This window comes from Hemicordylus capensis, chromosome 11 (genome assembly GCF_027244095.1).
Source record: "Hemicordylus capensis ecotype Gifberg chromosome 11, rHemCap1.1.pri, whole genome shotgun sequence".
NCBI classification, from domain to species: Eukaryota; Metazoa; Chordata; class Lepidosauria; order Squamata; family Cordylidae; genus Hemicordylus; species Hemicordylus capensis.
In genome coordinates this window covers 5,883,994-6,027,239 of record NC_069667.1, presented here as the reverse complement: position 1 = coordinate 6,027,239, position 143,246 = coordinate 5,883,994, and the positions used below count along the sequence as shown (strand labels likewise).

Genomic DNA, 143,246 nt, shown 5'->3' with positions numbered 1-143,246 from the left:
TGGCTTGTCCCCTTAGCTAAGCAGGGTCTGCCCTGCTTGCATATGAATGGGAGACTAGAAGTGTGACCGCTGTAAGATATTCCCCTTAGGGGATGGAGCCACTCTAGGAAGAGCAGAAGGTTCCACGTTCCATCTCTGGCAGCATCTCCAAGACAGGGCTGAGGGAGATTCCTGCCTGCAACCTTGGAGAAGCTGCTGCCAGTCTGTGTAGAGAATACTCAGCTTGATAGACCAATGGTCTGACTCAGTATATGACAGCTTCCTATGTTCCTATGAGCTACATTTCTGTGATGCCAGTGGCTGATCTGCTGTGATGTCACAGTAAGATTCTATAGAAAAAATGTCCTAACCATATGGGTGGAGACTGACCATGTGGATCATTTCTAAAATAACCATTAATAAAGACTAAAGCTTTGCCCTCAGGCCCTGGAGACAATCGTCTTCTTCAGTTGACCCACAACCCAGTTCAGGGTCCCAACTTGTCAGCTGACACGAGAAAGACTAGAATAGTATCCTGTCTACATGCCCAGGCTGAAAGCCAAGCAGTGTTTTTGTTGATTCCATAGGTATATAGGAAGCTCCCTTATACTGAGTCAGACCCTTGGTCCACCTCGCTCAGTGTTGTCTACACTGACTGGCAGCAGCTTCCCTAAGATTCTAGGCAGGTGTCTCTCCCAGCCCTACTTGGAGATGCTGCCAGGGATTGAACCCGGGACCTTCTGCAGGCAAAGCAGATGTTCTAGCACCAAGCTGCTAGCCCATCTCTATTCATCTTCTTCTTCATGTTTGAGAGAGAAGGAGAGAGAGAGATGAGTTTGCACTGACCCCTGGGAGCAGTGGAAGAAAAGGAAACATCATGGACACCAAACCCAGTGAGAAGAGATCATGCAATATACTTTCAGCTTAAGTGCTCGGGGCGAAACCCACAGCATTTGAAACATTCAAAAAGAGAGACTCCTTTTTATTTCAAGTTCCAGCAAAACATGCATAGACGTGCATAATCAGGCAGTAGCTGAAATATTAGTCAGGTCGTTTGCCCCGCTCATCATTATCATTAGTAATGTTTAGTCATTCTCTCTCTTGTGTCACTGTGACACTTTTGTTTTGCAGGCTCCGTGCAGGCACCAGGCAGCAAGCCATTCTGTCAAGCCGTTAGCAATGGGGAGTTTGATAAAATGTGGGGAGGGGGATAAATGGAAGGTGGAAAGGGAGGGGCTGGTAATGGCAAGGGGCTGTGTGCATGGATGCAAATCTGAGGGGCGGATCCACACTGGATACTCTCCAGTCTGCACCTGGGCAATGTGATCTCCCTGGTCAGGATCCAGCCCCTTTTGCACTAGGATATGCAAAGAATAAATTGAAAAGCATAAAGTCTGCTGGGTAGCAGGAGGCACTTGGGTAGAGATCTGCACTGTCCCTGTTTAAAGGAGAAATTGCCCCGTGCAGAGGCTCATCCCTCTAATCCCCCACTAAAAGTCTCTTTGGTAGCGGCGGCAGAGAGGTGGATGAGGGCTAAACATAGCCTGGGGGGGCCTTCCTCCTGCACTCTATCCCAAATGCTGTCAGTTGAGGTCAGAGGTACACCAAGGTAATTTTGGAGCCTGGACCTAAAGGCCTTTGGAGCCCCGCCCCCTTCTGGACCCCTCCCCCATTGCAAGTTAAGCACCATCCCCCTGTTCTTATCCCATATATTTCTTTCCCCACTCCCCACTCTGTCTATAAAGTACCCAGAACAGGTCATAATCACACTTGGCTATATGGCATAGTGTAGGCCAGCAGCACCACACCACCCAGGACAGACTAAAGCGGAATTGAGGGCCCCCAAGGGGTGTGGAGGCCCTGGACTTCGGCCCCGAAGTCCAGGGATAAGAGTGCCACTGGTTGAGGTACATAGGATCCTAGGAAGCTGCAATATATACAGAATCAGACCATTAGTCCACCTAGCTCAGTATTGTCCATACTGACTGGCAGCAGCTCTCCAAGGTTTCAGGCAGGGGTCTCCCCCAGCCCAACTTGGAGATGCTGCTGATGCTTTTCCACTGGGACCTTCTGCATGCAAACAGGTGCTCTACATACAGTACCTAGCTACAGTCCTCTTGTCACAATATCCTCTTGCCTGTGGGTGTCTCAGAGGCATCTGGTGGGCCACTGTGGGAAACAGGATGCTGGACCTGATAGGCCCCTTGGGCTTGATCCAACAGGGCTGCTCTTATGTTAGGAACATAGGAAGCTGCCATATACTGAGTCAGACTATTGGTCTATCTAGCTGAGCATTGTCTTCACAGACTGGCAGCGGCTTCTCCAAGGTTGCAGGCAGGAGTCTCTCTCAGCCCTATCTTGAAGCTGCTGCCAGGGAGGGAACTGGGAACCTTCTGCTCCATGTGTGGCTCCATCCCCGGAGGGGAATATCTTACTGCCTTCGCACTTCTAGTCTCCCATTCAGATGCTACTAGGGCGGACTCTGCTTAGCCAAGGGGACCAGTCATGCTTGCTACCATAAGACCAGCTCTCCTCTTCTGTTCTTACAGGAGTCTTTCCCAGCCCTTCTCAGAGATGCTGCCTAGGATTGAACCTGGAACCTTCTGCATGCAAGAAGATGCTCTGCCACTGAGTTACAGCCTCATGCCCTCTCAGGGGAATATCTTACAGCAGACAGTGCTCCCATGTTGTCACCAACCAGGGCATATCCTGCTTAGCAAAGGGGACAATTCACGCTCGCTGCCACAAGATTACCTCTCCACCCTTAGGAACAGTATATTGGGGCCCTTCCGCTTTGTGGGAGTCATGGGTGGCTTCCTCCCTTTGCTCCCCTGAACAAGAGTAGGAAAGAACTATACTTGAAATCAGGGGAAACTGCTGCCGGTCAGAGCAGGCAGTACCGGGGCAGATAGACCAATGTCTGACTCCGCATCATGGAGCTTCACAGATTAATGTCTGAAGACCCACTCAAGGTTTAACGGCGGGGGCGGGGGGGGGCGGAACCAAGTGCATTCTAAGAGGGTCTATTGATGATTAACTTTTATAGTTCGGAATATCCATAGTGGCCTTATTAGCATGGCCAAACCGTCCTCTTTGCTTCTGTGTTCAGACCATTAAACCACGTAAAGCTTTAGCATCCAGCTCTCTTTTCCAAGCCCAGCTCTTGCAGTCACTCACGGACAAAATAACACCAAAGAAACAAACACAATGGAAGGGAAAGAGCTTTAACACCCCGATCCTTGAGATTCCTGTCAGGTTAATGAGCGGTTGTGTGGGGGGTGGCGTTGGTTTCTCCTAGCTGTGACTTATCCACTGTATGACTTCACCTCTTAAACGTCCTAATGAGGATGGCTTTCGATACACAAACTGTGTTTCCAAGCCATTTCCAGCTTAACCAAATCATACGGCGAGGAATGTAGGTTGGCTCCATATTATTACAGCCACCACTGTGTGGTGTGGGCTGGATTACTTTCAGACCCGTTCCATTCTTTGCTAAGCCTGAGGGTTGAGGGGAATCGGGATCCAGCTTTTTAAAACTCGGCAGACCTGTTTGTCTGTCTTTCTTTCTTTCTTTCTTTCTTTCTTTCTTTCTTTCTTTCTTTCTTTCTTTCTTTCTTGTTAACTTTATATAACTCCTTTCATTAAAAACAATCCCAAGGCGGTTTACAAAAGTTAAAAAACATATAATAAGCTAAAAATATGGAAAACAAATCTGATTTAAAATATAGAAAATGCAAACATAAAAACTGTGCACGGATAAAAACACACAGAAGCAGCAATAGAAACAATCATGTAAAGGCCTGGATAAAAAGCCAAGATTTAACATGCTTTCTAAAAACTGGGATGGCATCCGAGGAGTGAATGGCCACTGAGAGAGCATTCCAAAGTCTGGGGGCAGCAACAGAGAAGGCCCTGTCCCCTTGTCCAACTGCATGACTTTTCCCATTAGGCAGGAACTCACGGATTAAAAAAATAAAACCAATTTCAAAATTCAAAATGAACTTCGTGTGTGTGTGTGTACACACACACACACACACACACACACACACATATATACATATATATATACACACACACACAGATCACAAATAATCTGCCACTCCTTTATTATCCTAAAGTCCCTTGACACTCGGCCTGATCTGGTGGGAAGGTCTCCTGCACACACTCCACTGGAGCTTGTGCAAGAGCCTTGCAAGAGCTTGGATTTAGGCCCAAGCTAAGTCAGTGATATCTTAGGGGTCTGGTGGCTGGTCTGGTTGCAGAGAGCATGAATGGTCTCCTCTGCTAAGCAGGGTCCACCCTAATTTGCATTTGGATGGGAGACTTCATGTGTGAGCACGGTAAGATATTCCCCTGAGGGGATGGAGCCGCTCTGGGAAGAGCATCTTGGTTCCAAGTTCCCTCCCTGGCAGCATCTCCAAGATAGGGCTGAGAAAGATTCCTGCCTGCAACCTTGGAGAAGCCACTGCCAGTCTGTGTGGACGCGGTCCCTTGCCGCATGCGCAACTGCTACTTCCAGTATTTCTGGACAACAATGGGGGCAGGGGCGGCAGGGAGGAACGCTACTACTGCTTCAAAAACTTTTCTGCAAAATGGAGGGCCGGTGGGAGAAAAGTGGAGGGGGGGTAAGTGCAACCTCCCCCCGCCCTTAAAAGGAAACCCCCCCACCGGCCTGGCCCACATTTGAACCGGTTCGGAGGCCTCTATAATGGCCTCTGGACCGGACCGTGCACATCCCTATCGGACGACCATGCCCTACCCAGGCAGACAAGCACACTCCCAGTCTCCGATCTTCCTTTTATCCAACATGCAATCAAAGCTTGTGAGCACAAATTAGGATAGGAGGCTTCTCCTACCCTAATAATAACCATGAGAACTGCCCTGATGTTTAGACATTGGGAGATTGTCCGAGTGCTGGACCAGTCCCTGTCTAAAACTGCATGCCTGTGTCCACATGAACTACCACTCTTAGAAGGCTGAGCCTCAGACACAGAAATGGCTTGAGCCTCTCTGAGGAAGCTGCCATATCCTGAGTCAGACCATTAGTCCACCCATCTCAGTATTGTCTACACAGACTGGCAGCGGCTTCTCTAAGGCTGCAGGCAGGAATGGTTCTCAGCCCCCAGGGAGGGAACTTGGAAGCATCTGCCTGCAAGCCTGCAGGTGCTCTTCCCAGAGCAGCCCCATCCCCTGAGGGGAATCTCTTCCAGTGCTCACTTGTCTCCCATTCATATGCAAACCATGATTGGCCCTGCTTAGCAAAGGGGACAGTTCATGCTTGCTATGGAGCAGAACACCATTTGTGATCTCACTGACAGCCCCGCTGCACTGAAGAGAGCACAATTCAATGTTTGGGTTTTGTGTGCATGTGTGTATTTTTAACCCAAATGCCTTTGTCTCAGATACATCACAAGTTCTTGGGATGATGCAGGAGGACTTTCCTGAATTGCTCTGATGCAGATCTGTTTTTGTTTGTGTGACTTCTTCTTCTTCTTTATTTATTTATTTATTTTTGCATTTATATACCGCCTTTCGTTAAAAAGATAACCCCAAGGCGGTTCTTCTTCTTCTTCTTCTTCTTCTTCTTCTTCTTCTTCTTCTTCTTCTTCTTCTTCTTCTTCTTCTTCTTCTTCTTCCTGAATGAAGCTGCTTCAATCACCTCCCACTCCACTGAGCTTCAGCTCAAGACAGGAAGGCAAATATATTAATTTTCAACACGAATGGCAGAAGTCCAAGAGTATCTCACAGAGGAAGGAAGCAATCTTATCAGTCCTTCTGGTCCATTGATAAAATAACAGAAGGAAATAATTCAGCTTTCAATGAGGAAAAGGAAAGTCTTAAATGAAAATTAGAAGTCGCCTGGGGAGCTTTCAAGCCAACAGAAATTACACATGTAACATCGAAAGCTTTCAGCTATGTATGGTGTGAGATCAGAGCAGAATTATCTCTTTGCAGTGTTCTGTCTGGGTCTCTCAAGCAAGTGGAGATTTTATGTCTTCCTTGTTTCCCTGCCAAATCTCATGCTTTAAGCTCCCCAAATGGATTCCCATTTAGGAAGTGTTTACAAAACAACACACCATGATTGAGTTAACTCTTAAGATGTATGTGGGCTCTTGGCCATGCTATTAAGGCTGCGGGATGCCCTTTTTCATCTCACAGACAAGAGTCAATGAGGTCTTGAGAGTGGCATGAAGTGAACCAGGTTGCAGCACCACAGAGAGCTCCATAGGAGAAGTTGCTCCAATATCCATCAGAGGCAGACCCGAGATCTTAAAGAGTTCTGAGCAAAGGCCTTGGCTGGAGGCGGAACCTCTCTCTGCCTAACCTGTTACTGAGATCAGGGAGTGTACAAGGGTTCCGCTCTTCCAGGAGTGCCATTTTGGGAGATTTGAGTTTTGAGGATGCCGTTTTGCGGGGTGCTAATTGTGTGGTCCTTACAGGCTTACTTTGTTAGGTGGATAGCAGGTTAATAGTCTGGGACAGTTGGTTGACCTCATCAGTGGGAGCTCACAATTATGAGACGGGTTTCTAATAGCTGGGGGCCTCTCTGTGTTCTTACATAGGAACATAGGAAGCTGCCATATACTGAGTCAGATCCTTGGTCCATCTAGCTCAGTATTGTCTACACAGACTGGCAGTGGCTTCTCCAAGGTTGCAGGCAGGAATCTCTCTCACCCCTATTTTGGAGAAGCTGCCTGGGAGCGAACATGGAACCTGCTGCTCTTCCCGGAGTGGCTCCATCCCCTGAGGGGAATATCTGACAGTCAGTGCTCACACTTCTAGTCTCCCATTCATATGCAACCAGGGTGGACCCTGCTTAGCTAAGACATCAAGTCATGCTTGCTACCACAAGATCAGCTCTCCTCTTCTTCTTGACTAAGATACCTAGAGCCTGAAAAAAGTGATACCCTCCAGTTGAAGGGATGGGGCACGTGTGTGTGCATGTGAAGCATCAGTTTGCAGTTTTGAAGAGATAGGGGGCTCAGAGGGGGCCTTTTGGCCATCGGGCTTCTCATGGCCACATAGGAGTGGGTTGGATGGAAGGCATGCTCCTATCTTGTGCCTCCCAGATGACCAGAGCCTCCTTTGGGCTCTGCAGTTTGCCCACCCACACGAACACTGCAGTGGCATTCTCCATTGCTGAAATAGGGAACTGGGGCCTCCACATATTCCGCAATGCATTGTGGGAGCAGTGGAGATGTAGCCCTCAGTACTGCAGCAGCTCACCTCTCTCTGGCCCCATAAGCCACAGGACTCTGTGGTAAATATGTCTGCCTGCTGCCTGGGTGCAGTTTAAAACCAGAAAAGAAGGAAGGATGGCCTCTGTTTTTGTCCTACCTCGCTTCTAACCTGGGTAGCAGATCTGGGCTACCCGGGTTCAGAGCTTCTGGTTCAGGAGGCCTCCTCTGTAGACGATCACAAATTCCGGGCTTACCTCACTCCTACCCAGGAATCTGTGGTCATAAGAACAGCCAGAGAGAGAGCGCGAGAGAGAGCGCTGTGAGTTGAATGAAAGCAAGATGCTAGACTAGATAATATTTGGACCTGATCCAGCAAGACTCTTTCATTATATTCTGGGAGGAAGCTGGTCTGATTTTATTGTCTGGTTAAAGTGGAGTATTAATGGACTTACTGATGTTTCTTGGGGATGGGATCAGTGTCAAAAGGTGGGATAGAACTCTTCACATTATTATATGCAGAAATAAATTCTCAACCATGTTAATAATTCTGAGAATTGAGGAGTGTGTGATGAGATGCTACCCTCCCTGCCCGAGGAAATAATTACTGAACTGATCTTGTGTGTCTTATCAAGACTTGAACTAGTATATTCATACTCTGGAACCATTTGCATTCTGAATCCAGTGGGAACCTGTAGCAGGTTCACAGTGGGATTGGAATGAAATGGATCCAGCAAAAGTGTGGAATTGGATCTTTTTGCCCGCTGTAATTCCCATTGTAATAAAGCAATAAAAAGACTGTCTAAAGTGCCCTGTATAACAGAAAGACCATCATTCCAAATTGCCTCGTAATGCTGAGATTTCGGTTTGGCAGAGAATGATACACAAAACCATTTCAGTTTTTTTAAGAAACCCATTTTGCATGAAAATAGCATGGCTTTATGCAATGGTGATTTTAGACAATGGTAATACAGGTTTGCAGAGATAATGGTTAATGCTTATGGTCATTTTGAATCCTCTGCTTGGGATGGGACAAGTGGGACCCAGGAAGGAGGAGGCTTTGAGTAATTCTGTGACTGTAAATGGCAGAAGTCAAACACTTAAAACAAAGCTATTTATTCAACGTAAATACTGAACATATACTGAGAGAAGCTGGATTGGAAGAAGTTGAGCGTGGTTTTGAAGTTGGAGGAGGAAACATCAATAACCTGCACTGCGCTGATGACATCACTCTGATAGCTGAGAATGCGGATGATCTGCAAGCTCTTGTAATGAAAGTCAAGGAGCACAGTGAAAAGATGGGCCTACGACTAAATGGGCCTATGACTCAGAGGCACCTTTTAACGTGGTGATTCTCTTTATTGAGCAGGGGGAGAGTAACTGGCCCTCTCCACCCCTAGCACAGGACCTCCAGTGACTGTGGCTGGTGTCTATCTTACATTTCCTTTTAGACTGTTAGCCCTTTGGGGACAGGGAGCCATCTCACTTATTTATTTTTTCTCTGTGTAAACCGCCCTGAGCCATTTTTGAAAGGGTGGTATAGAAATTGAATGAATGAATGAATGAATAATGTAAAGAAGACTAAACTAATGACAATGGGCACAGCAACTAGCCTCAGAATGCATAAGGAAGACGTTGAAGTGGTGGATAGCTTCTGCCTTTTAGGATCGACCATCAAACAGTAAAGGATCCGGCAGTCAAGAAATACACCACAGACTAGCACTTGGTAGGGTTGCAATGAAGGCCTTGGAATTGAGATTTAGATGCCGTGATGTGTCTCTACCTACAAAGTTTAGAATTGTTCGGACAGTGTTTTTTCCTGTGAAACTCTATGGATGTGGAAGTTGGACTTTGAAGAAGCAAGATAGAAAAAGTATTGACGCTTTTGAACTTTGGTGCTGGAGAAGACTTTTGAGGATATCATGGACAGCCAGGAAAACAAATGGATCATAGAACAAATCAATCCAGAATGTTCACTCAAGACACAAATGACCAGGCTCAAACTATCGTACTTTGGACACATTATGCGAAGATCCAGCTCCCTTGAGAAGTCCATTATGCTGGGGAAAGTTGAAGGAAAGAGAAGAAGAGGACAACCAGCAGCAAGGTGGATGGACTCGATTATGGCAGCAATGAATGCACCACTGGCTGAGAGACCTTAAAGGTCAAGTTGAAGACAGATCATCCTGGAGAGAATCTATCTATGTGGTCGCTAAGAGTCAACACCGACTTGACGGCACTTAATCAACCAACCAATCAGGCACTTGTAAAAACTCCTTGGTATTATTGACTTGGAGACTTGGTATTAATAATAATAATAATAATAATAATAATAATAATAATAATAATAATAATAATAATAATAATTCGATTTCTATACCGCCCTTCCAAAAATGGCTCAGGGCGGTTTACACAGAGAATGAATGAATGAATGAATGAATGAATGAATGAATAAATAAATAAATAAATAAATAAATAGATGTCTCCCTGTCCCCAAAGGGCTCACATTCTGAAAACACACACCACAAGATAGACATTAGCAACAGTCACTAGAGGTACTGTGCTGGGGGTGGATAGGGCCAGTTACTCTCCCCCTGCTCAATAAAGAGAATCACCAGGTTAAAAGGTGCCTCTTTGCCCCGTTAGCAGGAGTTTTAGACAGTCACACTTCCTCATGGGTGTAGTAGCCACGCTCTGCCCTTGGAACTTCCTGGCTCACAGACAATGCAAATGTTCATTGTTCAAGAGGTCACTCCCTCAATTTCAACAGGAACATCGGAAGCAGACTCATACTGAGTAGACCCTTGGTCCATCTAGCTCAGTACTGACTACCTTGACTGGCAGCGGCTTCTCCAAGGTTACAGGCAGGAGTCTCTCTCAGCCCTGTCTGGAAATGTTCAGGGAGGGAACCTGCAACCTTCTGCATGCAAGCATGCAGGTACTATTCCCAGAGCGACCCCATCCCCTGAAGGGAATCTCTTACAGAGCACACATATAATCTCCAATCCAAATCCAGGTCAGGGCAGATGCTGCTTGGCAAAGGGGACAATCCATGCTTGCTACCACAAGACCAGCCCTCCTCCTCCTATCAGCCTGCCAATCAGAGACAGCAAGAGGGGGAATGAAGAGAAAGACCCTTCCTTGCTATTTCAACTCCTAATGACCCTAGTGGTCACTAGGATAGAGGGCGCGACCAGATGGTGCACCACCGGCAGGGCCTGATCAAGCTAGTGCGGGACCTGTAGCATCAGTTATAAAGGGGCCCTAAATTTTAAAAAATGCACATAAATATTAAAACATAAATTATTTACTTGCATAGTAAAGTAATTCAATTGTTTCATTTGCTATATTTTGGAGTGTGGGAGACCAAGCCACAAACTCACACTTACTACAACCACAGTGAACATTTATATACCGTTTTCCAATCAAAATTCTCAAAGCGGTTTACATAGAAAAATAAAGAGCGGAGAGATGATTCTCTGTCTCCAAAGGGCTCACACTCTAAAAAGAAAAATGTGGTAGGCACCAGCAACAGCCACTGGACAGATGCTGTGCTGGGCTTTCTCTTAAAAGGCACATTTACCAGGAAAGGGATCTTTTCTCTAAGACGAACCAAATAAAACAGGTAAAGTTTTAACTTTAATTCCCTGTTGGAAGCCGGGCGTGTGGGGCCCTCGAAAATGCGGGGCCCATAGCAAATGCTACATTTGCTACTACGTTAATCTGCCATCGTGCATTGTAATTCAGCATCATCGGAGAGCCACAGATTGGGCACTCCTTGCCTGGACGATCCCTGCCACTCAGCTCCATGGCGTAGTCCTTTGAAGGCGTCTTGTTTTGTTATCATTGACTCACAGTGTGGTTGTCAAACCTGATTTATCAGAGCCCTGTTCACGGTGACCTTTAAAGTACAGCATGTTACTGCAGCAAAGTCGTTTTTCCAGTAACCGAGAAATGAATCATGCCCTTTTACACCCTGCTAAATTTATGGGGTGACAGGAGAGGTCTGTACGGTTCTATTAGTCGGCAGGTCTGTCACACACGGGATCAGGACGTCATGCCCAGAAAGAGCGCTTCCTTCTGGATTTGGGGCCACCTGCTGTGGAGAAGCAAAATTAGAAAGGAAACACCCGGCTTTTCTGTTATCAGTTAAATATTGTGCAGCCAGGAACGTGCAATCTGCTGTGTTCGGTGCCAAGAGCACGCAGAGAGACGTACACAGGCTTGCAGCCTTACAAGTCTCCTCCCCTCAAGGGAAGGAGAGCTGGTCTTGTGGTAGTGAGCATGATATGTCCCCTTTGCTAAGCAGGGTCCACTGTGGTTTGCAGTTGGATGGGAGACTACATGTGTGAGCACTGTAAGGAATAGGGGACGCGGCAATAACTCACTGTAGAGCAGGGCTGCTCACCTTTGGCCCTCCTGCAGATGTTGGCTCACAACTTCCTTAATCCCTGGCTATGGGCTGCTGTGGCTGGGGATTATGGGGGTTGTAGTTCAAAAACAGCTGGGGGAGGTCATCGTTGAGCAGGTCTGGTGTAGAGCATCTGCTCTGCATGCAGAAGATCTCAGGTTTGTTTCCAGGCAGCTCTGGGAGAAACTCCTGCCTGAAACCTTGGAGAGCTGCTGCCAGTCAGTGTAGACAATACTGAGCTTGATGGACCAAAGTTCTATCCCAAAAGCAAAAGAGAGCCAGGAAGCAGCTTTTATCATTGTCTTTTGGGGAGGAGAGCTGGACTTGTGGTAAAGGAAAAGGAAAGATTGTGCCCTCGGGTCAGTGTTGACTCCTGGCGACCACAGAGCCATGTGGTTTTCTTGGTAGAATACCGGAGGGGTTCACCGTTGGCTTCTCCCGTGCAGTATGAGATGATGCCTTTCAGCATCTTCCTGTATCACTGCTGCCTGATGCAGGTGTTTCCCATAGTCTGGGAAACACACCAGCGAACCAGCAAAGTCTTGCTCCCGAGGCAGGTTGCTTCCCTGCTGTGCCATTAGATGGCTTAGACTTGTGGTAGCCAACATGAATTGTCTCCTTTGCTAAGCAGGGCTCACCTTGGTTTGCATTTGGATGGGTGCCTACATGTGAGCGCTGTAAGATTTTCCCCTAGCAGATGGGGCCGTAACTTAGTGTAGAGCAGTGGTTCCCAACCTGGGAGCCTGCAGATGTTGCTGAACTACAACTCCCATCATCCCTAGTCACAGTTTATTGTAGCTGGGGGATGATGGGAATTGCAGTTCAGCAACATCTGGAGGCCACCAGGTTGGGAATCACTGGTGTAGAGCATCAGCCATCTAGAAGGTCCTAGGTGTGTCTCCAGGTAGAGCTGGGAGAGGCTCTCCTGACTGAAAGCCTGGGGAGCTGCTGCCAGTCAGTGTAGGCAATACTGTGCTAGATGGACCAATGGCCTGACTCAGTATTAGGGATTTGACGTCAAATGTGTTCAATGTTGACCCTGTTCGGTTCAACTGTTTGGGGTCGAACCAAACCATCCCCTGTTCAGTCCGAACCAGGACCGAACACCCCCCTGACTGTTCGAGGGGTTTGTCTCCCTTCGGGGGAGGTGTTGGAGGTGGCAGGGTGGTGGTGTCCATGGAGGTTCCCCCTCCCCCCACCGACCTCATTTTATGTTACCACTGGCTATTTGGCCGGCTCTTGCAGTGGCCTCCAAAATGACCACCACGCTGGCGGAGGAATGCCTGATCGGGTTGAAGAGCCAGCCAAACAGCTGGTGGCAGCATAAAAGGAGGCCAGCGTGGGGAGGGGAAACTTCCACAGGACCCCCCCCCCATCGCCTCCAACAACTCCCCCGAAGGGGGTAAGTTAAAAAACTGTTCGCTAACCCCACCGGACCAAACCGAATTGGTGGGGTTCAAGGGGGTGCTGGACCGAACTCGAACCGAACCAGACCAGCCGGTTCTGTTCACACCCCTACTCAATATAAGGCAGCTTCCTATGTTTCACTGTTCCTATAGAGGAGGAGCAATCTTATGATACATGACATCAGGGGCATAGCAACCGTTCAGCCAAGGAGGACAATTGTCCCTGGGCCCCCGAAGCTCCCCCTCCCCCTCTGCCTGGGTGCCCCCTTGCCCCCCAGGAGCACGAGGTATGCCCCTTCTCCTCTCCAGCCAGTGTTTCACAGTGTTTCACACTGGCTGGGGAGGGATGGACTCTCCCCTGCCACCCCGGGCATTGGCCCCTCCCCTGCATCTGACATCAGACGCAAGGGGGTGGGGCAGTGCCGAGAACGGGGTTGTTGGCCCAGCAGAATTTTATTTCCTGTCAGTGGTTGGTGGAATTGCTGAAAGGGAGCTCAAAGGAGCTGACGTCAAATGCGGGGGGTCTGGCTTGGGGGTGCATGTGCTTTCCACGCAAAGAAATACTAAGGGGGTGGGGTAGCCACCGTCAGACTTTGTGCCCCGGCCCCCATCAAGCTCCCTACAGCCCTCCATGACAGCCACACAGGACAATCAGGTTCAGAAACAGTGTGCTTCAGAACACTGGGTGAGAGGGGCGGAGCCAAAAAAAAAAAGGAGGGCTGTTTCCTTCCTGCCCTGCTTGTGGGCTTCTAGGAAGCTCCTGATTGGCCAGGCAGGATGATGGAGCAGATGAACCTCCAGACAGACCCAGCAGGGCTCTTCTTCTTGCATTCCAGCCACGGAAGCAGCTGCATATGTCCACGCAACGCTAACTACCGGCTGCGGCGTTCCAGGAGGCCGTGGAGTAAAACAGTGGCCTGCTCTGTGGGGGAAACATGTCAGCCAACACCATGCTTCTCAGGCAAGCCTAGGATGCCCAGAAGGCAGGGCCGGACACTCCAGAGCCGCCCGACGGCCTCACATCTGTACTTCTCCTGTAGCATCATCGGTTCGAGAATGCAGGCGGGGAGAGGTGAGCCCCGGAGTATCCGGAGACAAGCAAGGGCACGCTGTCCGATCGGCAGGAGCCTCTTGCATGATGATTAACAGCCCCTCACAGGCATGCAGCAAGTGCTCTCAGGGACCGTCCCCAGGAAATGGACTCCTCAACCTCAGGTTAAAGAGGGCACTCCAGGAAGAGTTCCTCCTAGTAAGCAAGAGAGAGAGACCCACAGGAGTGGTTTGAGTGAGGAGATCAGTGTATTCTGCCCCACGCTGAGACAATCAGGTGGGGATGACACCACCACGCTGAGATTTTTGTGCAGGTTGCCACTTGTATAGATGAACTCAGATTCGTGCTGCATTCAAAGCAGATTTAATACTAGGAGTTCATTCACTGTCCTCCCATGTTAATACTCCACTATGATGGCATCACTCACCTATTTTTATTTATTGGTTTGTCTGTCTGTTTCTTTGTTTATTACATTTCTATACCACCACATGCAGACCTCCCGTGCTGGTTTGCAAAAAATAAAACAATAAAACCACCGTTAGAAATCAAACAGGAAAACAATTAAGGATTTAAAATAGCAGTGAAACCAGCTTCCAGCTGGCCAAAGACTTGCTTAATTAAATTAGTCCTGAGGACTCTTTTAAAGGCTACCAGAGATGGGGAGGCTCTTACACCCACAGGGAGTTCATTCCAGTCTTGGGGCGGCTATTAGGAGATATATATCTCAATCACCATGTCTGTCATCTGAGGGTCTGCAGCACCAGAGAGCAGGGAGCCTTTTTCAGGGACAGTCTTAACACATAGCATTCGGACACCAGAATATTCTCAACATTTACTGGGCCTCTGGGTTTGGGTCCTTGAAGGAGAGGCTGTAACTCAATGGTATAGCCTGTGCTTTGCATGCAGAAGGTCCCAGGTTCAATCCCTGGAAGTTAGGGGTGTGCAGAACCGGTTCAAATCGAACCTGATTTGATTCAAACTGGCCCGGTTCTACTGGTTTGAGCTTGAACGGACTGGCCACCCAAAAGAGCGGGCTGGACTGAGTTCGAACCAAACCAGGCCCGGTTCGAATCGAACCAGTTCAGCCCGATTCGACTGTTCCAACTGCCTTGCTTGTAACGGGGAATCTGGTAAGGATACCCCTTTACAAGCAAAGGAAGAATCTCCAGGAAGGGCTGAGGGGGAAAACTGGAGAGCTGTTGCCAGTCTGTGAAGATGTTGGGTCTTGTCCCACAGCACAGATTCTACAAGGACTGGTGAACAGCATTATGGACAGGTCCAAATCACCTCCCTCTTTGCTCCATGTCGCCCCCTCTGAAGCAGCATTTCCTTTCTCTTAAAAAAAGAAAAGCAAGAGAGATCACTGGAGATCCACTGCACACGTTTTCACCCAGGAACACAGGAAGCTGCCTTATACTGAGTCAGACCCTCGGTCCATCTAGGTCAGTATTGTCAGCACTGACTGGCAGCGGCTCTTCCAGGTTTGAACCTGGGGCCTTGAGCAGACGCGCTGCCAGGGATCTATGGCCCCATCCCCCAAATAAGAGCTAGTTCCTCCAAGTGACTGACCACAGAGGCTGTCGTTTCCACGCACAACGTACAGAGGTACTTCAGGCAGGTGTGATGCCAGTCCTGATCTTTAATTAGGTCAGATGGCAATTAGTGCTGGCATAAGAAATAGGCTAATTGCTTTAGGCTCAATTTAACAAGAATAAGCCCTTGAGTAATGAAATCTACAGTCAAAGAAATAATCTTGCTGTGGAGTTGCTCGATATTTTCCCCCCAAAACAGCATAAAGAGAAACAAGGACTCCTAACCTTGTAAAAAAAGACACAGCATAAAAAACTGGGGCCAAAAGTATGTCAATACAGCGTGCTCTTGACTGAAATGAAGATCTGCTCATTGGGGGCCTCCAGGAAATTCATTTATGCATTGAGAAGGCCTATCTGCTTATTTTCTTTGGATAACTACCACTACCACTAAACACAGGAACATAGCAAGCTGCCTTATACTGAGTCAGGCGCTTGCTCCAGCCAGCTCTGTGTTGTCTACACTGACCGGCAGCAGCTTCTCCAAGGTTTCAGGCAGGACTCTCTCCCAGCCCCACCTGGAGGTTCTGCCAGGGATGGAACTTGGAACCTTCTGCATGCATAGCAAATGCTCTCCAAACTGAGCACAGGGGAATATCTTACAGCGCTCACAGGGAGCCACCCATCCGAATGCAAAGCAGGGCAGGCCCTGCTTAGCAAAGGGGCAATGCACACTCACTACTGCAAGAACAGCTCTCCTCCCTGAGAGCACCACAATGGGGGGGGGGGGGTGCCAACCCACACTGGGCGTGCCCAGCTGGGGTAAAGGGCGAAGGCCCCGGCCTCTCACAATGCAATCCATTTCCATATTAGGGGCCCTTTCTTCTAAAACCACATCCTGCTGTTTTCCCATGTACATTTTACATCAGTCCCCTTCCCTTAGCTGAGAGTGGGTGTGCCCTTCCTCAGACACTGGTGCATATCTCCTTCAAACACAGGGAGAAGTTTTCCAGGGATGTCCCAGCCAATCAGCTGACTACTCTGTCCAGAACTCTGTCTAACAAACCAGAATCCAATTAACCAGAACTCTGTCTAATTAACTCTGTCCAATTAACCAGAACTCTGTCTAACAAAAAGAACAGTCCCAGAAGCCCTGCTAAGCCCTGCTCACTGAGCAAAGAGGCACCTTTTTAAAGTGGTGATTTCCTTTATTTAGCAGGAGGAGAGCAACTGGCCCTATCCATCCCCAGCACAGCATCCCTCTAGTGGCTGTTACTGGTGCCTCTCTTATGTTTCTTGTTTAGATTGTGAGCCCTTTGGAGACAGGACACCATCTTGATTTATTTATTCGTATCCATGTAAACTTGGATGGTTCGTTCTGGGAACTTCTGTTGAAAAGTGGTATATAAATATCCGTCATATTAGTAAAAACATAGCAGCACAGTATTGCCAATATATGCTAAATTCCATCAAGAACTTTGGTTAGTAGGCAGGGTATAAACATTTACATGTGTGTGGGTGTTGAATTGTGCATTCTCAGGACTTAGATTCCCAGATGTTGTTGCACTACAGCATGAGGTGCACCTAGGTCATTTTGGAGCCTGGACCAAAAGGCCTTTGGAGGCCCCCCCTCCCCTGCAAATTAAGCATCATCATGCTCCACCAGACGACCACACCACCCAGGAAAGACTAAAGAGGATTGGGGGGGGCTGAGGCTGTCGAGGCCCTGGACTTCAGCCCAGAAGTCCAGGGGTAAGAACGCCTCTGACTACAACATCCATCATCCTCAGCAACCATGGCTGCATCTGGGGTTGATGGGAGCTGTAGTCCAACAACATCTAGGGACCCAAGTCTGAGAATCTCTGGTGTACCTGACTGCAGACTGCCCAGCCAGATGCTGAGGCTGTGTCCCTCTCTGATCCCTCTAAACAGGAATCATCAGGGAATTGCACCGTAAGATAATTGTCCATAAAGGAGCCAGACATTCTGTACCTCGTGATGCAATGACTTTGCCCTGGGCTTTTGGATTGCCCACCCAGAGATTCCTTTCGAGACGGAGATTTGGGGGAAAGTATTTCTCCCACTCACTCCATAATCTTGCCAGTTCTCCTCTTCTTCAGTGCATGGGACTGTCAAAAAGAGAAGTGGAAACCACAAGATTTTTGGATTGCTCCGTCATCTGTCGCATACCACAAGGGGCTGGCTGCTTGCTTTGCCGTCTTTGCAGAGGGAAGAGGAGGTTAGCTGGGGAAGGAGGAATGTGGACACGCAATTCTTCAGAATTGGAAGCGTCTCATGGATTTGCACGTAAAAGTACGTGTGACAAGTATTTCGCCATTTACTACTTCCCTGTAATGATTACTGGAACAGCTCTGTCAAAACAATGACATCTATATTACAGAATATTTGTGGTTCGAAAGTTGGAAATGGCCCCATGAAAGGGAAACTGTTGTAGCTGCCTATAGATTCATTCCTGCTGTGCAGAAGGGTCTTGTTCTGACTTTCAGTAAGGACTGTTTTACTTTAGATGTTTCTGTTGACTCTGCTGTTTTTCTTTTTTCTTTTCTAAATAGCACATGCAGAATCTGATCAGAATCATGGTGGATTTTCTTCTCAAACATTATCTACAAGCTTCTTTTCACCCATGGTGGAAAAGATTCATGTATCTTTTTCCCAGCCTGGAGAAAAGCAGCTGGGGAGGGAGATTTTTTTTCCCCCAGAAAACCAGCTGTGGGGTTAAGCACCTTTACATCTGCTCCAATCAAATTCTGAGCCCTCTGCAGCAGTAAAATAAACAAACAACCATTGGCAGACACTGCAACGTGTCTCCATTTTGGTTGCTTGGTCCTTAAAAAGTCTGTTTGGCTGCAGACTTTGAGCTTCCTAAACTTTCCTTACTGTTTTGCAATTCTGTGCTTCAGATTCTTGAAGATGTAACAGGCAAGGGAAAGAAGAAAGGTTCTCTAACAGACTGGCTTTGTGAATATGAGGAATTTTAATGACTTCCTGTGTAAAGTCTGAGGGTCCTCTCTGGTCAGTCAGGAATGACACTATGTCAATAGCCCTGATGTATTTTTGAAAGACTGGTGTGAGCTTCTAAAAAGGAAGGGGGCGGGAGAGAGGAAGAAAGTACTATGGATTTTATGTTTAGATCACACGATAGATCTTGAACGTAATTTTTTCCAAGTTAGATCTAATTGGAAATAGTAAGCTTGTTCACACAACTGCTGGCAGAGTAGGAGAACCACCAGCCGGGTATGCTTCAGATCAGCAGTTGTGTGTTTGCAGAGATCAAGGTAGGAGGAGTGGAGAGTGATCATGTGCGAGCTGAGAGCTAGGTAGGGCGGGGTGCGGCCAACCCACATTCTGTCCCCAGCATTTTATTGAGAGATGACAAAATGCCATCTTTCACAGCTCCCAGCTCCCTCACAATCACTTTCCCCTCCTCCTACTCATGATCTTTGCAAACTCACAACAGCCGATGAGGAGCATGCCCAACTCTCCAACCCAGGCTGGGTGCTTCTCCTACCCTGTTGGCGATTGTGGGAACTAGGGATATGCATTATTTGGATTCAAATCGAATTAGAAAAGATTTGATTCGAAACTGCTTGCACAGAATGGGATGCGTTCGAGTTGATTCGAATCTGGGTGAATTCACATCAAATTCGGGCAAATTTGAATTGAATCAAACGATACCCATTCTGTGCAAGCAGTTTTGAATTGAATCAATTTGAATTCAATTCAAATTTGAATTAATTCATTCAATTTTTTTGCACATCCCTAGTGGGGACAAACCTAGTTAGTACCTGACATTCTGACTAAGTCAGTGTAGATGCACCAGTAAGATGTGTCTGTGTTATGGAGAGTTTCCCATTGCATGCAGGAGTGATTTTCAGCAATCTCTGCCTCCAGAAGAGCCCTGTGCCCTCCAGTAATATGTCCCTGAGGGTTGCACAGTCCTTGTCCAGATGATGTCCTTGTCTACCACATACTTTACAAGAAAACCTAAATTTTCATCATGAATTGGCAGAAAATGGCCAGCAGATGGTGCTGAGAGTTGTGCAATGGTCAAGGGCATCATCTTGACCATGAGCAAAGAAGCAGCAAGAATTTCCATTTATCCCGTTGGAAGCACCCCAGATAACTCCTTACAAATGTGGAGAATATAGGATTAGTTCCAGCTTGCCAATCCTCCTGCTTACATGTCCCCCCAGAGAGGAGAGCTTGTCTTGTGGTAGCAAGCATGAATTCTCCCCTTCACTAAGCAGGGTCTGCCCTGGTTGCATCTGAATGGGAGACTTGATGTGTAAGCATTGCAAGATATTCCCCTCAGGGGATGAAGCCGCTCTGGGAAGAGCAGAAGGTTCCAAGTTCCTTCCCTGGCAGCATCTCCAAGATAGGGCTGAGAGAGACCTTGGAGAAGCCGCTGCCAGTCTGTATAGACAATACTGAGCTAGATGGACCAGTGGACCAGGGGCGGAGTCACCATTGGGCGAATGGGTTCAAAGAATCCAGGCCACCTGCGTCTGACATCAGACAGGGGCAGGGGCGGGGCCAGGGGACCACGGCGGCGGCCACACATGGGCTGCCACCAGCCTCTCTACACTGTTGCAGTGGTCTGACTCCGTATATGGCAGCTTCCTATGTTCCTATGTCAGGAGGGGAACAATTAGGAAACCCCGTGTTTTTTTCACAATGTGTAGTCCTGCTCTATCTTTCCCAGGTCAGTAGAGTTTGACTAGTGTGGAAAAGTACATGGGGAAAAGTACATGTCTAGCAAGAACTTCCTCCAGGGACAGAAGGAAGTGGAGTAAACAACATGACTAGAAAAACTCAGGAGCCGCTGGGATGGGATGGATGGGGCAATTTCTATCCTCATTGCATTAGTGATCTATAATTCTCAGGAACGTTTTTGTTTTCGAAGCATCGCCTAAGTACATTTTAGAGCCAGAGTGGTGTAGTGGCTAGAGTGTAGTGGCTAGAGTGCCGGGCTAGGACCAGGGAGACCTGAGTTCAAATCTCCATTCAGCCTCATGAGACTTGCTGGGTGACTCTGGGCCAGTCACTTCTCTCTCAGCCTAACCTACTTCACAGGGTTGTTGTTGTGAGGAGAAACCTAAGTATGTAGTACACCGCTCTGAGCTCCTTGGAGGAAGAGCGGGATATAAAATGTAAAAAATTAAAATAAATAAATAAATAAATAAATAAGTACATAGGGAGCTGCCTTATACTGAGTCAGACCCTTGGTCCGTCTAGCTCAGTATTGTCTACACAGGCTGGCAGCAGCTTCCCCAAGATTACAGGCAAGAGTCTCTCTCAGCCCTATCCGGAGATGCTGCCAGGGAGGGAACTTGGAACCTTCTGCATGCAAGCAGGCAGGGGCTCTTCCCAGAGCAACAACCAATGGAGGGGTGCTGTGCTGGGATTGGACAGAGCCAATTGCCACCCCGCCCCCCACTAGATAGCAGAGAGTCGCCACTTTGAAAGGTTCCTCTTCATCTAGCTGGCCCATGCAAATCTTCCTGAATGACAGAAGGCCCCGCTCAGCCAGTCAGTGCTAGATGCCACCTGTTCAGCTATCATCAGAAAGAAAAGGTTTCCTCTGAGCTCTGCAAGAGGAAGAAGATGGTCCCGAGACAACGAGCAGTGATGCTTCCATCAGGCAGTGAGGGCATTTCTGCAGTGGGCTCACAGCTAAAGCTCTGTATTTTTCATGAGAGGCACCAAACTGAAACAAGCTTCCTTAAAGGGATTTTCAGGTAGCAGGGCTGAAGTTTGCACCATCTCATAGTTCCTCTGATGGGCATCCTATCAAATGCAAACCGCCCTGAGCCATTTTTGGAAGGGCGGTATAGAAATCAAATTAACAACAACAACAATATTGATAATAAAATCCAATCATCCCAGGTCCTTGGGAAGGACTCAATGTCTGGATAAAACAAACCAGTCAATAACAGCTGTCTGACTGTGTAAGCAAGAAATAAAGTTAAAAATGCCAAAAATCAAACCTGGAAGAGTAGGGTGAGACTTTCCCTAAGAAGATCGGCAAAATACAGGAAATCAAACATGAGTTCTGGGAGGGGACAGTCAGACAGATGCAGGTTGGATAGGCCCAGCTGAGCCAGGCAGCCAGAGATCTTCCTTTAAGACATGAATGAGTTAAAGCATATACCACTGAGATGGTATATACTTGCCTTTGCTATAGGGTTCCATGTGTTTCTTTTAAATCTATCCACTTTTGAGGATGTAATCTGGTCTCAGGTCATTCTTACACCCAGGGTTAGATTCAGAAAACAGCGGCTTTTGGCAAATCTGTGCTGTCATATTCTGGAAGACAATGCTTCATTGAAGAAGTTGTTACAGGAAGCAAACCTCATTCAGCCTCAATGAATCGTAATTAGCTTCCTTCTCAGGCCACATAAAGAAGTTGTTAAATGCCAAAGGACTTCCCTAAACAATAGAGGAAGGCCAGTTCCGTTTGGCCTGTGTGCTCAAGTCAAGTTCTGAAGAGCAACAGCGTCCCTGATTGATGGATTCATTCACAAGAAGAAGGAACCACCACAAATGCTGGTTTTGGCTCATCTGTGGTCCGGAGAAGGCAATTTAGTCTGCTGGTGGTGCTAACCACTACTTTAGATGGCTTTAAGGGGAGATTATATATATTTATGGAGGGTGTTTATCCATGGCTATATAGAACCAACTGGTGCAGGAGCAGTCTGCCTGTAAGTATCACTTATTGGGAAGCTGCAACAGAACTGAGTGGATTTCGTGGCAATATGTGATCACCCAACACCACCAATTATGCCCTATATTAGAGACAATAGGAACACAGGAATCTGCCATAATGGCCACATTCGGACGTAACATGAAACCGGAGTTGAAAGGGCCTCCGGTTAAAATGTTTAGCGGTGCCAGCGTTATGTCCGAATGTGGCACCAGAGTCATGCTGTTTGGCAAACAGAGTGGAGGGAGGAAGCTCCTCCCTTGTTCCAGCTGCTATTGGCTGCCAGGGCTGTCCTTCAGTCAAGAAAGAAGCTCAGGCAGCCAGGAGCCCCTCCTCTCTGCAGTCTCACTGATTGCAGAGAGGGAGCCCTCCATTACATCTGAATTTGGATGGGAGAGTTGCGGGGGGAGAGATGGGAGCAGGGGAGGGGGGACATAGGCAACTGCCATATACTGAGTCAGGCCATTGGTCCATCTAGCTCAGTATTGTCTTCACAGACTGGCAGCAGCTTCTCCAAGGTTGCAGGCAGGAATCTCTCAGCCTTATTTTGGAGAAGCTGCCAGGGAGAGAACTTGGAACCTTTAACGTGCAAAGCAGATGCTCTCCCACGGCCTCATCTCCAGTGACAGTTTCTCATCAAGTATAATAGGAAATGGGTCTATCATCCAGAAGTCGTGGCTGGTACCAATACAATTTTTTTTTCTCCTCCCAAAGAATGTTCTGGAATCACTCCATTAAAAATTAAAAGCCATGTGGGTTCTGCAGGAAAGATAGCAGAGAAACTCACAGCTGGCCTCTATGAATAGATCTTTTCTGGTGGGGTAAAAAAACCAAAAAACCTGCAGGGATTTCCCATTCTAACATAATATTTTCTTTTCTTTTTTTCCAGATTCAATTTTTATTAATTTTAACAGTAGTAATATTATCATTCATTGCAAATACACACAAAAAGGTGGACCCCACATATATCTCTTCGTAAATCATCAACTATAAAATTTACCCTTGCTATAATAATAATTCAAAACATAAATTCAAACCCTTACAAACATAGCTAATCTACCCAACCTGCAGTTTTTTACTAAATTTCAAACCCTGCTGTAAAGTCCATAGTAGGAAAGTAATTCTTTAGATACAACAAGAATGGTTTCCAATCTTCTTTAAAACATTCCAAGTTTTGGTCTCTTATTAGTGCTGTAAGTTTTGCCATCTCCGCATATTCCAAAATTTATTTATTAGCCAATCTTCTTTTGAAGGCAGTTTATTACTCTTCCATTTCTGTGCATATATAATTCTGGCCGCCGTAGAAGCATACATAAAAAATGTTAAATTAGCTGGAGAGATTACACCTTGTGTTATTCCCAGCAGGAAGGATTCTGGCTTCTTAAGAAATGTCATTTTAAATATTTTCATTCTAACGTAATATTTTCATTATTATTATTATTATTATTTCTTATTTACACAGACAGATGTTATTGACTGGTTTGTTTTATCCAGACATTGAGTCCTTCCCAAGGACCTGGGATGGCTGAATTTTATTGTCAATGGTTATAGATATCGTCGCAGAATATAGGCTGTTCCCAGTAAAGCTGCTTTTTGTAATTGGCTGGTGGTGATTTCTGTGGCCCCGATGGTGTTGAGGTGCTCTTCAAGGACTTTTGGAACAGCACCCAGGGCGCCAATGACCACTGGGATTATTTTCTTTTTCTGCCACAGCCTTTCAATTTCAATTTGTAGATCTTTGTATTTTGTGATTTTTTCTATTTCTTTTTCTTCTATTCTGCTATCCCCTGGTATTGCTATGTCGATTATTTTGACTTGTTTTTCTTTCTTCTCGACTACAGTGATATCAGGTGTATTGTGTGGCAGATGTTTGTCTGTTTGTAGTCGGAAGTCCCATAATATTTTTACATCTTCATTTTCTTCAACTTTTTCCATTTTATGGTCCCACCAATTTTTGGCTATAGGTAGTTTGTATTTTTTGCAGATGTTCCAGTGTATCATCCCTGCTACCTTGTCATGCCTTTGTTTGTAGTCAGTCTGTGCAATCTTTTTACAATCGCTGATTAGGTGGTCCAATGTTTCATCAGCTTCTTTACAAAGGCGGCACTTGCTGTTTGTTGTGGATTTTTCTACTTTTGCTCTTATTGCATTTGTTCTTAGTGCCTGTTCTTGAGCAGCCAGTATTAAACCCTCTGTTTCTTTCTTCAAGTTGCCATTCTTAAGCCATTGCCAGGTCTTGGTGATGTCTGATTTTCCACTTATATTGTGCAAATATTGACCATGCAGGGGCTTATTTGTCCATTTTTCGGCTCGGTTCTTGACTTGTTCTTTCTTGTAGGCCTGCTTTGTTTCATTGGTGTTGAATAGTTTCGTGTTCTTGACCATTTGAAGTGCATCTTCTTCACTGTCCTTGATATATTCTTCAAGGCCTCTTTTCTCCTCCTCTACTGTTTGATGGACTCGCAGAATTCCTCTTCCACCTGAGATGCGAGAGGTATAGCCTATCGACATCACTGCGGGGGTGCAGAGCATGATTGATGGTCATGATTTTCCTGGTCTTATGGTCCAGCGTCTCTAGCTCTGCTTGGGTCCAGTCTATTATTCCTGCAGTGTATCTGACAACAGGTCTATACCATTGAGTTTGGACTTGAGGATTTTTCTAACTCTCCTGATTCACTTCCAAATTTTCTTTTAACTTCAGCGTGTGCAATGTTATCAGCCTGGAGAATGCCCAAGTATTTGTAATGTTCTTTCTCTTAATTCAATTTCTATACCGCCCTTCCAAAAATGGTTCAGGGCGGTTTACACAGAGAAATAATAAATAAATAAATAAGATGCCTTCTAAAGGGATTACGCCCAAGTTCCTTCACGTAGGAGGAAGCAAGAAAGTTATGTCTGAAGAACTAGCCCAGCCTCGAGAAAGAATAGGGAGGAGAAAGAACATTTACGGCCATTGGAAATCAGGGTAATATTGGAACATCCCCTTCACAGACCAACACTACAGAAAGGAGAGGGGAAACACACACAAGAGAAAGATAGGCGGGAAAATAAAACAGGATCCTTCCAGTTCTGCACAGAGCAAAGGATATCCAGATGCCGTCCTGTGTTGGTTTCCGGAAATATCGCTTCAAACTCACTCATGCCCACCAGCATTTCATAGACAGGAGTAAGGACATATTCATAGCATCTCAATTGTCCTACCTGAACCTACTCAACCCATTAATGCCGTGGAAGCTGTATACGCCTTGCTATATATATGCAATCTCTCTCTCTCTCGTGCCCATGCGCATGTGCTCTCCCTTTCTCTTGATATATACAAACAAATATCCCTGTTCCCGCAGATTACCATGGGTAACGAAACCGCAGAGAATGAGTCATTGAAGTCCATGGGATCATGGGGGTTAGACTTCAAAAAATTGCTGGAAAATCACCCCAAAATGCAAAGATAGGCCAAATTAAGTGCCCTACCATGCTCCACGGGTCTCTTATCCTCACGATCAGAACTAGGGTAGGAAGACAAGTACCCTCGACCCAGATTCTGTCCCCAGCTTCGGGATGAGGTGGGAAGAAAAGCCCCCCTACCCAGCTGGGGCTTGACAGAGAAACAAGCTCCCTGATTCCGGCCGTGCTTTTATCACACAATCACACTTTTGTCACACTTTTTAACACACAATCGCAACACGGGAACACACCCAGCTCCCGATCTAGGGTAGGAGGCGTCTCCTTAGGGCAGGCTCCTCCTATCCTAATAATACTTGTGAGACCAGTCCTAACGGGTTGTCAAATTTGATTACAGTGCCCAGGCTGTGAAATGGCGGGTTGTCTGGGGCCTTCGTGTCCATACGCTGAGCTTAACACTAGAGAGGATGGCTCTGCTCCTCACTGCAAGAGTTAACTTCTAGGAGAAGGAAGCGTTACCCTAAGGAATGATAAGCAACTAAAAATCCAGCAAACATCACATCCCCAGGCAAAAAAGGAGGACAGTGATTAGGGACATTGATGTACTAGGAGGAGGTCGGTACCAGAACAGACGGGTTGTCCCTACAAAGGAGGCACACTTGGAATATATCGGAATCTGCCTTATGCCGAGTCAGACCCTTGGGCCATCTAGCTCAGGACTGTCTACACCAGGCTTGCTCAAGGTAGGCTCCCCCCCAGCTGTTTTTGGACTGCAACTCCCATAATCCCCAACCACAGGAGCCAATAGCCAGGGATTATGGGAATTGTAGGCCAGCATCTGCAGGAGGGCCGAAGCTGAGCAGCCCTGGTCTACAGTGACTGGCAGCAGCACTCCAAGGTTTCAGACAGGAGTCTTTCCCAGCCCTGCTTGCATCTGCAAGTTCACGTCCGGCAGAGTTGTTCAGGGTTGTGAGAGGGCTCGTATGTGCCCCTCCTGCCTTGAATCAGAATCTGGAACCATCGATTACCAGCTGTGACGTGTTTCATGAATTCTTGGTGGTGGTGGGGAATCTCTCGTATTTGGGCCGATTTAGACTGCACATTTACTTCGGTGTCTGATGCGGAGGTGTCCAGCGACTCCTCTTGTCTGATTTGGTTGGATCAGTTCCAGTCTGTGACTCCTGAGGATGTGGACAAGCTGATTGGAATGGTGCGGCCTACCACCTGTTCTCTTGACCCGTGCCCAACTTTGCTAATACAGGGAGGTTGTTGTAGAAGGCTGGGTAGAGATTATAAATGCTTCTCTGAGGGAGGGCAGGATGCCTCCTTGTCTTAAGGAGGCAATTATTAGACCACTTCTGAAGAAGCCTGCCTTGGATCCCTCAGAGTTGAGCAACTACAGGCCTGTCTCCAACCTTCCGTGGCTGGGCAAGGGAATTGAGTGGGTGGTGGCCTCCCAACTCCAGAGTCTTGGAGGAAACTGATCATCTAGACCAATTTCAGACCGGCATTCGGGTGGGCTATGGGGTGGAGACTGCCTTGATGGATGGCCTGATGGATGATCTCCAATTGGGAATTGACAGAGGATGTGTGACTCTGTTGGTTCTTTTGGACCTCTCGGCGGCTTTCGATACTATCAGCCATAGTATCCTTCTGGAGCGTCTGAGAGGGTTGGGGGTGGGAGGCACTGCTCTGCAGTGGTTCCACTCCTACCTCTCAGGCAGGTTCCAGATGGTGTCCCTTGGAGACTGTTCCACAAAATCTGAACTTTTGTATGGTATCCCTCAGGGCTCCATATTGTCTCTGATGTTGTTTAATCTATATATTTAATTCTCCTAGACGTGCCTCAGCCTTTGTGGGGATGCATCACGGCAACCCAGCTGATTGGCTGGGCAGTGGAGGGACGCACCTGATTGGATCTCAGTGGTGGAGGACAGAGGCGGTGGCGGGCCTTGCCGGGCCATGGAGGCCAGGGCGGCGGCGGGTCTGGCCCGGCTGCAGAGGCCAGTGGACGGAGGCTGGTGGTAGCAGAAGTAGTGGGCCTGGCAATGGGTCTGGCCCGGCCGCTGAGGCGAGGAGGCGTTGGCGGTAGGCCCGGATGCCAGGCAGCGGCGGGCCTGGCCGCAGCGGCGGCACTCGGCCAGGCCGGAGACTGGAGCGGGGGGAGAGAGGCGGTGGATCCAGCCCAGCACGGAGGCCAGGCAAGAAGGTGGCGGCCCGGCTGGAGACTGGGGCGGGGGGGGGGGGAAGAGGTTGCAGCCCCCCAAAAAGCACAGATGCTCTGTGCGAGGGTCGGCTTGTATCTACATAAAACCACTGGGAGAGATCATCAGGAGATTTGGCTCAGGGTGCTATCAGTATGCTGATGACACCCAAATTTATTTCTCCATGTCAATATCATCGGGAGAGGGCATAACCTCCTTAAATGCCTGCCTGGAGGAGGTGATGGGCTGGATGAGAGATAACAAACTGAGACTGAATTCAGATAAGACGGAGGTACTCATTGTGCAGGGTTGAAACTCAGAAGATGAGTTTGATCTGCCTGTTCTGGATGGGGTCACACTTCCCTGGAAGGAACAGGTACGCAGTCTGGGGGTGCTTCTGGATCCAAGCCTCTCCCTGGTGTCTCAGTGGCCCAAAGTGCCTTCTATCAGCTTCTGCTGATACGCCAGCTGCGTCTGTTTCTTGAGAAAAATGACCTCAGGACCGTGGTACATATGCTGGTAACCTCCAGACTGGATTACTGCAATGCAAAGGGGCTTGTAGTCCAAGAACATCTGGGGATCCTTCTGTTGAACTATGATTGGGGAGACCTGGATTCAAGTCTGTACTCAGATGTGAAACTCATGGGGTGATTCCGGGCCCTTCGCTCTCTCCTGGCCTACCTTTGCAGGGATAACATGAAGTGGGGGGGGGATCTTGGATGCTTCCTCGAGCTCTTTGAAGGAATGGTGGAATCACAATGGGATAATGTGTAAACTGTGGACTGCTTTTCCCAGTATGCTGTAAGGCACAGGGTGGGGGAGCCAAAAACTGGTGTATACCCTTCTATAAATGTTCTCCCGTGAAACAAGCAAGGTATCCAAAGCCTTGCCCAGTCTGCTTTTATGGAGATGCATTGCAGGTGAACGAAAGGAGAGGAGAGCTGGTCTGGTGGTAGCAAGCATGGCTTGTCCCCTTAGCTAAGCAGGGTCTGCCCTGGTTGCATATGAATGGGAGACTAAAAGTGTGAGCACTGGAAGACATTCCCCTTATTAGGGGGTGGAGCCGCTCTTGGAAGAGCATCTAGGTTCCAAGTTCCCTCCCTGGCAGCATCTCCAAGATAGGGCTGAGAGAGATTTCTGCCTGCAACCTTGGAGAAGCCGCTGCCATTCTGTGAAGACAATACTGAGCTTGATAGACCAATGGTCTGACTCAGTATATGGCAGCTTCCTATGTTCCTATGTTCCTAATATCTGCCCTAGGATGTGATTGGCACTCCCAGCAATATCCGCTGTCCTCTAAAGAGCTTTGATCTTCCGACACAGCACTGTGGGCTGCGAGTGTGACTCCTTGTTTCCCGGGGGGAAAGAAGTATCTTGGCTTTATTGTTGACTAGAAGCAACAGCCTGTTCCTCTTATCTGGAGCCATGAATGCGTGTCAAGGCGAATGAGTACATGACGTCTGATGCTGTGGTTGCCATGCCCTCCGCATTTCAGATCCACTTATCAACACTCCCTCAAGTGTTCACCTCCACCACCCTCTCCTCTCCATCTTTCCCGAGTGAAATGCAGGAGAACTGGGTGGCCAGCAACCGTATGCGCTATGCCCTTGTGCTCCCTCCAGCCACAGGAGACTCTCCCTCTCCCTCTGAGGGACAAAACAGGAGCTGATCAGCACGGCTTTAAGCAAGCCAGACTGAACTGAGGATCCTGCCTTTGTCATAGCCAGAGCTTAGGGCTATTCACAGAGCTGTTCATTTGATAGGACGAGCATCCTAGCCAGCTTCAGGCGCTGGGTGGGCTCCTAGTTTTCAATCATGTGGGGAGAGGGTTGATCGGTGGGCTGATTGTCTGTGAGGTGGGATCTGGGTAGAATGAGATCATCCTACCCAGCATTTGGATGCAGCGCTTTAAGTGAAGTATTGGTTGCAAAGATGTATGTGTGCACACACACCCCGCCCTCAAGAATTGGCATTGCCTAGGTCTGCCTAGTGCAGGGATTCTCAACATGTGGGTCCCCAGATGTAATTGGACTTCAACTCCCATAATGCCCAACCAAAGACCACTGGGGCTGGGGATTATGGGAGTTGAAGTCCAATAACATCTTGGGACCCACACGTTGAGAAACCCTGGCCTAGAGGATACGCTGCTCCAGCTGGCCTTTTGCTGCACTCTGGAGAAGCACTGAGCATCTCAAAGTGCCAGAAGGACTGTGGGGACAAGCCCTAGTCTTGGAGAGCTGGTCTCATGGTAGCAAGCATGAATGGTCCCCTGTGCTAAGCAGGGTCTACCCTGGTTTGCATTGGAATGGGAGACTCCCTGTGTGAGCACACCCCATATTCCTCTTAAGAGATGGGGCCACTTTGGGAAGAGCACCTGCAGGCTTGCATGAAGAAGGTCTCAAGTCCCCTCCCTGGCAGCATCTCCAAGATAGGGCCGAGAGAGATTCCTGCCTGCAACCTTGGAGAAGCCGCTGCCAGTCTGGGAAGACAATACTGAGCTAGTTGGACCAATGGTCTGACTCAGTCTCAGCTTCCCATGTTCCCCCTCCCCTGCTCCCATCTCTCCCTGCCCGCTCTCTCATGGCCCCCCCCAACTCTCCCATCCGAATTCAGGCGTAATGGAGGGCTCCCTCTCTGCAATCAGTGAGACTTAGTATATGGCAGCTTCCTATGTTTCCTATGGCTGCAGTCCATAAAGCTCTGCTCACTCAGCAAAGAGACACCTTTTAAAAGTGGCGATTCTCTTATATTTATCAGGGGGAGAGCAACTGGCCCTATCCATCCCCAGCACAGCATCCCTCCAGTGGCTGATGATGGGGTCAACCTTATGTTTCTTTTTAGATTGAGAGCCCTTTGGGGACAGGCAACCATCTTATTTATGTATTATTTATTGTCCTATGTAAACCGCTTTGAGAACTTTGATTGAAGCGTGGTATATAAATAGTTGTAGTAGTAGTAGCAGTAGCAGTAGATCTCTGCCCCAATCAAGCCGCTCATCTTATCTATCTATCTATCTATCTATCTATCTATCTATCTATCTATCACTTTGTACACCACCCCAAACTTTCCTCTCTGGGCAGTTAACAAAAGCATAAGACAAGTTAAAATATATACAAAAACTTAAAACAATTTAACAATTTAAAAACCTTAAAAATTTTAAGAACTGAAAGAACTGAATCTTCAAGTTTCCACAAGACTCTTTGTTCCTTTGGCAACACTTCAGGGTTGTTGTGTTCTCCTCCTCCTCCTCCTCCATCCTGCAAAAATGTGCTGAAAACCAGATTTCTCCCCCATCCGCAGCTGCCTTGGTGACTTCATCTCTGATTCAGAGCTTTTGGGAAAGCTGGATCGCCATCGATTACAACTCTTATTCCTCTTTGCTCCGCCTTTAAGCTCAAAACCAAAGTCCCTCTGTGAGTGGAATGTAAATACACTGCACAGTATTGGCCTTTAGACTTTAGCTTGACACAGGATGACTAAGCGGGGCATGGATGTTTGACCTCAGTCTCGAACCGTATATTGTTTGGGAGTCTAAGAATGTTCCGCTCGTATCGGACCTGAGAGAAAAATCGTTACTGGGATCATGTAGCAATGAGCATAATGCTGCCATCCAGAAAGTCTGCACGGCGGTTCGAGCCACTCCACAAGTGCCTCTCATGCTCCACCTGTTGGTGAGAGTGGGAACTATTCCTAAATCCCAAGAACAAGGCAAAGAGGCACCTTTTAAATGGGTGAGTCTCTTGTATTTTAGCAGCGGGGAGCAACTGGCCCTATCCAACCCCAGCACAACATACCTGCAATTCCTTTTTTCCATAACACCCTGATACATTTTTCTCCCCTAAACACATACCTTTTTGTTTTGTTTTCCTGGACATCTAGTCGGAGAGAGAGTTCTAGGGAAGTCAAAAGCTTGATCACTCCTTTGCGACATATTGGGGGATTATGGGGTTATTAATCCCCCAACATCTGAGGCCCCAAGGTTGGGAACCAAGGATTAAAGAAGGAAGTGATGCACCAGCAGATTGATTGTGACAGCAAGTTCCATAGACTAGAGCCCATTTGGTCAGCTGCATGCAGAGCAGACATTTAGGAACACAGAAAGCTGCCATATACTGAGTCAGACCACTGGTCCATCTCACTCAGGATTGTCTACACAGACTGGCAGCGGCTTCTCTGAAGTTGCAGGCAGGAATCTCTCTCAGCCTTATCTTGGAGATGCTGCCAGGGAGGGAACTTGGAACCACCTTCTCTTCCCAGAGTGGCTTCATCCCCTGAGGGGAATCTCTTCCAGTGCTCACACATCAAGTCTCCCATTCATATGTAACCAGGGCAGACCCTGCTTAGCTAAGGGGACAAGTCATGCTTGCTACCACAAGACCAGCTCTCCTCCCTAGACCATCCAAAATAATCCAATTTGGGTAATTTTTGCTCTGAGAGAATACCATGGCTAGATGGTAGAAAAGACAGGGCCTTTTCAGTTGTGTCCCCTTGGCTTTGGAATGCCCTCCCTGAAGAGCTTCTCCATGCTCTCTCCCTCAGTGTTTTTTTAAAAATCTAAATCTTTTGAGATAGGCTTTTGATGTTATTATCTGCTGCTTATATCTGGTAGGTTCTTTGGATTTTACAGTTCTTTTGAACTTTTTATTAATAACTTTTGATTTGAAATGTTTTTTTAAATGTAATTTTTAATGTGAGTTTAGCCTGGTCTTTAACTTAATTTTATTAATCTTTTATTTTACATTGTATTTATTTTATTAATGTTGTGAGTCTCCCCAAGCAGTAGTGTATTGGAGGAGCAAGGTATAAATATTTTAAATAATTAATAAATAAATAGATCTCTGGCAGTTAGAGACTAGGACTGATTGCCCACATGTTAGATGTTTGTCCAGATATCAGATAGTTTTTCTTTAAATATATGTGCAAAACATCATAAGTATATGCATCCTTACATATGAAGCTGCCTTATTCTGAGTCAGACTATTGGTCCATCCAGCTCAGTATTGCCTACACTGACCGGCAGCAGCTCTCCAGGGTTTCAGGCAGGAGTCTCTCCCAGCCCTACCTGGAGATGCTACCAGAAGATTGAACCTGGGATCTTCTGCATGCAAGAATGCAGATGTTCTTCCACTAAACTATGGCCCTGTCTCACGCTCACATGCAGTCACCCATCCAAATGCAACCCAAGGCACACCCTGCTTAGCAAAAGGGACGAGCCATACTTGCTGCCACCACAAGACCAGCTCTCCTCTCTTGCTCCAACAGAAATGGCTCTAATGAAAAATAGTGGAAGTGTTGTTCTGAATACCTCGTTCACTAGGTCCAAAGTCACCATGAGTCCTCTTTCCCTCATTTCAAAAGAATTTGAAAAACAACATCATCCTCAGCCCCAGGTTTGTGTTTCCCGGTGCTGGTATATTGCATAAGAAGAAACACATTGCACTGTTTACACAGTTTTGTTTCTGAAGACAAGCAAAACACCACTGATACAGGAATATAAGCCCGTTTCCTTGGTGCTGATAACTAGTCCTTTCTATGCCTGGAGCAGGTCCCTCCCTGGGGCTATTTGACTGACTGACTGACTGACTGATTGATTGAAACCTGCCATATTTATGTAGCTATTCCATCAATCCCTGTAGCCTTCCGACTTGGTAATGACCGGAGTGCTGATCTAGGAACATAAGTACAGCCCTGCTGGATCAGGCTCAAGGCCCATCTAGTCCAACATCCTGTTTCACACAGTGGCCCACCAAATGTCGCTGGAAGCCACAGGCAGGAGGAGTTGAGGGCATGCCTTCTCTCCTGCGGTTACTCTCCTGCAACTGGTACTCAGAGACATCCTGCCTTTGGGGCTAGAGGTGGCCTACAGCCCTCTGACTAGTAGCCGTTGATAGATCTCTCCTCCATGAAGTTATCCAAACCCTTCTTAAAGCCATCCAGGTTGTTTGTTGTCACCACATGGTGTGGCAGAGAATTCCATCTAACTTCATCTTCCTATATTAGAGGTTCTTGCAAGTAGGAAATATCTTCTAGAGCAGGGATTCTCAACATGTGGGTCCCCAGATGTAATTGGACTTCAACTCCCATAATTCCCAGCCAAAGGCCACTGGGGCTGGGGATTATGGGAGTTGAAGTCCAATAACATCTGGGGACCCACACGTTGAGAAACCCTGTTCTAGAGTATCTTGGATGCTGGTGTCCCTGCTGTACAGATTTCCAGTATACTCCTTCCATCTCTGTTTGATTTTCTCTGAATCAGTTACTATCTGTCCTTTGGCATCCCTTACTTACAAACTCCAAAACCCAAAATCACACAAATTAAACAAAATTCTAGAAAATCATATGATTAAGCTAGGAAATCAAGCCTAAAGCAGAAAGCAAGAGTAATCCTTGGAATAATCATTATGGGGAGTGACTGGTAAATACATCCCGGTGTGAATTTAAAATGCACATGACTATTAAAACCACTGAATCGGTTCGGTCAAATGGACCGGACTGGCCAGTCGGTTCAACCGAAACGATTCGGCAGCACGTAGTTCGGTTCAAATCTGATTCCAGTTCAAACTGAACTGCGAGTTCTGGTTCATGCATACCCCTTATCATGTTTCCCCTGCGCTCTATCAGGAGAAGAAGAGAGTACATCTGTCCAAAATGTGGCAAGTCTGTTTGCACAGCGGCAACCACTAAAATAGTTAGTGTTTCTGTGCTTCCACTGAAACCAACATACTGTACATATCAACAACAATATTCTGCTCTTCCTAGAACTCTTCCTAAAATCCGCTGTTAGCAGCATGGAGGCTTAATCCAGAATTCTGGTTGCTGAAACCTTTTTCTTAATTGATACTGAGAGGAATAGGAGGCTAATGAAATAATGATGTGTTCCGCTTTCCATATAATTTAACAAACAGTTTAATAGATAAAAAGAGGTTCATTGTTTTTGCCGGTGTCATGGTGCATGGATAATCTTATGTAAATTCGGCATTTGGGTTGGATTTTATAGAAGAAGGTCTGGCGATATAAAATGAACAATTGCTTTGCACAACCATTCTTTGTAGTTTCCTTCATTTATCCTAGCAGGTCATAAAGGGCAAGGTGGGAGAGAAGAATTTTTGAGATTAAATCTGTAAGCCATCAGGCTGAGGAAAGTGTGCTTGGCTTTCTGAACAATTTAACAAGCAGCTTAATAGATAAAAATATGGGCATTGTTTTTGCCAGTAAAATTTGACTGCTTTTCAATCAATGTGTCGTAATCTGTGTAACGAGGAGGAATGGAGCAGATTGTGTTTTATGTTCTTGAAACCATTTCAGGTGCTTATCCTTATGGCAAGAACCTAATTAATCTGCATTAAAGTTATACCGGTGCTCATTAAGAAGATTGCTGAGGTACATCGAATTGTACGGTAGAGTTTGCGGTTTGCAGGAGGTAGAGCCCTACCTTGCTGCAGTACCAGGGCATTTATTCTCGTACAATTGCTGAACCTCATTGTGCCAAATGGCTGCAAATCTGTTGCTTGGTGGAGGGGGGGAGGGTTGGAATTACTCACGACACCATTTTACTCTTTACCGTGCATGATCACTACAGACAACTGTCTGTCTCGGGCCCCAACATTCCCCAGATAAACATTTCCCAGAGTAGTAGCAATTGTATACCACTCACATTCTCCGTACCCAGGACTGGATGAAATGCATTGTGTACCAAGAGAGCTCTGTTGTTATTTGGCGCTCTGTCTGTGAAGGACGCTCAAAACGGCCTCATCGGCTGCTACCAGCAAATGGAAAACAGTCCCTGTGCAGGAATGAATTGCCACCTAGGAGAGTGGTCTTGTGGTAGCAAGCATGGCCTGCCCTGGTTTGCATTTGGATGGATGAGCGCTGTCACACGTTCCCCTTAGCGGATGGGGCCATAGATCAGTGGCAGAGCATCTGCTTTGCATGCAGAAGGTCCCAGGTTTAATCCAGCATCTCCAGGTAGGGCTGGGAGAGTGTCCGGCCTAGACCCTTGGAGAGCTGCTGCCAGTAGGTGAAGACAATACTGAGCTAGATGGACCAAGGGTCTGACTCAGTATATGGCAGCTTCCTATGTTCCACCTTCCAAAGGGCCATAGGAATGCATGGGGTAGCTGTTGGCATTCCAGTGCATTCCATGGCCATTCCATTCAATGCATTCCATGGCCATTGGGAAGGAACCAGGGCTTTTCAGTGGGTATTCCCCGTCATTCATTTTCGTCCATTGGCAGTGCCAATGGCATTCCCAAGAGCATCTGCTTTGCCTGCAGAAGGTTCCCAGTCCCCTCCCTGGCAGCATCTCCAAGACAGGGCTGAGAGAGATTCCTGCCTGCAACCTTGGAGAAGCTGCTGCCGGTCTGTGAAGACAATACTGAGCTAGATAGACCAGTGGTCTGACTCAGTATATGGCAGCTTCCAATGTTCCTAACTAAGGCGAACCCTGCTTAGCAAAGGCGGAAATCCATGCTTGCTAGCTCGCTGCCCCAAGAGAATGAAGGCTGAACAGGCTGGTTTGCATGATACTCTGGCCCTCACCAATGCGTTCGGAGGAGCATGGTTCATGTGCTTACCTGGTGGACCACGCCAGTGCACCATGGCCTTATTGATTTCTTTCTTTCTTTGTTTTTTACATTTATATCTTACTCTTCCTCCGAGGAGCCCAAAGCGTGTGTTTGTTTGTCCTTACAACAACCCTGCGGTCAGGCTGAGAGAGAGGCTGAGAGAGAAGCGACTGGCCCAGAGTCACCCAGTGAGTTTCATGGCTGAATGGGGATTTGAACTCGGGTCTCCCCAGTCCTAGTCCAACACTCTAACCACCGCACCACCCTGGCTTTATGGGGTGCATGGGGGAGGACATCCATACCACCCCCTATATGGGTCAGATTCTGCAAATCTCTGAAAGGCCCACTGCTGATCCCAGAGACCATCTCAGTGCCTATAACCGCCCAGAGACGTAAGTTTTGGGCAGTATAAAAATATGTTAAATAAATAAATAAATAAATAAAACCTTGATGTGCGGGTGGCGGCAAGACAGCTCACTCAGGATCCCCCCGCCCCCCCCCCCGGAAGGAGCAGGCCCCTGGAGAACAGTTTTCCAAGGGCCCCCACATCTGCAACCTGGACGAAGCTCACGGTACAGGTGATCTCTCAGGGCCTTCGCTCTCCTCCCTGATCAAAGTGGAATTTTACCAGCCGACTGGAAGCAGAAGCGTCCACACTTGGTAAACAGTGATCAGAAATCGTTTGCATTATGCTAATCCATTGCACTTCAGAGCCCTTATCAGCTCTGGCAGTCCTCCTCATGGAAGTGCATTAAAAGGAGGAATAAAGCCATCCAAATGTCACTGGCTTCTGCAAAAGATCACCCGACGTGTCGCTGACTGTCTCTTCTGTCCAAGACGCCATGCAGCCAAATGAAGACCCCCTACAAGCCCAGGGCGCTCCAGAGTCCCATCTCATCTGATCAGAGAGCCAGTTGGTGTGTGGGGTGTCAGTGGTTGGACTCCCTGCCCCTTCGTAGGGCTTCGCCAAGAAATGGAGGCCTGCAGAGCCGAGGCCTGTGACGTCCCGGGGTGCTTTCGCGGGGAGTTGGGAGCTGGCTTTGTTTTGACCTGGCTCCCAGTGGGGATGTCGAACCTGTGCTGTCGGGGATGTACTGTTGGTTTCCCTTCTGAGGGCTGGACATTCAGCATGGACCGTGCAATCCCCCTGGTGTGTGTGTTCTGTGTGTTTGTTTCATCAGAGAATTATACATTGGGATTTTTCCAGTGAACTGTAAACAGTAAATAGTTGCATTATTAAAAGAGCTCGGGATAGACTGCTGTGTGTTCACATGCCCAATAAACGCAGCCGTAAAATAAGAGGAACAGTCAACCATGAAAATAAAATAAGCAGGGTCTGGCATCTGCTTTGTACCATGGGGACGGGAGAAGCCGCCCGCATGCCAGGGTATCAGTGAGAATCCTTCCTGCTGCTCCTGCATCTTGGGCTGCAAAAGATACCCTTTCAGTGATGAGCGCCCCTTATAGGGAAAATTAGCAGCCTTTTACTAATGCAGGTTGGCATTCAGGGCTCCTGACCTTGAGTCGTGGCTATTGATAGGAGACTTCTGCCTTTGTTTTCCTTCTGTAGAAACTGTTTATCTCTTGTTGTTGCATTCCTGCATCTGATCTCTGGAATAGCAGGAATCTGAGGTGAAGAAGCACTACAAAGGTCAGAGTCCCTGTAGGACTATTTGCACTGTGGTGGCAATGAGGGACCCGGCTGCACACCAACAGGTAGATGCCATGGGAATAAGCGCCTTCGTATTCGCTCGTTTCCTACAGAATCCAGAATCAAGTGGGACTCAGAGATCCGCTGTCTTCCATGGCCAAGACCCCAGGGGCAACAGACTTGAGGGGAGGACCCAACTTTGCTTGAGGCCAACCCAGGAGGGAGAATCTGGGGGGGAAACTCAGGAGGGAGAATCTGTTTGAAGAACTGCATTTTGGGGGGGCGTAAAAAAAATCTGTTTTGCTCGTTCTGAACAATATTCTTACTTTGTGCAACTTTTGTGAGCAAGATAAAGAATTGTCTGTTTGCTCGCAACATTTGTTGGTGGATGGTACTGTTTAATCTGCTGGAGGGAACAATCCTATCCGACTGGGAGGGAGACAGGCTATGATCTAATAAGGCTCCTCAGCATGAGATTCTATGATCCCTTTGTGCAGAGAGATATGGCTTCCTTTGTTGCAAAGGGCATTGAGAAGTGGGATAATTCTTTTTTTAAAAAAACCTCTGTTTTTCTGACTCCTATTTTGCTGTACAAGGAACAGAAATACCTCGGTGTAATATAGCACAGACAAGAAAGGCCATTTCATTTCTACATTTTACCCTTTGTATTCAGTGTTGGCAAGTTCTGAGCAATTTCCCCCAACGTCAGAAAACGTAGCGTGGCTTTTAAGCAGTGAACGGCATTCATAACTTTCATGATTATAAGTAACTCACAGAGTTGCCAACTTTTTAACTAGCTCCTGCAGCTCTACTTTGAACAGAGGCGTCATCTACAGCAATTAGCTGGTGACCTTGTGACTGCCTTTCTGTCTCCTCTCCCTCTCATCTGCCTCTCTGTCCAGAGTGGAAACTCACCCCCCAAAGAACACTGCTTTTTTAAAAATAAGCTTTTAAAAAGCTTTTTAAAACTTGTTTTTAAATTGTTCTGGCTATTTAATTGTTGTTTTAGGATGTTTTAATTGTTAATTAATTGTTTTATGCCATTTTATAATTTCTGCTTTAATAGTTAATTGATTTTAATGGTGTTTTAATGTAAACTGCCCTGAGCCTTTTGGAAGGGCGGTATAAAATTTTTAATCATAAATAATAATAATAAAATAAATGAATGTAAAGCACCATAAAATACGAAATACCAATTATTCTATTGCTATTGGTGTCTCCATGCAGTGAAATACTTCACCTGCTAATCATTGCATAGCAACCCACAGTTAAAGACACAGCAGCAGAAGACAGCTGAAAATTTGGCAACCCTGGTGACCAAACAGATGAGGTGCAGGAGAAAAACGGGTTATCAAAGGGTGGCTCCACAGGACCTCCAGCAAGACCATAAGTGGGGAATATGTCTGTAAGATTTCTGTGATTGTCATTCCCCTATGAATGGAGCAAAGAGACACTTTTTAAAAGTGGTGATTCTCTTTCTTTAGTAGGGGGAGAGCAACTGGCCCTATCCATCCCTCCAGTGTCTCTTACTGGTGTCTATCTTATGTTTCTTTTTTAGACTGTGAGCCCTTTGGGGGCAAGGAGCCATCTTTGTTTGTTTGTTTATATCTATGTAAAATGCTTTGGGAATTTTGGTTGAAAAGCGGTATATAAATGTCCATCATATTATTTATTTATTTATTTATTATTTTTACATTTTATATCCCGCTCTTCCTCCAAGGAGCCCAGGTGTACTACGTACTTAAGTTTCTCCTCACAACAACCCTGTGAAGTAGGTTAGGCTGAGAGCGAAGTGACTGGCCCAGAGTCACCCAGCTAGTATCCTGGCTGAAGGGGGATTTGAACTCGGGTCTCCCTGGTCCTAGTCCAGCACTCTAGCCACTACACCACATATTCATATTCATAGTCCTGAATCTTGGCAATCAGACTAGGGCGGGTTTGAGCATACAAGGCAGGGATCACACAGTCTCCATTCCCATCATTTCACAGACATGTTCCCTACTTACAGACTCACTGGAGGTCCTGTAAAGCCACTCTTAGAAATGGTCCACCTTGGTCTCTAAGAACGTAAGAGCCTGCTAGAGCCAGATGGAGCTGTATGGTTAGGAAGATCGGAAGATAGGAAGCTGCCATATACTGAGTCAGACCATTGGTCTATCTAGCTTGGTATTGTCTTCATAGATTGGCAGCGGCTTCTCCAAGGTTGCAGGTAGGAATCTCTCTCAGCCCTCTCTTGGAGATGCTGCCAGGGAAGGAACCTGGGACCTTCTTCTTCCCAGAGCAGCCTCATCCCCAAAGGGGAATATCTTGCAGTAGAATTCAGAACGCAAACCATTAGACCCACAGGAGTGGTTTTTTTTTAATCTGAGCTGCGAAGAAAAGGACCTATGAAAACAACCAATTTGCTTCCAATCCAAATTATCAGCTGGGGGGATGCTACAGTAAAGGAACAGAAACAGATGTTGGTGCCATTTCTTCAGTAATGCAATCCACTTGGTTTTGAACTTCAGCTAAAACAATTATTGTACTGATGGTCACTCCAGTGAAATCCCATATAAAATCCCACATATATTAAAATCCCATCCAAATGCAAACCAGGGCAGACCCTGCTTAGCAAAGGGACAAGTCATGCTTGCTACCACAAGACCAGCTCTCCTTTGTTTTCTTCCCATTTATTTCTATTAGCCAGTGTGGAATTTCAGCTCATTGTGGTTTAGTCAACTTTCATGTCACTGGAGTGATCACCAGTACAATAATTATTTTAGCAGAAGTTCAAACATTCACAGCTCCTTTTCTCGCTATACAGAGCTCAACTACGCCCTCTACTGGTTTATAAAGGGCAGTTAGATTGATATTTTTAAAATCCATCAGGATAGAGTGGATTATTAGACAAATTCATGGAGGGCAGGTCTATCAATGGCTACAGGTCTGGTGGCTATAGGCCACCTCCAGCCTCAGAGGCAAGATACCTCTAAATACCAGTTGCAGAGGAGCAACAGCAGGAGAGAAAGCCCTCAGCTCTTGCCTGTGGGCTTCTCAGAGGCAGCTGGTGGGCCATTGTGTGAAACAGGAGGCTGGACTGGATGGGCCTTGGACCAGCTGCTGCCAGTCTGTGTAGACAACACTGAGCTAGATGGACCAACAGTCCGACTCGGTGGAAGGCAGCTTCCTAAGTTCCTATGAGTAGTGAGTGCCTAAAACCAAACCTCCCATAGGAGGAAATGGGAAATCTAGCCTTTAGCCTTTCTTGGATCAGTTTGGTCCCCTTAGACTCAGAGAGAGCTTCCCAACCTTGAGTTCCCAGAGGTTGATTGATTGATTGATTATTTATTACATTTATATCCTGTTCTTCCTCTGAGGAGCTCAGAGTGGTGTGCATGGTTATTTTTATCCTCACAACAACCCTGTGAGGTAGGCGCTCTCATAATCACACACACCCCAGCCACAGTGGTCTTCTGCAACCTCAGTTTCCCCCCAGTTTTCAGTTTTTTGCTTTAGTTAAGTCAAATGTAGAAAATAAGCACAACTCAAGCACACATGGCTCCTGAAACATGTGCATCTTCCTGATCATGGTTCTTATTAAGAGTGTCAACTAGCATGTACATTTCTCCCAGATTCCTTTACATCTAAACGAATGCTTAAAGCCAAGCCTGTGCATTCTGATTTATGCAGAACTGCGATCCAAATTCCATCTCTTCATATCATGTTTCATTGATTTAATGACTCCAGAGAGTGATTTATCCATTCCCAGGGACAAAGTGCTCGCAAAAAACAACAAATCACATCGCAGTGCTTAGCGTTTTCACCTTCTATGTCTCCCTTGATAGATCATCCCCCAAACAGAAAATTTTATTAGCTTTCTTTAAGGAGAAAGTCAGTGGATCTGTTCAAAGCAAATAAGCTGTCTCACTGGCAAAGGGCCAGTGATTTCCCCCCATAAAGTTTTACGATTTTATGAAAATCATAAAACTGAAAGAACATTATAACTCCTCTGCGCCTATGGTTTGAAGGAGTCATTGCTAAGAAAAACATGGTTATCACTCTTCACATTTCAAAAGACACCGTCCAAACACACACACCCCAAAACCCACCACACCATGGTCTGTAATTAGACACAGTCTCAAGATGACACAAATTCCACGCATGCAGCTTTTCTGTGCATGCCCAACAGTTATCTGCCGCTCTCTCCCTCCAACCCTGGTGGAAGCTCTCCCACACATAGAGGGCCATGGTTGCAGAAGGGCTGTGCATGCCTAGTGGTGTGAGTAAAGGACCAACTGGATCAGGAGGAAAACATTCAAAACAGGGAATGCTGCTTGATCTGCAATATCTGTGTAGCAACAATTCAAAGTAGTACATTCCAAAAGGTTGAAGGAGATTATTTTCCTCACTGAGTCCCCAGCTTTACAAAGAGTTGTTATGATTGTTATAGCTTAGTTGTTTTTATCATTATTATTTCTTGTTTACACAGTCAGACAGGTGTTATTGACTGGTTTGTTTTATCCAGGCATCGAGTCCTGAACAAGGACCTGGGATGGCTGAATTTTGTTATCAATGTTGTTGCTGTTATTATAGATATCGTCGCAGAATATAGGCTGTTCCCAGTAAAGCTGCTTTTTGTAATTGGCTGATGGTGATTTCTGTGGCCCCTCTGGTGTTGAGGTGCTCTTCTAGGCCTTTTGGAACTGGACCCAGGGCGCCAATTACCACTGGGATGATTTTGGTCTTCTTCTGCCACAGCCTTTCAATTTCAATTTGTAGATCTTTGTATTTGGTGATTTTTTCTATTTCTTTTTCTTCTATTCTGCTATCACCTGGTATTGCTATTTCGATTATTTTCACTTGTTTTTCTTTCTTCTCCACTACAGTTATAGCTGGTGTATTGTGTGGCAGATGTTTGTCTGTTTGTAGTCGGAAGTCCCATAATATTTTTGCATCTTCATTTTCGACAACTTTTTCAATTTTATGGTCCCACCAATTTTTGGCTACAGATAGCTTGTATTTTTTTGCAGATGTTCCAGTGTATCATCCCCGCTACCTTGTCATGCCTTTGACTGTAGTCAGTCTGTGCGATCTTTTTACAACAGCTGATTAGGTGGTCCATCGTTTCATCTGCTTCTTTACAAAGGCGGCACTTGCTGTTTGTGGTGGATTTTTCTACTTTTGCTCTTATTGCATTTGTTCTTAGTGCCTGTTCTTGTGCAGCCAGTATTAAACTCTCTGTTTCTTTCTTCAAGTTGCCATTCTCAAGCCATTGCCAGGTCTTGGTGATGTCTGATTTTCCACTTATATTGTGCAAATATTGACCATGCAGGGGCTTGTTTTTCCATTTTTCTGCTTATTATCTATATTATTAATTCTCCAAGACGAGCCATGTGTGGGGACGTGGTAGAAAGGAGGCGATTGGCTGACAGAGTTTGCAAGCAGAAGCACCTGATTGGGCAGTGGGGATTCCATATGCAGATAGGGAGAAGGAGCCTGTGAGAGCAGAAGCACCATGGCGATTGGGCAGTGGGGATTCCATATGCAGATAGGGAGGAGGAGCCTGTGGCACTGTGGTGATTGGGCAGTGGGGATTCCTTATGCAGATAAGGAGGAGGCGCCTGTGATGGTTAAGGTCAGTTGGAATGTGCAACTGTTACTGGTCCGAAGATGTTCTTGATTGTAGAGGAGAGGAATAAATATATATGGATAGGAGGCAGGGGTCTGCAAAAAGATGGGTCGTGTGGGAGGAAGGAGCCATTTCAGGAGAAGGAGGATGCCATTGTGTGAATTAGATGAGGGGAGGAAGAGCAGGAGCAGGGCTCAGATGAGGGTGGGGAGGTTTCTGGGGATAGGGGGCTTCAGCTGGGCCAATAGGTGGCAGCAATGCTGCAGCCACGGCCAAGAAGGGTGAGGGAGGTGGAAGCAACGGGATGGAGGAGGAGCAGGAGAGCAGCTCAGCTGAGGGTGGGGAGATCTCTGAGGTGAGGGGAGCAATCAAGTACTAATGCTCTAGAGCGTGCAAGAGTTCCAGTATTGAAGCAGAAAGAAATAATGGCGGCAGCCAGGATGCAGAGGTGGAGGGCTGGCAGGTGCAGCCCCTCTAGCCAGAAGAGGTGAGTGGACGGCGGGCGAAGCCCCGCCGGCCAGGAGGAGGAGGCGGTGGCAGGAGAAACAATGGCGGCAGCGAGGAGGTGGGCAGACGGTGGGCAAAGGCCTGTCAGCCAGGAGGAGGAGGTGGGAGGCGGCGGCGGGATGGCCTGCCCTGGCCCGCCCAATGGCGAGAGCTGCGGGGGAGAGCGAGCGAGAACGCTGCGCGGGGAATGCCACAGGCTCAGTGCACAACTGCACAGTTGCTCTGTGTGGGGTCAGCTAGTTATTATTATTATGCTATTTACACACAGTCTACCAGATGTTATTGACTGGATCTGGAACTTTAATGACCGGGCCTTTTCCAAGGGTCTCTAGGATAACGAAAGAAAAATTAAAGATCGAGTTGTAGTATTCGTGCTGTCCCGAGCAGTGCGGCCTTCTGTAGCTGAGGTGTTGTAATTTTATTGATGCCCGAGGTGTTGAGATGGTATTCAAGTTCTTTTGGTACTGTACCAAGGACACCCACAACTTTTGTACACCACTACTGTTTTCTTTTTCCAGAGCCGCTCAATTTCAGTCTGAAGGTCCTTGTTTTTCGTTGTTTTCTCCAGTTGTTTTTCGCCACCTCATCTATCCCCTGGGATTGCAATATCAGTTATCAGAACCCAATTCTTCTTGATGACTGTCAGATCCAGCGTATTATGCGCTAAATGCCTATCAGTTTGAATCCGAAAATCCCAAAAGATTTTTGCCTCCTCATTTTCTGTGACCTTCTCAATTGGAGGATTCCACCAATTATTATTATTATTATTATTATTATTATTAGTAGTAGTAGTAGTAGTAGTAGCAGTAGTAGTAGTCACCTTAAGTGGAGCAGCGGGGAAATGCTTGACTAGCAAAGCAGAAGGTTTGATAGTTCGAATCCCTGCTGCTACTATATCAGGCAGCAATGATATAGGAAGATGCTGAAAGGCATCATCTCATACTGAGCCATACATACATACATACAACCCCTCCTGTATTCTACCAAAGGCAACCACAGGGCTCTGTGGGCGCCAGGAGTAGAAACCAACTCGACGGCACACTTTACTTTAGTAGCAGTAGTGATAGAAGTAGTATTATTCATTCATTCCTTTCTGCCAGTCTTAATAAATTCATTCATTCAGCAGAGTCAATTCAAATGGAGCTTTGCAGAATAAGAACAAAAAGAGAGTTCTGCCCCAAGGAATATTATTATTATTACATTTATATGCCGCTCTTCCTCCAAGGAGCCCAGAGTGTTGTACTACATACTTAAGTTTCTCTTTCACAACAACCCTGTGAAGTAGGCTAGGCTGAGAGAGAAATGACTGGCCCAGAGTCACCTAGCTAGTATCAATGAGGATTTGAACTCGGGTCTCCCCAGTCCTAGTCCAGCACTCTAACCACTATACCACGTTGGCTCCCGTGGAATATTATGTGGAATATTCCCACATAACTTGTGTGCCTTTTAAAATAACCTGGGATGTGCCTCACTTCTATCTGACGTGCGGCTAGTGGCCATGTGTAAGATGGCTGCCCCTGTAATACCTAGACTATGGTTCTCCCTGCCTCAGGAGATTCGTTGGACATCTTTATTACATCTGGATGTCACCTGAAGACATTTCTTAATTCAGAAGAAATGTCACTTGTTGTCTTGACTGACTGCCCAGTGCTTTGATTGTTTGAATTACGTGTGCCTTGTTTATCTTTTTTGCTTTGATGTGCACTGCTTTAGGCATTTAAAAAAAGATGATGATTGGAAAGGGTTTGTAAGAAAACACTGGAAAGCTGGGGGGGGGCTGCTATAGCTGTCCAGCTGTTGTTGGAGTTATATCACCACCAATCACAGTGGCCAACAGTCGGGGATGATGGGAGTTGTAGTCCAACAGTTGGCAGAAAGGAGGTAAGAGGCAGATGGGCTGTCCAGAAGGCTGGTTGGGTGTCAAGATGGCTAAAGGACTAAGGGTGGAGGTGAGGAGTTTTGGAAAGAGATACTGTGGCCAGAAGCCCAGGGGCTTCTCAAGCTTGGGTCCCTGGGTGTGGTCAGACTACAACTCCCATCATCCCCAAGGCCTTTGTGGCTGCAGATGATGGGGGTTGTAGTCCAACATGTGAGGACCCAAGCATGGGGTGTTTTCAGCTATCACAGCAGCACAACAGTCTAGCAACCATAAGCGTAAGGTTGGCATGATCTGGAGGAGCTACGTCAGCCAATTCTTTAGTTTCGGGCTGTGAGCAAAAAGGGAATGGATGGGCAAAGACGCTTCGGATGTTGCAGCATGATAGGCAGGAAACCCAGGCTATGCAGGGCTGCAAGCGGACCCCCTCAGGAAGTTTCTGGGCTGCTTCGAGAGCTGCAGAGAAAGGAGGATTCTGCATACTGCAGCAGCTCCAGACCAGATAGGATTACCCCTCTCTAAGCAATGCATAACAGGGCTAGAAACCACTTCTGGGTCTGTGCCAAGGCACCAAGGCTCAGAAGCCATGATTCTTGCCCACTCCAAGCTCCTTGAGAGGGAAAGGGCTATACGTTCAATTAAGTCCACAGTTAACACAATGATGTATCAATTAATTAGACGCAGTTAAGCAATGACAGAGAGGGTGCCTTTGAGCATGTGCAGTTTTTCCTTCTTGTTATTTACTAACCATGATCTTCAACCAGAGAGGATGGGAATAGAATTTCCTAGGCAGCCACCTCAGCCTTCAGAAAAAGAGGCCCTTGAGGGTGGAGGCCATAACTGCGCGTTTGCATACAGTGTTAATATGCATGTAATACAGTTTTAGTTTGCGCAAGATGGGAGTTATGCTGTCTCCTCCGTTTATTTATTTACATTTTTCCCACTCTTCCTCCAAGGAGCCCAGAGTGGTGTACCTGGTTGTTTATCCTCACAATCCTGTGTGGTAGGTTAGGCTAACCCCACAACAACCTAGTGAGGCAGACTAGGTTGAGAGAAGGCACCTGGCCATAGGTCACTCAGGAAACTTTGTGTCTGGGTTGGGTGATTGATTGATTGATTGATTAAGTGCCGTCAAGTCAGAGTCGACTCTTAGCGACCACATAGATAGATTCTCTCCAGGATGATCTGTCTTCAGCTTGGCCTTTCAGGTCTCTCAGTGGTGCATTCATGGCTGTTGTAATCAAGTCCATCCACCTTGCTGCTGGTCATCCTCTTCTTCTCTTTCCTTCTACTTTCCCAAGCATTATGTACTTCTCAAGGGAGCTGGGTTTTCGCATAATGTGTTCAAAGTATGACAGTTTGAGCCTGGTCATTTGTGCCTCGAGAGAAAATTCTGGATTGATTTGTTCTATGATACATTTGTTGGTTTTCCTGGCTGTCCATGGTCTCCTCAAAAGTCTTGTCCAACACCAAAGTTCAAAAGCGTCAATGCTTTTCCGATCTTGCTTCTTCAAAGTCCAGCTTTCACATCTATAGAGTGTCGCAGGGAAAAACCATTGTCCAAATGATTCTAATCTTTGTAGGGACTTTGTAGGTCCCTGGGTTGGAACTTGAACCCAACTGATGATGGGGACTGTAGTCCAACAACAGGTGGAGGTTGGCACTGGCTACCCTTGCCATAGAGCAACAAGGCTAGAGTGGCATGGCTTTGGAATGCGCTCCCTGTTGAAGTCAGACCTTCCTCATCTCTGGCAGGCTTTAAGAAGTTGCTTTTAAAAAACATCTATTCACCCAACCTTTTAATTAGATTTTAATGGCGGTTTTAAAATTGCCTTGATGTCTAATTGTTGTTTTGTTACGCTGCATTTATTATGTTGCATTTACTGTAAGCCGCCCAGAGACCTAATTTGGAGAAATATACTAACTGAAAAAACAATACGTCTCTCTTCGTTGCTTGGTGCAAAGGCGAGGGCGGCAGCGCGGACAGGGGGCGGGGCCTGTTTCGGGTCGGAACTAGCGGACAGGGCCTCCCGCTGCTCGCCGGTGTAGCACAGTTTTGTCATACGCATCGAGGAGTGGCACACTGTAGGATTTTCTGATAGGCACCATCACCGGGAGAAATAGGCAGACGGACCAGGACGCGCATGCCCGGATGTCGCGCCGGCTACTTCCGGTTCCTGCCCGCGTCCCGTCTTCCGGGCGGGGTTGCGTCGCCTTTGTCGCGCTGAGCCCCTCCGAGAGGCCGCCGGGATGCTGGCTATCGCGGTGAGCCTCCGGAGCCTCCCGGGGGCGGAGGGCGAGGCGTCGCCCCGGGGGTGCTGGGTGGGTGGGTTGGCGCGGCGGGGCGGAGTGGGCAGGGTGGCGGCTAGAGTGGCGGCGGGAGCGGGGACGCGCGTGGCGCAGTGGTGAGCGTGTCGGGCTGGGGCTCGGGAGACCCGGGTTCGAATCCCGATCCGGCCCGTCCAGCCCAGGCTCCTCCCCCCGCCGCAGATGCCTCTGGGAAGCCCCCCAGGCAGGAGCCGAGAAGCAGCGGGTGCTAATTCTTCCGCTTTAAACTTGTCTGACCGGCCGTGTATATTTTTATTTTATTCTCCTTGATGATGATGGCTCTTCTATCCCGCTCTTCCTCCCGCAGCCCCGAGCGGGGTTCAGGGGCATCTTTATCCTCACAACAACCCTGCGAGGTAGGGTAGGCCGAGAGGGGCATGACTGGCCCAGGGCCACCCAGTGACTTCCATGGTTGAGTGGGGATTCGAACTCGGGTCTCCCTGGGACTAGCCAAAGCCACTAAATAGCCTTTAGAAGTTTTGTTTCCACTGAGAACTGGGTGCAAGAGCACAGTTCACCTCCTGCCTTCTTCCTACCCAGTTCCTTTATTTCCTTTTGAAACCTGGTCCAATGCCTTTATTATTTATTATTATTATTTATTTGCTTTCTTTACTACCCTTCCAAAAATGGCTCAGGGTGGTTTACACAGAGAAATAAACAAATAGTCTTTCGTCTTCTGCTTTGCCCTTGTTCAGTCGCATTCCTACCAGCATGATCCTTTGGCACCATATATTTACTCAAATTCGCCGGCTGCTGCTCCCCTGCAACTGGTATTCAGAGGCATCAGGCCTCTGAGGCTGGAGGTGGCCCACAGCCACCAGACTAGTCACCATTGATAGACCTGCCTTCCATGGATCTGTCCAAGCCCCTTTTAATGCCATCCAGGCTGTTGGCTGTCACCACATCTTGTGGCAGAGAATTCCATAGGTTAATTACGCATTGTCTGGAAAACTACTTCCGTTTGTTGGTCCTAAATTTCCTTGCCTTGACGTCTGTGGAGGAGAGGTGGGGTGGGGGGTTAGGGTTTACAATTTCAAAATGCAAAAGCCAATTAAAACATTGATTCAATTAAAAACAGCTAAAAGTAGAAAGGAAAATAACTTTAAAATGTAAGCTTTAAAGCCAGGAACCAAAAGTCTGAGTAAACAAATTTTTCTTTAAAATACCCATATGTGGGCAGGTTGGACACTAATTCATTTTGGGAGTGTGTTCCAAAGCCCTGGGGCAACCTTAGAAAAGGCTCAGTTTTGGGCCACCACCAGGTGAATCAGGGTGAAAATTGGGATGTGGAAACTGCTGCAACTTGTTGAGGGCCCCGTGCCAGGTCTGTTACAGTGATGGGACTTTATTATAATTATTAATAAATATACCCCCCCTCCTGTACCTTACTGCTCGGGGTGGCTCACAACATTAATTAAATAGATACAATATAAAATAAACCATAAAAAAGAAAAGACCTAGCTTAAATCTACATGTAAAATTACAATTTTTAAACATTTCAAATGAAAAGTTAGTAGTAAAAAGCTAAAATCTAAGAACTAAAAAGCTTATAAAAACTCAGCAACCTACTAGATATAAGCAGCAGATAAAACATTAAAACATTCTCTGTGTAAACCATCCTGAGCCATTTTTGGGTGGTATAGAGAATGAATGAATGAATAAAAAAAGCTTCTCTATAAAGATTTGTCTTTAATTCTTTTTTTTTAAAGGCTTCTGCCTACATCTTCAAGATCCAAGTTCTATTGACTCTACACAAGTTCTCTCCCTTCGGGCTTGACAAAATAGAATTTCCTTCTGTTTATAACAAGGAATTCTTGTGGATGTATCTCAGTAATCAGGTTTCACTTAGCTGCCTGTTTTGCTTGTTTAGGACTTCAAAACTCAAGTGGATCAAGCTTGTAGAGCTGCTGAAGAATTTACAAACATTTACTATGAAACCATGGATAAAAGAAGGCAGGTAAGTTAGATTCGTGACAGCTGTTGCTTTTCTTAAAACACTGCTTTGCTTAAACCCTGGTTGAGTTTTCTTCCACATCTTGGCTGATGTTATTTAAGGTCCTTGCATGTAGCTATGGACATAAACTCACAGATTAGGTGATTTGTGTGTGTGACTGTAAAGTGTGTAAGCTAAAAGTACATAATTGTGTGGGAACAGTAAGTGACTAAATCTTGTCAGCTGATGTAGTGGCAGCCATCTTGGAAAACTTTACGTAGGCTGCAATCCTAAATCCTCTTATTAGGGGTAAGTCACCTTAAACTTTGTAGGACTGTGTTCTTAGGATTGTGCTGTTAACTTCACCATGTAATGTGAGTTATTTCAGGAGCGTGAATTACTGTGTTTCCTTCCACAAAAGTTAACAAACAATTATGATGTTTGTGTTTCTTGAATTAAAATAATATTTGTATCTGTGTGTAAAAGAGGTACAGTAGAACCTCATAATAAATGGCACTGCTATTTGTGGGTGTCTGTTTGACATCCGTTTTCATTATCTGTGGATACTAAAGGGTTAAAAGGAGAACTGGTCTTGTGGTAGCAAGTATGACTTGTCCCCTTAGCTAAGCAAGATCCACCCTGGTTGCATATGAAAGGGAGACTCGAAGTGTGAGCACTGTAAGGTATTTCCCTTAAGGGATGGAGCCACTCTGGGAAGAGCAGGAGGTTCCAAGTTCCCTCCCTGGCAGCATCTCCAAGAGAGGGCTGAGAGAGATTCCTGCCTGTAACCTTGGAGAAGCCACTGCCAGTCTGTGTAGACAGTACTGAGCTAGATGGACCAGTGGTCTGACTCAGTATATGGCAGCTTCCCATGTTCCCTCATATCTGCTGTACCTAGGGGACCAGAAGTGACCATGGAGGTCACTTCCGTCTACTATTTTGTGAGGAGGAGCCATTTTGTGGCTCATTAAAAAAGAAACAATCTGCAATTTTTTGCAGATTTGGGTTTTTTTCTGAGTACATGGGAGCATGGTATAGTAAAGCGTTTCAATTATTTTCACCTGTTTTTAGTTTTTTGCTGGCTGTTCATTGTGTTTTTCTGCCATTTCGGTCCATTCTGGCACCTAACCCCCCTTTCCCCATAGGCATAATACCTCGTTACTTGCGGTAATAGGCGAGGAATGGAACCCCTGTGAGTAACGTGGTTTGCCTGTATGTAAAGAGAGAATGCTTAAGTATTGCATTTTAAAAATGTTTGCTTTTTTAAAAAGTGACTCTCCTGTATTTATCCCTCCTACACCGCCACCTCTGTGAAAATAAGTGTACTATAATTTTACCAGTTGATGATCTGCATAAAGAACATAGCATAATAGATAAGGATTGGGTTTAAACTTGCTGCCATGCTCGGAGAAACTCCTTCTGTGAGTGGAAGGAGAGTTGTGCTCACCTTAAGGACTCCTTTTTTGGAAGGAGTCTCTCATTCCACTAATGGCAGGAGCTTCCGTAAGAACAGTAGGTTAAAACCCTACTGAAGACCCTCACTTGGGTTCAGTTATTTAAAGAAAGCAAGGCAGCATACCAATAAATAGTGCACCCTTCAGAAGCACTGGGGAACTTCTTAGCAAATTCTTCTTAACAGAAAGAGAAGAGGTGCATGTTGGGAGGAGGCAAGCGCCACATGACGGGCCGCCCTAGACAGTAGCTCCTTGGATGCCATGCGATGCTTTCTCATCCCTTAATCTATATTTTTCTCAATTTCTCAGGTGTTGACCAAACTCTACCTGGACACAGCAACCCTAGTCTGGAATGGGAATGCCGTATCCGGGTCCGAAGCACTTGCTAACTTTTTTGCAATGTTGCCTTCTAGTGAGTTCCAGGTCAGCACATGTGACTGTCAGCCTGTTCATGGTAAGATATGGATCTGAACAAACAGGGGAATCCATAAATCAAGGGCACTGGCTTGATTCAAACAAGGTCAATAGGATTGCATCATTTATCCTTTTTTCACATTCTGTGAAGCATCTGGTCTTCAGTAGTGTGAAAACTGTAGCTGAAGTAGTTAAGGGAGTAGTAACTCTCCCTTAATGTCTTTGGAGAAATATTGTGAAGATTAGCCTGTCCTCTAGTGCGGAAACACCTCTTTTTGAAGAACAGTGCTTCATGTTCAATTGAAATTAAGCCTGTAGATGGCAACCTTGACTAAACTGGGCAGAGACATATTGAATATGAAGAGGAATGACATTATCCTGGGTAATAGTGGAGCTGTTCCAGTGATCTTCTAAACACCCAGAATAGTGACCAGAATCGTTCTTGGGTGGTGATGTTCATGCTGTTGCAGCCCTCTGGTTTTTGAGCTCTACTTGCTAAGCAAAATAACTTCTGTATGGCTCGATGTAATGCCGCACCATCAGCGTTTATTGGCAGGCCAAGATTCTGAGTTAACGTATGGCAGCTAAATTTCGTGCAGCTGCCTGCTGGATTAGACAGTCTCTATTAATTTATGAGCTATAAACAGGAAGGATTTAATGGTTCGTAATAGTATGGATTAGACTTGTGCAGATCAACATATGTATCTAATGAGATGTTGATAGGGATTGTTTTTTGTTGCGATTACTGGTCATAGACCAAAATAGACCAAAATAAACTGCATTTATTCATTCACTCACTTAAATATAATGGAAGGGATTGTGGGAATTGCACGTTTTTTAACATCTTATGTTCTCTCTCTCTCTCTCTCTCTCTGAAGAGCAAGCAACACTGAACAACACCACCGTCCTTGTTGTAGCATGTGGGTCGGTGAAGTTTGACGGAAGCAAGCCACAATACTTCTACCAGAACTTCTTGCTAACGGCACAAACCACGAACAACAATACTGTGTGGAAGATTGCAAGCGACTGCTTCCGCTTCCAGGAATTGTCTAGTTAGTGGCGGCAGCAAGAGGTGGCGGAGACGTTCCCTCTGGCACCTCCAAGGTACTTGGCTTTCAGAATAGTCGTGCTGTGGATATGGGATACTGCCTCTCTCTCCCCCTCCGCTCTTTTGGAAGTGCTATGGCTTGCCAGGAACTGTTGACTTCCTGCCAGAAATCTATAAAACACATTTCATAATGGAAGAACTGCTGTGCCTTCATGATTTCATTAAGGTCCGTTGGAAGGGAAAACTTTTCTTGGTGGTTTTTTATCGACGACTGGCTTACGTGGCACTGGAATAATTCCCTGTAAATATCTTTTATGCAGGAGGTTTTCTCACAGTAACAGTTTGAATTTCAGGGATTGGACATTCTCTCTCCCTCATAACTCATGTCAGCACCATTGGTCACAATTTGTATTTGCTTCTGTGTGGAAATAAAATTGCTGTAATTGATAGACAAGATGTGAATCTAATTTCTGAAATTTTGCCCTGGACTTTGAAGATCCACTTGCTCCAATAACTTCTTAGGAGAAAAGTGTGTTCGAAATGAGCATCTCTCTCTGCTGGTTGTGAGAGGACGGAAGGGAGAGCAGTTTCTTATCCTTTCTGGACTGTCTTGCAAGTAATGTGGGTACAGTTTTGGGATGTGCATGGACCGCTTGCTGCAGTTCAGTCCGAATTAGGAGCGAACTGCAGGTCTGTGAGCCAGCTGGTTGATTCGAACCAGTTCGAACTGGTTCGAGGCGGTTCGCAATCAAACCGCTTGAACCAGCCCAGTTCACGGCAGACTGGTTCGATCGCGAACTGATTCTGCACATCCCTAGTACAGTTACACTTTGATAGGTGGTTATTTAATTTCCGTGCAGATGAGGTAGCTTTATGTGGTTTGAATGTTTAGCTATTCCATTTAAATTATCTTTGAGGACTTTTGTTGTAATAAGAAAAGGGGAGAGTCAGATCTGGGGAAACTTCTTGTTGGTTAGATTTTTAGGTCAGGGGTTTCTAATTGGAACCCCTAACATCTGGTACTAACCTCCTAATATCTGGTCCTCCAGATGTTGCTGAACTATAACTCCCATCATCCCCAGCTACAGTTGATTGTGGCTGGGGATTATGGGAGTTGTAGTTCATCAGCATCTGGAGGACCACTGGTTGGGAACCCCTGGATTTAGATGATAGAACCTTTTCTATGCTGAAAAGCAGTATGTTCTTGAGACAGTTTTGATGTGACAGAAGCAGTAAGGAACACTCATGCCCTGCCCTTCTGGTTTCCATACTACTCCCTCTCATCTGAAACACAACTTGCCAGTTCAGAGCATATCGGGTAGTGACAGTCCAGAAAGGATAAGAAACTGCGCTCCCTTCCGTCCTCCCACAACCAACAGAGAGAGAGATGCTCATCCCCAACATACTTTTCTCCTAAGAACTTACTGGAGCAAGTGGATCTTCAAAGTCTTAATGTAGTCATCCCAGGAGAGGTTTCCAGCTGTAGCCTTTGATCTATTTGGATTTGGTTTGTGGGTGGGGTATAAATACTCCTGTGTACTAAACTGGGAAATCCAAATAAACTACACGTCAAATAGATTTTTGCATACTTTAACATGAATGTTTGGTATTGGAATTAAATGTTTAACATTTCGTGATTGCGTCAGAAGAGTAACGTAAGAATTACCATATTGACCTGAATTCAAGACTAGGTTTTCCCCAAGTTCTTTGATTGTAGAAACTGGGATGTGTGTGTGGTCTTAATTTCAGAATCCTCTTCCTTTTGGTTAAATACAGGTGTAACCTCTGTAAACTTGTATTTTTTAAGGCGGCCCTCTTGAACTCTGAGTCCTCTTCTATTTTGGGTAAACGTGGTAACATTTCAAGGGACAAGCATGAGACCTGCTTCGTGTGGGAATGCAAATCGAAACCGGGAGCTGCAGTGGGTGGAGGCAGAATGCTGCCTCCAGCCACACTCTGCCTTCCCGGGTATTTCTGCCCTTTGGCTCCTGCTTTCTGCATCTCCTCTCTCTTACATCTGATCCAGCAGGGCTGTTCTTACGTTCTGTACATCGCCTGCTCCCGCATCTTCTCTTCACCTCCCTGGCTAGGCTTTCCTTATACTTGCTCTCTTCATATCCTTCGGTGCCTTTTGCCCCCTTCCCTGAAGTCTGTGCCTCAGCCTCACTAATCCAAATTTGGGGCTCTGTTTCAGTACACATTGCTTTTGGAGGAGAGGAGAGGAGGGGAGCTGGTCTTGTGGTTGCAAGCATGACTTGTCCCCTTAGCTAAGCAGGGTCTGCCCTGGTTGCATATGAAAGGGAGACTACATCACACCTTAGAGGGAACACTGGACTACATGTGTCAGCACTGCAAGATATTCCCCTCAGGGGATGGAGCCACTCTGGGAAGAGCATCTAGGTTCCAAGTTCCCTCCCTGGCAGCATCTCCAAGATAGGGCTGAGAAAGATTCCTACCTGCAACCTTGGAGAAGCTGCTGCCAGTCTGGGTAGACAATACTGAGCTAGGTGTACCAGTGGTCTGACTCCGTATATGACAGCTTCCTATGGAGGGTGGGAGAGTCCTTGCATTTCAGATTTCTCTTGGGTAATGTCTCTTCCCCTGCTTTGACAAACAACCTGGAGAAAGTGTATCTCTCTCTCTCTCTCTCTCTCTTTTGTGCTAGCCAAGTCAGCAATGTGCTGGTTCTTGCTTATGAACCACACGCTTGTGGTCATTCCTGAGCTCGTTCCTAAGGTCTGGTATTTGTGACCATCATTGTGCTCTGGCCTCTCAAACAGGGGTGTGTGTGTGTGTTTTTCCCACCCTGTTCCATTTTGCTTGCCTTCTTGCTCGTGCTGTGGCCTCATGCATTCTTTCAGGGTCTCCTCGTTTATGGGAGGAGAGCTGGTCCTGTGGTAGCAGGCATGCATTGTCTCCTTTGCTAAGCAATGTCGGCCTTGGTTTGCATGTAGATGGGTGCTGCTGCCAGTCAGTGTAGACACTACTGAGCTAGATGGACCAAGGGTCTGACTCGGTAGAAGGCAGCTTCCTGTGTTTCTATGTAAATGCTGTAGAGAAGCTTGAAGCCAGGCAAGCAGGCGAAGTGCCAGTGGGAAGCTCAGGTGCAGGGTCCCATGATGAGCTGGGTCAGTCAGTGCTTGTGGAGTGGAATTATTTCAAGTAACTGGGGAAAGTGGGGCTGGGTGTATTGGCTGGAGACAGAGATGCACTGGGGTAATCTCAAGGTCTGGACCGAATGGTGTTTTATTAACACGGGGGGCCTTGTTATGGGGCCAGGGGCAGACATGAGAGCATGTGTGCCCCTTCTTCTGTTAAGAAATCTTTGCACATGCTCAGAGGTGCTCTCATCCTTGATATTTGTCCATGCCTTTCCTCTTGCTGTATGTGCAAATTGGAGAAAACTTTATCTGATTAACTTCACCTGATTAACCCCCCCACCCCCCACAGTAATGTGCATCTCAAAGCTCCTTTTAAATATATGGCAAGAAAATATTATGAGAGTTATGAAAAAAGATCGGTTTTTACAAGATTAGAACCCCTCACACACAAGACCAGCCAGCTTTAAAAACTGCAAGTCCTGCCTCACGCTTGGCTTGAGTCTATTGTTGGGTTAAGGAGGTGATAAACTTTTGACAAAGCAAACAATTAGCACCTTTAAGATGCTCAGAGGACAAGCGAGTTATCTGCAAGTGTTAGTAAGTTTATTGTTGTAACACACTTATTAAAACATAATAAAACACAAAATGTAATAGCCAATATATCGCGCTTAAAGAAAAACAGATAAGACATAATAAAACAGTTTAAAAAACTAACACACACAAACACACACACAAACTAACTAGCTAAACATGCATGAAAATAAAGAGATAATCCTAGATACCTAGCTGAAATTACAACTCTGACAGGGATGGTGTTCCCTCTAACAGGGATTCTCAGATGTTGTTGACCACAACTCCTAGGGTCCCCAGCTATAATGGTTTTTGCTTGGGGATTCTGGGAGTTGTAGTCAACAACATCTGGGAATCTCTATTAGAGGGAAGACTGAAAGGGTACAACTCGAATAAGAGGGTGAGTCTCAGAACTACAACGTAGCCAGATGTGTAGCAGGGCTAGTAGATTCAGTTCTCTTCCTGATTTTAGAAGACAATAAAGCAAAAATGGCCACTTGATAACGAACACAAGGAAATGCATCTGCCAGCAAGTAATTAACACATTCTTTTCAGGACCTGTGAATTTCAGTGATCGGACCTACTGTGTTTTATTGTTCCATAAAAGGATCAGTGTAGGACATAATGTCTGATGCTCACCCCTGGCTACAGGGGCAGAAGTGCTGTTCCACAGGAACTTTGTGAAATCTGCCCTCGAGATCTGCCAAGGGCATGGTCTAAAAACGTAAACTGGTAAATGCCTGCTTTAGTGGTGTGCTGGTGAAGTTGAGGAGGTATTGTGAAGGTGAGGATACCATATGGAGAACTTTGAATGTCTGAAAGGGAGAACTTTGAACAAGTTTGGCCCTCGTTGGCGTCCCACTCAAGGAGCCAACCACTGATTTTCCCCCTTCCCCAGGACTTAAGGTCCTCTAGTGAAGGCAGAGAGTACATTCCCCGAATATGGGATAGCATATCTATTGACTGATTACCCATTTGGTGGTGCCAATAGCATGATTTAACTAGATGGACTTCCGGAAGGTTGTCAAGTTTCTTAAAATGTTTTAGCAGTAACAGATGGACTCTAACGGAGATGAAGGGCAGCCCCACTTCCATTCTTAGATGTGTAGCAGGGATGGATGCCCATGGGAAGGCCTGGAATTTCCCTCAGGAAATTATTTATATTCTCTTCTAAGGCATACCGGTCGCTAATCTTGTGCGGCAGCTCTCGCAAGAATTCGCATGCAAGCAGCCAGCAGTGGGGAGAGGAAGGCGGCGGCGGCAGACAGGCTTGCGGGCGAGGCGGGAAACAAAATTGGGGGTGGGGGGAGAAAACAGCCTGCAGCCTTGGAGAAGCTGCTGCCAGTCTGTACAGACAATACTGAGCTAGATAGGCCGATGGTCTGACTCGGTATATGGCTGCTGGGGCGCTAAGATTGCCACCTCTGGTATACATTCTCAGAATCCAAACGCAGCAAGAAAAGGGGTGAAGAAATGGGCGACTTGCAAGGACAAAACTAGAGGCATAAGAATTCCACTCCCCCCAAAGAGCTCTTGATAAACCACAAATGCGTTCTCACAAATACCATTAGAAATAGCACAGCGGGATAAGTGTGCAAGATCTCAAATAACCCCCAACACATGCAGTGCATAACCCTAACTGAGAGCTACACTCCACATAGGCGGACAGTTACTTTGAGCTCCACAAAGGTAGGCAAAAGGTTTCTTAATATTTGAATGGTTTTCTTATATATGGAACCAGATGATAGGCCGGTCCATTGATTGCTTTCAGATTATCATTATCGTCAGCAAGTCAGTCTGTTGGCTTAATTTATATTCCATGGACTTTAAAATTTAAAAAAAGAAAGAAAAGGAATAGTAAACTTCCTGTTGAAAGTAACTGGCAAAAGGACTCTCGTTAATGATAATAAATATCATGCTAACTCATTGTTACTGTGAAGCTGAAAAATGTCGCTGATAGTGGACTCGGCTGCTGTCCCTTTGATCTTGGAGACCACAGCACACCTGCTATTAAGCCGAGGATTGCAGTAATGATCAATTACCGTATTATCGTTGTAAAGATGATCACTGTGTGAGGTTATCTCTCTTTCCAGTGGTCACACACACACAGTACAAAAGTCATCCCTTGCTTGCTTTTTCTAATTATGTTTGTGAGAACAGGTTGCTGGTTTTGCTATTGCAGCTGATAGCTGCCTTCTCTGTTTGGGGGTGGGGGGAGATATTTCTTGTGCCTCGGGTTAAACCTCTGCTTTTAATACTCAGCGTCCTGCGTGCACAGGCCTTGTTCACCCAGGGAAATCTGGGGATTCCGGTGGGAGAAGAGGCTGCGTGAATGCATCTGTTACGTAGCATGTCTATGGGGAAGAGAGGCAAACCCAGGTAGGTGTGGGCAGGCAACCTGCTGGAACATCGTAAGCTGCCTTTATAGCAAATCAGACCATTACATAAGGACACCCCTGCTGGATCAGGCCCAAGGCCTATCTAGACCAGCATCCTGTTTCACACAGTGGCCCACCAGATGCCTCTGGGGAGCCCGCAGGCAAGAGGTACTGTATGTGCATGCCCCCTCTCCTCCTGCTGTTGCTCCCCCGCAACTGGTATTGAGAGGCATCGTCCCTCTGAGGCTGGAGGTGGCCCACAGCCTTCAGACTAGTAGCCATTGATAGACCTGCTCTCCATGAATCTAAGCCCCTTTTAAACCCATCCAAGCTGGTGGCCGTCACCACATCCCATGGCAAAGAATTCCATACTTGAATTATGCACCGAGTGAAAAAGTACTTCCGCTTATTGGTCCTAGATTTCCCAACCTTCAGTTTCATGCGGTGACCTCTGGTTCTAGTGTTGTGAGAAAAAAATATCTCTGTCCACCCTCTCCACTCCATGCATAATTCTATCCACCTCGCTCATGTCTCCCTTTAGTTGCCTCTTTTCCAAAGTAAAGAGCCCCAGAAGCTGTCGCCTTGCCTCAGAAGGAAGGTGCTCCAGGCCCCTGATAATCCTGGTTGTCCTCTTCTGCACCTTTCCTAGTTCTACAATATCCTTCTTAAGATGCAGTGACCAAAGCTGTACACAGTACTCCAGATGTGGCCGCACCATAGATTTGTATAGGGGCATTATAATATTAGCATTTTTATTTTCAATCCCCTTCCTAATGATCCCTAGCATGGAATGGGACTTTTTCATAGCTGCCGCACATTGAGTCGACACTTCAATTGAGCTGTCCACCGTGACCCCAAGATCTCTCTCCTGGTCAGTCACCAACAGCCCAGATGCCATCAGCATATATGTGAAATTGGGTTTTGGGGGTCCACCTAGCTCAGTATTGTTTATATAGGCTGGCAGTGACTTCTGCAAGGTTGCACACAGGGACAATCGCTGGCCATATCCGTCCCCAGCACAGCATCCCTCCAGGGGCTGTTGCTGGTGTCTACCTTGTGTTTCTTTTTCAGATGTGAGCCCTTTGGGGACAGGGAGCCCTCTGTAAACTGCTTTGGGAACTTTAGTTGAAAAGCAGTATATAAATCTTTGTTGTATTCATGTTAATATACTATAGTGTTAGCTGGTTGATGAAATCCTTGCTGTGCTTGCTGCATTCGGACTCTGACCAGACGCTTTTTGCTCTTAAGAGGCCAATATTCAAGGTTGCTTTGTACAGATGAATTCTGCCTTATCTGCCAGGAGATCTTGAGTACAGACACTCTTGCTTGAAAATTCCCAAAGCGTGACAGACAAGGATTCTAATTTGGGGGGTGGGGTGTGTGTGTAAAATCGGAAAGATGTAGTCGGCCCACTACATCTAGGAAAGAGCTCCTACCCCTGGGGGTGGGCAAACGTGGCCCTCCAGCTGTTGAACTGCAACTCCCATCAGCCCCTGTGGCTGGGGATGATGGGAGCTGTAGTTCAACAGCTGGAGGGTCAAGTTTGTCCACTCCTAAGCTAGCCTTACCCAGCTCTTTGTTACACTCACCTTCACAGGTGCTGCAGTGGAGACTTCAAACAACACAAGTATGTATGGGGGTCATTGAGTTTAATTACCAACAGGGGGGCTGCCGGCCGAGGCTCTCTTAAGTACCGGGCAACACCCCTTTGGTGGCCTTCCAGCCCAGCCTGGGGAAACCTCGCTTAAGTTTGTGCTGCGAAGCTGAGCAGGGCTTCAGCCAGGCCTCTCCTTGGTCTTCAGGCTGCAAAAGCCTCATGGATGGGGCTCACTTTCTGGGCTAGGTGGACAGGTAGCCCTCGGGGTCTCCCCAGCCATCAGCCCCACCCACCCCACTCCAACGCTTTGCTTCAATCAGAGCCTTTTATAACCCGAGTTTAGAACAAGTCCCTTTTTAAAACCGCTTGGAAAGACAAAGCAGGAACAAAGCAGCGGGTTGCAAAAGTGGACCAGCTGGACACGGAGCAGGGAAGCCTCTCGCCAGGACGTCGCACGGACACCCCGCCCCCGGGGAGCTTGGCTGCTGTTGCTGCGGGAGCCTTTGTCTCCTCCTCTGCTGGACCCAACCAGAGGCTGGCGGCTCTGCCTGCTGCCTCCGGGAGGCCCCGCTGGGCTACCGCGGGCTTCTCAACAGGCAGCCCAGAGCCTCGTCCATTGTCGCGCCACCACCAGCTGCTGCTGCTGCTGCTGGGCGCCCGCTTTGTTCTCCGTCGCAGCCGCACAATGCGCCCCCGTTCAGCAGGCCGAGCGCCGCCTCTCGCCTCTCCTCCCGGCTCTCCCAAGGCAGCTCGCTCTCTCTCGGGTCTCCGGGGACGCTTCTTCTGCTCCTTCCCAGCCCCGACCCACTTCCTCCTCGGCTTCTTGACCCCGGGCTTAATATCCAGCCGGGCGAAGAGTTCTGCCGGACCCGAAAGCTTGCTCGCTTACTCGCTCGCTCCTGACATTTTGGTGGATCCCAGCCGTCGTTGGATGGCAGTGTTGCTTTTTGATCGCAGCCTGGCGAATATGAATGTGCTCCTCCAGCCTGACCAAGAGTTCTGCCGGACCCGAAAGCTCGCTCGCTGCTGCTGCTGCTGCCTCCGGACATTTTGGTGGATGGATCCCAGCGGCAGTTTCACGGCCCTGTTGCCTTCTCCGCCGCCGGGGTCCGGCCGGGGCGCCCCCTCCCCGCGGGCCGGAGGACGAGGGTGGCTCCTCGGGCGCCGGGCCCCTTCCTCCTCCTCCTCCTCCTCCGCTAGAGGTGCTGGCTGTCCGCGCTGCTCTGCCTCGGCTCGGCCGCCGCCTCCTCCTCCAGGCCGGCGGCCTCCGGGCCCCCCAGCGCCCCCGCGGCGCCGCCCGGCCAGTCGCGCTCGATGTAGAGGTGGTAGGGGTCGTGCTTGGACTCCAGCTTGCGCGAGCGCGTGTAGGCCAGGATCAGGCCCCCGGCCAGGCAGCCGTAGAAGATCATGATGAGCAGGATGTACAGGTAGGCGTCGTCGGCCCCCGCCGCGGGCTGAGGCTGAGGCCGAGGCTGCTGCTGCTCCGCGCCCAGCAGCAGCAGCCCCGGCGGGAAGGAGCCCCCCGCGCTGCCGTTGGGCGGGGAGGGGGAGCCCGCCCGGCCGCCGCCGCCGCCGCCGCCGCGCAGCTCCTGCCACAGCTGGCCCAGGAGGCGCTGCAGCCGCCGGCTCTCGCTGCTGCAGTTCATGGAGAGAGCAGGCGCCGTCCAGCCCGGCGGCTCACGCGAGTCTGCGGCTGCCCGCGCCCAGCCCCGGCGGCAGCAGCAGCAGCAGCATCCCCAGCCGGGCGTGGAGAGGCGGGGGGTGCCTCTCCCCGCCCCCTCTCCCCATGGTCCTCTCCCCCTCCCCAGATGCCCCCCCGCCCCTTCTCCTTTGTTCCTTGCCTGGCCCGAGCTGCTGGGCCCCGCTGGCAGAGGCGTTCCCTCGCGGAACGGAGCCCGCCCGGCCGCTGTTTGAAGCAGCCGCCTTCAATGGAGGGAGCCGAGCAGATGCCCGCGGGGGGGGGGAGGCGGAGGCGGAGGCGCAGGAGGGGCATTTCTGGATGGGCATTTCTTAGATTTCTGAGACAGAATGGCGGGGCAAGCCACGTTTTTGGCGGGGGGGGGCCGCTGGCCCGCCCCTGCGCCCACTCTGGCGCCAGCCTTGCCAGGACGCAAGGCACACAGCTGTGCTCAGGGTGGAAGCGGCCTTCTACCCAGCCGAGGCAGACCAGGGGTCCATCGAACTCAGCATTGTCTGCCCGGGCTGGCAGGCGGCGGCTCTCCAAAGTGACAGGCATGAAGGGTCCCCTTTCCTAAGCAGGGCCTGCCCTGGTTTGCATTTGAAGGGGGCTGCAAGTCAGCACTGTAAGATAGTCCCCTTAGGGGATGGAGCTGCTCTGGGAAGAGCCCCTGCCTGCTTGCCTGCAGAAGGCCCCCAGTTCCCTCCCGCCCTGGCAGCATCTCCAAGATAGGGCTGAGAGAGACTCCTGCCTGCAACCTTGGAGAAGCCGCTGCCAGTCTGGGTAGACAATATTGAGCTAGATGGACCAATGGCCTGACTCGATAGAAGGCAGCTTCCTATTTTCCCAGCAGAACCTGGGACCGCCTTCTGCATGCACAGCAGATGTTCTTCCACTAAGCTATGGTGCTCCATCCCCTAAGGGGAATACTTCACAGTATTCCCAAGTAGTTACAGTACAACTTGGATGTAGTCTCCCATCCAAATGCAAACTAAGGCAGATAGTGCTTTGCAAAGTGGGCTGGGCCACAAAATCAGTTCTCCCCTTAGGGCCACCAACTTTCCAGAATGACCGGGAGGTTCCAGGAATTGGCATTAAGATCCAGGTAACGCTTGATAGCAGTTCTGGAGATTTTTAATGGCTTGACATTGTTGGGGGTGTGGGGAGGAAAATCTCTAGGAACAGCGGTGGTTAGAGTTGGAAACCCTAATATGGACTCCCTGTTTTCACATTTATAGCCCGCTCTTCCTTCAAGGAGCCCAGAGAAAGCAGTATACAGAATGTGCCAGAAAGAGACATTTTTGGAATACAGATTCCATCACCCTCATGGTTATGTTTATCCTCACAACAACTCTATGAGGTAGGTTAGGCTGTGGGATAAGTGATTGGCCCAGAATCACCCAGTGAGTTTCATGGCAGAACGGGGGTTTGAACTCGCGTCTATCCAGCCTTAATCCAACACTCTAAGCACTACACCATGCTGGCTCTTTTTTGTGCAGGCGTTGCTTCTTCTGACAGGCAGCGCACATTTAAAAAAGATGATGAGCTTTTGGTTTATTCTGCTTGCAGCCCCAAGTATCAACCCCCCCCCCCGCAATTTAAATTTCTCTCACACACATGCGCACACACCCCTCTACTGACCTCATTGTACCCTGTGCCTTTACCACCTGGACATCAGCAAAACTGATGTTCAATGATTAACTAGCATAGATCCCCTTCAGAACAGGATCTCTTATGGTTATGGGAATGGTTTGACGTAGATCTCTGTTCTGACAACAGCCCAGCGGATTAGAAGTGCAATCTTAAGACACTTCTGTTTCGTAGGAGTCCGCTCTGCTGAACTGAGTGGGGACTTCTGAGTAAGGCCTCCTAGAACTGGGCTCAGATCTCCATCCTGTGTGACAGATACCGCCTAGAGGTATACATATCAGACAGTATAAAAATATGATGAATAAATAAATTTACCTGTCAAACATTTGTGGATATGGTAGGCACAGCTGTGCCAGAAAGAGATGTTAATGCCAGAGTCCTCAATCTTGGGCCCCCAGATGTTGGGCTGCAAATCCCGTCACCACCAGCTGTTGTGGCTGCGGATGATGGGATTTGTAGTCAAACAACATCTGGGGGGCCAAGTCTGAGGAGCCCTGCATTAAGTTAAGGCAGGGCCCCCCAGCCTGTGGCGCACCAGATCTTACTCCAGAACTTCTGGAGTATCACAACTTGGGGACCCCTGTCCAAAGGTATTATGCCTTCAGCCGAAATCCACAATATGCACTTATAGGCTAGAGTTTGCCTTCTCTTTCCTTCTAAAACAGCTTTCTCTTTTTGATATACTCAGGGGAAAATGCATTTGGAACTTGCTCAAAGGATCTGGCCTGGGGAAAGTGAAAATTGGCTGGGTCTTTTCTCCACCAGCTAGCTGTAGTACTTCCCTGCATGTGGAGCAACTCAGAATGACCAAAAAAGGCTTCGAGCTGGGCACTGCTGGAGTCTTGTTACTCACGAGGCTCAGCTGTTTTACTGCGGAGTTGCGTGGTCCAAGCACTCTCAACTTCTGCTCGTCCAGACGCCTCTGGATTCGTGTGTTCCGCAAATGGGATTGTGTGTTCCTTGTCACAGTGGGAAGAAAGCCGGGGTAAAGATCACGGTCACTCCAGGGCCTGAATCCAGGAGATCTGAGTTAAATGCAGTCATGGTCCCAGGTTCATTTGCTCACTTTGGCTGAGTATGATTATCAGCTTCGGTTCTGCATCCTTTGTCTTGTGATAGGAACATAGGAAGATGCCTTCTAGTGAGTCAGACCCTTGGTCCATCTAGCTTAGTATTGTCTGCACAGACTGGCAGCAGCTTCTCCAAGGCATCAGGCAGGAGTCTCTCTCAGCCCTATTTTGGAGATGCTGCCAGGGAGGGGACTTGGAAGCTTCAGATGCTCTTCCCCATCCCTTAAGGGGACTATCTTACCATGCTCACATGTGGTCTCCCATTCAAATGCAGACCAGGGCAGACCCTGCTTAGCAAAGGGGACAATTCAAGACCAGCCCCCGCTACCATAAGACTCTCCCAATCTTTACAAGGTTGCCATTGCTATCCCTTTGTTGCAGTTGAGGGTGGGACCCAAACCCAAAAGTTACCAGGCAAGTGGGTCATAGGGGGAAACCAAGGGCTTAGTTCCAAGTACCCATGCACTCAGGAGTAGAGGCCACAGAAAAAAAATTGGTTCAACTCATCCATTTAAGGTAAGAGAAGGGTTAACTAAGTTATCGGTCCTTACCACAGCGAACACTGATCTTGTGGCAGCAAGCATGAATTGTCTCCTTAGCTAAGCAGGGCCTGCCCTGGTTGCATATGAATGGGAGACTTGATGTGTGAGCACTGGAAGAGATTCCCCTCAGGGGATGGAGCCGCTCTGGGAAGAGCATCTAGGTTCCAAGTTCCCTCCCTGGCAGCATCTCCAAGATAGGGCTGGGAGAGACTCCTGCCTGCAACCTTGGAGAAGCTGCTGCCAGTCTGTGTAGACAATACTGAACTGGATGGACCAATGGTCTGACTCAGGATATGGCAGCTTCCTATGTCCTATTATATATAGCAAATTGCAGTGCAAATAGGTATAGGAATGGGAATAACTTTGTTTCCTCCAACAGCAAAGAAAATAGCATTATAGGAAGCTCCTTTTTCTGATTATGACGTTACTCAGTTACTACAGTTTGTATTGGGAGTGAGTCTAGTTTTCTGACACTGCATGGATTTCGTTCAATACTGTTCTGTGGATTTTTGAGCTTGAAAATAACCAAACAGCAATTATAGTCCCTAAACTTCAGGTAAAATGATGGTTAGAACACAGGACAAAACGAGACCAGGTTAATTCCTTATTAAATCCAGCTTGAAATGAAGGATAGAGTTAAAGACAATAATGCCAACGTTAATTTCAAGCTTGTTTTAACAAGGAACTAGCATTGTCTTCATTTATTCTCGGTCAGCGTTCATCATTGTAAGGCCCGGGGGGCAGTGGGGTGGTGGCGTTCTATTAATCTTCTGTAATTTGCTTCTTTTAATATTGTAAACCGCTTTGGGTGCCTTTGCCGGGGCAGAAAAGTGGCATAAAAATGTAGCAAATAAATAAATAAACAAACAAACCCTAAGTGTGGGCTTGTCTGAAGCCCAGTAAAGGGAGGAGAACTGGTCTTGTGGTAGCCAGCATTGGCCCCTTTGCTAAGCAGAGTCCACCCTGGTTTGGATTTGAAAGGGAGACTAGAAGTGTGAGCACTGTAAGATATTCCCCTCGGGATGGAGCCGCTCTGGGAAGAGTACCTGCCTGCTTGCATGCAGAAGGTCCCCAGTTCCCTCCCTGGCAGCATCTCCAAGATAGGGCTGGAAGAGACTCCTGCCTGCCACCTTGGGGAAGCCGCTGCCAGTCTGGGTAGATAATACTGAGCTAGATGGACCAAGGGTCTGACTCGGTAGAAGGCTTAGGAACAAGGGCCCTCCCTGCACTGGGACTGAAAAAGCGCAGTCCTGTGCCGAGGTCAGCACAGGGGAAATGGCTCGCGCATGGAAGGTGTTTTGCCAAAGTGGCCCTTCTAGAAAAATAGCGAGGATCTCTGTTCTAGATGAATTCTAGGTGCTGGAGGTGGGTCACGGGATTCGCTCTTGGGTTTTTGCCTCCAGCGCATGAACTTTAAATGCTGATCGCTCATTACTATTTAATAGGTCAGGGTTTCTTAACCTTGGGCCCCCGGATGTTGTTGGACTACAACTCCCATCATCCCCAGATATGGCCTTTGTGGCTGAGGATTATGGGAGTTGTAGTCCAACAACATCTGGGGGCCCAAGGTTAAGAAACCCCATAATAGGTAATAATAGCTTCTTACGTTACATTAGAGCCAGTGTGGTGTAGTGGTCAGAGTGCTAGCCTAGGACTGGGGAGGAAACCTGAGTTCAAATCCCCATTCATCCTCATGCTACTTGCTGGCTGACTCTGGGCCAGTCACTTCTCTCTCAGCCTAACCTCCTTCACAGGGTTGTTGTGAGGAGAAACTTAAGTATGTAGTACACCTCTCTGGGCTCCTTGGAGGAAGAGCAGGATGTAAAATGTAAAATAAATCAATAAAAAATAAAATAAAATACTACGTGGCTGAGATTTGCCAGAAAGTAGACCCAAGTATGCAGCTTGTGTGTGGCAAGTGAAAGCCACGGCATGAGCATGCCAGTCGAGTGTGTGTGTGGCCAGCTCCTTCAGTGGGTGTAGTTTTGCCTCCAGTCTTTAGAGCCCAGAATCTGCGTGCAGAGCAATGATGGAGAAGGGAGCAAGCCGGGCCCACAGGTCTGCTGCCTCTGCAAGAGCACCTTCAAGTCCTGCCGCCCCGCGCCTCTGGTGGTCCCAGGGCTGCCGATTGAGCATGGACTCGTGCCGTGAGATGGCTCCCTATCTGTTCCAGGGCCCAATTCAAAGTGTTGGTGTTCACCCTTGAAGCACTAAACAGCTTGGGACCAGGTCACCGGAGAGAGGGCCTTGCTCCCAACTGGGACCTGGAGATCTTCGGAAGTCCTAATCTGAGTGCCTCTGCCAAATGAGGGGAGGTGGGGGGGCCTACTAGGAGGAGGGCCTTTTCGGTGGTGGCACCCCGCCTATGGAATAGCCTCCCCAGTGAGGCTCACCTGGCATTGTCACTTTATTCTTTTAGACAGCAGGTGAAGACCTTTCTGTTCACGCAGGCTCTTAAAATTTTGATTTTAAAAAGGGACTCCACACCCACTGCTCCCCTCTCCCAAATCATCTTTAGCCTGTCCTGGGTGGTGGGGGTCACTACACCACATCAGGGGGCTGAGCATGACTGCAACCTGCCCTGGGAGACCAAGCATGACCTCTGCTTTAGCGGAAGAGGGGAAAGAAATGCGTGGGATGGGAATATGTTAAGTTGCATGTTGAAATGTTTCTGTGAATGCATATTTGTGCCCTCAAGAAACGACGTGTTAAAAATACATGTGTCACAGTGTGTGTGTGTGTGTGTGTGTGTGTGTGTGTGTGTCTAGAAGGAGAATGCTTAACTTGCAGTGGGGGCAGGGGTCCAAAGGCCTTTAGGTCATAGGAAGCTGCCATATACTGGGTCAGACCATTGGTCTGTCTGGCTCAGTATTGTCTTCACAGACTGGCAGCGGCTTCTGAATGGTTGCAGGCAGAGAGCTCTCTCAGCTCTAGCTTAGAGATGCTGCCAGGGAGGGAACAAGGAATCTTGAGGCTCTTTCCAGAGCAGCTCCATCTCCTAAGGGGAATATCTTGCAGTGCTCACACGTCTAGTCTCCCATTCAAAAACCACCAGGGCAGACTCTGCTTAGCTAAGGGGAGAAGTCATGCTTGCTACCACAAGACCAGCTCTCCTTAGTCTAGACTCCATAATTTCCTAGGGATGCACCTCTGGTGGTGTGTGTTTTAATTGGAGGTTTTTTATTGTGGTGGTGTGAGCTGCCCAGAGAACCATTTGTTATGGGACAGCTAACAAATAAAGTTTATTATTAGTATTTTATTAGATGCAGTTTTAGGTTCTGCATCACAGCTAGAGGCCTCCCAACACACCTATGTTGCCTTTCAGCAGCTTCCATTGGGATCCCAGTAAGTTGCCTCCCCTGGATATAATTTTTTGTGTGCATGTGGTACACTTTGCAATAGCTGTGAACCAGCCACCCAAAACGTGGCTTCCATTGAGAAAAGCTGCCATTTCCCAATAACCTAACAGTCTATAAAGAGCAAATTGTCTATAAGGAAAATATTGACCCACTTGAGGTAGGTAGGGGTGTGTGTGTGTTTTAAAGAGAGACCGCTGGGAGGCGGGGCAAAACATGGTGTGTATTTGCTTTGGCTCATTTTCTGTCCATGTATAGTCTGTGCCAGTAACTAGCTAACAGGATTAAATGCCTTTAGAAGGAGCTACAGAAACCAGCTATGCACTCTTTTGTCACTGTTGAAGCCAACCAAAGGTCCAGGATTGTTCTGTCTCCACTTCCTTTTTAAAAGCCTGTTCACCCAGGCTTTTAATGAGATACTGTTTTAATAGTTTTAAACATTCCCCCCCCAATTTTAAATTATTGTAATGTTTAACCTTTTTAATTTTGTGTTTGTACTGTAAATATGTCAAATAAATAAAAAATGCAAATTAAATACCAGCAGTATTTTTCTATTGGAGATGAACTATGGAGATATCTTTTCAGAGTGCCTCTCTCAAGAATGTTTATTTTCAGCAGCAATCAATGTTTAGTGGCTGACATCCAGACTAATGTTGTGAGTGCTGGAAAATGTTCCATGTGTGCATTGGGGAAGAGATGGTTCTTGCCGATCTTCCCTTCCCCCTCTGCAGCCACCCGTGGCTCCCAAAAATATGTCTGTGACGACCCCGTAACCCTCAAGGACATACCCTTGGGAGCAGTGTTCCCTCTAACAGGGATTCCCAGATGTTGTTGACCACAACTCCCAGAATCCCCAGCTGCAATGGCTTTTGCTTGGGGATTCTGGGAGTTGTAGATCATCTGGGAATCCCTGTTAGAGGGAACACTGCTTGGGAGGCACAGTTGGCTTCAGAGGGAACTGGGCAAAAATCACCCTTCCTGTTTGTGTGCAACATTGTTCAGTACATACTGAGGTCATTCACAAAAACTGTTTCCCAATTGTGTGGGTGCAAACAATTAGTTAGAAGGGATTATGTGGAAGCAAGTCCTCACACCCTGCCTGCACGCTTCTCGGAGGTATCTGGTGGGCCACTGTGTGAAACAGGATGCTGGACTAGATGGGCCTTGAGCCTGATCCAGCAGGGAAATTTTTTTCCTCCTGCCTTGCTTCCACACAATCACTTCTTCTTCCTTCTACCTAGTTTGCACCCATACAAATGAAAATTGGCACACACAGCTCCCAAACCTGGGTAGAACAGTTTTCACTTGTGTAAATGACCTAACATCCTTAGTCTGGATGTTGCTACTGCCCAGTTTAGGCTATGAGCCAACGTCTGCTCTCTACAAAAGCTTGCTTGAAACCAAGCATACCACAGATCACTCACAAGTGTCTGGTTTTGCTCAATTTTCACGGGGGTGGGGGAAGTTTGTATCCCAGCAAAAAGTAAGAAAGCTCAGACTGTTCATATCCTACAAATTAGTGCTATACACAAAACACAACTAAAGCTATAATAGAAGCAGTATGTAGATGCATAATGAGAAAATGAACATCATTTTCCTCAGAGAGACTTGAGTAGAGGTACACAACGTCCTCCAGTCCTAAGAGGATAGGTAGTAGGGACCTGACAAAAAGAGTCCGGTGCATCCAAGGAGCCCTACTTTAACACTGCAATGGGCAGTCAGTCCCCCTTTGGTGGTGTTTTATGACTAACGCCCTTTTCCAGTTCTAGTTTTATGTACATAAGGAAAAGCGTCAGATGTGCATCTTCTTTCTACTTGTGAGTTTAGGTGAAAGGCTGCATTTTTGCTTTTTATTTGGCTTCTGTTTCGTTTTAGGAAGCTATATACTCTGGTTGCAGAAGTCAAAATGATGTACCAAGAAAAGGTGCTTAGAATTTATCTAAGTTTGGAATAGTTTCATGTTAACATTACACAGGCCCACACACAGCTTCCCTCAAGGCACTGAATTAACATTTTTGCTCCTTTCTGCAGGCTCTTGCCTAAGCTATGGGCTATACCCCACAATGAAGAATCAAGGAGAAACGATTGCACACAACAGCTATTTACTCCATACACTTGTGGTATCACAATCTTTGTCTTGTCTGACAAAAGTCAAAACTGTAAATCTGTGTCTAAATTAGATAGCAATTTTATCACAAACAGAACGGTACAGGCCTCAATGATGAGCTCATACCAAAAAAATAAAAAAGATACCCCACTGAAAACTAATAGGGGAAGCATTTCCTGTATATGTAAACAAGTGTATGTGTTTGGTTGAGAGCCACCAAGAGGCATTTTCCTGGTCCCTTCTTCTGCCAAGGCTTGGGTACCTGTCCCATTAGCAGCAGCCAGATTGGAATATGGGCTTGGGTCTACAAGTTCAGTTGGCAGTGTGCTGGTTTGGCTAGAGAAGAAAGATGAAAGATCTAGGATATATATCCTTTATGGATTAAAAACAAACTGGGCCGTAGAGATGGGACAGCCAGTTTGGGTCAGAATGCACAGGTTTAGTGGTCACTGGAATTAGCAGTTTATTGTTGCTTTGACAGTTGACTGACCCACACATACACCTCATAGAAGGAAAAACTTGCCCAGTCGGGTTTAAAACTGCTGTGTACAGAGACAACATGTCATACAAAAATCCCTTCATTCTTTAGAAACAATATCAGATTTTCCTTTGACCATAATATACACATTTTAAATATTATGAATAAAAGAAATCTATTTTATAAATACTTTAGATCCAAGTCAAAGTATAACACGTTGCAATCAAGGGTCACATCTGTACAAAATGGAAGCAACATATATAAAAGGATTAAGAAACAAAGTGCAAAGTAGAACAGCATCAAGAATTGCCACATCTTACAGTATTTCTGGTTCAAGTGTGAACAGCTAGCAGGAATATACAAACCCAGAGCATGAATTAAGAAAAAAGACACTCTGTGGAATGCAGTGCACACAATGAAAACTGTAGTAGACTCTCTGTCCCACTCTTTCTCCTCAGCACACCAAGAATTTCCAGTTTTTACACAAACATATTCACAAACAGAAAACAAGAAGTTTAATACAGTATTGTTTCCCTTTGAAAACTTCTAAAAAAAACCAAAGACAACCAACTTCCAAAGACCAAGCTCATTGTCCACAAGTAAGAAATTCTCATTTCTGTAGGTGACTTTTTTGTGTGATGTATTGAGAGATAAATATAAATGCCCTTTAAAAGTTAATTAAAAGAAAAATTTAAAAATGCATGGATTTAATTCCTGGCGTTGATGTGTTGGGAGGAACAGGCACAGAGTTCCCAAGATGTCACACTTGAGAAATACAGGCGTGTATCAAAAAGACAGACCACTCAGGAAATACATCAGCTATCAAACTGTAGCCCCACTGATTTCAAAGGAATTAAGCTAGTTTAATGAAAAGGTCTGAAAACCTATGGGTGCCAGCATAATGTTAGAGATGGCAACAGTCACTAACTTATCTTTTGAGGTTTGAACAGGGAAATAATCTGTGTGTCAGCGTCAGGAATGCAGGATGGAAATCTCAAGGAAGGTAGGAGGCAGGCATTTGAAGATGCCGATAAGTCTTTTCAGTGCACACATTTCGCCTCCTCTTACATACATACACAAACATCTTCCTTTTAGGCAGTATAAATACGCAAAACACTGGTATGCAGAAGATCCCATTAGTACGTTTCTCGCCCCTTTAAATCCAGCAAGTTGTGAACAGTAAAATCAAGGGAATGTCGTGATCAGTGCCCAATGAAGGGCAGAGAACATGGGAGAGCAATAGTGGCTATTGAGCGACATTTACAGTTCATTAATGTAGAACAAAACAAAACAAAGCCAGAAGAGCAAAAACCTGGGTTTTAGTACTCCTGACAAAAAGTACCACAGATCTCTTTTCCTCCTAGAGTGCTTTCACACAGCTGAAATTATGTTTTTAGCAGCCTGAACTATGGCCAACTGTATTCAGCTGAACGGATAGTGCTCAAGTGGCAGCATTTCAACTGCAAAAAGTGTGCATTAAAATTTCACTGATCACTAAACAGCAGCATGTTGGTCACACACACGGGGTGCAAACCCCAGTTGGAAACAGTTGGGTGTTGGACTAACCAGGTTTTGGCTGTGTGAAAGTACCATTCAAGGAAAGAGCTTCTCTCCTCTCCTTGTCTGCCTCGTAGCTCTTCAGAAGTCAAACAGAATGACTTCATCTAGCAAAGGACCCGAGATTGCAGATTTCTGAGCAGCACTCTGTGAAAGCTACACATGTGGTTCTTCCTACACTTTTCTTTCTCCATATATAGTGCACACATTAAATACAGGCTCATTTTTAATGATCATATTGGAATCCTGAAAGGTGATTTAATTCCTTATGAGTAAGAGGAACCAGAATAGAAAGGCAGAAACAATCGTTTACCCAGTGAGGGAGTTTCATATGAACACAGCCAACTCAGTACTGGGAGTGATCAAATGAAAACATGGCAGTGGGGTCAGTCAGTTTGACAGCATCTTGACAGTATGATCCAGAAAGCCAGGGGAGTTCCTTCTGTTGAATGGAGTGTCGCTTTCGTTGGTTTCACAAGCAGTCACCTCTCCGTTTATCATTGCAGTCGACACTGGGGAGACTCCATCCATCACTCAGTCTCAGAAGGAACCCTGCCCTGCTTCCAACTCAAGGGAAGACTGGAGACTATTTCCCGCCATACATTCGCTCAATGTCGTTGAGGTAATGGTTCTTCAGCTCTTTCCTTTTCAATTTGAAAGCATCTGTTACCAGGCCGGTCTCAGGAGTCCAGGGTTCCGGGCTTAACCGCACTTTGACTGGGATTTCAAACCTCTCCAGCTTCACTGCAGGAGCAATTGGGGATGGGCAGAGATTAGGAGAAAGAGTTATTAGTTGCCAGCTGAGGTGTGTGCACATGAACATGACCTACATGCTATATTTCAAGGGTTCTCAAACTCAGGTCCCCGGGAGGGATGGGCATGAACCTGTTCAGAGGCCCTTTTATGGACCTCCAAACAGGTTCAAACGACTGGCAGTTTGGCCTGTCCAAAGGCGGGGGGGGGGGATACCTTTAAGGGCAAGAGAGGGTGCTCTTACCCCTCCCGCCAGTGCTGCACTTTCAAATGGGCTGGTCGGACCGGAAGTACCCTGTGCGCACATTGTGTGTGTGCACCTGGGGAGGGGGGAGGGACTTCCTGTCACTTCTGGTCCGACGAGGGTATGAGGCAACAGGGAGATATGCTGCCGCCCCACCAGACCCTTTGAGAGTACAGTGCCAGCAGGAGGAGTATGAACACCCTCCCCTGTCCTTAAAAGTATCACCCCCACCGCCTTCAAACCGGCCCCTGCCGGTTCCATGCACATCCCTAGTCCCCAGATGTTGCTGGACTACAACTCCCATCATCTCCTTTGGCCACTGTGGCTGGGAATGATGGGAGTTGTAGTCCAGCAATACCAGGGGCCCCAGGTTTGAGAACCCCTGCTGCAATTCGGTTCCATACAGTGAAACCCCCTCCACAGAGGCCAAAGTCTTGCTGCCCAAAAGCAACCCAGTTAAACCAGAGAAATGATTTTCAAGCTCTCCACCTTCCAGGGACCTTTACCGCTTACAAGTGTCTGCCAACAAACTCCTGAGTATCTGCCTTACAACATACCCCGGCACCTTCTGCAATGCACCGAGTTTCTACGGCCGACATTCAGTTCAAGCCTGTTCAGCCTCACGCATGTGAATGGGTTTGTGACCTGATGTATTACCAACTACAGGCAGTAGGTGGCAGGAGAGTTACAAACTATGATTGCCACACCAGTGATCTCCACTGTTTCTCAAGGAGGGGCCACTTCAGCGGAAGAGGGACCATTCCCCACTCTGCTGACCCTGGCACAGGACTGCGCTTTCCTTAGTGCTGGGAGGAGGGCCCCTGAAGAGAGACGGCGCCCTCTCGTGAGAGCTCCGAGAGGAAAGCCCTGGGAAGGGGCTACACTCCCCAACATGTCCCTGAAGACAGTGCTCAGGAGGGCTCCGTTCCCCTGAAAAGAGCACCACCAGCACTGGGCCCAGCGCAGCACTGCATGCTGGGAAGAGAGACCTTTGCATGGTGCGGGGGACTGCAGAGAGCTCAGCTCTGGCCAAGACTTCGCACAGGCCCAGCAAACCATTAGTCAGGGGAACTCCCTCAGGGTTGACCGAAGCCGTCACTGGCCCTGCAATGAAGAAAGGCTACCTGCTTTCAGTTTGGAATGAATTGCCAAAGCACAGGATTGCCAAAGTGCCTCCTTCCTGTCTCTATGCCACCTGCACCCAAGAAGAGAGAATGGAAACCTCCCCCCCCCCCCCGCTTAAATCCACTGGAGAGTTATGGGATAGATCCACTCACTTTGGTTCTCAGGGGGATGGGGTGGGAAAGAATCTGATCAGGATCCATTCCGGCATGCATTCCTCAGGCTTTGGCTGTTCACAAAATCCCATTTCCCCCAAACCCATCGTAACTAGAATTCCATTTGCTCTAATGGATGCCATTTGAGACGCGCAGGACACATTTGGCTGAGAGTCCTGCTGATCGACGCTGTAGGGCAAGAGTGCTGGGCACACAGGGCTTGGCACGGTTCACAATGGACTGCTAAGGATGCCAGCCTCTTTTAAGTAACAGGAAGCACTGCAATGCCACCTCTCCAGCAGCTGAACAACTGTGTGTGTGCTACGCAAGTATGAAACCCAGTCCCAGAGCTGGAATCTTGGGAATGGAGAGGGAGGCAGTCCTGGGCAGCCAAAATTCCAACCTGACCTTCTATGCCCTTAAAAAGAAGGACCAGGACAGGATCCCTGGAAGGCAGCAATTCAAGCCTCAGAGTCCCACCTACCTTTCTAGAGGAAGTGACCAAAATAGCTCAGCAATGATTTGGGGTTGATCCAGGTCTTTCCCCAACAGCCCTACACGACTGTGGCACTGCAGGAGCTTGCTTACTTACTTTTACTAGCCACCTCTTTGATCTCTTTCAGGATTTCAGATTCCATGACAGGATTGTTACAGATGTCCACCCAGCTTCCAGTCACACCCTTCAGTTCGGCACGAGCAGTTAGCTTCTTCTGGTTGGGAACCACAAAGCTGATCACATAGGACTGATCACTAGAACATAAACACAAGAAGACACCATTGTTGTTCGGACTCTCTGTCTGCAGAAAAGCTCACTCTAGAGGTGTGCAGAGACCTAGGCTCATCTCTCACGGCTAGATATCATGGCAATTCCTCCAAAGCCTGTCCAGAAAGAATGGGTGCAGGTAAGGTCTTTCTTTAGTAGCACAATTCTGACCCCCAAGTATCAAGAATACTACTATAGATCTAGTACCACAAAAAATTAGCCCCCTATTGTCAACTACTCCGTTTCTGTATAGAGGCTGAAGTATGGCATTAAGTGGCTTGTATATTCCCTACACACCAGGGGAGATTCAGATGCTGCATATCTAGCACAAACTGATGCAGAACTTCCTTGCAGTACTGGAAAGAAGTAACAGCTGTCTCTCACCACCTGCCTACTGGGAGCTTTCAACCAGAGCCAGAAAAGGCTTATTTATTTAAAATATGTATACTCTGCCCCTCCAGTGCACTACTGCTCGGGGCAGCTCACAACAATAAGAGAGACACAAGATATAATAAAATTAACAAAATTAACAAAATTAAACAAAAAAAAAGTTGTCAGATTAAAAACCACTATCATCATTAGGTTCAAATTAAAGGTTAAAACTGTAAATTATAAAAAGCAAAAGAACCTAGCAGATATAACTAAAAAAAATGGAGCACTAAAAAGCTGCGTTTTAAGATGTTTGGTGAAGCTCTTCAGGGAGGGCGTTCCAAGGCTGAGGGGCCACAACTGAAAAGGCCCTGTCTCTAGTCCCCACCAACTGTTAGTGGCAGGGCCATGAGCAGGGCCTGAGATGATGAGTGGAGGGCCCTCGCAGATTCATATGGGCGAATGCGGTCCAACAGGTACCCCGGCTCCAAGCTGTGTAGGGCTTTAAAGGTTAATACCAGCACCTTGAATCTAGCCCGGAAGCGGACCAGTAGCCAATGAAGCCAACACAGGATGTCAGAGCCATACCTGCCAGAGGGGCACTGTTTCTGTATATTTCCCCCAGCAATTCTATGCTTTTGGATAAGAGGCCTTAACTTCTGGATTTCAACCATATTTGGAACAAGAGCAGTGTTGTTTTAGCAATTGTTTAAAAAAAGTTTCCCATAAGAAACAAAACAAAGTTATGAGGAAGCTAAGAGATGCAAGCCTTACCTTTTGGCATAAGCACATATGTTGTCGATAAGTGGGCAGTTCTTCAGGGCTGCCTCCACTTTACCCAGCGATACGTATTCTCCTGCCTGCAACTTCACCAAGTCCTTTTTGCGATCTGGGTGAAATAATTGGGTCAAACCATTAGTGCTTTAAGGGCGCATGCAGCCCAATCCTATGTATTTACTCAGAAGTAAGTCCCACTGTGCTCGAAAGGAGCCTACTTCCATGCTCAGAGTCGAATTTTTCTCTGTATGTAGGAAGAAGTGCAATACATATTAGACTTCTTGAACGTTCATTTCAGTTGAGTAGCAGATTGTGTAAAGTCTTAAAAACCACAAGGAAAAATTACCTGGAAGTCAAGACATAAAGAAACAATCTGTTTTGCTTTAGTAACTGAGAATCGGCTGCAGCCACCAAACCAAACTAAAAATACTCGTAGATTTGAAGGCCAGAAGTGACAATTCTGAGCAAATTGCAAAGCAAAACCATTACTTTCCCCAGTACACTTTAAGGCCATAATTCACCACACTCCTGCAATACGGACAACAGAAAGGCACGTGTGTTTTACTTCTTAACATACTTTATCAAGTTAGAATTCAGTGAGCAAAAAGAAGTACACTACCTATGATTTGTAGACAGCCATCAGGGTGAAACTCTCCAATATCTCCAGTACAAAACCATCGTTGGCCACTTTCATCAACAATGAAATCTTCTGCTGTCTTCTCTTCATTCCTGAAGTATCCAATTGACACATTGGGCCCCCCAATTATAATCTCCCCTCTAGGGTTTGGCTTGTCTCTGTTGGTATAGCCCCCTGGAAAAAAAAGTTGTGTACAGAAATGTGAGAACAGTTCTAGCTCTCACCCTCTGACAGTCACTGACTCAAAACTGCTTTAACTAAAATGATCACAAAGAGAACATTTAGTTCTAAAGGTTTTCTTTAAGATCTGATCCCTAGTGATTAACTATCATTAGCTGCAACATTTACAGGGACAGTAAAATACCACCATTCCTACGATCAACTGGTGATCACAATGTTCTTCATATCAAGCTCAGGATTGTGCTGCATGCTTGACAATGTGTACACCCTATTTACAGCAATAACTCCAGCCCTGGAGTGTGTGCCTGAAACGCTTGGCAGTTCTACCAACTCCACAGATCTGTTTGAGGGCCTGCTTGAGGATGCCTCCCCGAGTTACCTTACCATGGGCAGAGGCACACAACTGAACTTTAAAAACTGTTCGCTCTCTCAGGGTCCAGGAGCACTTGCAAACAGGCCCACAGGTATGTGTGGTTTAAGGTTTGTATGTGCATCAAAGGAGTAATTCAGGCATGGAAGCCACTGCCAGAAGCTCCCAGTAACATGTATGCCATTGTGCTTTCCCTCACCTTCTTGCCAGTCTCTCAGTTTAATCTCACAGCAGGTAAGTGGTGCCCCAACTCGTCCAGTACTGTAGTCAGAAACTAGAGGGAACGTATCAGAAAAGGAGCAGTAAGATATCAGTCAAAGACATATTTTTTTAAAAAGAAGTAGTATGAACTTAGAGATACTAAATAAAATAAATTACCAATGCCAGCTATCATCCAAGTCAATTATTCACCAGAAAAAACACCACCACAGAGAGGCCTTTTGGATATGTAAACAGAGTAGATAAACATCCTTACCTTCTGTGATGGTCCCTGCTCCACAGGTTTCTGTTAACCCATAACCTTGGCCAACAGGACAGCAGAAACAGATATTCATGAATCTCTGCGTCTGAGGAGAAAGTGGGGCTCCTCCCGAAAGCATCATGCGTACATTTCCTCCCAATAGTGCTTTCACCTTTTTAAACAGTAGCCTTTTAAAGAACAAGAAACTGGCATTAGTGTCACAGAAGCATATGCCACACAGGCAGGATACCAAATTCATCTCCTGCCAAAATGTTCAATAGATATTTCACATGGTTTCACACCCCTCTTGCTCCCTGGAGGGATAGGTTTTTATAAAGAAATGGGCAGGTCTATGGACTGTAGGCATGCTGTACAAATCAACTGTTTGTGGAAAGATACATATTTAACTGCGTACTTTGCAACATACTATCATACCAGCTGTTTGGTTAGGAAGTATGTAAAAATATTTGGGGGGCAGGGGAATATGGATTAAAGTACTGTTTTTTTGGTGCTGGGGCAAAAATACATATCCCAGGATTTTTGGCAAAAGAGAACAGAAAGGAAGTCAAAAGGAAACTATGTAAAACTTGGACAGAACAGAAACAAGAGTGTCCCATCCATCTCTAATGTGTATTCCTTGCTATGTAAACTGCTTTTAGGCTTTTGCTGTTGTTGAAAAGTGGCCTTTAAATAAATCTTGATGTGCCTCTTGCCTTCAGAGCAACAAATGCAAAGTTAGTGCACTTGTTAGTGCTGTTAATTTAATTAGTCTAACAGAACAACAGACATGTTTTCTCCCTCTGTGTTTATGTGTACACTGCACTTCCCTCGAAAAATGCATCTACAGACTGGCAGACAACTGATTTGTACTTACAAGTTACATAATGGTGCATCATATCCCCTTTTGATCTGTTCCAATTTATAGTCGTATCCTATCTTGAACAATGTTTTCTGAATATAAGACATCTCTTGAACTTTACTCATAACGTTCTTATAAATCCGATCCATGATTTCCTGTGAGGAAAATTTAAAAGTGGGGGAGGTGTGAGAAAGCTCCCGTTTGGTTTACCACTGTCGTCTGCGGTGCAGCTCCGTTGCCCAAAGGGAGGGTGCACCTGCTCATTCATTTCAAACGAAGCTGTTATTCCTAAGTTATGCAATGCTTAATGTGGCGTCTAGTTAATCTGTTTGTGGTCAGTCCCAGCTGGGGGCTATTCTGTGCATACAGAACAAATGGAAATACGCAATGGAAAAATTGAGTTTCCTTCCTCCTACACACACACACACACACACACACACAGAGCGCAACACAGTTCCAGTGGCTGGGAGCTGGTTTTATTTAGAAAACAATACAGCAGTTGCTCAGTCTTTTCAGCTGCGTTGTACTGTGTGTTTAAAGGAAAGCTTTAAGGCCTGCAGTTCCAACTGTGCTGTTCTAATTTAATTAATTTTATTTTTTAAAGAATGGGTTGCTTACCTGTAAGTGCTCCTCAGTGGTTATCTTTGATGGGATCTGAGCCTGTACAAAGCTTTGTTCAGAGCTCTCTTGAGCTTAACCTCAGGAATCCTGACATGCCTTCACATGCCCAAATAGGTGTGGCCTATGCCTTGCCTTCTTCCTCAGTTCCCTCTAGGCCACTACAGCGGCAGGCCAAAGTAGTCAACAAGTCGAAAGGGGGGGGGGGGTTACTACAGCAATAACCACTGGAAGAACAACAACAGGTAATCAACCTGTTCTTCTCCGTTATGGTCTCTGTGTCAGGGCACACTTACAGGAGACTTGGCAAGCTACCTCACATGGAAGGAGGAAGCAGCATCCTCGGTTGGTGAAAGACGGTTGAACACCACATCATTTGGCAATTAACACGCCAACCTTTATTTCTGCATGTTGAAACAGAGTCTTCAGTGTTTGTGGCAGGTTAGCACGAGGCCTTTTAGTTCTAGTTTATTTCTTTTTAGATTGTGAGCCCTTTAGGGACAGCGAGCCATCTTGTTTATGTATTTTTTATTTTATTTTCTATGTAAACCGCTTTGAGAATTTTGTTGAAGAGTGGTATATAAATATCAGTAGGTAGTAGTAGTAAAAATTACAGTATTATGAGGGGACAGGGATGCTTTTTCTAAGTTGTCAAATATGGAACAGCAGCTCAACAACCCAAATGCTTGGCTGTTCAGGATGAACAGATGAGCACAGTCACATGGCTTTACTTTTTCGCACTTCGCCTTACAGAGGCAAGCACCAAATGTAAAATCTGCCATGCATGACACTAAGATAACAGACTGCAATCTCATGCACAGTTGGATACACTTACTATACTAGCATTCCAATTCAAAAAGTTACCATCTGAGCAGATTCACGGGGCTTTAATGTTTTATTCTATTGTTGCATTTTTATCCTGCCCTTCCTCCAGGGAGCTCAGGGCTGTGTATACACAACCACTCTATGAGGTACATGAGCCTGAGTGAAGACCACAAGCTCAGGGTCACCCATTGAGCTACTTGGAGTGGGGATTTGAAACTGGGACCAATGTCCTAACCTGGCACGCAAAACCCTACACCACAGTGGCCTTCTGTTGTTGAAGCTGCTGGAGTAAGTAATGCACTAACCACACATCTGTAACCATACTTACAGGCACAGCTGCCATCAGCGTGGGCTTCAGAACTGTGCAGTCTCCTTTGCTTCCCTTCTTAATTTTACTTGACTGCAAGAAGAGAGAGAGAGAGAGAATCAACGTCTAAATCCTTTTCATGAGGGCGGGGAGTGCAAAACTTGCATTTCAACATACTGCGGTGCCTTAGGGCCAGCTACTGATGGCTTGCCTGCTGAAGTCACCCTGTTATGCAGGCAGGCAGGCAGTTTTTTGGACTTGCTTACAAAGCCCATTCTAAGGAGGACTACAACAAGCAAACATACCCCATGTCACTTAGAAAGCCGTCCAAAGTTGGTCCCATGGGCTGGGGTGAGGAGAGAGCATTCAGGAGTGCATCTTTTGTTTAGATTTTATTCTGCCTGCTAATACTGTAACCCACAGCCCAGTCATGGACTTCAGTGTGCTAGGAGGAGCAGCACTGGACACAGAAGCATGCGCTCCTTGCTCACCAGACAAGAGGACTCCCTGCATTTTTACCTGGTCTGAGAGTGTGAGCGGAGAGGAGTATCCAATCCGGCAGCCATAAGTAATACAGGAAATTTCTGCGGTCAGTTCCAAGACATGAGCCAGAGGCAGGTAGCCAATGTAGGTGTCCTTGGGTCTGAGGAGAAAGAATTGTGCTTTTTAAACAGAGCAGTCGGCACCCTGGTATACTGTTCTGAACAAGCAGGCGGAATGGTTTGTCTTCTAGGAGGCGGCCTTCATAGCCCAAGGCTACCTGAGTCCATGTTCTTTGGCACTGAGCCATGACCAGAACTCCACCACACCCACACACGAGGCTCCTTATATATTTTCTGCATAGACCATTCTCTCCAGCTTATGGAGTTCAGGGTAAAAAGAGAGTTCCATTTTGAGTTTGGTTCTATTCTCCCTCACATCCCCCATATTCATCCTTACAATCAAAAATGGAAAACCCTGAACTGGCATATTCATGTCAGCCCTATCATATAACCCAGTCAGCAAGTGTTGGCAAAACAACATCATCAGTACTGATGTCCAATACTTTTAGTGTATGTCTGCCAAAGTGAGCACATATTGTCGTCTCCTTTAATTGGCCTCTCCACAGCACATCCTATGCAATTCTGATGCAACCCATGTACAGAACCCTAAAAGGTCATGGAGCAAATTGGCATAGCCTCAGACCCCTGTTGTGAGAGAGGATTTTAAGGGTTTCATATCTTTGGCAAGCAGGACTGCACATCCTTGCCTTAGGAGGCAAGGCTACAGTATCTGGGGTTTTTTAGTTTGGAAAAGAGACAACCATGGAGAGACATGATAAAAGTGTATAAAATTATGGAGTAGAGAGAGTGGATAGAGAGAAAGTTTTCTTCCTCTCTTGCAACACTAGAATCAGGGGTAATCCCATGAAACTGAAGGCTGGGAACTTTAATACCAACAAAGGAAGTACTTTTTCCACACGGCACATAATTTGTCTATGGAATTATCTGCCATGGGATGTGGACGAATATATATCCACTATAGCTTGGATGGCTTTAAAAGGGGCTTAGATAAATTCATGGAGGACAGGTCTATCAATGGCTACTAGTCTGGTGGCTGTGGGCCACCTCCATCCTCAGAGGCACAATGCCTCTCAATTCCAGTTGCAGGGGAGCAACAGCAGGAGAGAGGTTGTTGCCTCACCTCTTGCCTGTGGGCTTCCCAGAGGCATCTGGTGGGCCACTGTGGGAAACAGGATGCTGGACTAGATGGGCCTTGGGCCTCATGCAGCAGGGCTGCTCTTATGTCTCACATTAAGCGACTGCAAAAAGGCAGAGATGTTTTCTGTGTTCACACACATCTCTAACAGGAATTTCTTACCCCAGTCCAGGTATTCGTTCACACTGTCCTGTCATCCCAGCTATCAGGTTTTTATGCATCATCATCACTCCTTTAGGCCTCCCAGTGGAGCCACTGGTATACATTACTAAGGCCATGTCTGTAGGAGTAGGTCGGCTTGGAGGAATGTTTACTAGAAAAAGATATAGAGGAGAGGTTAAAGAGATGCCGGTAACTAATCTTCAGATAACTAACCCTGCTAAATAAAATAAACGATCCTTTAAGCAGTGTGATCACCTACAATCTGACCATCTGGCAAACCCAACACCAGGCTATTCTGTTATCAAGTCTTCATTTCTCTAAAAGCTTGGTCCACATGTTTCAGTGAAAGTGATAAGGGGAGAAAAGCTCTGAATAGTATTCTTCATTGATATGAAGAACAGGGGGGAAAGAAAGCGCCAGTAGAAACTACTGGAATTGGAAGAAAAAGAGCACTATGAGCAAGAGGAGCTGTGGAAGAACGCCAAAGGTGGCGCAGAGAGAGAGAGAGAGAGAGAGAGAGAGAGAGAGAGAGAGAATGTATGTGTGTACCCACTTTCCAACCTATTGGGTCTCCCTAGGCCAGTGAAGATTTCTTCTTAATTCTTTTGTTTATTACATCATATGGATCCTGTATAAATAACTGGAGCAGTAGATTGCTAAGAGTTAGAATCTAAGCTGAGCAGAAGCTCTTCTACCTCCACTAGGCAATATAAAGTCATTCAGAAGTTTCAAGTGACGCTGTCTACAGTAGTGAAAGCAGACTGCTATGTGACCCCGAGAAAGATGTTCTAACTACAAGGACAGAAAACTATAAAGCAGCCATGTTTTAAAATACATGTACAGCCTGGTTTAAATGGGCAGAAAAATGCATTACATTTTAAGCAGCACCTGAATGCAGGCTTCTCAGCTGGTCCACTTACAGTTTTCTGGTTTAGCTCCCAGTTCTTCTACTGTCTGCATGCTATGGATCTCCAATCGGTCAGGATACTCTGACTTATTGATAGTCTTCTTGTCCACGTAAATGATATGTCTAAGGCAGGGGATTTCTGATAATACATTCTGAGGAACAAGAAGTATGACAGCTGATTACACCAAAGGTTCTCTCATTTATTTGGACAGATGCCTCTCCTCCCAATCATGAAGGCTTATGTTGGTAACATTATGATAAAGGTGTACTTTTACACTTTGAGCTTCCCAAGATTGATGGCACAGTTGCTGTCTGGCCAGTTTCCAAGATTTTTAAAATTAATTTTAATACAGATAACTGGCTTATGACTCAAGGTAATAAATTGTAATCTTATTGTAAATGCACATGGCTGCAGCTCCCCATTGTTGTCAAGGACCTCAGCCTCCTGCTGGATTAGTTTCCCACAGAAGATTAAGTTGCATTCTGCCCTCTTGCTTCATCCCACTGTTTCCAGACAACCCAGAGCGACTACAGGATTACTATCCTATGTAGTGAATGAAGGCATCTGACCAGGACCTACCTTAAGTTTGCTTTCTAAAAGGTCTGTGCTAGTGATCAGATACGATGCTCCAGATTCATTCAGCCCGTAGGTTACTGCCTCTTCTCCAAGGGTTGCATATAAAGTCACAACTACAACAGAGAGGAGAACAACTTAAGGAAAAGAAGCTAACACCAATATTTTGTATCTGTTTATGAAGCCACCAGGATTTCTACATTGGGAAATAAACTAAATACAGGGTTTCCATTAGAATTTTATGCACCACAGGTACAGCAAGGACAAGACTAACAACACAGTCCTAGTCCTGAGTTCTGCTTGCTTGGCAGCAATAGACTCACCCTGAATTCCTCTGCTCTGCACAATACAGCCAATATTCACATCAATGGAATGTCACTATCACACACACACGCACGCTTTGCATACAAGTGTCAGAGACCTACACTTTGCATACAAGTCTGCAGAGAGCCCCTTGCACTGTATGACCTTTCAGCCCCACTGTTCACGTTTCTTCCTCCTCCATTCCCACATGTATCAGCCAACTCACAAATAATACTTTGTGCATCTGATGAAGTGGGGGTCAAGTCCACAGAAGCTTACGCCGCAAGAAACCCACGCTGCAAAAAACCCACTACTCTTCCAGGTGCCCCAATACCCCCTCTTCCCCCAACTTGTAATGAATGGAGGTTTCCGCAGCAGTAGCCCTGGATGGAACCGAGCCCTATTTTTCTAGAAATGTTCTATGCTGACTACATAAATACTCACGAGGAAAGTTGTATCGGAAACAGGTTTGTGCTGCAATCATCCACTCGGCTCGGGTTTCACAGAATATGGCAACTATGCTCTTTGGCTTCAGTCCCAGGGCAGCCAGTCCGCACCCCAAGTGGTTAACTTTCTGGTTAATTTCTCCATAGTTCAGCCATCTATAGTTTCCTAGGATCAGCTGGTAAAAGATTGAACATATTTTTGATGTACTATTGAACTACTTGATCAATCTACACATCAACATCATGGAGGAAATGTGCCTAAATTCTAAGCTGGGTTTGTAGTCTAAGAAACCTGCTCTCCCGCAAAAAAGAGTCTGTGCGAATATTAATTTGCCTTGCTCCACTGACAAGCACAGCTTGTTCGAGAAAAAGGTATGCATTCTGGATCTTAATTTAACAGTTCATTTCCAATTCTGTAAACAGAAACTGTTACAGAAATATTTATTCAAACAGAGGAATATATTTCAAATGACGGATGTAACATTTTATTAAAAGTCTTTAATTTCTATCCAGGTGTGCAAGATATAGTAATAAACAGCGAGCAATGCCACTTGAAATTAGCATCGAGTTATAGCCACTGCAAAAGAAACTACAATGCAGACAACTGCAAATGCATACATCTCAGTGCTCTTTATTACTGATTCTAGCTCAATGGAAGTCAGAGACCCAAGTCTTGTATTTTCATTGATTCCAAATGCCTTATTCATTGCAGTTAAATATTCATTGAAACATTACCTTTTTAAATACTTTCCCATTTGGCTGCATTTCATTCTCTTCACACAGGACCTCTCTTGTTCCAAGGCAATCCTCCTTCTCATATGTTGCTACAGCATGGTCAAACAATTTGTCCAAAGTGTCTGCTCCAGGAAAGTCTATAGTGGCTAGTGACTCGAGGTGTGAAATGGATCGATATGGGCTTCCAGGGATGTCCGAGACAGGCTTAGCTTTTAAGCGCTTTGCCATAGCTTTTTTCTTCTTGGCATTGGTAAGAAAATACCATGGTATGAATACAAGGGCACTGTACAGAGATATCAACAAGTACACAGGGAACAGGAGAAGAGCACGTAGTTCTAGCTTAAGATTCATACTGGACAGCTTTCTTTTTCAGTCTATTATCTGTCTCCTGTCCTTGGGGATTCCAAGTGTCTTTAGTTTTCTCAAGGCAAAAGTGAAAGCAGCAGCAGCACACAAAAGCAAAATGAAGGTTTAGGTAGTTCAATTTTGAGAGTAATCACTGAAATGTTAGAAACATTTGGAAGCCAGCAGCAGCAGATTATTCATGGCTGAAGAACACAGATAAACCAGAAAGCAGGCAAAAATTAGTCACAGTTGATTAGCTTCAAAGCTTCAATCTTTTATTGGTTTAGATGCTGGAGGTTGAAGGAACTGGTCTGATATACTGTGCATATACAGATCCGATTTCCAAGACCAGAACGGAACAGCTATTTACTTCCAAGTCTTTCTACCCCAATTCAAATATTTTAGGGCAGTACCCTGCCCTTTAAATATTGTGTTTTTAATCCAGTTTAGCAATATCCTCTTTGCGGTCAAAGGTTCATAGTTTTTCCTTTTAAATATTTGTGTGCTGTTTATAACCTGGAAGTCATAGGCTACATAAATTCATTGTTTACTGGACAGGCTTAGTTTCAGATTCCTTGGCAGGGACAAAATACTGCACTGTTGCAATTGTTATTGCAAAATGTCCCTACAGTCTCTCTTTTAAGCTTCATCCTGGATTGACAACCAATTTTGATAGAATCAAGGCCTTTGCCTTATCCAAGCATAGGCCAATAGCCAAAACAGATCTGCAATTTGTTAAGGATGCATTCCAACAGATTTACTCTATGGATTCTTGTTGAAGGAGCGTTTATTGTTCAATTAAACAAGAAATTTTAAGCTTCTGGTAAAGGATTCAATAACTGGTCTTATGAAAGCATGACTAGTTCATAGCTCAATGGACCTGCGCTAGTATATGGCTTTGACATATGGGAAGCTAGAATTAAAGCTTTAAAACAGGATTAACTAAAGGAACAGCAGACACTGGCTGCAAGGCAATTCTGTACAAGCTTCATTCATTTCAGTGAGACTTCTTGTACAAAGCTCCTCCACAAGACACAATGAAATTTCTGGAAGCTGCACAGCAACAGTGATCAGTAGATGGGAGGGAGGAGCATTTAAGGTGAATTTCTTTGCCAGGCCTGAGAGAGGGATGCAGAATAGTTTAAGAATTAGAACTAATCTGATGGTGCACATATAAGAGCCACAGGGTAGGGGAATTCCCCAGGAGCTATCAGGAATGCAGAGAGCCATTCCCTAGAATGGAAAGTATGTGTGCGCGCGTGTATTTAATGCTTCAGGGCATAGAATGCTGTAGTGTGCAAGTAATTTTAAACTATACTGTCAATAATTAAGGATCTGGAGCATCCATTCATTTAATATATGAACATTAATTCTCCTCAAACAGCCACAGACTGGAGGGAGTGCAGAGGCATAATGGAGACAATTCGTTTTGATCATGCTAGGCCTAGAACAAATTTCAAGCATGATCTAATTACATCTGCATTATACCTTCTGTGCTTTGTTACAAAGTACGCTGCCCGCCATCCTGGACTGAGACAGTCCCATTGAATTATCTCCAGTCAGTGAACATAAAAAACAGCCTTGCTGGATCAAGCCCAAGTCCTATCCAGTCCAGCATCCTGTTTCTCACAGTGGCCCTGAGATGCCTATGAGATGCCCAGAGGCAAGAGGTGAGGGCGTGCCCTCTCTCCTGTAGTTGCTCCCCTGCAATTGGCATTTAGAGGTAACTTGCCTCTGAGGTGGGAGGTGGCCTATAGCCACCAGACTAGTAGCCATCGATAGGCCTTTCCTCAATGAATTTGTCAAAACTCCCTTTAAAGCCATCCAAGCTAGTGGCCATCACCACATTCTATGGCAGAGAGATCCATAGATTAATTATGTGCTGTGTAAAGAAGTACTTCCTCTTGTCAGTCCTAAATTTCCCGACAATTTCATGGGGTGAGCCCTGGTGCTAGTGTTGTGAGAGAGGGAGAAAAAAAACTTCTCTGCCACTCTCTCTCCACATAATTTTAAAGACCTCTATCATGTCTCCCTGTGGATATAGGATTGCAGCCATTGTGCCTCCACACCCACCAGGAAAAGCCCATGATGCTATGATGATAATTTTATTCCAGTTAATTCAACACTCCAGCTGAATCAAGTTACATATAAAAATACAAACATACAGGCAGAAATGTTAATCCTATGGTTAAACGCTCCTATGAAGAACATTGATGAAATACTCCATGACATAAAACCAGATCTAGAAAAAGGAGAGCTCAGAGTGTGCCAAAAGGCATAAGCATGCACTATAAACAGAAGCCCTACAAACTGTATCCAAATGTGTACAACTGAACTCCCTTTCTTCCTTCACAAAAAAGCTGTTTCTGAACAGGAGATTTGGACTAGCAAAAATGGTGTGTGTCAAGGGTTTGCCTAACCCAAACTTCTCAAACTTGGGTCCCCAGATGATGTTGTACTACATCTCCCATCATCCCCAGGCACTGGATAGATGTGAGCTGTAGTCCAACAACATATAATATAAATGAAAAATTGTAACACTTCAGTAGTTTCCTATTTTTCTAGGATTTCTATCAAATAAGCATTTTACATTAAAAAGAAAGAAACCTTTGGGACAAATATACCCAACCATTGTTATCCTCAAAGACAGGATATTCTTCAAGATAAACTGTTGTTTTTGTTAAAGGATATTGCAAAGTAAGTTACATTTGGGACAGCAAAATTTCTTCCTCAAGCACCAATAGCATGTACTAAGGTTAAAGAAGATGCTAGACCACTTTGAACCAAAATAGAAGTTTTGGAATTCCTCTGGTGTCATGATCTGATACACTTTATTTCTGTAACAATCTAATGCTTGCAGCGTTCAATGTGCATGATTTATTTTTATATATGGTGAATTCTGTATACAGGTGGACCTTGTTATCCATGGGGGTTCTCTTCTCGGCTGCAACCATGGATAACGAGCCCTTGAGGAAATGGGAATTGGGGGGTTACCTTCCTGGAGGCTAAAAAAAAGCTTTAAAAGGCATAAATCAGAGAAATAAAGTGCAGCAATGCAGCCTCAAACCCCAAGTTTTGACGATTTTCTGCGAAAAATTGCAGGGAATTTTAAAAAACAACAACAAAATAGTCACAAAATGGTTCTGTTTAGCAAAATGATGGCCAGAAATGACCTCGGAGGTCATTTCCAGCCACCTAGCAACCACAGATAGCCAAAATTTAACCCTTTAAAAATCTGCGTATGCCTGGCATACTATGCCAGGGTCAGGTCTCCATTGCCTGACTGAGGATAAGCAAAACCATGGGTGCTGAGTCCATGGATGATGAGGTCCACCTATAATGGCAAGTTGCTATATTAGAATAAATGGACTTTACTTTTTTTTTTTAAAAAAAAAGCAGCAGCTGTTGCTCAAACACACACTAAAAGGAGAAAACACCAATTAACAATAAGTATTGGGAACATGAGCACTTACAATATTTCCACAAGGAGAGGGATCCTCTTCAGAATTTGTTCAACCCGCAGCAAAATGGGACACACTGTTCAGACTTTGTGACTCTGTTTAAAGAAATGTTACGCAACTGAGTAACTTGTATATTGCTGCATAGCTAATTAATATTATAAAAGTTATGCCCACTCCCAGAATAACTTAAAAGAAAAACATCAGGGTATAATTATCTGTAGCTATTGGTTATGGGAACTGTGGCTTCAGCTGGTCGATATAAACTAGTGACTAGCTTAGCCGTTGAGGTTTTATTCCTTATTACATTTTTGTCCTGCCCTTCTCCCAAGAAACAAGGGGTGGCGTACATGGTCCCTTCCATCTGATCCTCACAATAACGGTGGTACAGTAGGTTAGGCTGTGAGAGAGACACTAGCCCAAGGTGATGGTGAGACTTTCATGTCTGAGTGAGGATCTGAACCCGAGTCTTCAAGGCCCAAGGTGACACTCTAATCCAGGACTGCACAACTTTGGCCCTCCAGTTGTTTGACTACAACTCCCATCATCCCCAGTCACAGTAGTCAATAGCAGCTGGAGGGCAGCCTTGTTCTAACCCTATCAGCATACAAAGTATATGTACAAGCAGAGGTATGGAACAAGCAGAGGTATGGAACAAGGATGTCGACAGTACTAGCTGATGTTCACCGGTTAGAGTGTGCGCACGAGTGGTCTCTCTCTCTCTGTGGTATGTGAACAGTTTGAGCAAGAGAGAAAATATGTAAGGCAAAATGGATACCAAGATGAGATTGCACAGATATTTACCCAGAAGTCTCCACTTGTAACTGAACAGTTACTGTTATTGACATGTGCTTAGTAGTTCCATTTTGAGAAAATCCCACTAGATTTTCTCCATCTGAGTCACTTCATTTTATGAACTCGGAAGCACAGACATCAGAATTCTGTCTAGACTTGAGTTCACTCAGTGTGCGGGACGAACAGTCCTATTACAAAGTTCAAATTCAAAGGCTAACAGAAATGTGACTGCTTTGTACCAGTACATATAATATGGTTACAGAACCTAACTAGGTTTTCCACAGTGTACAATAAATACCCAGTAATAAACTGAGCAACCATTCAAAACATCTTTAGCTATTAAGAGCCTTCCCCCAACAGCACAACTTAGCTTTGATGTTTTACTGAAGACTTCAGATAAAGAATTTGATATTCAACTCAACTCTTTTTTTAGCAACTCGGTCGGAGACAAAGCAGGAGAGTGCCTCCAGGCGCTGTTCGAGCAAGTGACTGGCCAAGGCTGCTCTATGTGCTGCTGCCCCGCCAGGGGTGTGAGCAGTGCCGGCGCGTCCATTAAGGCGAACTAGGCAGTTGCCTAGGGCGCCAAAATGGAGGGGGCGCCGTGCTGGCCAGCCTGCCGCCCCCCCCACCCCCTCGCCACACATGCCCACCGCCGGTGATGGCAGCGGAGGCGACGCCTGTGCCGTCCCAGCGCTTCTCCCTCCCCGTCAGCCCCACTTCCTTTTGCCTGGCGGCGCGGAGTGAGGCAGCCGCTCCTCCCCTCCGCCGCCTCCAACCACCGCTTCCTTCTCTCTTCCCCTCCTGTTGTCCTTCCCGCCAGTCACAGGCTAACTAGGAAGCCGCCTCAGTCAACCCGCAATCCCTTGTCCTCGGTCGGGAAGGCGGAGGAGGAGGAGGAACGGGTGGTGGTGGTGGTTGTTGCTGCTCCCCTCGCAGGACAGCCGGACGGGCTAGGCTGGCAGGCAGCAGACAACCCGCATCCTCCTGGAAGGACGGAAAAGAAAAAGCCTCCTGTTTTCCTCTGGCGAATTGAAAGACAGAAACACAAAATTCTAGCTCCCGCTCAGGAGTCAGCATTGACAAAGGAGCACTGTGTATTTAAGATTGTCTGACGAAGGCGCACCCCACCACATGTAGGCAGGGGAAGACACGCAGCCACCTGCAAAGGCCGCCTCCTTCTTTGGATACAGGGTGGCCAAGCAAGCAGGGAGCGAGGCGAGTGTCTCTTGTTCGGAGATGTAGAAGGGGAAAGACTTTCTGAGCAGGCCCCTCGCACGCCGGCCCCGCCGCGAGCAGATTTGGGTAAAAACTACCGCTACCACTGCCGCCGCCCGCCAGCCCGCCCGCCCGCCCTCCCTCCCTCCCAGCCGGCCGCCCGCCCGAGTCCTGCCGCATGCTTGCTATCTGTTCAAGCTATGGTTGTCTTGTGCTGAAGGCGGGATATAGTTCTCTGTTCTTCTTTGCAAAGTGGAGTGAAGCAAAGAGAAAACCGTTGTGCGCGCGCTGCAGTCACCAGTTCTGTCAGCTGCAGGATAAAAGGATCCTTCTGGGAAGTTATCTGGCATTTAGCAGCGTGTTATATGTCAGCTGCCGGTGAAACTGGTTTTTCGTTAACAATCCCCCCCCCCTTGCTCAAACATTATAGCAAATATGTTGTCTTTAAGAAGCAATGTATTAAGAGAGAGTGGTCTGAACATTATTTTTAATATCATGCTTCTTTTGCATGCAGAGCCAAGAGAGAGATGGTGTCATCTGAAAGGGAATTTCCTCTTTCTAATGAAAAATAAGACCAAGGTAATTGTTTCTTGCCCCGCCTTCTCTCTTCATGTTGGTGTCCTTCCCTTGAATTTCATTCAGTTCTGTCACATTTTATTCTTGATTGGATCAAGTTATGGATAGGGGGCTTTACAATTTTTCCAGGTTGCTAAAGCATTATCCTTTATAGCTGTTTATGAAATGTGACACATTCTTCAGTAGCATCAACAATGTTTGGCTGCATCAGAAATGACTTGAGGCCAAACCGTGCCTTAATTTGACATGTAAAAGAAGATGTCACTCTAGGATACTCTGTTAGTTTTTTGTTGTTGTTCTGTTAAGCAAAATCTACATTCTATTTTCTACTATTATTACAAGATTTCCTGCGACAGATTATGGTGAATGTGCTGTTTTAGATACTGTCTATTCCATGGGGGTAGTATTCTTGTATGTTTAGGGCGTTAAAGGAAGACAAATTTTTTAAATTTTCATTCAGGCTTTGGGGATCTCAGGAAGGAAGCAAAGTCTCATGATCTCATTGACTTTGACAACTGAAAGAGCTTGAGGCTCTGCATTTGGAGTTGTGATAGCAGAGAAAGGAGGATTTATTCTTTTTTTTTTTTTTTGGTCAGATTGACGCCTTATGTTGTGGAGCAGACAGCTGCTAATATGGAACAAAAAACCAACAACAAGGCTGTATTCATATTGGGAGAAACTGTCTTTATCTTCTGCCTCAAACATATTCAGTTAATTTTTTTACCTGGAGAAAGTAACTTTCATTGGAAGTCACTTTCCATAATTTGTGGCAAGATTTCAGTCATGTAATAGACATGTGCAAAAGTATCTTCCTTTTCATTGTTGGACATTTAACTTAGGTTTGGTTAATTGTGGCTTCCAGTGTTCTCTCTAATGTTTTTGATCTGTGCACGGAATGAGTTTTGTTCTGGGTGACAGTATCAAGGCAGTGTGCATGCACATGCATTCAGAATGGGGCCTTCTTGATTCAACCTGAGCAGGATCTAAAGTTAACTGAGCGGAGTTCAAAAAACTAGTGAGCTTGTGCATGCCTTAGAGGGAACACTGGTGGCTTCCATTCATTTAATGATGAGTGGCATCTAGTTTTTGTTCCTCATTCATTTTTGGAACAGGGGACTAGTTTTGTAGCACAACAGAGCAGTGTACTCTTCTTTTAACTGCTTAAAATGGAGAATGAGAGAGGGCACCTATTTTGGCAGCCATATAATGTTGGATCATTCTGAGATATTGTGGGGTGAAGACATTGCTGCCACCACAAAATATATAGCAGTACCATATTATATCTTACATCAATCTGGGGAACTGTGGAAGGCTTTCCACTCTCCAGGTGTAGGGATGGAGGGGGGGGCACGCCAGAAGGTGATCTCGCCTAGGGCGCAAAAAACCCTAGCACCGGCCCTGGGTGTGAGCTTGTGCATGATGTGGATGGCCATTGCTGAAGGCGAGAGGCCCGAAGCCTTTGCCCATTGCACCCTGCTCCCTTCCTCGGGTCAACCCTGTGGGTGCATCATGCTGGGGATCTGAGCACAGTAACTAAAGGCGTGCACATTGGCTGTGTGGGTGCCCACATGCTGCCCATGCCTTCCACTGCAGAAGGCGCTGCCAAGCCCTCGCTGGCCGCATATGCCAAGGAGGAGTGTAGCATGGTGGCTGCCGAGTAGGCAGGCAGCGTGATGGCTGCCAGGCCTGTAGCTGCAGCATGGCTCGCCGTGGCTGGCAAGGAGACAGGTGGCATGGCAGCGGTGTAAAGCCTGTAGTGGGTGAGGGGCTCGCCATGGCAGGAACGGGCAGTCCGGAGGCTGAACAGCCTGTGGCCAGGGTCCCCGCTGACTGCGGCAGGCAGGGGGCCTGGCCAGGCGAGCCGAGTCTGTTCTGCCAGTGTGGCCTCCCGGAGATTGGGGGAGCTTGCTTGGGCGGCTGCCAAAGCGAGTGACTCGCTGGTTGGGAGGGATTTGGGAAGCGCATCCTGCTGCAGCGCAGGTGCGAAAAACAACTGGGAGTCCGGGGCGGGGGGCGAATCAGCGGTAAGATGGGTGCATCCTGCTGAAAAGAGTGAGTGAATATATGAGGCTGGTGGAGTGAAGGGGAAACAAGCCCCCGCTCCCCCCCGCCCAGTAGACTCAAGTGAGTGAAGCAATTGTACATGGTCCCCCAGCTCTCCCCGTTGCTGCAGGCAACCTTAAGTAATATTCTCTCACTTTGCAGATAAGCGGCCAGCATGGGGGCTCATGCTTAGGGCTTGTTCCTTCGTGCCCTTTAATGGTGGGACCTTTCTCCCTGTGCCGCTCTGGCAACGCAAGATGGCGGCGCTTCTTAGTGGCCTTGGCTTTGTGCCTGGCCTTGCCCTCTTCCTCCACCCTGGGGTCCTCTGAAAGAGAACCTGTAAGAGTTTCCCACACCTGCGAAGGGTCCATGCCTAAATGCTTTACTGATAGGAGAGAGAAGAGGGGGCAGGAAGGAAAGGAGCAGCTCATTGAAAAATGAAGAATAATAATTGGGGCAGGAGCTCCAAGGTGTCTGTCCTACCAGGTGCAAAGATAGGAAGGAACTGGGGATCTGACTGCTGAGCATACTGGGAGAGGGGATGGACCTCAAGATACCTGAAACTACCTGAATTGTATTTATTTATCTAACTTATTTTTATACCGGCCAAAACATACATCAATTTCTTTTCTATTGGGAACGAGGTGAAAGTTAACGCTTTATAAGCTGTGACCTCCTACTTCGACGCCAATAACAATTACAATTGCCATGCAAAAGGGCTTGTTATTTACTTGATTTTAATGAGACAGTAGAAAGCAGTTTCATTTGAAAGGGTGAAACCATTTCACCAGGTTTTGATAGACATTGCACAAATAAAGCTGCTTTTATTCAAAAGTTGTACAAGTTTAATGTGAAAATTCTTCCAACAGTTACTTGTGCATTACTGAAGAGAGGTTTGTGCAACCAAGCCAAAATTGCATGTATGCACACAAACTCCATCTACTGAACAAGGGAAGCCTTCCAAGTTCATGTTGCAGGTCTGTATATGTGCAAGAAAATTTATAAGGCAAAAAGGGCATTTGCTCACAAAAGAAGAATGGGGGGTGGATTTCTGTGACTTTTTAAAAACAACCTCTGGGAAATGATTCAGACTCGGCATGGCAATGCCAGTGTTTCTGAAAAGTCACACTGAGTTAACCTTCGTACAACTTTAGCCTTGCTGGTAAACAATATTTGGCATATAGCTAAAATATTTTTCTGCAGAAACACAAAGGTTCTCATGATCATTTCAACACTGTTAATCGGTAGGCGTTAGAAATAGGCCGTCCAGTGTATGAACAAGAAAGGATTTTTGAAATATCACAATGTACCATTACTGAGTGAACTCTATATCATACATACTTTGCTTCTTTTTAAAAGGAAATAAGACCTAGAGCAAGATGACAGATAGCCGTATAAGAGAGAAAGAGCTTTCTTTTGTTAATACTCTGTCTTCTATATCTCCGCCCATTATGTCCATCTTAGGCTAAAGAGCATTTAGGGAATGACAGTGTGATGACACTGTACACAATGCTTTTGCTCACTGGATTTGTGGTAGGCACAAGGAGCTGGAAAAGGGAAAAGTTATGGGAGCTTTTGTGGAGTAGAAGAAATACTTTGGTCTAGTAACCTCTTGAGGCACCATTATGTTTTTCAGGCAACCAAGGGATACAGTATGGGGCCAACTTCATACACACCTCTTTTGCTTGCCCTGTATTGATTGCTATGTCAATCAATCTAATGCTGGAGGCAGGATAAAGTACTCTACATTGGTACTCTCGTGAAATACCCATTTAGAACTCTGAACACACAAGTGCCCATGACAAGACAACACCCACGATTGTCCTGGTACAGTTCAAATGGTAGATCATACCAGCTGTGTGCAGTGCATATAGATTTCAACAAGGTTTATAATTTAAATAGCAACTTAAAGTAAAGCGTGTTGTTGAGTCAATGTCAACTCCTGGCAACCACTGAGCCCTGCGGTTTTTCTTTGGTAGAATACAGGAGGGATTTACCATTGCCATCTCCTGCGCAGGATGATATGATGCCTTTCAGCATCTTCCTATACTGCTGCTGCCTGATATAGGTGTTTCCCATAGTCCTTAGAACAAAAATAGGGCCTCCAACATGTTGAAACGTTATCAAAAACCTTGTTGGTGCTTGGGATCAGAGATGTAAGAACAATTCCCACTTCACTCCCATACAGACACTAGATTCATTTCAGGATATCCTGTGCAAGGGTTCCTGCATAATAGGAAGATAAGGTTACAGTCCTCAAAAAGGGGCAGGGGTGGGTGGGGAATTGCAGTAATGGGGACAGAGTTAGAAGTTGCTTAAGTTAACTATCCAGGATGATTCAGGGAGGAAATCAGACTATTATTTTGGCAAAACAGAAACCTCGCTGAATCCTCCAAGGAGCCAAGAAAGCTCAATCTATAAGCAAAGAGAACAAAGTTACCACAGCTGGGGATTTTCAAGAAAGGAAAGTATTTGTAAGTGATGACCATTTAACTGAACCAAGTTTTGTCAAGCCAAGCAAGGTCTTAAGAGTCAGTGACGCATGTTACTACAGTTTAGTAAACTTTAGCATTTCAGACTGACTAATCATCATCTCAGCCAGCTGCCACCACACATCCCTCATTGTGTAAGGGGAAACAAGTAGGATGCATATACTTACCTCACTGATACGAGCTGTCCACTTTTATATAAATAGTGCTGGTCAACAGTTGGTGATTGTTTCCAGAATCTATTGAGGTTTCTACATTCAGCATTATTTCCATAAATGTAATCGAAGCCATACTGATTATTTTAATCTGAGCCAAATCAAAGAATGGGATAATAGGGTAGGCAGTTGTACCAAGAGCCGTACAAAGATCAAGGAGTTATAAAGATGCTACACTTCTTGATCACTGGAAGCTGACCCTTGCCTAAGATACTCTTTGATTTATGAGTCCTTAGCAGATACATACAACCTCATGAAAACAAGAATGCCCATCTTTCTCCAGGGAAGTAAAGAACTTGCTTCAAAAAAGATGTGTGGGAAGAACCTCTCAGCTACTCATCTTGTAGACTACAGACAGATCTACATGCAGATATAAGTCTGTGGCTTGGAACATCTGAAGCTTAAAAGGAAAATGGACAGATATCTAAAGACGTGCAGCATAGATAACTACAAGTGTATCTACACAGGCCTTTGTGTGGTGGATGGAGATGAAGACATCTGCCTGATCACAGTTCACACCACATCTGCTTGCAGACTACACTGATCCCTTAACTGTGTACACTGTAGATGGGACAAAGCTCAGCAGGCAGTCACAAAGCATCAAGCCTTTCCCATAGCACTCAAGGGTTTCCCATAACACATGGCTACAAAACTGCAGCCAAGCATGACGGGAGTTGTAGTTCAGCAACATCTGGAGTACCACTGGTTGGGAACCCTTGCAAATGATCACTGATTATTTGATAATATCTTATGCATAATAGGGTGCTGAGTACAGTATCCAGTAGAAGAAAATCAGAAATACGTTAAGCACAGTTACTGCTTTTGGGCTACAAGATAACACGTTTAAAAAGAAACAAAGCATAGAAAATTTGTGTCAAATTCCACTAACAATGTACAGGTCAAATATCTCCACAAAGGCACAAGATATTAGCAAATAATCAGTGATCATCTGCAATATCCAGCATATACTAATTGCTTTCCAGAAAGAGCACAGCCTCTTCCCTATCTCAACTGAAGAATTACCTTATTAGGTGTGGTAGTGAAAAGTAACTGAAAGGCTTTATTTCTAATTTCACATAACTCTGTGCTAAGAATCCAGGACATTGCAAGGCCACACTGAGGAACTGCTGACCTTTAGCATAAAAAACTCATCACAATCTGGCTCTGTCAAGCATTATGGATTTGAGCCTCCGTTTTCTTAAATAAGCAGCAAACCACAAATTACATGCCATGTAATTAATTCTATGAACCATTTTTAGGCATGAAAATTGATGGATATTCTAGAGCTTGAAATAAAGGTAAATGGTACATAGCTCTTGTCTTGTTTGAAACAAAATGCTTACTGTTTCTGGTGCAAAGCCGTGCTAGTTCAGATTTTCCATATCTAATAAAGCGAGTCATGTTTGAATGACAAATAGTATACCGAAAAAACTATTTAGTATGCATGTTTAGCTACTTATAAAGAAAACCAGTATTACAAAAGTACAGAGGCACCTTTGTATAGTACTACATGGCAAAGCAGGGGGGAAGGGCCTCAAGAGGAAAGGCAAGAGGCATCCTCTTCCCACTTCCTGACATTGCCTGCCCACCCACCCCCAAGGCCTGAATCAGGAGCACTTCACCGTTTGCAACCCTGCCATGCTAGTGAGTGGGATCAATAACCAATTTTAAAGCATGGAAGGAGGGACTGTCAGATCACACATGAACACACTGGTGAGTGTTGGGAGTAGGTTACTGTGGTTCAGCAAACATAATCAATTACAGCTAGCTGGGTTGTCCAGAAACCTTCCTCAGCAGCCAAATAGGAGCATCTTTCCCGACAATATTCTCAATCCTCTTAGTTTTAATAATGAACACAGATACCCAACAGAACTTCAGTGATTAAACTCCTTGGTTATATCAAATGACTGATTACACCTTAGAGTTCTTCAGTCTCCTCAGCAACTCTAACCACATGTAAAATAAAAAAGAAAGGCTTTACCCACTCTCTTGGAATGTTCTAGGTAGACATTATGTACTTGCCTTATTTTAGCTACCTGTTCTTGGCACAAAATAAGTTCTTTGAATTATGCATCATGAGCAGCAACAAGAGGGTGAAAAACTAACCAGCAACTTTATTTAACACAAGGGATTACAGAAAAACTAACTTTCAGTAGTTAGTTCAGGCTTGATTTGGACTGGAAACCAAACACATAGCACCTGAGAGCTAAGCTCACTTCCTGGTGCAGAAAGAAACATTGGTCTTACCTGTGAAGGGTTCTTTTTCGCAGTGTCTGAGTTCATCCCTAATCCTAGGTTGTATTCCAAATCATGCCTCAGGAGACAGGAAGTAAAGTACAAAGCTTGCCTCTCATATCCGGTAGTTAGGTAGGAGGCGCCAGAAAACCCCAGGTCCGGACTGTTGAGCCTGGTAACTGTAGAAGCTCTGAACAAAACTTTAAAGTACTATAAGGGTAGAGAGAGAAATACCAGAGACAATAAGGTAGTAAGCGACACTGGGGAGAAAAGAGGCACAGGAAAAACAGACGGGGAAAATACTGTAACCCTGGGAGTCACCACCTCCCCAACTGCGCCCAACCCCGTAGTGAAGTGACGTCCAGGGAGGGGCGGATGAACTCAGACACTGTGAAAAAGAACCCTTCACAGGTATGACCAATGTTTCTTTTTCCACAGTTGTCTGGGTTCATCCTTAATCCTGGGACATGTCCAAGCAGAAGAAAATGACAGGGAGGGAAGAGTGGATGATTAAACCACTTGCTGTGGCACTGTGTGGGCCATAGCTGCTTGATCGGAATGAAAGGTTGATACCTTATAGTGCTTAATAAATGGAGAGATAGATGCCTAGGTAGCTGCTTTACAAATGACTTGTAGGGGAGAGTTGGCTGAAAAGGCCGCTAACGTACTGGCACTGCGAGTGGAATGGCCTGTGACTCTTATGGGGGCTGGAAGGTGAAGTGTTTCATACACCAGGTAGATTGTGGCTCTGATCCACTTGGCTAGAGTCACCTTGTAAACCTTGTGCCCCAGGGAATTAGGGTGAAAGGAGATGAAGAGGGCGTCCGAACTACAATGAGGTTTTGTGTGTTTCAGGTAAATCCGGAGTGCCCTGCGCACATCCAGTGTGTGCCATAGTTTTACTTTAGGATGTTTCAGGTCTGGGCAGAACGATGGTAGCACTACCTCCTGGGACCTGTGAAAGGTGGAACTGACCTTTGGAATGAAGGTGGGATCCAAGCGTAGGATAACAGCATCATCCGTGAAGGAGCAGAGTTCCTTGCATTCTGACAGGGCGCCTAATTCTGAGACTCTGCGTGCTGAAGTAATGGCCACCAGGAATAGAACTTTGTTTGACAGGATCTTCAGAGGAGCATCTCCCAGAGGTTTGAAGGGGTGACATGCAAGGGCATTGAGGACCCTGTTGAGGTCCCAAGACGGAAACCTATGTATGGGCGGAGAGACGAGGTTGGTGAGCCCCTTCAGGAAGTGTCTGAGGTGAGGCTGTAGCATGGACGAACCGTGCAATGTTAACTTGAGGACCAACGCGAGGGCAGAAACCTGCCTGTGGAGCATATTGAGGTGGAGGCCCATCCCTATGCCTTCCTGGAGGAATGATAGGACCCCAAGAACTTCCGAGGTGATAGGTGAAAGGTGTTTCCTGCACGCCCATCTGGAGAATGCAGACCATGTAGCTTGGTAGATCCAGTTAGTGGAGGGTCTCCTTGATGCCAAAAATGGTGTTCTGTACCGATGTTGTGTATCCAGCCCGTTTCAGCAAGGCACGTTCAATCTCCAGGCACATAGTTGGAGCCAGTCTGGGTCCAGATGTAGTATAGGGCCCTGTGACAGCAGATGTGACGTGGAATGGGGCCCTGTGATGTGGAAGCGGCCACGGTTTCCTGGAGGAGAGGGAGACCAGATCCGCAAACCACGGTCTCCTCAGCCAGTGGTGGGCAATGAGTATCACACTTGCTTTTTCTATGATCAGTTTCTGAAGGACCTTTGCTATGATGGCTGTTGGTGGAAAGGGATATAGGAGCCCGGTGAGCCAGGGGGCAGTGATGGCGTTTGTTGCCTCTGCTAGTGGAGAGTGGAACCTGCTGTAGAACCTGCTCAGGTGATGATTGACTAAGGACGCGAATAGGTCCACGACTGGGAGAACGAACACTGTCATGACTTGTTGGAAGACCTGTGTGTAGGAACCATTCTGCCGGGCCTATGGTCCAGTGACTTAGCTAGTCCGCAGTCAGGTTGGTTGTCCCGCTGAGGTTTTCGGCTGTGATCGAGGCTAGGTGCTCTTCCGCCCAGGTGAACAGGAGCCTGGATTCTTTTATCATGAGTCGAGATCTGGTGCCTCCCTGGTTCACGACGTGAGCCTTCACTGCTACATTGTCCATGTGTACTAGCACATGTTAGTTCTTTAGCAAGAGAGCAAATTGTTGGAGGGCAAGACGTATGGCTCTCAATTTGAGCAGGATGATGTTCAAGGAGGTCTTGGGAGGTGACCAAACTTCTAGGCTGGTTGGTGGAGGCAATGTGACCCCATCCTGTTAGACTTGTGTCCATGGTGATGACGATCAGGTCCAGCAGGGAGAGAAAAAAACCTTGTAGCATGGCTGGGGAGACCCACCAGTGTAGAGACTGGCATACTTCCTTAGTGAGAATGACCAGAATGTGAGTTTTGGAGATGATGAGACTCTGGAAGGGTAGAAGTAGCCATTGGAGAGGGTTGGAGTGCAAATATGCCCAGAGGGTGCACTCCAGGCAGGATATCATACTGCCTAGTACCTGTGCCAGCAAGGTGAGATCCACTGTAATGCTGGTCAGTAGAGGAAGGATTCAAGTTGCTAACTTGTTCCTGCGGTCTGTTGGTAATGAGATCATGCCCTGAAGGGTGTCGAAGAGGGCTCCCAGATGCTGGAGGGATTGGGAAGGAGCAAGGTGGCTTTTTTGTTTGTTGACTATGAAGCCGTGCGACTTCAGCAGATGTAGGGTCTGGTGAACATCCCTGTGGACCTGTGAGAGGGATGACAAGTGGATGAGGAGATCATCAAGATATGGGTGTACGTGGAGGGCTTCCACCCGCATCCTGGCTATTAAGGCTACCATGTTCTTGGTGAAGACCCTTGGAGCAGAAGACAGGCTGAACGGCATGGCTTTGTACTGATAATGCTGGTCGTGTATGTGGAAGCAGAAGTATCTGTAGTGAGATGGGTGAACGGGAATGTCAAGGTATGCCTCTGAGAGGTCTATGGAAGCCAAGAATTCCTGATTGCGAACTGCCTCCTTGATGGTGTGGAAGGATTCCATCTTGAAGGTTCTTTTTTGAATGCAGCCGTTCAGTCTCTTGAGGTCTAGAACCGCCCTTCTTTGCCACCAGGAATAGGACAAAATAAATTCCTTGTGAGTGTTCGGAAAGAGGGATGGGTTCAATGGCGCGAATCTGAAGCAGATGACATATTGCCTGAGATGTCCACCGCATTTTCGTCGGATTCTTGGATGTAGGGGTGTGTGTGTAAGAGTTATGAGGATGTGAAGTAAATTCAAGATGGAGGCCATGGGATACTGTCTCTATCACCCACACGTCTGATGTAAAATGGCTCCATGATGCTGCAAAAAGGCGGAGCCGGACTCCAATGGGTAAGGAGTCATTGTTTCCTTCCTTGCTGGAATCCGGATCTGAAAGGTTGTCTGGAGGCCTGGGTTCTGTTGTTTCCTCTGAAGCGCTGCTGCTGTCCCTGTTGTCGCCAGGTGGGTCTGGGACTGTTGTTGAATGGTCGGTTCTCTCTGGGTGAGTTGAAGGAGGATCTCTGTAGGGACGAAAATTGTTTGACGAAAACCTGCCTGGGTGGTTATACTCCCTTCTAGATACAGGCATTGTCTTTTTCTTATCCCTAGTCTCTACTAGGACTTTGGGAATTTTGAGTTGTTCATTCCCGTCCTTATTCATGAGAGTTCCGGAGACCAATTGTGCCACGGGAGCATCTACAGTGAGAGAAACCAATAAGGCCATAACATCATCAGGTAGATTATGCAGCTTTTTTTGAAGTGGAACTGTAGGTTTAGCGGCAAACAGAACTTTCCACTTGGATATGATTGTGTCCCTGAAGGGGGGGGGAGGGTAAGGAGACATGGGAGGTAGAGGTGGAAGGAAAAATCGCCTGATCAAAACCTGGTAGTGGTTGAGCAATTGACTCTGGAGATACATCCTTAATAACCCTCCTTGTTTTGGCTAATAAGACTTCAAAATCGGATGGTTGGAACAGCCTTAACAATCTGGCCTGCTGGGAAGGGGATTCCTCCTGTGATAATTCACCTTTCTCTGTATCAGAGGATGAGGAGGAATCTTGAGAGGGTGAGGCGGGAGCCTGGTTATGTTTGGCGGGGGGATGAGGAGGTTTTGGAGCAGGAGGGAGGGGTTTGGGAATCAGAAGAGGGGGTGGGGGCTAGGGTCCTCCTCAGTCGAGTAGGAAGAGGAGGGAGAGGCAGGACAAGCAGGTCTTTTGGCTTGTCAGTGCCTAGGTGGCTGTAGAAGAAATTGTCCCCTTTCATTGGGAGGGAATAACCCCTCTGGTTGGGCTTGACCCTGGGGAAAAGGAAAGGAAAAGTGGTTTGGCTGAGTGAGAGTTGCCCCTTTGGGGCAGAGCAGGAATTACAGAAAACTCAGAGCGTATGAACTCTTTTAGCCATAATTGAAAGGCAGGAGTAACTTGCCTGTCTTGTAGGTCCCCTGTGGGGGGTATAGTACTCACATGCTCTGCAGGCGTTGGGGGTTGATCATGTAATATCCCTTCTGGCACCGAAATGGGGCTGGCAGTGTTTAAAGTAGCTAGCTGGGATATGGGGGGGGAATGACCGATGGATCGGGTTCCCCCTCTCCCTGTGGCAGGCAAGCGTTTGCCATTGCAGGCATACATAGGTCACCCATCTCAGCAGCCCCAAATCCAGAGCCTTCTTGAACATGGAGTAGGGCGGGCAGGAGACGCTGAGGGAGCCATTGCTGACAAACCACTCAGGTGGGCCACTGGAGGGTTGCTTTTCTTCTTGTGCCGCTTCTGCCTCTCCTGCGACTGTCTTTGCTTTTTGGAGGGCTTTGAGCCCTCTCCTTTCAGGTGCTTTGCCTTTTTAGCCACCTTTCGGGGGGAAACCCTGCTCTCCATTGAAGCAGTTGCTGTGCCCGGCATGGAGGAGGCGGGAAGAAGGATGCCGCCAGAGTCGGCAGGCAAAGAAGAATAGGAGCATTTGTCACCGCACAGGATAGGATCGCAGTGCTTTTGCTTGATGGTGCCCATTTTCGGTTCGGGGGATTCCCCTCGGAAAGGGAACCTCCTAAGAGGTCTACAGCGTGGGTGGGCTCCATAGGGAGCGTTAGAAGGCAGAAAATAAAGTTTAAGGAACTAAAAGGTTAAACTCAGCCAATTGATCGAATAGTAAAATGGAAAAAATGTTTAGTGTTTGTTTGAAAGAAAATTAAGAGACTCCCTTCCCAAACTTGCACACTGGATAGGACGGTAGAGAGGAAGGGAGGAGGAAGACGCTAGGAGACAGGAAATGGAGGGAGAAGTAGGGAATAAACAAGCCTGATAGAAGAATAGCAGAGTTCTCTCTAATGCGATGCTGCCTGAGGCGAGACAGGAAAGGAAGTGGGGTTTTCTGGCACCTCCTACCAACCTAACTACCGGATATGAGCAGCAAGCTTTGAACTTTATTTCCTGTCTCCTGAGGCATGATTTGGAATACAACCCAGGATTAAGGATGAACTCAGACAACTGCAGAAAATGCCTGGCGAGTTGAGTCAATACACTTGCACCAGATAACTAAAGTATGGTCTGTATCTGATGCTCTTGTTTACATGAGATGGCTGATTAAGAACAAAACTGAGCAGAGTGTATTAATTTCTGTCTTATCTTTGTGCGTGCGATACACATACAGATCTATAAAATAGTTTGGAACTTGGCCAACTGGCCTAGTACTGTGTGGCTGGCTAACGTGGTATGTCTGAGGGTCAGGAAGAAGGTATCCTTTTCCCCTTCACTCCTCCAAAAATTTCTTCATAATCCATCACTCATGTTTAAAACAAGCCATAAAATGTTATTGTGGGTGACCACTTGTATATTTTGATACAACAGTTACTGGGAAATGTACTTCCTGTAGGAAAAGTGGAAACATTTATCAGCGATGCCCTATAATAAACTTTCTGAAGAAATGAGCAAGTCTCTTACTAAAAATATACAAAAATAGCTGCATACCGTATTACCATTCTGCCTAGTTGCAAAGTAGGTGGCTCCAGGCCAATTATTTTGTCTCCAATCTATTTTTGCATCAATCTGGAGGGCCCCAAGGTATGCAGTATTTCTTTAGACATTAACCCCTTAAAAAGGGGGGGAAGAAGAAGAAATTATAACTGCGCATGTGTAGCCTTGTGCGGAGGGAGAAGCTGGGAAGTCTTCTCAGAAGATAGGACTTCTAAGTGAGAGACATGTCAATGGCCAATGCAATTCTCCTTTTCTTCAAGCCTTCCCCAGACATACTTCCTGCACAAACATATCAAGCCTCTTCTCAACTGGTTGAGGAGGGAGGACAAATTCTACTGTCTCTTTCCTCCCAGTCATCTCTCTCCTGCCCACACATGGTACTCCCTCCCCTTCTCCAAAGCCCTAGTCAGTCAGCCAACAAGCCCTATAATGTACCATACAGGGCATCTGGTAGCTGGCTCTTTCCCTCAGTGTTGTACAAGCAGGTAATAAAAACAGTGGTTGCTATCCTAACAAACAAACTACATTCATAGGGAGGGACCGCGGGGATGTGCTGAAGGCCTGCATACAATCGCCTCAGTCCCTTTATGCATGTGCTGCTGTGCAAGTGGGCAAAACATCCCAGCTCTGCCCACACTCCAGAAGTGATCTGTAAGAGAGGAACCATGTCATCGAACAACAACAATGCAGTACCCATTAACAACTAAGAACCTTTATAAACAGGAACCACTGGGGCAGAAGCTTCGGCTATCTGGCAAATAGCATCTCTAACACATACCCTCACATGTTCAAACTGGAAAATCATATTTTAAAACATGGGCTAGCCATACCTGCAGGGAATCTGTTTAAAACAGGAAATAACTGTGTTGTTTCTCTTTCTGGCCCCCATTAAATACTATTATAAAAATTCATATAATTCAGAGATGCAAGCTATCCTCTATTCTCATTCCACATTATATAAAGTAGGAATAGCTCGTTGAAAGGTGGATAGCTTGTTGAAAGTGTCGACTCAATGTGTGGCAGTTGTGAAGAAGGCCAATTCCACGCTAGGGATCATTAGGAAGGGGACTGAAAATAAAATGGTTATTATAATGCCCTTATACAAAACTATGGTGCAGCCACACCTGGAGTACTGCGTACAATTCTGGTCACCACATCTTAGAACTGGAAAAGGTGCAGAAAAGGGCAACCAAGATTATCAGGGGCCTAGAGCACCTTTCTTATGAGATAAGGTTACAACACCTGGGGCTATTTAGTTTTTTTTAAAGACTGCGGGGAGACATGATGGAGGTCTATAAAATTATGCATGGTGTGGAGAAAGTGGATAGAGAGAAATTCTTCTCTCACACACATAACACTAGAACCAGGGGTCATCCCATGAAATTGACTGACAGGAATTTAGGACCAACAAATGAAGATACTTTTTCACACAACGCATAATCAACTTGTGGAATTCTCTGCCACAACATGTGGTGACAGCCAACAACCTGGATGGCTTTAAGAAGGGTTTGGATAACTTCACAGAGGAGAGGTCTATCAACAGCTACTAGTTGGAGGGCTATAGGCCACCTCCATCCTCAAAAGGCAGGATGCCTCTGAGTACCAGTTGCAGGGAAGTAATAGCAAGAGAGAGGGCATGCCCCTTTCAACTCCTGCCTGTAGGCTTCCAGAGGCATTTGGTGGGCCACTGTGTGGGCCTTGGGCCTGATCTAGCAGGGCTGTTCTTATGTTCTTATGACATATCAGGAGAAACAAGGATGTTTTCAAAAGGGACCCCTCCCCTCCCCATTTTAATACTAAGTATCTGGGATTAGTTAGCCTTACTGTTTTATACTGAAAACTCTGAAAACTTAATTATTATTATTTATTCAATTTCTATACCGCTCCTCCAAAAATGGCTCAGGGCGGTTTACACAGAGAAATACATAAATAAGATGGATTGGGAGCCAGCGTGGTGTAGTGGTTAGAGTGCTGGACTAGGACCGGGGAGACCCAAGTTCAAATCCCCAGCCATGATACTAGCTGGGTGACTCTGGGCCAGTCACTTCTCTCTCCGCCTAACCTACTTCACAGGGTTGTTGTGAGGAGAAACCTAAGTATGTAGTACACTGCTCTGGGCTCCCTGGAAGAAGAGTGGGATATAAAATGTAAATAATAATAATAATAATAATAATAATAATGATGATGATGATGATGAGATTACAAACTCTTCAGTGGAGAGGAAAGTGGTTTTAATCCTCTATGTGGGTGTATTTATGCAGATGGCATAACTACTATATTAAGAATTCAATATTGAACAAACAGCAATAACCTAGATCCATGAATCAAGCATACTCATAAGATGAAAAAGAAACATTGGTAGACTTACTGTGAAGGGTTCTTTTTCTGGTATGGGGAGGGCATCCATCACGTGATGGGTTGTCAGGCTCCGCATGCTCTGAGACAGGGCCAATCAGATTCAAGCATACCCATTAACTGCTCTGCGCCGCCCTATCGGACCCAGTTCTGGTCTTGTAGAGCAAAAAAGGAAAACTGCAGAAGAAACAACTGGAAGAAACACTGGAAGACTTCAACTATTCGGAGAAATAAAGGAAAGTAGAGGAAGCAAAAACCCCGGTGCGTAGAACATATAGTCATTTCTACCTTTAGAGAAAATTGCTCCATACCTCCGCTGTTTGTTAACAGGATGGAAAGTAAAAGTCAAAAAAAGGATAGCATCAGCTAAACGCCCTAGGAGTTGCCCCCGCCACCCACTGGTTGTCCCCCCACATCCGCGGGCGGGCCGGATGCCCTCCACATACCAGAAAAAGAACCCTTCATGGTAAGTCTACCAATGTTTCTTTTTCCAAGGTATGGGGAAGGCATCCATCACGTGATGGGACATACCCAAGCTATCGAGAATGGGTGGGTAGCGGATGATTAGACTATTCTTTGCAACACCGTACGGCCCATGGCCGCCTGAGGGTCATAAAAGGAAGGGATCTTATAGTGCTTAATAAATGGTGAAGTCGATGACCAAGTAGCCGCCTTACAAATTTCTTCCAGAGGTGCCCGTGCTGAGAAAACAGCTGAGGAAGAGTCGAATGGGCAGTGACGCCTTGTGGAACTTGCAGATTCGCGGAACTGTATGCTAGAGCGATGGTAGCTCGAAGCCACCTGGCAAGGGACTCTTTTGAGGCTTTGGCTCCCAACCTTGATGGTAAGTATGAGACGAATAAGGAGTCCGACTTGCGCAACTGTTTGGTGCGATTAATATAGATCCGGAGAGCCCGCCGCACATCCAGGGTCTGCCAAACCCTTTCTTTGGGATGGTGAGGAGCCGGGCAGAATGAAGGGATAATGATCTCCTGGCTTCTATGGAAACTAGAATTCACTTTTGGGATGAAGGTAGGATCCAGCTTCATCACCACCAATTCCTTTTGGAACACGCACACTTCTTTCCTTACCGACAAGGCCGCCAACTCAGAAACTCTCCTCATAGAAGTGACTGCAATTAGAAACAGAACTTTGAAGGTGAGAATCCTTAACGAAACCTTGCGAAGTGGTTCAAAAGGAGGTTTGGTGATGGCCTTTAACACCGTATTTAAGTCCCACGAAGGGAACCTATTTGTGGGAGGAGGCCCCAGATTACTCGCTCCCTTCAGAAAACGTCGCAGATCCGGATGTAACCCCGGGACATCCTTGCCTGAGATGTCAAGGACCGAGGCCAAGGCCGATGTTTGTCTCCGTAAGGTACTGGGACGAAGACCCTTATCTATTCCCGCCTGTAAGAAGGCAAGAACTGCTGGAACTCCTGCTTTGGTTGGACAAACACTATTCTTCCTAGCCCAAGCACAGAAGGCCAACCAAGTAACCTGATAAATTCGGACTGTAGATGGTCGTCTAGTAGAACCTCTGATCGTAGGAGAACCTTAGGAAGCGGTGATAGGATGGATGGATCGGCACATGGAGATAGGCTTCCGATAAGTCCAAGGATGCCAGCCAATCCCCTGGAAGAACGGCCGCTTTTATGGTCCTGACGGACTCCATTCTGAAGTGTCTCTTCCGTATGCACCGACTGAGGCGCTTTAAGTCGAGCACTGCTCTCCAAGAGTCGTCCTTTTTCGGGACCAAGAAGAGTAGGGAAAAGATGCCGTCCGGCGGGTCCGTTACCGCAATAGGTTCTATAGCCCGAATCTGTAACAAATGTTGAATGGCTGTTTTCATCAATTCTCTCCTGTGGGGTTTGCCCGACACGGGAGTATTGAAAAAGAAGTCCGCCGGGTTTGTGGAAAAATCTATACAATAGCCCTGGGAGACGGTCTGGAGCACCCAACGGTCCGAGGTCGTGGTCCTCCACCTTTGAGCGAAGTGCTCCAACCTGCCCCCGACCGCATGAGAGTCATTGCTTACTGTTACGGCAGTCTTGAGGGAAGGGAAAGGTACCCCCTCTCCCCTTGCCTGTACCTCTACTCCTTCCGTTCCAAAACTGGCGCCATGGCTGTCTGGATTGGTTCCCTCTGAACTCTCGATCCCTGAAGCTTTCTCTGGAGACTGTAGGGAAGTATCTGTTGGAAGGCCTGTAGGGACGAAAGGAACTCTGATATCCCCCTGAACCACGAAAGGGCCTTCTGAACTCCCCTTTACCAGTAGGCATAGCCTTCTTCTTATCCCGTGTTTCTACTAAAACCGGTTCTAAGGACTCCCCAAAAAGCTTAGCGCCTCTGAAGGGTGTGGCTGCCAGAGCAGACTTAGACTTTGAGTCTACCCGCCAGTGCTTTAACCACAAACTTCTACGCACAGCGACCCCCGCCGCCATTGCCCTGGAGGCATGCTGTAGGCAGTCTAAGCTGGAATCGGCCATGAGAGCTGAAGCCCTGGCTATTTTATTCAGACCTTGCCGAAGTGCTTTATTCTCAGGGGGTACCAACTTAACCAGCTCCTTAGACCATAGAATTGTAGCTCTCGCGAAGATCGAATTTGTAGTAGCAGCTCTGATGACCGCTGCTGACGCTTCGTGGCCCTTCTTCAGCAGGTGATCCGTCTTTTTCTCCTCCGGAGATTTAAGATATCCGTCTCCTTCTTTATTCACCAAGGCTCCGGTCACCAACTGCGCCATGGGAGCATCTACAACGGGAGTTGCTAACAGAGACATGATGTCAGGGGGCAGAGCATACAACTTTTTTGGGAAATATATAGCTGGCTTTGAAGCCACCGGAACCCCCCATTCAGCTAGCATAACCTCCTTAAACAAGGATGGGAAGGGAACTGTTGCCGCCAACACTGATGTAGAGGGAAAGACCTCTTGATCTAAACCAGTAGCTGGGGTAGCACCCGCCTCAGAGGACACGTCTTTTATTGCCCTTTTTGCCTTAGCCAGCAAAATTTCAAATTCACTCGTAGAAAAAAGCCTAGTGGAACTAGGTTTCCCCCCCGGGACTTGTTCATCCGACAATTCGCCATCCTCTTTTTCAGAATCTGATGAACTCGAACCCGGTTCTCTATTGGGAATGGTGGAGGATTTTCCCGATGCCACTGGCAGCACTGGTGTCACTGTACCCGTCTTCTGCGTACACAGATGGTGCGTATCTAGTGTGCCTGAGGGAAGAGGACCTTCTATTGGCACTGATCGCCTAACGGTCCTTTCCAGTTCCTCCTCTGATGAGGAAACATCAGACGGGTGCCTACTGCTCACTCGTCGTCTCTTAGACTGCCTGCGTAGCATTACACGTTCTCCTAAGGGAATAGCTTGTCTGACAGGACTTGAGTTAGGGGATGAGGAAAAAGAAGGCCGACGCCCCCTATGGGTTCGTGGCAAGGGTGCTTGGCTAGATAGTAAGGTATTATGCAGAGCAGACCCGGTAGGGGCTGCCGGAGCTAACGGGGAGACACTACGGAAAGGCATTTTTTCTTGACAAACTCCCACAACCACTGTATCTCTCTCGCGGAGAGCTGTTCTCCATTTGGACCCGTCATGCCCGCTACTTTAGAGCCCAATATCTCACTCACCACAGTAGGACGCAATCTAGTAGAAACTGAGGGCTCAATCCCTGACTGTGCCTCCATCACCGTGGGCACATCTCCCAACTCCGCTCCCTTCAGGTCGCTTGGAGCCGCAGGAGCCGTTTCGGGCGCTTTCAAAATGGCGACCGCGATTTGCGCGGGAAGCCCCATCGGCGGCAAAGGCGGCTGTTGTTCCCTCACCGCCCTGATCTGAGGCCGCTCACTGAGCGGAGTTAAGCTCGCCGCGCCCTTCTTGCTCCTTTTGCGCTTTTTTAGTTTCAGCCCATCTGCACCCTTAAGGTGCTTTGACTTCTTAAGAACTTTACAGTGCCCCTTTTTTGCAACAGAAGCTTCAGGGGAGGCATCCTGCCTTTTCTCTCCCTCTTGAACAACGGGAGGCATCGGGGTATCGTTCGCCGCACCAACCCCAACTCCCTCCAGAACGGCAGGGATATGTCTGGGGGCATCTGAAAGAGGGCCCTCCGAGAGGGAACCTCTGAGCATGTCCCCGGTATAAGATAACTCCATTGTCAAAAAACAATTAAAGGCACAGAGTGAAAAAACAGAAAGGAAACTAAGACGGGTAACACAGCTCGTAAGGGAGAACAGGATAGTAGCGAAGAGGGGACCCAAACGACGATTGAAATTGGAGTATTGTAAGCCCAACACAAAGGGACAGAAACTTTTACTCACACAACACACCAACAGAAAAGCGGCAACTCCTTTCCCCCCTTCGCACACAGAGAAGGATAAGATAGTAGGAAGTCTCCCAGATAAAGGTCAGAAAATAGAAAAGGCGAAAAGCCTCTAACAAGTATAACAGGGTACTGTTCAGAGTGAAGACAGGACCAGAACTGGGTCCAATAGGGCGGCGCAGAGCAGTTAATGGGTATGCTTGAATCTGATTGGCCCTGTCTCAGAGCATGCGGAGCCTGACAACCCATCACGTGATGGATGCCCTCCCCATACCTTGGAAAAAGTAAGTTTGTTTGTTTCACAATACAAACAGCACCATGTTCTCTCAGAGCCGATCATCATCATCTAGTATAGAGTGCTTGCAACAGTTTTCTGTGCCAACCTGTGTCCAGGAATGAATAGCACACACAAAAGGGGGGGGGATTAAGTTCAGTTGTTCCGTAAAAGGGCTTGGGGGCAACGGGTGGGGGAAAGCCCATTAAATGAAGACTTCCCTCTTTCTCAGGAAGCTGTATCACTCAACCTAAGCCTATCGAAACCTACTTTGGGAAGAAGACCCCTCTCAGGGCAGCTTCACAAGCAACGCCAAACCTGAGGTTTGGCAGAGCAGCTAGGGCCCCAGGAATGCATGCACAGCCAACTGCTGGTCTCAGGCAGGATATGCCAAGACTGAACCTGTCGTATGAACCCACCAATCTTGGCATACAGGCAAACTTCATTATCTGCAGATCCAATCCCATTGACTCAATGCCTCGGTATCCGCAGTTTTGGTATCTGCGGTAGTAGCGGAGAATGGAACCCCCATGGATACTGAGGTCCACCTATATCTGCCCTACTTGCGATAGGGAACCCGAGACCTGCTCATCACTTCCAATCTTAGTTACAGATGCGTTCCGCACTGCAAGCAGGACAGAATATGCCAAGATGGGTGGATTCGTATGACACACCTGATCTTGACATATCCGTCCATGCCCAAGATTGGAAGCAAAGTGCACGCATGTTCTGGAGCTCCAGTTGCTCCACCGAACCTCAGGTTTAGCATCTTCGTAAGATACCCATTTGTTCTTTCTGTTCTCCAGGGTTCTGCCTATCTTTTCAGTTAGAGCTTGGGTAGTCCAAGCATACCCAACACCACTTCCTAACAGACCTATGGGTCTTTCTGCCATTCCTCTCTCACAGCCTCTCCCTTTGTGTTGCCCTTCGGCTCTACTGCTGGCTTATTTATGCCCTACCCTTCAGCCACCCCAAAGATATCACCAGGCTCCATTTCCACCATCCTGCATATGCTTGGTTACAATAAGAGGGAGTGTTTTTGTTATTCTGGTTCATGTTATAAAACAAACACTAGTTGTATTTCATGGACAAACTATGCATACTGTAACCTTTTGCTTTCTTTGCTGTAATGGACAAAAGGGCAAAATATTGTGGAGTTAAAATATCTGACCACACAGTCCAAGTTCTCTGTCATAAATAGATAAAACAGGATGGAGAGAATGTTCTCTACTTGGGATTTTATCAATTGTCTTCTAGTTGTATTTTGTTCAGTTATTTTGAAAGATTCAAAAGTCTTTATTGTGGCATCCACAACAAGGACACTGGCAATAAAGGTAACTTTAAAGAGCTGAAACGAAAAAGCAAACCTAATAACTTAATACATTATTAAAAGAGTTCATGGGGCTTTTAAACTGTGTAAAAAGCAAAACTATTATCAGATTGAGCAGAACTTTTCAATAATTTAATTTGCAACCATGATAAAAAGTTATAAATTGTTCAACTGCTAGTCACTTAAGTTAGAAAAAACTCATGCAGAGAATCAAGAAAAACATTTAAATTTCTGCTGCCAATGTGAACCATCAATATATTTTTGACTTTATCATCATGTGAGCAAAATGGAAGCAAATACTGGAAAGCCTGATCTACAACCAGATTTGTGAATGGCAGCACTGGACTGGGCATACAATATTCTCATTCATCCAACGCAACTCACAGTATCGCACCAGGGCCAGACCAAATACAACTACTGGATGTTCTGCCTTACAGACAGCTCATCTATACAGCATCCTAGCAGCTTTTTACTGTTGGATTCAAAGGAAAATTCATTTATTGTAGCTCGTTACATCATTTATTTATTTAATAATTTACAACACAAAGGTAGATTGTGTCCATGCTCCATAAATTATTTAAGCTTACTACATTTCAATGGCTTCATTCCAAAGGTGGTCTTCTGGTAGGAGAACACCTCCTCCATTTAGCGGAAAGTCAGTGTCGAACCTTAGTGGACGAGCACTGGGTAAGAGTGATCCCAAATCCAGAAGAGTTCTTCCATTTGAGCAAGCTCTTGCGCAATACATCCAACCATTTCTTTTGAAGGCCTTGTTATGACCAGCTAGAGTGGTTATGTATGCTACAGCCAGCATCTCATGCTTATTATATAGTAATGTCACCCCGATACACTGGGGCACTGCACTGTGAGAAGTCTTCTGCTAATGTGTCACATTACTTACACTACCCTTTTCCTCTTTCTGCCCACAGGTTTTTTGTTTTGTTTTTTAAATCCAAGCAGTGTTCCGTCTAACAGGGATTCCTAGATGTTGTTGACTACAACACCCAGAATCCCCAGCTGCAGTGGCTTTTACTTGAGGATTATGGGAGTTGTAGTCCACAACATCTGGGAATCCCTGTTAGAGCAAACCCTGGATCCAAGCTATAGGGCCTAACAGCTCTATTTACAATGCGCAACAAAATACTGATTAAGTCCCCATTTCCATTTAGCTAGAGAGAGGACAAAGCTATAAACCAGTTTCAAAGAAAGCATTCACTCGCAAATAGTAAGTAGACCAGGGGCGTAACAAGGCTGGAGTGGGCCCAGAGACAAAATTTTAAAATGGGCCCCTCGCTGACACACACACACACACACACTTACTTCACAATATACAGTCATGTGACTTGCCTCTGGGGGGCCCCTCAAGGCATGGGGAGCCCCAGGCAGCCGCCTCCACTTGCCTAATAGTAGTAGTTACGCCCCTGAAGTGGACTGCAGGTTTTGTCCTGATTTAGGCTCACTCAGTTGAAGTGAAAAGTGGAAGCTAATGTTGTGGGAATGCGAGTCTTGCATCAGTGCCTCTACATACGGAGGAAAGTGCTATACTCAGTCACTGGGAAACAATTATGAAAGTTATTCCTATTCTGACTGTGGAACATCATTGTTTCATTAACCAAAGGTATTTTTGCTTAGAGTAAAAAGGCACTCACAAAAACTATTTCATGTTAATGATTGGAAACACGGTTAATTTGTTAAGAAATTGTTCCATTATGCTAAAGAACTGTACAAGATGAAATTATTTCTGCTTCCTCTGAACCTGGTCTCTAACTCTAAAAGTATGGGCTAGAACTACAAAACGAAGGAAAAAGAAAAAGGACAATCTCATGGGAGCAAATCCAAAAATCTAGGAATAGTGCATGAAGAACTTTAGGAAGCAACACAAAACATGGGTGGCCTTTACAAATGATACTCAAGCTCTATTTATGTTTTTATACCTTTTAAACAAGCCATCTAATGGTGCAGTGGGGAAATGAGTTGACTAGCAAGCCAGAGGTTGCCGGTTCGAATCCCCGCTGGTATGTTTCCCAGACACTTATATCGGGCAGCAGCGGTATAGGAAGATGCTGAAAGACATCACCTCATACATCCCCAGTGATGTGTCCACTGCAGAAGGGGAGGTAGAAGGGTGAAGACCCTCCTCCTCTGCTCCTGATTAGCTGGCTATGTGTTGAAGCTCAGCGTACCCCTCCCCTCAGCCTGAATGACAGGCTTCTGGAAATTAGCACCGGTGCAATGGGGAAATGACTTGATTAGCAAGTCAGAGGTTGCCAGTTCAAATCCTCACTGGTATGTTTCCCAGACTATGGGAAACATCTATATCGGGCAGCAGCGATATAGGAAGATGCTGAAATCTCATACTGCGTGGGAGGAGGAGGCAATGGTCAACCCCTCCTGTATTCTACCAAAGACAAACACCGAGCTCTGTGGTCACCAGGAGTCAACACTGACTCGACAGCACACTTTACCTTTTAAACACATTATCGAATTGCCAGGATGGCTTTGTGCTACATATATGAACAAACACCAACACCACTTAATTTTTTTAAATGTGCAATCTTGTGTCCCAACATGCAGTTCCCACAGGCACTGCACACAGCAACACAAAAAGAGACCACCATTCCTTGAGCAAGGATACAAGATCATGTTTCCCTACTGTATAATCAGACATCTACAGATCCACTTGCCAGCTTGCCAGTGGTGAGTGCTCCCAGCCCTCTGGCAAGCAGGACATCCAGTATCACACAGATCGCCTCACCAGTGGTCTCATTTCCAGTCCCCTTTTTGAGAAGATAAAAAACAGCAGTTCTGAGCAGCAGGAGAGAGCTCCCACAGTTTCTTACCATCTCCATATTCCAATCCAAATGACAGAAGACTCGTTTCTCGCCTTCTGCCTATGTGCCAGAAGGATCTGAAGGAAGAGAGGGGATTGGTAGTGACCACAAATAATGGCTATCTAGTGAATCAAGCCTAAGTTTGTGGATCCCTGTGGATAAAGCTTGTAATGTACATGATCCTTAATGGCTAGGATACAAAACAAGAAGCTATGAGTAAAAAGTATTTGCATATTTCCATGTTTCATGTTATTTAACAGGATCAGCATGTCCCTGAGAAAAGCAGGAGGACTAATTAGTCATCCCAACCATTGTAGGAAGCAGAATGCCCGCACAAAGTAGTATTGCTTATTCAGAACAAGCTAGAAGCGGATCACCTCAGCCATCTACACACAAGAGCTTGATAGAACTATTGTTAACCCAGTACCCTTGTAGAAACAGATGCCTATACTCAAATTTCTTTTCCATGAAGCCAGCCAAATTGGAAACGATATCCCGAGACAAAATTATATAAACAACTAAATATGCAATGGCCTGTGAAAACAAATAACACTTCAGCCTTAAAAAAAATCCAGCAGATTATCCTGCAACAAGAGCATCACTTGTCTTTTACAGCACCTTCTAGCCATTAACATTTGTCAGAATACAGTATACCCATTTTATGCATTATCCAGCTCAAACTGATAGCACTTTTTAATATTTCATTCGACTATTCAACAGAATATGTACCCTGATCCCATATAGAATTAAGTGATTTAGGATTGTTTTACAATAGTTAGGAATCACTTTCCAATGTTGTGACACTTTCCAGTGTTTTGTAGTTAACAGTCCTTTAATGCAACAGTTATTTTCCAGATTTGGTAAGAGATAAGATATCAATTTAACAGACCACTTCTCACTAGTAACTGACGTCAATGGAAGTATTCCTACCATATCAAGCTTTCAATCTGGACTTAACAGAATTAAGTCCAACCACAAAATATCAGCAATTTTTCACCCAGCCTAGATCGGCTAGCTTAGGCAAAAACAACATGCATCCTATAACTTGTGTGTTTAATTGTATAATTCGGCAAGGATGCAAACAAAATGTATACTTCCTACAAAACTTGTTATGTTTACTGGTACAAACATATGCAGAATATGCATAGCTAAAATATCAAATTTCAAGTCCATAGCAATTGTTGCTTTCCACAACCATTATGTTATTTGCCCTTCTTGTCCAAAAAGCTTTGGTCAGAAGAAAATATTTAATCATTTAAAATAAAACAAAGACACAATTCACCTGAAATTCAAACAAAGCAAAACCATCTTATCCATTTCTCCAGCTACTCAAGCCAAAAAATGCATTTTAATATGAATGGCAGGAAAAAGAAAACAGAATGCTCCTTTATGACACAGATGAAAACACAGAACCAGTTTGGTAGGTAACAAAGATAAGTGTTCTGTTCTTCAGTAATCAAAAAGGCAAAAAATTTACTGCACAAATGTTTGATTCCTTCTAGTGTTCAAATAGCTGCTTCCATACCTACAAATACCATTATATTAGTGACTACTTTTCCAGGGCACAATGCATATACTAAACAGATTTTTAAGAAATCAGATCATGAAAAGACACATGCACCAACAGGTTCTAAGGTAACATAAAGCACGATTATCTTTTACCTTGAGAGAAAGAACATAAGTATTCATTTTGCTTCAGTGTCCACTCTTATCATGATGGATAAGATTAAATATGCAGCTTTGGATGCTGTTCATCACTGAATCACATTTTCCTGGGGTTTTTCCTCTCTCTCTCATTACCTCACATCCGGAGCCCAGCCTTCCAAGTTGCGTCTAGGAAGGTGGCGTGAGAGGGAGGAGATTATGCTGCTGAACATCGAGGACCAAAGAAAGCCATATGATCTGTATCCAGAAAGATGCTATCGATTCAGGGCAAGGACTACAAAGAGCAGCTTCTTCTCATTTAGTCATTGGAAAGGAGATGCTTCTGCTGACAAAGGCCAGAATACACAGAGAGGGGCTTGCCATCTGGGAGCTAACTAAGACACATCACAGACCACAGATATGGTGTCCCTGCCTCTTAAGACCATACATTCTAAATATCTGGTAATGTAATCGGCTGTTACAGTGAACAAAGCAAAAGGTAGAAGGGGGAAAGGCAGAAACGGTAATGGTGCCAAGCATAACCTATAAGAAACCATCTGATTTGCATCCTTCATCCAGCACCTGAGGCACAAGTGAAGGCAAAATGCCAAATGCTTTCCAAGTCAAATACATTTTCCACAGAACTACAGTTTCAGTTCATGCCAGACACAAAACATAATTAATAAATAAATAACTGGAATGGAGATGCATATAAGCCCATTCCATAACTTTTCACTCTTCCAGGAAAATGTGCTTTCCCATACCTTCACTCCGCAACTGCAGAACCTCCTCCTCCTCCTCCTCCTCCTCAATTCAATTTCTATACCGCCCTTCCAAAAATGGCATTATAAGGATGATCTGGGTAATTTCAACTTGAAATGTGGCTTCACATCATATCTAGAAATCTGAGCCATAAGCCCAGATGCAGGCATGAACTCCACCCCTTTCCCCACAGCTTCATTACCTAGGGGAACACATGCTTCTTCTCCACTGCAACTTCTACATGTCATTTCAGCTTTGTTAACATGTACTTCATCCCGGATGACCATCCTATTCTCTGTTGCAGTATTTTGTTAATAACTGTATACCTGTTTCCCCATCTCCTGCTTCTCTCATAGCCCTCTTTCCTTTCTGATCTTGTTTCCTTCCTGATCATAGTTCTTAAATCTTTACATGGTTTTTGCTTTTATTCCTGTCCCAATCTTTCTCATCTCTCACTCTCCTAACATTTTTGCCCAACTCAGTTTTCCCTGCAAGTCCATAAATGTATAGGTTTATAAAAGATTATCATATGGATAGGTGGTAGAGTTGCTCAGTGGTAGAGCATCTGCTCTGCATGCAGAAGGTCCCGATTCAATCACTGGCATCTCCAAATAGGGCTGGGAAAGGAAGACAAAGGTCTCTTATGTGTCCCTTCCCATGGGTAGGGGCGGAGAGAGGCATATTATCAAACAGATTCTCAACAAGAGTTACTTAACAGTCCAAGACCCATTTCACTGACCAAGTCAGGGAAGAAGAGGATGTCTCCCATACAAGCTAAATTACATTTTAACACTCTTGTAAATAGCTCTCATATTCGTTTTTTCCTCTTCAAGCCATAAAAAAACATGTGTAGATTAGCTTGATTCATAAAACATCTTAGTTTCTTTATCTAAAAATACCCCAAGGTGATGTACAACACACAAAACCAATAAAGGCAGCAAAAACCAATTAAGTATGTGTATCTTTCCTCATGCGAGCTAATAATAAAGCACAACTTTAGCAGCAACAGAACCCTCCTGGATATTGTTAATATAGGTACTTGCATGGTTGAGGAGATCACCTCAAGTACCCCCAACACTATCTTTTCAGATGTACCACAAGCAAAGCAAGTGAACCCTGCTTTTCAGGTACATTCACTTCTACAGTCAGCACCCTTGACCCCTCTTCTTAGAATGATCATTATCCGAGTGCAGGTGTGGGCATAATTTCAGCTAGCCACCTACAGGCTTAACATATATCAGGGCTGCAACATTTAGCTGATTAATCAGGTAGACTAAATTAAAAAGCACACTTGGAATAACGGAAACTACAGCCCTGGGCATTTTTCTTTTTAAATATATATGAATTTAAAGGCAAGTACTTATTAAAAAAACTGCAAAAGGCAACACCATCCTTGGAGAAAAGGCATTCCCTCCTGCGTGTGAGACAAGAAGAATGCTTCCCACCCCCCATGCAGCCTGTTATAACATCTAAAGGAGGGGGAGAGAGGACGCACACTAGAACTGGTACTTTTCTCTTTCAGAATAATGGTCCCCTCCTCCTTTTTAATGCAGATTTAAATCTAGGAATTCACCAGTTATCGGCTAAAACAACAATCAACCAATAGCCTCCTGTATAACTACCATCATGGCATTTTGTCCTCCTGTTCGTCTCTGCCTATTTCCTTCCCTTTCCTCTGTCAAATGGTTGGGGCTGTGGCTTAGCATGCATGCATGCATAAGGACCCAGGTTCACTGCCTGCTAGCATCTTCAGGTAGAGCTGGGGAAAAAACCACTGCCTGGAACTTTGGAAAGCTGCTGCCAGTCAGTGTAGGCAATCCTGAGCTAGATGGACCAAAGGTCTGACTCGGTATAAGGCAGCTTCCTGAGTACTGCTTACTTGGGGGGATGGGGCCGTAGCCCAGTGGTAGAGTATATGCTTTGCAGGCAGAAGGCTGACTCCAGGGCATCTTCAGGGGGAGGCTGGGAGAGACTCCTGCCTGGAACCTTGGAGAAGCCGCTGCCAGTCAGTGCAGACAGTATGCCCAGATACACGAAAGGGAGCAATGGTCTGACTCAGGCATAAGGCGGCCTCCTAGGAGCCATTTCCCTTCTGTTGAATTTTAGAGTGCAAGCTAGCCAGGGCAGGGGCCTGTCTTAGAATTCTTTGCGAAGCAGCATTAATAAAATAAAATAAAATAAAATAAAAATAATAATAATATCTACAATAATAACAAAAATATTGATAATAAATTCTAGCCATCCCAGGTTCCTGGGAAGGACTCGATATCTGGATAAAACAAACCAGTCAATAACACCTGTCTGACTGTGAAATAACAACAAAATAACAATAAAATAACTATTACTATTATTATTATTATTTCACACGGAATCCAGCTGATTGATTTAGCATATCAGAAAAGGGGGAGGGGGGAAGACGGCTCTACGAAACGAGAAGGGGGGAAGACGGCTCTACGAACTGAGCCCAGCCTTCGGGCGGGGGGTGTAACACGGGGGTCACACAGGTGGGGCCCCACCCCCCTAAAACGACCACTGGGGCCGGGCGTGGGGTGGGGGTCTAGCCTCCTCCCTCCCCTTCCCCAGAGGCGCACACCTGTCCTTCCCAACGACCACGTGTCCTCACAGAGGGGGCGCCCCATTTCCGACCCCCCAGGATTCCGACCCCTCTTCCCCCCAGGGTAGACCCTCCCCCTCGTGGGGGGGGCGACCTGCCGTCCCAGCCCCCTCGGAAGCCCCTCTTTTCCCCTCGGGGGGGGCCACCCCATCCGCTCACCGTGCGGAGGCCAGGAGCGGCCCTTCTGTCCCGCTGCTGGCGGATGCTGTTGCTGCTGCTGCTGCTGCTGCTGCTACCCGGCCTCCCTCTCCTCCGCTCTCCTTCTCCCGGCTCCGCTGCCGCCTCACACGGTTTAAAATGGCTGAGACAGAAGGAGTGGGGGGGATATTGCTGAGGTAAAAGGGGAGCCGGCAGGAAGGAGGGGCGCCCGCCCGCGCGCCCGCCGAGGCCAATCCGGAGCGCGCTCGGCTGATTGACGCGCCGGGCAGCCCACCACGAGGGGAGGGCGGGAGGCTGGGCTCCGAGGTGGCCGGAGGGGCCGGGAGGGGCGGGGCTAGGAGGGAGGGGGAGGAGGGGGACGCGCTCCGGATCCAGACGAGGAGGACGTGGCCGCCGAAGCGGGGGCAGCCCAGCCTTGGGGCCTGCTCGCTCACCGGCCTGGATCGTGGGCTCCCGAGCCCCAGCAGCGTCAGCATCAAGCAGCCGCCGCCGCCGCCGCACAGGCCCGAGGGGATGGATACCACAAGCCGCCTCCTCTCTGCACACGGTGGGGAATCCCAGTTACATTTGGATAGAGAACACGCTGAGCTTTGGATTGCGGCGCTGCGCCCGCGAGAGCGATGGCGTCACTGAACAGAGAGATGACGCAAAGCCCAGGTCGTCTGCAATCATGGCTCCCAGTCAAGGGAACCATTTGTTATGGGGCAGCTAACTACTACTACTACTACTACTACTACTACTACTAATAATAATAAATAAATAATAGCCAAAGGGACCATAAAATTGAAACAGTTGTAGAAAATGAAGATGTAAAAATATTATGGGACTTCTGACTACAAACAGACAAACGTCTGCCACACAATACACCAGATATAACTGTAGTGGAGAAGAAAGAAAAACAAGTGAAAATAATCGACATAGCAATACCAGGGGGTAGCAGAATCGAAGAAAAAGAAATAGAAAAAATCACCAAATACAAAGATCTTCAAATTGAAATTGAAAGGCTGTGGCAGAAGAAGACCAAAATAATCCCAGTGGTCATTGGCGCCCTGGGTGCAGTTCCAAAAGACCTTGAAGAGCACCTCAACACCGTAGGAGCCACAGAAATCAGCACCAGCCAATTAAAAAAAGCAGCTTTACTGGGAACAGCCTATATTCTGCGACGATATCTATAACCATTGACAATAAAATTCTGGCATCCCAGGTCCTTGGGAAGGACTCGATGTCTGGATAAAACAAACCAGTCAATAACACCTGTCTGACTGTGTAAACAAGAAATAATATATTTATTATTGTCTCCCATTTATTTATTAGGTCTCTCCCCCGCAATAACCTTTTGCAAGATGCAGTGGAACAGCGATGCAAAACTGGTATAATCCCTTTTTTAAAAAAAGGGATGTACAACCATAGTGCAAGTCCTAATGGAAACAAAGGGATTACAGGTTAAAAATTGGTGTTGGCTTTGTGTCACTTGTTTTGTGGTTGTCCTTGATGGTGGTTTTATTTCCGAGGTGGTTCTGTTCTCTTCTAAAGACTTAACTTTAGAGCTTGGGTCTCCAACAGATGCATGCCATGGCGATTGGCGACATTGACAGAATGGATTCCATGGCAGCTAGGGACTTTGACATGAAGACCTGGAGAATCTGCATACAGTATATGGTCAGCGTCGGCAGTGGATTTTGAACCTTGCCCAGTATGGAAGATCACTGGCTGGATGTTGCAGAATGTGAGCTAATCAGATAGGGTTTGCACTTTGTTCAAAAGGATGCATATTATCCCTCGATGGAGAATATGTACATTGACCAGCCAGTATATACCCTCATACAATGACTATTGATGACCTCAGATGAATTTCATGAAGGTATGAAAAAACAGAGATCTAAATTCCCCCACTTTACAGATGCACACTAGTGCATGCTGACATTTAGGTGATTGCCAACGTTCCCTGATGTAACTATGCGTCCTTGAAGATTCACAACATTTGTCCAGAATGGACAATGTTCCCATGAGAATGTCAACAGTCACCACATTTCAGACCTTTATTGTGTCTGAAATTTAGTGAATGTTGACATTCGCATGGGACTTGATAATTCCAGGCAAGTTTTGTGAATGTCCAAGAACTCATGGATTCATTGGTGAATGCTCACACACACACACACACACATTTAGGTCAACACCCCACACAATGAATATAATACTTCAAAAGTTCCCTCCTGTCAGAAGGCAGCTATGAGTACAGTGTCTGCACCGCAGTATTATAGCGTATCGCTATAATTGAATGAAAGAGTTCAAAGAACCTGGGCCCCCAACTCCTAAGGGTACCCCAGCTCCACCCCTCCCTATTTTCTTCATTATCTCCCTCATGAGGGGCCACCAGAGAGGGGTGAACATGGGCCCCCCTCCCCTAGCTACGCCCACTGGTTGGGTGACAGCTTGCTCTTTACTCTCCCCCTCACACCTCTCTGAAAAAGAAACCGAGGTGGGTTGGAGGCAGGGGCCCATCTTGACTTTCTGTTCCAGGGCCCACTCCAACCTTGCTACGCCCCTGGATTTCAGTAAGTGAATTTTTGGGACTTCCATGCTGGGATCATAAAATTTAAATTAGTTCTAAAATGGATAAAATGAGCTTGCTACCAAGATTTTAAAACAAGTTTTAAAGATATATAATAACATATATCTTTCCACTTGCTCTATATTTCTCATTTTGAATTCAAAGCTTACTGATGCCTGGCTGATATAATTTTTTACAGTCACACTTCACCATGCCCATAACATTAATTCACTACATTTGCACAATGAATTCTTTTGTGGATAATTGAAAGTGGTTGAAATGGGAAGGAATCGGAGCCAGCGTGGTGTAGTGGTTTGAGTGCTGGACTAGGACCGGGGAGACCCGAGTTCAAATCCCCATTCAGCCATGAGACTTGCTGGGTGACTCTGGGCCAGTCATTTCTCTCTCAGCCTAACCTACTTCACAGGGTTGTTGTGAGGAGAAACTCAAATATGTAGTACACCGCTCTGGGCTCCTTGGAGGAAGAGCGGGATATAAATGTTAAATAACAATAAATAACAATATATCCATTTCTGCCTCCTTAAACTGTGATTAATTGTTTGGGCAAAACCATATATTAATTGAAGTCACCTAATATTATTAGCTGACACATCTGTTTTCTCAGGCTTTTAACTCAAATTAATTTTGAACTGTTTGTTTTTATCCCCATGAAATTGTTAACTTTTTATTCTGTGAAATTGCTTTAATTGTTTTTCTCTGTTTTATCATTGTATACACACCCTAAAGGTAAAGTGTGCTGTCAAGTCAATTTCAATTCCTGGTGCCCACAGAGCCCTGTGGTTTTATTTGGTAGACTACAGGAGGGGGTTACCATTGCCATCTCCCGCCCAGTACGAGATGATGCCTTTAAGTATCTTCCTATATCCGTGCTGCCCAATATAGGTGTTTCCCCTAGTCTGGGAAACATACCAGCGGGGATTTGAACCCTAGAGATACACATATCAGGTGGTATAGAAATATGATAAATAAATAAATAAATTTATTGGGAAATCCCCAGTAGCTTTCCTGAGAAAATCACATGCTTCTGAAATACTGAAGGGGTAAGTATAGAGAAGGAACTAGAAGAGAAGTGGAGTGGAGAAGAGAAGGTAAGTACAAATCCCTCCCTCATATTCTTGAGAAAGGCTTGTTTGGACAGTTAAATAGCTGACCATTACAGCTGAGACCTATCCTTCTAATAAACTATCTCTAAATACTATAAACAGCCAACAAAACCAGTATGAAGATAGAAAGTCAGCAGGAGAGGGGGCACTTCCCAGTGTATTGCACAGAGTGCCACATGTATGACTGTTTGCCCCATGGGCAGAAGTCATGGGGGTGTGCTCGGTGCAAGGAGCTCCTGGCTCTCAGGGAACAAGGTGGCAGATCTGGAAAAGCTCAGAGAGACAGAGAGGCATGTGGACAAGACCTTCAGGGATGTGGTAGAGGCATCCCACTCCAGGGCTGAAAGCTCCTCTGCTGTCAGGGAGAATGAAGGTCTTGGGCAAGGAGGACATCGGTCTAAGGAAGAGGGAAATGCTCCTTTAGAAGGGATGAGCCCATATCCTCTCACACAGAGGATACTTCTCCAGGGGGTGGGAGCCTCCTTGTAGTGGGTGATTCGATTCATTAGAGGTATAGAGAGATGGGTTTGTGACCCGCATGTTGACCACACGGTGACTTGCCTGCCTGGTGCGAAGGTTGCGGACATCACGCAGTGTCTAGATAGGCTCTTAGGCAGTGCTGGGGAGGACACAGCTGTTGTGGTGCATGTCGGCACCAATGATGTGGGGAAATGTAGTTTGGAGGTCCTGGAAGCCAAATTTAGGCTTATAGGTAGTGTATTGAAGTCCAGGACCCCCAAGGTAGCATTCTCAGAAATGCTACCTGTTCCACGCGCAGGTACAGTGAGACAGGCAGAGCTGAGGGGCTTCAATGTGTGCATGATACGTTGGTGCCAGGAGGAGGGTTTAGATTTGTTAGGCACTGGGATACATTTTGAAGCAAGCAAGGCCTGTACAAAAGGGACGGGCTGCACTTGAACCAAGATGGAACCAGATGGCGCTTTAAATCAAAAAGGTTGCAGAGCAGCTTTTAAAATGACGCCTGGGGAATAGTCGACGGGAGCTGGGCAGTATCCAGTTCGACAAAAGCCATCCTTTAAAGTGTGAGGGTGCAAAGGATTCAGATAAAACAGAAGGGGACAGAGCAGAACCACATAAAGAGCAGCTGGTCAAAGAGTCAAAAGAAAGATAGCATACACCAAGTGAGAAATTCTGCGTATAGTTGCTTATATGCCAATGCCAGCTCACCCAAGATGGGTGAGCTGGAGTGCTTGGTTGCTAACACAGAAAGAGATATAGTGGGCATAACAGAAACATGGCGGAACAGTGAGAACCAGTGGGACACTGTTATCCCTGGATATAAACTCTATTGAAAGGACAGGGAGGGGTGCCTTGGAGGTGGAGTAGCACTGTATGTTAAAGAAGGGATAGAATCTACAATCTAACAAGGTAGACAAAACCTAGGTGGACTGGTGTCCTCCACAGAAACCTTCTGGGTGACAATACAAGGCCTGAAAAGGAAATGTGCTACTGGGGAGGTGCTATTGCCCTCCGGATCAAAACGCTGACAGTGACTGGGAGTTGCAGCAGGAGATCAGGGAGGCGTCAAGGAGAGGCAGGGCTGTAATAATGGCTGGCTTCAATTACACACACATAGACTGGGTAACTTCACAGGTAATGACAGAGAGGTCAAATTTCTAGCTATGCTAGAAATAGCTAGAAAAAAAGCCCTAGAACAGTTGGTCTGGGAACCAACTAGATAGAAGGCGACCTTGGACTTAACCAGGACCTGGTGCGTGATGTCAGTGTCATCGACCTGTCAGTGTCAGTGTCATCATCAGTGTCATCGGCAGTGACCATAGTGTGATCAAATTCAGCATACATGCAGGGAGAGAATCACCAAAGAAGTCTAACACAGATATTTTGGATTTCAGAAGAGGAAACTTCTCCAAAATGAGGAGTATGGTGAAAAGAAAGCTGAAAGGGAAAATCAGGAGAATCACTTCGCTCCAGAATGCATGGAGTTTACCCAAAACCACAATACTAGAAGCCCAGTTGGACTGTATACCCAAAAGGAGGAAAGGTACCACTAAGTCCAGGAGGATGCCAGCATGGAAGGAAGCCGTAAAAGGGAAAAAGACTTCCTTCCAAAATTGGGAGGCCTGTCCAACAGAAAGGAACACATACTCTGGCAAAAGAAATGCAAGGTGACAATAAGGGAGGCAAAAGAGTTTGAGGAACATTTAGCTAAAAGCATCAAGGGGGAATAACAAAAACTTCTTTAAATACATCAGAAGTAGGAAACCTGCCAGGGATGTGGTTAGACCGTTAGACAATGAGGGAGTGAAAGGGATTATTAAGAAGGATATAGAAGTTGCAGAGAAGCTGAATGAGTTCTTTGCATCTGTCTTCATGGCAGAGGATACTGAGGATACTGAGTATATACCTGTTCCTGAACCAGGCCTTTTAGGGATGGAGGCTAGAGAGCTGAGTCAGATAGAAATGATAAGAGATGATGTTCTAAACTATCTGGAAAAACTGAAAACTAGCAAATCGCCAGGGCCAGATGTCATCCATCCAAGAGTCCTCAAAGAACTCAAATGTGAAATTGCCGACCACCTTGCTAAAATATATAACTTATCCCTGCAATCAGGCTCTGTACTGGAGAACTGGAAAGTAGCAAATGTAACACCGATTTTCAAAAAGGTGTCCAGGGATGATCCAGGAAATTACAGGCTGGTTAGCTTAACGTCCATTCCAGGCAAATTGATGGAAAGCATCCTTGAGGATAAAATTGTAAAGCGCATAGAACAACAGGCCCTGCAAGGAGAGAACCAGCATGGCTTCTGCAAAGGTAAATCTTGCCTCACAAACCTTTTGGAGCTCTCTGAGAGGGTCAACAAGTGTGTGGATCAAGGTGATCCAGTTGACATAGTATACCTGGACTTCCAAAAAGCTTTTGACAATGTTCCTCATCAAAGACTCCTGAGAAAACATAGCAGTCATGGGATAAGGGGACAAGTACATGTGTGGATTGCTAACTGGTTGAAGGACAGGAAACAGAGGGTAGGGATAAACGGAGAGTTTTCACAATGAAGGGAAGTAAGAAGTGGAGTCCCCCAGAGATCTGTTCTGGGACCGGTGCTTTTTAATTTATTCATAAATGATCTAGAAGTATGGGTAAGCAGCGAGGTGGCCAAATTTGCAGATGATACCAAACTCTTTTGGGAAGTGAAATCCAAAACGGATTGTGGGGAGCTCCAAAAGGATCTCTCTAAACTGGGTGAGTGGACGACAAAATGGCAAATGTAAAGTGATGCACATTGGGACGAAAACCCCCAACTTCAAGTATACGCTGATGGGATCTGAGCTGTCTGACTAGTCACCGAGTGATCCAGCAGGGCTGATCTTATGTTCTTATGCTTTTAGAAAGAGCAAAAGCAGTTAGAAAACAGTTTTGTCTGTAAAGGAGTTGAGTCACACTGTTAAAGTGATGCTTCATTGACTGCACAAGGCCTGTATCCGCCCATAAATGTTTTAACGTGCCTAATTTGTCCTTCAGAATGTGCCTAATTTGTCCTTCAGAATGTGCCTAATTTGTCCTTCAGAATGTGCCTAATTTGCCCTTCAGAATGTGCCTAACTTGCCCTTCAGAATGGCCTTGTAGATGTTATTATGAAATATTTGTTATGCTCTCCATAGAACAACTCTGATCAGGTACATGATTGGTAGAAACATATCCCCTTCCCATGGTTTTGCTTTGGGGCTGAGCACGCATAAAATAAAACCAGAGGGAAGGACTTCCTTTTCCTCCTGTACACAGCAAGGAGGAAGAGAAACCTCCCCCACCCTCACAGTGTTCCTGTTCTGACCACATTGTAAGAAAAGCTGTTGCCAGCAAAGCAGGGAGATTGGAGTGGAAGTTCATCATCATCTATCTATATACTTACTTCTCGTAGATGTGCTGGAAAAAATGTGTGGTGGAAATCTCGCGAGAGCTCCGGACAGAGCTCTCACACATGGGATTGGTGGGCGGTGGAGTTGCGCACCCAGCAGGTGGCAGGTGGCCGGCCAGCGGACCCCGGAGGAGGAGGGCGGAGGTAGCGGGCAGAGTCACGCCAGCTGGTGGAGGCGGCTGGCAGGCCAGCGGGAGGAGGAGGCTGGCCGGCGGAGCCAAGCCGGCAGGAGGAGGCGGGCGAGTGGGAGAAAACAGACCAGCGGGAGGAGGAAGCTAGCCGGCAGCTGACAGGCAGCTGGGCCAAACTAGGGGCTTAGATGCTCTGCGCCCAGGCCAACTAGTTCTAGGTAAATGTGGAGTGATGCTCCTTTGCAATCAGCAGGACATCATTTCAAGTCATTGTTTTGATAGGTGTGCCAAAACCCTTAGCAGATACGTTTTCAAAACATCCTGGCCTTCCTTATTAGGATTTAAGCACACATCTCAACCTCTAAATGGCGACCTCTTCTCTCACCATCAGTTCCTCTCTTGCTGCTATGATGGCTGATTCTGCAGCCATTATCATCTTTGACGCTCTTGCTTCATTTGTGTGACTTCTCAAGCGAGATCTAAATTTAGTAGATTCGATTGCATCCATTGCAAACATGACTGGAAATAGTTTTCAGACGCCGGCTTAAGCTTTTATTTGTCTTGTGTTATGCAAGCTTTTCTCCGGATGGTGACTGATGCAGTGGTTAGATTGTCGGACTAAACCTAGGGTGACCCAAGTTCAAGTCCCTGACCGTTCAGTCCCTGACCGTTCAGCTTTTCTCCGGATGGTGACTGATGCAGTGGTTAGATTGTCGGACTAAACCTAGGGTGACCCAAGTTCAAGTCCCTGACCGTTCAGCTCACTGGGTGACTCTGGGCCAGTCTCTTCTCTCTTACCCTGACCTACCTCACAGGGCTGTTGTGAGGATAAAGCATTTACACTGCTCTGGGCTCCTTGGATGGATAGAAATGCAGTAAGTAAACAAACAAATCTCTGCTCAGTTTGATGTATCCACAGGAGCCATTGCTAAAGGTGGTTGCAGGGGCGTAGCAAGGTTGGAGTGGGCCCAGAGACAAGATTTTAAAACGCCCCCCGCCCCACTGAAGCTCAGCTCATGAAGTGAAGAAATCTTAAATGAGGCTGAATAGTAGTAACAAAAAGCATAGTAAATATCTCCTATGTGCCACAATAGAACATCATCCTAAATTATTTTTTAAAAGGTTTTGTAAATCGTGGCTGATGCAAGTCATTTCATGGTACTAGAGAAAGACATGCTGTTCTGGTAGCTCCAGGTCTTAACACGCACAACAGTTTTGGAGGATGAATACAACTCAAGGAACCCCAGGCAGGTGCACAGCTGAGGGAGTCAGTCATGTGACTTGCCTATGTGGGGCAACAACTGTCTCCCCTTGCCCTATTATAGTTATGCCCCTGACTGTGGTTGACTTGGAAAAAGGTCTCTCTAGGAGGTGCTGGACATAGCTAGCTGCAGGTAGAGACCTGCAGTGCATGCAGAAAGTCCTAAAGTAAAGTAAAGTGTGCTGTCAAGTCGATTTTGACTCCTGGCACCCATAGAGCCCTGTGGTTTTCTTTGATAGAATACAGGAGGGGTTTCCCATTGCCTCCTCCTGCGCAGTATGAGATGATGCCTTTCAGCATCTTCCTATATTGCTGTTGCCCGATATAGCAGGGATTCAAACCAGAAACCAGCTTTTCAGTCAAGCATTTCCCCGCTGCACCACTTAAGGTGACTGCAGAAGGTCCTACTCCTAATTAAAAAGGGGCGTGGGTGGCAGGGAAGGAAATGACCTCTGACCGAAACCTTGGAGAGCTGTGAATATGCTGTGAATCAGCTAGGTGGACCAGTGGTCTGACTCCGTATAAGGCAACTGAGCCATCTGTTCTCCAGAATGTTTGCTAAATTTGGAAGCAATCCAGTCTTATTAAAGGCAATGGGATTATTATTATTATTATTATTATTATTATTATTATTATTATTATTATTATTATTATTTCTTGTTTACACAGTCAGACAGGTGTTATTGACTGGTTTGTTTTATCCAGACATCGAGTCCTTCCCAAGGACCTGGGATGGCTGAATTTTATTGTCAATGTTGTTGCTGTTATAGATATTGTCGCAGAATACAGGCTGTTCCCAGTAAAGCTGCTTTTTGTAATTGGCTGATGGTGATTTCTGTGGCCCCGGTGGTGTTGAGGTGCTCTTCAAGGTCTTTTGGAACTGCACCCAGGGCGCCAATTACCACTGGGATTATTTTGGTCTTTTTCTGCCACAGCCTTTCAATTTCAATCTGTAGATCTTTGTATTTTGTGATTTTTTCTATTTCTTTTTCTTCTATTCTGCTATCCCCTGGTATTGCTATGTCGATTATTTTGACTTGTTTTTCTTTCTTCTCAACTACAGTTATATCTGGTGTATTGTGTGGCAGATGTTTGTCTGTTTGTAGTCGGAAGTCCCATAATATTTTTACATCTTCATTTTCTACCACTTTTTCAATGCTAGGGTCCCACCAATGTTTGGCTACAGGTAGCTTGTATTTTTTGCAGATGTTCCAGTGTATCATCCCTGCTACCTTGTCATGCCTTTGTTTGTAGTCAGTCTGTGCGATCTTTTTACAACAGCTGATTAGGTGGTCCACGGTTTCATCTGCTTCTTTACAAAGGCGGCACTTGCTGTTTGTTGTGGATTTTTCGACTTTTGCTCTTATTGCATTTGTTCTCAGTGCCTGTTCTTGTGCAGCCAGTATTAAGCCCTCTGTTTCTTTCTTCAAGTTGCCATTCTTAAGCCATTGCCAGGTCTTGGTGATGTCTGATTTTCCACTTATATTGTGCAAATATTGACCATGCAGGGGCTTATTTGTCCATTTTTCTACTCGGTTCTTGACTTGTTCTTTCTTGTAGGCCTGCTTTGTTTCATTGGTGTTGAATAGTTTCGCGTTCTTGACCATTTGAAGTGCATCTTCTTCACTGTCCTTGATATATTCTTCAAGGCCTCTTTTCTCCTCCTCTACTGTTTGATGGACTTGCAGCATTCCTCTTCCACCTGAGCTGCGAGGGAGGTATAGCCTCTTGACATCACTGCGGAGGTGCAGAGCATGATTGATGGTCATTATTTTCCTGGTCTTACGATCCAGCGTCTCTAGCTCTGCCTGGGTCCAGTCTATTATTCCTGCAGTGTATCTGATAACAGGTATAGCCCAGGTGTTTATGGCTTGTATGGTGTTCCCACCATTGAGTTTGGACTTTAGGATTTTTCTAACTCTCCTGATGTATTCACTTCCCATTTTTCTTTTAACTTCAGTGTGTGCGATGTTATCAGCCTGGAGAATTCCCAAGTATTTGTAACGTTCTTTCTCTTCCAGGTTCTTGATCTTGCTTCCATTGGGCAGTTCTATTCCTTCTGTTTTTGTTATTTTCCCTCTGTTCATTATTAATGCAGCACACTTGTCTAGTCCAAACTCCATTGCTATATCGCTACTGAATATACGGACAGTGTTTAGCACTGATTTGATTCCTGACTGGGACTTTGCATACAACTTCAGATCGTCCATGTACAGCAGATGGTTGATTTTACTGGATGTTTTAGATGTTTGGTATCCGAGGCCTGTTTTGTTTAGTATTTGTGAAAGTGGGGACATAGCGATTACAAACAATAGAGGCGATAGTGAGTCCCCTTGGAAAATGCCTCTTCTAATGCTAACCTGTCCAAGTGCCTCGCCATTGATTGTTAACTGTGTACTCCACATGCTCATTGCTTTTTAAATAAATATCTGAATGTTTTTGCTGACACCAGTTGTTTCTAAACATTTTAGTATCCATGTGTGAGGCAATGAATCGAAGGCTTTCTTGTAGTCAATCCATGCAACACTTAGATTTGTTTTTCTTCTCTTGCAGTTTTCTAAAATCATTTTGTCAATCAGCAGCTGGTCTATTGTGCCTCTGGTGTTCGGGCAATTTCCTTTCTGTTCAACTGGAAGCTGTTTGTTAGTTAATAAGTGTTGCATCACTTCATCTGCTATTATTCCAGTTAATAATTTGAACATGGTTGGCAGGCAGGTTATCGGTCTATAATTACTTGGAACTGCACCATTTGCTGGGTCTTTCATGATGAGATGAATTTTCCCAGTTGTTAGCCATTGTTCAATATCACCGCCTTGCATAATGTGATTGAACTGTTTTGATAGTTGTTTATGAAGGCTTGTTAGGTGTTGTTATTATTATTATTATTATTATTATTGCTGTTGACTTCAGGAGGTAAATGGATAGCTGATTTGGATCAACAAAATGGTATGGAGAGAAGGGTTAAAAACCCCTCCCTGAACATTTCAGATTTAGCTACCGTAGAGTTGCCTGAAATGTAGATTATGTGTGGTATTGTGACTGCTTTCCCCATCTGTCTTCTTTTCCTGCCTCGGTATCTTTCACTTTAAAATGTAATTACATTATTTTTTACAAGCAAGATTGCAGGCCATTCTTTCAGCTTCTCTCTTTCCTCCCCCGCCTCAAGCGATTAGTGTTTTAAAAGAAAAAACATTTATTTGCAGTCTAATAAAACTGGAAATCTCTTACAAGTAATTTCAAATACCACCCTGCTTGGGCTCCCTTTTGGTACCCTTTTTTCTCTTCTCTTTTTAACACGGCAGCTATGTTTGTTAAACAGATGTTCTCGGACAATAAATTAAACTTTACTAAACAGAGAAAACCATAAAATGGATCATTTAAACTCTAATATTTTATAGTCCTCCTGGATTTCTGTGAAATCCAATCAAACTAAAGCCTATATCCCACTGAAAGCGGGATTGTCTTTGACTGTAATGATTCTGGATTGCATCCCGAAACCTGTCAGAGTACATTCTATATTTAAAAAATATTAATAGAATTTCTTTTGAGAAGACCGTGTGCTATGCACTATTCTGGTTTCTATACGATGAATTAAGAAAATGTTTTCCATGACAAGTTATAGCCCAAGCAACTAAACACAGAAAATATTTAAGAATAAAGATTTCTAGTTATTGCATTTCTAACAAACTACAGTAATTAAAAACATGTGGAATTTGAAACTTGAACTCATAATTGAATTCATAATTTGAGGTAAAAAATAGGCAAATAGACATTTTTGTTGCTAGTCTAGTCCAGTGTCTGTTAATTTGGACTCCTAATAAGAATTGAAGCATGCAAGCTTTCAAGTTATGCAGAACTCTCCATCAAGCAGACTGTAAAGGTAACTTCTTCTCCGCTATAAAGTGTGCTGTCAAGTCGATTTTGACTCCTGGGAAGCACAGAGCCCTGTGGTTGTCTTTGGTAGATTACAGGAGGGGTTTGCCATTGCCTCCTCCTGCGCAGTGTGAGACGATGCCTTTCAGCATCTTCTTCCTGCTGTACAATATAGTACCAGTGCTGATTTGAACCGGCAACCTTCTGCTTGTTAGTCAAGCATTTCCCCGCTGCGCCACTTAAGGTGTCCCTGCTATAGAGGGAGCATATAATGTATCCATGGGAATATTTAACTCACCACTTTTGAGAGCTAGAAGAATACCTGTAGTATTTAGTAAGGGAAACACATTTAGCCAGTGGTGATGACCACTGATTTAGATGGCTTTCAAAGGGAATGAGACAAAATCATGAAAGAGCCGAGGGCTGGCCTCTCAATGCCTAGAATAGGTCTACTTAGCCAAGTTAGCTAAATAGAAGCTTCAGCCAGTCATCCCGTGAGGAATCAGGAGACTGCAAGTTCACTGGGGCCCTGCTGACTCTATATAAGAATTATCCTAGAGCACTTTATGTGGCGCAGTGGGGAAATGCTTGACTAACAAGCCGAAGGTTGCCCGTTCAAATCCCTGCTGGTACTATATCAGGCAGCAGCGATCTAGGAAGATGCTGAAAGGCATTATCTCATGCTGCGCGGGAGGAGGCAATGGTTAACCCCTCCTACCAAAGAAAAACCACAGGGCTCTGTGGGTGTCAGGAGTCAAAATGGACTTGACGGCACACTTTACTAACATAACATGGTGTAATGGTTAGAGTGTTGGTGGTTAGGATCAGGGAGACCTGAGTTCAAATCCCCCATTCACCCATTAAACTCACTAGGTGTCTCCAGAGCGGGCCAGTCACCTCTTTCTCAGTCTAACCTACCTCACAGGGTTGTTGTGAGGATAAACATAACTACGTGCATTCCTCTAAGCTTCTTGGAGGAAGGGGGGGATATAGATGTTAAAACTGATAAATAAAATCCTAGGCTTGGCTTCCCAGTCTGAGCAAGGTTGTCATACAGACTGGGAAGCCGCACAGACTCTCCTGTCTCACTGTGGACCTCTGATCTGGTGCTTGACCGCCAGCCCACTTGACATTCTTCCTCTAGCTCTTTTGACCCTTGATAGCCCAATCTGGAATCTGGCCCTAGCCCCGAATGACGACAACATCTACCTCCAGCACCTCTGGATCCTCATCTGCCCACGCCAAAACCAGACCCCCACCTCCACCCCCAGCTGATCTCGGAGCTTGGCCTGACATGGATTCAAGCCAGAAGATCTCTTCCATGGGACTCCCTTAGCGAAATGGATCTGTGTGTCAGTAACACACACCATCATGACTGCAGGAAGAGAATTTAAATTATTCAGACAAGGAAAGAAAGCTACTTGGGTGACGCTCACCTTCTCTGGTGTTTATGCTTTGAGAAGCCGCAGCAGAGGAAGGAAGTTTTGTCGGTTGCTGTACAGCAGTTTTGCAGCCTTCTATTCATGAAGTCTAGTGGATATATATGACTTCTGAAGCCAGCTTTGTCTTACACTTGTGTGTATAATACCTGTTTGTCTAGCTCTTATCTACAAACAAAACTGCAACCCAGTGGCTGCTAGCCAGCCTAAATTACTCCCAAGTAGACCTATCCAAATCCAGTCATTACAGTAGAGTAACTCCTGCATAGTAGCATTGAGTAACTTAGTTTGGATGTCAGCCAGTTTCTTTTCTGAGATGTCAATGACCAGCAGTAAACTTCTGCCTAGTGGGAATGAAGGAACGATACATTGGGCTGTTAATGCCAAAGCAGGTGTGAGGACGTTTCTCAGTCTCAAGGTCCATAACATTTCATGGAAACGGTGATTAATTGTGTGTGTAGCAGAGTTTGCAATTGCAGCCTGCCAGCTAATTCTTTAATTAATAAATAAGCAATAATTGTTTAATGTCTGCACAGATTATTAGCAATTTAAAGACGATGGCTCTCTGCACAATTTGATTCAGCTCATGGGCTACTTTCCTTGTAACTAGGGCAGGCAGGGCACGTGCCCCGGGGGCCACTTGAAGGGGGGCGCCATTCTCTAAAATAAAATAAAAAATTAAAATGGTCGCCGAAAACAAAATGGCCACTGCACATGCTCAAATGGCCTCTGTTTTTAGCAGCCATTAAAAAACAACAACATTTTAAACAATGGCCACGACACATGCTCAAATGGTCCCTGCAAGGCCCTAGAGGCCAGTGCGGGGAGGGGGAATCTTTGCAGACCCCCCGCCCAGCCTTTAGGAAGCACCCAGAAGGGGCTACAGGTAAACATAAAAATAATATAATAAAAGTCACTGTACACATATTTAGTTTGGAACTATGTACAGAAAATAAGGGCTTGTGAATACTGAGCTGAAGCTTATGAGCTAGGATTGTATTCATTTGCTCTTACTTTGCGTCTTGTGATAAGTGAGTTAAATGTGATGTCTTAATAATATGGCTATTAATGGTGAGTTTGTCTTTGAATCAGTGTGAAATCCTTAGTATTAAGCCCCACTGGGAGTTTCTTGCTCTCTTTCTCTCATTTTAACTGTCTCTCTCAAATACTAGAATACTAGCTGACCGGGCACATAGCATCTGCGCCCCTAGTAGCGCCGCCACCGCCACCGGGCCCAAGAGTGCCGCCGCCGCAGCCAGGCCCGAGAGTGCCGCCACAGCCGGGCCCCGAGTGCCGCCGCGGCCGGGCCCCGAGTGCCGCCGCGGCCGCCTGGCCCACCGCCGCCTGGCCTGCAGCGCGGCCTGGCCCGCCACCTTGCCTCCGCAGCCGCCCAGCCAGGCAATTCTCCTGGGTGCTCCAGGACCAATCAGGCGCCCCCGCAGCCCAGCCAATCAGCTGGGCTGCTGGGACGCTCGTTCCAAAGGCACACCCAGGAGAATTAAATATATAGATATTCCAAGCAGTGACACAGTTTACTCTGCTGCATATCCTTTAATTATTTTTAGAGTAGCTGGGAAAAGCCAATTTTTTCATTTATTTTTAAAACTTACGTAATAGTGATGCTACAATGCATAGCAGAGAATTAGACAGGCACTTCTGTTTAGTTTTCCAAGTACACCTCCACATAGTATTTGGGTATTTCATGAGCCCCAGCATACTGAAATTTGTAGTTTTCCAGCATTTTTTGGTCTGGCTACATCCATTACTAAATAGTTTTTGAAATATGAAAAGATTAACGAGCTTGACTTGTATTTTTGAGCTGATATTATGTTAAAGTTATCTGAAAGATGGGTGTCAGATGTTTGGACAGGGGGCGCAATTTCAGTGCTTGCCCTAGGCGCTATTTTCCCTAGATACACCTCTGGTGACGGGTACATCTAAGGGAATTATATATACAGATAGATAATATGTCCCCCACAGGGCAAATAGCAGCTCAGAGAGGATTTAGAGAGACAGAGTCAAGCCCTCCTCTTCCCCAGTGGCCGTGATTCAACACTCCTCCCATCATGGCTGCTCTTAACCTTTTGAAAAACACTCCATGGCATTTTGCCTAGTTTTGCCCTGAATAACATGCATCTCCACAGTTTCCGAGTCTAGTACAAATTAAAGGGTGGGTCTTTAGCATTCTAGAAGCATTACAAAATGGGAACGTCTTGGATGCCCGGTGTAATGCAGTGATGCTCTTAGGTTCTCCTCACTTCCCTTTTTCTCACCAGAGAGAGCGAGCTTATTTGAGTAGCCCTTTCATCTTAAAAGCCGATCTATTTCCAGATCAGTGACGACTGCATATTGCTTAACAGATGTTTCTCATGGCAACAGAAATGAGGAGCACATATTGCGGCTGACACACACATTTGTGCCTGCTCTTGCTCACTTCCAAGAAGTTCACCCTCCCTCCTTCCAAATTTCCAAAGGGAAATCCTCCTTGAGTCAGCACTCCCCTTCCAGACCAGTGGCCCCCGCCTCACCCCAGGCTATTAGACACTACAAGCACAATAATCCATCATTCATTGTCTTGCTGGGAACAGCTAACCAAGCAGCTGCCTTGAATTCATGCAACTGGAGCATATTAGACATTCCTGTGCCTTTAAGATACCAGGGGTTGCTGTGGCAACAGTGACGTGGGCTGGAAGGAGACCCATCTGTGTGTGTTGCCTTTGAGAATTCATATGAGAAGCTGCATTGCTACTTAATCCACTGTGAGAAAACAGGAAGGTCCTAAGATGACACTGTCTGCAGCCAGATCTTTGGCCCATGCTTTGATCTCCTTTCATCGCCGACAAACCTCTGGGGAGTTCATGAAGGTCCTTTTCTGTAGGAAATTTGCAACCTCCTCCCTCGAGATCACACACACTTTCATACCCACTGATGTTTTACAGGTGAAAATAGGGATGGGCCCTGAGCTCAGAGAGCATCTGCTTTGCATGTGGAAGGACCTTGGTGCAATTTCTGGTATCTCCCAAGCAGAAGTGGGAAATCTTAATCTCAAACCCCGGAGAGCCCCTGCCAGTAAGAAAACAGACCTTGCTGAACTCGTGGTCTAATTCAGATACTAGGATATTGGGCAAAGAAGCACCTTTTAAAGAGGGATTCTCTTATCTTTAGGAGGGGGAGAGGAACTGACCCTATCCACCAGTGGATAGTGCTGGTGTCAGCCTTGTGTTTCTTTTCAGAACGTGAGCCCTTTGGAGACAGAGAACCATCCTCTTCCTAGAATCCTGGATGAGGCTTCTCTGTGTCTTCATTCTATGCAACCACCAAATTTCTGTGACCAAAAAATGTGGTAGTTGTATAAATCTTAAAGGCTGGAGTTAATGTCCCCTGCTAACTGGGTAAAGAGGCACTTTTAAAAGTAGTGATTCTCATATATTTAGTAGGGGGAGAGCAACTGGCCTTCCTTATGTTTCTTTTTAAAAAAAATTATGTATGTATGTATGTAACATATTTTAGACCACCCAAAACTTATGTCTCTGGGCAGTTTACAGGTAAAAGGCGGTTTTTAGATTGTGAGCCCTTTGGGGACAGGGAACCATCTTATTTAATTTACTTTTTCTATGTAAGCCATGTTGAGAACTTTTAGCTTCTGTTAAAAGCGGTATATAGTCGTCGTAAATCTTTTTTCTTTGTAAACAGCTCTGAGAACTTTTCTTTTGCAAACCTGCTAATTGAGTAAAGAGGCACCTTTTGAAGTGGTGATTCTCTTATGTTTAGCAAAGGGAGAGCAACTGGCCCTATCCAACCCCAGCACAGCATCCCTCCAGTGGCTGCTGGTGGTTTCTCCCTTATGTTTTGTTTCATTTCTTTATTGTTTTTGTGCTTCCCAGACTATCTGTGGGAAGTAATTGCCCTACAAATCAATAGTAGAGTGCACTTCAGAAGCATGTGTACTTCAGACACATGTGAAATGGCTCGCTACACATTGCATGAGGCAATGTGTTGATCGAAGGAGTAGGGGAAATCTCATGTGGGTCCCTGGAAAGCCCCTGTTACTGATTCCAGGGTCTAAACCAGGGCTGCTCAACTTCAGCCCTCCTGCGGATGTTGGCCTACAACTCCCATAATCCCTGGCTATTGGCCACTGTGGCTGGGAATTATGGGAGTTGTAGTCCAAAAAACAGCTGGAGGGGCAAAGTTGAGCAGGCCTGGAAACCCAAGGCGAATAGGGGGGTTGGCTGATGCTGTAGCTCCCATTTCTTAAATGTAGGGATATTGTGCTGGGATCAGAAAGAAAACAGTTTCTGAACAAATGCTAAGAAATGGGGAAGGAATGGTGGTTCAGTAGTATGATATTGGCACAGTGCAATTGTTACTTATATCTATTTAATATATTGGTGTGATTTGTTTGTGCGTCCCTGTTTTATAGTTTTATATTGTTTTAAATGTTTTGTCAGTTGCCTTGAGATTTTTTTTAATGAAAGGCAGTATAAAAATCTAACAATATGTTATTTTAAAAAAATTATTATTATTTTTATATATAGATATAGATACACACACACACTCATATGTGCCCTACGGACAAGATACATCCACTCCCCACTCAGAGATGTAGTTTCTGTAGACCCTGGGAAGGGAGGTGAAAAACAAGGGTACCCTTTCTATCACAAACCTTCAGCTCAGGTGCACCCCCCCCACACACACACACATGTTACAGTCACCGGCTCACATCCACACTAAGTTGCTCAAAGGCAGTCTTACTGAAATTAATGGGACCAGGAAACTTGTCCCATTAACTGCAATGAGAGTAGTCAGTGCTAATTTCCTGAAGCCTGCCAGTCAGGCTGAGGGGAGGGGTATGCTGAGCTTCAGCACATAGCCAGCCAATTAGGAGCAGAGGAGGAGGGTCTTCACCCTTCTACCTCCCCTTCTGCAGTGGACACATCGCTGGGGATGTATCGGCTTCAAGCTGGCAATCCTCAGAAGAGGAACAAATAGTGTAGTTGCTGCACAGGGAGGCAGGAGGGCTCTGAGCACCCCCTGGAAGCCTTTCAAGGACTTCTGGGGTACTAGTGCCCCCTGCTGGAAACCAGGTAGGAGAGCTAGTCTTGTGGTAAAAAAGGTAAAGTGTGCTGTCGAGTTGGTTTCTACTCCTGGCGCCCACAGAGCCCTGTAGTTGCCTTTGGTAGAATACAGGAGGGGTTGACCATTGCCTCCTCCCGCACAGTATGAGATGATGCCTTTCAGTATCTTCCTATATCGCTGCTGCTGATATAGGTGTACCAGCAGGGATTCGAACTGACAACCTCTTGCTTGATAATCAAGCATTTCCCCGCTGAGCCATTAGGTGGTAGGAAGCATAAATTTGCTTCCCCTTTACTAAGCAGGGCCTGCCCTGGTTTGCATTTGAATGGGAGACCATATGTGTGAGCACACTGTAGGATATTCCACTTAGGGGATGGGGCTGCTCTGGGAAGAGCATCTGCATGTTTGCATGCAGAGGAATCCAAGTTCCCTCCTTCGCATCTTCAAGACAGGGCTTAGAAAGACTCCTGCCTGCAACTTTGGAGAAGCTGCTGCCAGTCTGTGTAGACAATACTGAGCTAGATGGACCTATGGTCTGACTCAGTATATGGCAGCTTCCTATGTTCCCTGTCCTAGATTAACCTACCTCACTAATCTGCCAACATGCATAGAAATTGTAGATTGTGCTCACCCTTACTTCCACTCCACTGAAGTGGCAAATACATTCTGTAGTCTCAGACACTGGCACTCATTCACAGCTTAATTTCTATTCACCCACATTTCCAGTCCCCTTCCTCTGCAAATTGCGGGAAACATGGAAAGCTGGGGTCAGTGCTATGCCCAACTTGATTGCAATCAGGCTTTTAAATGCTAAGCTCTTAATTATGACAAGCAGCTTTTTGCCCGATTTATCTGGAACGGCTTAGTGCCATTGTGCATATACAGTATTTCCCAACACCTTTATCTGCTGTGGTCAAAACTTTAATTCCGAGAACCCAACTCTTGCAAAGCTTATCTGAACCTGCAAAGTGCAGGCTTGCGTGGGTTTAACCCAAAAGAAAACCACCATTAAATTTATCGGAATATCAGACACATCGACTTCCTTTGCCTGGTTTGTACGTTCTAAGGATGTGATAAATTTGCTTCAAACATAGCCAACCTGTTGCAAAAGGCAGCCTTATGCAGGTTCCTCCTTCCTAAATGCAGGACTCACCTCCTCCTTTGTGGACTTGTAGGTGGCCTCATAATGATACAAATCCTCCGGACCCATCTGCTTCATGTCCCTCTCGTGTATCCTCCCGTGAGCCACCTTGTTCCCCTCCAACACACACATTATTGGAGAGCGTGTCAGAAGCGTCCTAGCTTCCCACCCACCAAACACACCATCATCTTGCCTACTTGGTGGGCTAAACGTCTTGGAGTGTGTGGCTGATGTCAGAGGGAGAATCCAGGCAACCATTGCCGGGCAACCGTTGCCAGGGGGCATGGAATGTTGGGTGTAGGTGGGAGAAGAAGAAATGGGGTGAAGGAATTGGTTGGAGAAGTGAAGAGCGGGCACAGGGGTGGGTCGTCAGAAACAAGAGCTGGGGGGTGGCCCAGAGGGCACCCCCAATGAATGGTTCGGAGCCCCGAATCTCATCAGCCACCCACCTCCTTTC

The 143,246-nt window shown here is 46.1% G+C and overlaps 3 protein-coding genes across 11 annotated transcripts; 1 reads left to right on the top strand and 2 right to left on the bottom strand.

The window, feature by feature from the left end:
• The first annotated feature begins 48,198 nt into the window (after positions 1 to 48,198).
• NXT2 (nuclear transport factor 2 like export factor 2) lies at positions 48,199 to 54,845 on the top strand. Of its 3 annotated transcripts, none has more exons than XM_053274387.1 (4): positions 48,199 to 48,355; positions 50,289 to 50,375; positions 52,115 to 52,259; positions 53,098 to 54,845. In XM_053274387.1, the coding sequence occupies exons 1-4, from the start codon at positions 48,341 to 48,343 to the stop codon at positions 53,274 to 53,276; spliced, it is 426 nt and encodes a 141-aa protein (XP_053130362.1). In that variant the 5' UTR covers positions 48,199 to 48,340; the 3' UTR covers positions 53,277 to 54,845. The 3 variants fall into 3 exon arrangements, with proteins under 3 accessions (XP_053130362.1, XP_053130360.1, XP_053130359.1); XM_053274385.1 differs by lacking the exon at positions 48,199 to 48,355 and adding an exon at positions 48,391 to 48,412; XM_053274384.1 differs by lacking the exon at positions 48,199 to 48,355 and adding an exon at positions 48,555 to 48,774.
• Positions 54,846 to 56,949: 2,104 nt separating this feature from the next.
• On the bottom strand, positions 56,950 to 62,841 carry KCNE5 (potassium voltage-gated channel subfamily E regulatory subunit 5). Its single transcript, XM_053273481.1, has one exon. The coding sequence runs from the start codon at positions 62,557 to 62,559 to the stop codon at positions 62,110 to 62,112; it is 450 nt and encodes a 149-aa protein (XP_053129456.1). The 5' UTR covers positions 62,560 to 62,841; the 3' UTR covers positions 56,950 to 62,109.
• An 8,453-nt stretch (positions 62,842 to 71,294) lies between these two features.
• Positions 71,295 to 142,965, bottom strand: ACSL4 (acyl-CoA synthetase long chain family member 4). Of its 7 annotated transcripts, XM_053273471.1 has the most exons (17): positions 122,729 to 122,856; positions 122,295 to 122,436; positions 90,434 to 90,516; positions 86,616 to 87,163; positions 85,879 to 86,056; positions 85,138 to 85,247; positions 84,571 to 84,709; positions 83,651 to 83,801; positions 82,310 to 82,433; positions 81,812 to 81,883; positions 80,056 to 80,195; positions 79,197 to 79,369; positions 78,921 to 78,995; positions 78,154 to 78,345; positions 77,532 to 77,646; positions 76,218 to 76,375; positions 71,295 to 74,095 (listed from the first exon to the last, which is right to left on the bottom strand). In XM_053273471.1, exons 4-17 carry the CDS (start codon positions 86,964 to 86,966, stop codon positions 73,938 to 73,940), a joined length of 2,136 nt encoding a protein of 711 aa, XP_053129446.1. In that variant the 5' UTR covers positions 86,967 to 87,163; positions 90,434 to 90,516; positions 122,295 to 122,436; positions 122,729 to 122,856; the 3' UTR covers positions 71,295 to 73,937. The 7 variants fall into 7 exon arrangements, with proteins under 7 accessions (XP_053129446.1, XP_053129447.1, XP_053129451.1 ...); XM_053273472.1 differs by lacking the exons at positions 122,295 to 122,436; positions 122,729 to 122,856 and adding an exon at positions 142,802 to 142,965; XM_053273476.1 differs by lacking the exons at positions 122,295 to 122,436; positions 122,729 to 122,856 and adding an exon at positions 142,802 to 142,964 and having other exon boundaries at positions 86,616 to 86,852.
• Positions 142,966 to 143,246: the final 281 nt, after the last annotated feature.

What these genes read in the sequence shown, in the direction of transcription:
- NXT2 (XM_053274384.1), top strand. Translation starts at nt 48,688, where the DNA reads ATGATGATGGCTCTTCTATCCCGCTCTTCCTCCCGCAGCCCCGAGCGG. An exon ending in CCATGGATAAAAGAAGGCAG is followed by an intron (nt 50,376 to 52,114) that starts GTAAGTTAGATT and finishes TCAATTTCTCAG; the next exon opens with GTGTTGACCAAACTCTACCT. An exon ending in TGACTGTCAGCCTGTTCATG is followed by an intron (nt 52,260 to 53,097) that starts GTAAGATATGGA and finishes CTCTCTCTGAAG; the next exon opens with AGCAAGCAACACTGAACAAC.
- KCNE5 (XM_053273481.1), bottom strand. Translation starts at nt 62,559, where the DNA reads ATGAACTGCAGCAGCGAGAGCCGGCGGCTGCAGCGCCTCCTGGGCCAG.
- ACSL4 (XM_053273472.1), bottom strand. Translation starts at nt 86,966, where the DNA reads ATGAATCTTAAGCTAGAACTACGTGCTCTTCTCCTGTTCCCTGTGTAC. An exon ending in CGCTGATGGCAGCTGTGCCT is followed by an intron (nt 80,196 to 81,811) that starts GTAAGTATGGTT and finishes TTTTCCTCACAG; the next exon opens with GAAATCATGGATCGGATTTA. An exon ending in TGGCTGTCTACAAATCATAG is followed by an intron (nt 77,647 to 78,153) that starts GTAGTGTACTTC and finishes TATTTCACCCAG; the next exon opens with ATCGCAAAAAGGACTTGGTG.